The 144,179-nt window shown below is 38.4% G+C and overlaps 1 protein-coding gene, 2 long non-coding RNA genes and 1 pseudogene across 4 annotated transcripts in view; 1 reads left to right on the forward strand and 3 right to left on the reverse strand.

Moving 5' to 3' along the window:
- Positions 1–7,369: 7,369 nt before the first annotated feature.
- LOC144301791 (uncharacterized) lies at positions 7,370–86,542 on the reverse strand. Its single transcript, XR_013368679.1, has 6 exons — positions 86,405–86,542; positions 73,108–73,204; positions 21,907–22,035; positions 16,004–16,170; positions 8,331–8,441; positions 7,370–7,802 (listed from the first exon to the last, which is right to left on the reverse strand). It is a non-coding gene; the product is annotated as an uncharacterized LOC144301791 (long non-coding RNA).
- Positions 86,543–90,907: 4,365 nt separating this feature from the next.
- LOC144301789 (thioredoxin pseudogene) lies at positions 90,908–91,312 on the reverse strand (annotated as a pseudogene).
- Positions 91,313–101,051: 9,739 nt separating this feature from the next.
- Positions 101,052–114,329, forward strand: LOC144301790 (uncharacterized). Its single transcript, XR_013368678.1, has 3 exons — positions 101,052–101,453; positions 112,132–112,339; positions 113,049–114,329. It is a non-coding gene; the product is annotated as an uncharacterized LOC144301790 (long non-coding RNA).
- A 9,564-nt stretch (positions 114,330–123,893) lies between these two features.
- The window catches only part of MRPL39 (mitochondrial ribosomal protein L39), a 20,839-nt gene continuing 553 nt past the window's right edge, over positions 123,894–144,179 (reverse strand). The window contains exons 1-10 of one of the 2 annotated variants that reach the window (XM_077878870.1): positions 144,026–144,166; positions 143,564–143,770; positions 141,025–141,164; positions 138,489–138,588; positions 137,441–137,508; positions 134,966–135,078; positions 132,228–132,293; positions 131,186–131,339; positions 127,261–127,308; positions 123,894–123,997 (exon numbers count right to left, since the gene is read on the reverse strand). In XM_077878870.1, the coding sequence (XP_077734996.1) occupies positions 123,950–123,997; positions 127,261–127,308; positions 131,186–131,339; positions 132,228–132,293; positions 134,966–135,078; positions 137,441–137,508; positions 138,489–138,588; positions 141,025–141,164; positions 143,564–143,717 (891 nt within the window). In that variant the 5' untranslated portion in view covers positions 143,718–143,770; positions 144,026–144,166 and the 3' untranslated portion in view covers positions 123,894–123,949. Of the gene's footprint in view, positions 123,998–127,260; positions 127,309–131,185; positions 131,340–132,227; positions 132,294–134,965; positions 135,079–137,440; positions 137,509–138,488; positions 138,589–141,024; positions 141,165–143,563; positions 143,771–144,025; positions 144,167–144,179 lie in introns of those variants that run through there. The other variant, XM_077878871.1, reaches the window with a different exon arrangement.

Raw genomic sequence — 144,179 nt, forward strand, 5'->3', positions numbered from 1 at the left:
AATATGGACCCCCACAATTTCTGATACGCAAAATACAGTTTCTTCATACAGTGTTTGCTGCATGGATTATACTTGGAGAGGCTCTGAAGATAGAAAAGGATAAACCCTTATTCCTGCAATAGTCTCCTTCCAAGGAGCAATCCTTAGATGTCCATGGACGGGATGCACAAATAGAGTCTATAAATTTGATTTCAGTAATTTTACTTCAAGGAACCAAAAGAAATCCTTTTCTACCATGCTACCTTTTTGTGGATATTACATTGATGTGCAAACCCCAAGCTAACACCTCTTTTCCTAGCCACTTCTTACCACTTCCCTATAGAACTTGAAGCTTTTCCCCAAATACTTCTTTTGGAGTTCTTATCTTCTTTTGTTTTATTGACAATAGTTAGCCCTGGATTACTTTCAACCTGCCTAGGTTTTCCTGCTTTTTTACTTTTCACAGGCTCCTCTTCCTCTACCCATCCTTTAAATGTTGGAGCTTCTCCTACTACCCATCCTCTTTTTTCTCTTTCTTCATAGTATCCCTTAAAAAAAACTCATCCTCTCTAATGACTTGAATTACCTTTACGCCAATAATTTCCAAAGCATATATTCAACGTGGGCCTCCCTGCAGAGTTCCAGATTCATGTGTACAAAAGCCTCCCCACCTACCTGCTCTGTAGAGGTGCCCCAACATTTCCCCAGTAACCTCTTCTTGTGTAGCCACCCCTCTAATGAAATAGTCGAGACAGCAAACTAGCAACCATCTTTGCAGTTTTTCTTCTTTATTCATCTCCTCTTCACATTCTAGCCAGTCACCAAATCCAGTAAATTCAATTCCCCCAAATCCCTCATATCTCCTCTTTCTCTTCTGTATTAACACTATTATATGTAGAGACTCATCTTTTCTTGCATAGATTACGTCTTAACAAAATACTTTCCCTGCCTCCAATCGTAGTCACTTCAAACCTAATCTCCACACAATCTCCAAAGCGGTATTTTTAAAATTCAAATATGATCATGTAACTCTTATTCATGAAATCCTCAGTATTTCTACTGATATATGGGTAAATTTCAATTCTTTAAGGGTGTTATACAATGGCCTTATATAAGGTCCCTACCCACCTCTCCACTCCCATCCAAGGTCACTCCTCAATTTCCGCCTGGGGTCCCAACTTCACAAAAGCAATGAGGCATTTTCAATATATACACATACCCTTCCCAATGCCTGAAATATGGTTTTCTTCCATCATTGTTGACCGACTCTTACTCATCCAGCATGATCACTTTCTCCAGAATGCCGTATTTCATCTCATCAGTCAAGTTTAGGTGCCTGTTGTCATGTTTTCTTAATGTCTACACTTTCCTCCACAATAACCTGCTTGACTAATTAAGCAGTATACTGGTCCACCAGTATAACTAAAATCTTAGTACCGTGAATGCAATTTTTTAAAAATGGCATCTGGCAGCAGTAGCCTGTATTACTTAATAGCACCAGATCTACAATGAAATAAACTTGGATTTGAATACTGAAACTTAAACTTATTTAATAAGTGTGTGTGTGTAGATGGTGGACAGGCTCACTTATTTAAATTCCATCCTCTGTATCTATAAAATATTTTCAGCATTGTTTTCTTTTTAGGATGCTTTTTAGGAGTAAAATGAAATAGTTGATAGTGAGGCTTTGACATAAGGCCTGAAATCTGACAAAATGGTATTATTTTACCTATTTTGTCAAACTGGTAACTGATACATAGCAGATATTTAAAGGGTATAGATATTTGCTACTAGTACCCCCTTGTTAATAGCAATGCTTAATGAAGTCTGGAAGCAATGGTGAGCAGACAGAGAATCAGTGGAGACTTCGGAATCTTAATACATATTACTAATCCTAGAATGACTGAATGATTGCAAGCATTCAATATGGGCTACGTAAAATCTCAAGCTTAGCTTTAAGGAATATACTTCCAGGAAAGTTTATGCTTTTATCCCATAATAAATAGTTTCCTCCTAGCCCAGTCCCTCTCTAATCACCATTAAAATCTATCTTCCATTGTACACAACATGCTGTTTGTCAGGGATAAGAAACATTCCTCAAATGCGTACTTTACTCCTAATTCAGAGATATTGTCCGCAGCTCTCTGAACCGAGACATTAATCTTCTTATAGGCTCTTCCTCACACTCACCATTTGCCCTTGGGAAAGTTCCAAAATGGGTCTATACCCCCACTGACATCTGGTACCAGGGATAATACATAAAAAAGATAAAGATATCTGTTCTAAATAACTGAACAAGCATTACAAAAGAAAATGTAGGTCAATCTCAGATCTCCTTCTGCATAGATAAAGAAAAACAAGATATTACAGAGAGATGAAGGAAAGAAGAAAGAAGAAAAAGGAAGAAGGAAAGAGGGAGGAAGGGAAGGCAAAAGAAAGAAAGCAGGAAAGAAGCAAGAAAGAAAGACATTTCTTCTGATTTCGGATCTTTACTCTTCAAGTTCACCTCAATCTTTGTTTGAATGAGCCCCTCTGAAGGCCAATAAAAAGTTATGAAATAAATAAGAGAAATACATCTGTAACATTCTCTCTACACCTTAGCAAAAAAAAAAAATTCTAAAAACACTTGTTCATACAACTACAGTGATGAAAACTTTTCATAAGAAATGAGACTTAAGGCCTAGACCAATTGATTTCATAGCTGTACAACTAAATTTTAAAGCGTAGCCAGAGGTGATCTCTTTGGTTGTCCATAAACAGTAGAAGCTCAGATTAATCCTTTCTGAAGGAAAAAGGGAAAATCCAGCTGAATGACTTTTAAAAGTCTCTGAATTGCAAATGAATGATGTTTGCTTGTGCATTTCTGCTATCTTAGGATAAAACCCATATAATAACATGCATTTAGTATTTCATTGAGGCAACGTCTTCTTCTGCTTGGTTTTTCACAAATAGTCTAATTGGCCAACATGAAATAAATTTCCATTCTGAAAACCAAATTTCACTAGAGAAAGAAAGAATAGCTGCTCCTCATATTTGTCTTTATAGTTTACAAAGAAACAAAAGAAAAGAACTCACATATATGATCCTATTTAATTCTTGTCTTGGTCAAGGATTATTTGGTGGTGAGGAAAAGTTTTCCTTCATAAGGGCAAATAAGAGCTTTATTAGAAAGCTACAGAAAGAAAAAATTCATGGATATTCATAGGTGAGAAATAAAGCATAGCAGGGCCTCTTAGAAACAGACTAGGAACTGGAAATTCAGAAAATGTGGTCATCTCTCTTGGTCAACATGATTACTGGCCTCCTCTCTAACAGATTATCTCCTGATCCCTGGTCCAATCCTCTGTGCCCATTATTTCCATTCAATATGAGTAATTGCCATGAGTCACATCAAAGTTTGTAGGAAGATACTGCTTCAAGCCATTTTCTCTCAAAGAGAGTTATAATTATGGTAGATTTTGGATCTCCATGAGCTCCTCTATTCTTTTTATTACATGAGGCCTCATTACTCTTGATCAAATAGAAGATTCCTTCTAACTGGTCCATAGCTTCCAGATGAAAGATAGAGGTAGACATAGTCATGGAGAAGGAAGGAGAATCGATGTTCTAGCTCACCAAAGTCAACCAAAGTTGACCTCTTTTCAATGGGCTCATGAGAAATGAAATGTTTTTCAGGATATAAAGAAAAGATAGGGCAATATCTCTTTATGAGAGAACTGAACATGTCAAAAAGAAAATGCTGTTTTGTGGTAAAAAAATGGTCAAAAATCAGCAATTTTATGTGGTCCAAGTTAATAAAAAGAGTATAACCAGACAAGTCTATATTATTTCTAATATAAATGGTAAAATTTTGTTGATGTATTATTCATATACTTGATTAAATCATCCTGCTTTTTACCTCAATATATTTGTTTCCTTTTCAGTATATCTGGACCAATTCTTTTATTCATTAATGAAGATGTTTCTCAATATTCTGAGTCTATATTAATCAAAAATATCTAGAGTTTCTGGTTTAGGGGCCATATGAGGTTACTTTTTCTTAACCACATTCCATTAAAAATGAGTCAACTTATTTTTCCAGAACAAAAGCGCATATTCAGAAATAAGTACATCACTAAGAGTCTAGATATCCAGTATAACCCAGCAACAAAAAAAGGGGGAGATGGACATAGTCACTTGATTCCTATGATTTCCCAAACTTCAGGAACAAGGAGGTCTTATCTATGGTAGAGAAGAGCAAACACAGCATAACCTGTTTTTAGTTCCAACTCCTTCTACCTGTCAGTGCTGTAATCTTGGGCATGCTGATAAACCAACTGAATCTGTCTATCTGTACATGTAAATTGAGGAATGAAAATCTCACAAAGACAGAGTTGATATGAGCACTAATTGAAACCTTGCATTTATTTGTCAGGCTTCTGTTATGTGCCAGCACTTTGCTAGGGCAGAGATACAATAGGAAAAAAAGAAAGACATAGTCCCTTTCTGACTTCATAGTACTTATAAACTGGGGGAGGAGGGTGATACAAAGACAATAATCAAAGGATCACATGAATAAATCTTCAGTAAAGAAAAAATCTTTCTGAAGGAGAATAATTTTCTGAGAATGCGGTAGTTGGGTGCAGGTAGAAAGAATAGATCCTGGCCATAGGAACTATTCTTTGATTCTATGATTAGAACAAGGAGACGACAAAACATCCAAGTGGCTAAATGAAGGGAAGACTGATGTGAAATGGGACTGGAGTGGTAGTTAGGGTTCCAAGATTTTAACTTTATCCAATGAACAGGAGAAACCACTGAATATTTTTTAGAAGATAAATGATACAATGAGATTTAACATTCAAAAATACCAGCCTGGCTACCTTGTGGACAAGAAAATGGAAAAGAGTCAAAAAAGATGCAAGGATATAAACCAGTGATCCAAGTGAGATCTGATGGCAACCTTGGATTAAGTGGATTAGAATTGGTAAATTGTAATGTCCAGTCAAATTTGGAGAATAAAGGAGAGGGATATGGGATAATTCATAAGTTTCTGGCTTTGTAAGACACAAGTTGGGAACACTGAAAAAGAACAAGGGATGTGTAATGAGGGGCAGGTGAATACATTTTAGGACATGTTGAATATGTGACGTCTCTGAGACATACAGTGGAGGTAACCAAGTAGGCATTTGAGTATTCAGATCTGGAGCTCAGTGGGAAAGTCTGGGTTATAGATGCAAACTTGTGAGTCATGTACAATATCTGCAGTAACTGAGGTCTTGCATGAGTGTGTATGGGACGTTCTGGGGTGGGGTGGGGAAGTATAGAATGAAAAGAGAGAGAGCAGGATTGAGCTTGTCCCAGAAGAGAACTGACTGTGTAAAGGACTCAAAGGTGAAGCACCCAGGGAGATGGGAGCAAACCAGGAGACAATCATGCTAAAAATCCAGTATTCTGAAAACAAGGCTCCAGTCAGCACACCTGAGTGCTGCTGAGATCAGGTACGATGAGGACCCAAAGACACCTTGACAAGTATGTACCAGTCATTCACCAAATCACGTAAAGAGTCAGAGCAAGTTGGCCAAACTCTAAGCCACAGAATATACTCATTCGACCCTGAGGCTGACTTCTCTGTGGTCAAACAGTAAATGAAGCCCAAAGAAGAGGGTTTGATGTTCCCCTCACTGGAAATTCATCCCTTTTCAATAAGCACTTCGGGATCCATCCAGCCCCTCGTCTGTTCTGATTCTGCTCAAACACTACCTGTAACTTATATTTGCTGAGATTCCCTGTCTCAGGCACTGTTTTAATGATTAAATGTATAAATTCATTTAACCCTCAACAACAAAGCACAGAGAGAGAAAATACCTTACATTGGGCTCTAGTAAGTTGGCAGACCAGAGATTCAAACTGGGCATCTAGGCTCCAGAATTAGTGCTTTAATCATCTCACCACCTCTGCAAAAAATGGATGTCAGTGGATTTCTTCCAGGCCCCCATGACACTCTGTGCATGTATCCTTTATGAAACTTGCTATCAATTTTCACAAATGTCTCAAGCACTGATGTCCAAGAGAAATGTAATGTTAGTGACAAATGTGAGCCACATACACAATTTAAAATTTTCTAGTAGTCATATTTTAAAAAGCAAATGGAAACAGGTGGAAATGATTTTGATAGTATATTTTACTGAGTCAAAGTATGATGGTTAATTTTATGTGTCATTGTGGCTAGGCTTTGGTGCCCAATTGTTTTGTCATGCACCAATCCAGATGTTGTTGTGAAAAATTTTTTAAATATGACTAAAATTTAAATTAGTAGATTTAAGGGTGCCTGGGTGGCTGGGTGGCTCAGCCATTAGGTGGCCAGCTCTTGATTATGACTCAGGTCATGATCTCAGAGTCCTAGGATCAAGACCCACATCCAGCTCCAGGCTCAGTAGGGAATCTGCTTGAGGATTCCTTCTCTCTCTCCCTCTCCCTCTGGCCCTCCTCTCACTCACATGCTAACACATGCTCTCCCTATCTCTATAAAATGAATAAATAAATCTTTGGCAAAAAAAAATCAGTAGATTTAAGTAAAGCATATTATCCTTCATTCTGCGGGTGGGCTTATACAATCAGTTTAAGGCCTTAAGAGAAAAGACCAAGGTTTCCCCCCAAGAAGGAACTTGACCTCAAGATGGCAACATAGAAATCCTGCTTATTTAGTTTCCTAGAGCTGCCATAATAAAATATCACAGACTGGGTGGCTTAAACAATAGAGGTAGGTGAGAAATAAATTTCTATGTTGCCATATTGAGGTCAAATTCTTTCTCTGAGGTAGATACTATTACCCCTCATTTGTGTATGAGAACACCTAGGCTCAGAGAGGTCCTCCTGTTAGGAGAAATTATAGTTGTTGTGAAGATTCATCGTAAAGCCCTTAATGATACTACTTGCCTGATAAAGCATAGATGTTCAATAAACATCAGGTACTTTCTTTCCCTCTTAGCCTGTATACATGTTTTCTTATCTTCACTCTTGAAGGAAAGGGTTTGTGTTTATTTCATCTTTGTTTCTCCAGTTTGGTACATTGTTAGGTACTTAAAAATGTTAGTGGAATTAATGAATGGTCTTATGCTGCTGTGGTAGAGTATATCTAGTTGTAGATATATATTTTCCTTTAATAAATCATTCTTAAAAACACTTTAGAAGGACTTGCAAGTTGTGGAGCTGTTGACATTGTAGTGGGTGGTTCAGCGGAGAGATGAGTCAGATTTGAGTTTGGGGATTTGAGGGAAGAGACTGTTAAGCTAAAGGAAATGGGGCAGCATCACAAATAAAACTAACCAGGCAAGATATACCACAGACATCTCTGACATAAGAGTACACCAAAATTTTAAGTTCATTACTGTATATAATTTTCCATTACTGAGGATAAATTTGACAAGTGTTAATGAGACAGGATGTATCCTCATTAAAGACAAAAAAAAAAAAATAGGAAACACATTTACACCAAGTCACAGAAAATCTAGTTTAGATGAAATATTTTTCCCTGCCAGTAAATACATTAAAAGACCTAATTCATATGCAAAAGTAAAAATTCCTGGTAGTATGCCATCTGATGAAGACACTCGATTATTTAGTCAGTGTTCTCTCGAAAGAAACAGAACCAATCAGGTGTATACAGACAGAGAAAAGGATTTAGTACGAGGAAATGGTTCACATGATTATGAAGGTTGGCAAGTTCCAAAATCTTCAGTCACCATGCTGGAGACATAGGAGAGCTGATGATAGTGTACGTAGTTCCAGTCTAAATACTGGCAGGCTCCAGTCCCAGGAAGAGCTGATGTTTCAGTTAGAGCCTGAAAGCAAGAAAAAAAAAAAAAAACTACTGCCTCAGTTCAAAGGCTGTCAGGCATAAGGTGTTCTTTCTTCTGCGGGAAGGCCAGCCTTTTGTTCTACGAAGGCCTTCAACTGATTGGATAAGGCCCATCCACATTGGGAAGGGCAATCTGCTTCACTCAGTCTACCAATTCAAATGTTAATCTCACCCAAAAACACACCCACAGATACACCCAGAATAATATTTGGCTAAATGTCTGGGAACCCTGTGGTCCAGGTAATTTGACATATAAGATTAACCATAACATCTAACAAGGCACAATATACCATCGCAGGAGAGATTTCTATCAGAGCTTCATATGTCAATAAAGTATTCCTTTGGCAAACTGCTCTCTCTTTCCTCCTCCTCTGCTTCTTCCTTATACAAGCTGTCAGAGAAAGCACTTTGGGATGGAAGCTAAGGTTTTTGGTGCACCACTCTGAACCACACATTTTACCGAGTACTCTTTCACACTGTCCCCACAAGTGGGGAGGCCCAGAGGACTCACCCAAGTGGCAGCAGTCTTGGGGAAGTCACTGCAGCCCAAACTCCACTGCTCAGTCCTGTCTATTTGAAAACTTCATCTTTTCAGTGTGCCAGGCATAGTCAAACTTGGGAACTGTAACATACAAACTAGATTCAGGAGACTTCTACACAGGCCAAGGGGGAAAAACATTAATTATGATGAGAGATACAACTGCCAAGGGGTCCACTAGCCAAAGCATTCCTTCCTTGTAAAGCTATATCAGAAATCAAATCATAATCAAAATATTGCTTAGTGAAAATGAATTCAGAGTAAGTGGGGGTTGATTTAAACAAGATGTTCAATGGCATCAAACAAAGAAAAATGCTATAATTTCAACAACTAGTATCAGACAGGACAAGACTTGGGAACAAATTTCTCTAGAACTCTCTGCCAAAGTGTACTTCATGAAATCTTTGCTACATTTTTTCATATGCCAGGTTGACCAACTCCCTTTCTGTTTAACACATTATTTATTTTAAAAATATTTAACAGGTTACAAATCAAGTTTTAATGATTTATAAACTATTTTGTGTCAGTAAGATGATTCCCGTATTTCTCCTCTTAATTTCCTTAAGTTTTCAAGGAGAGTCTCACCGCTTGACTTTGTGTTCATTAATACCCATTTGATCTTCAGCAATTCCATTCTGGCAACCTATTGCTGATCACAAAACGTAGTGGCTTAAAACAAAAACCATTTTATTAGTGTCACTGCTATTCTCAGCACATTCTCGGTTTTCAGCTCAGGTTCTTGGTATAACTGACATTAGGCTGTTCTAATATTTTTAAATGGTGTTTTGGGAAGGAGTAGCTTTTATATTTCCTACTGAACATTCTTCATTAATATGCTGCCTTCTAAGCATAATTTTACTTCTTACCATTATACAGTCATATCTCTCCTGTGTTCTGACCTCTTAGAAATCTGAGGAGTGAGTGGCTGACCAGTCTGTTAGACTACCCTATCTGAAGGTGTTAATAATGGTTAAAAACAGGTGATTTTGGGGCGCCTGGATGGCTCACTCGATAGGGCATGCTACCTTGATCTCCAGGTTGTAAGTTCAAGCCTCATATTGAGCTTAGATATTCCTTAAAAAATAAAATATTTAGGGGCACCTGAGTGAGTATCCAACTCTTTATTTCAACTCAGGTGTTGATCTCAGGGTCACGTGTTCAAACCCTACAAGATCTTTTTTTTAAAAATCTTTAAAAATATAAATAAGTAAATAAATAAAAACAGGTGATATTAAGATCACTCTTGAATGCCTTAAGCAAAAGTAGTTGGTAAATCTGAAATACAAGCATCAAAGCAGTGTAGATAGGAAAAATGTTTGGTCTGGGCAGGGGAGATTTGAAGGTGAGGAGTTACTTCATTTATAGGAAAACACATGTTGATCCATAAGACCTAATTATTTGGTAGGAACTTCCATTTGGTGACAGGTGGCCCAAGGAGGTAAATTCCAATTTAATAGAAAGATTTTTAAAATTACATTAATCTTTATAAAGGGTTTATGATCTCTAGCAAAATTCTCATTCTACAAGTAATGTTAAATAATGAATCACCAACCTTGAGGCATCTAGTCTTCAACTTCATACCTCATGATGGGAGCATGAAATATTTTAAGGATCTTATAGGAGAAGGATCTCATTAGATTCCTGATACTTCATGGTCACTAGAATGCTGTGACCACAGAAGACATTTCTTTTTCTTGTGGTTTTCCACAGAAAACAGTGAGGGACAAGAATTTGCTTTTATTCTGTTGTGTTCATTTATTCAACAAATATTTGTTGAATGTTGCCATATGCTAGGAACTGACACAGCAATGAGCAGGTATGACCCTGCTCTAAGGAAACTTGAAGTATCAATAAAGTCTCTCAAACCTGGAATCATGTTTGAACTTTCCATATGATCCTTCCTTCCTTCCTACCTTCCTCCCTCCCTCCCTCCCTCCCTCCCTCCTTTCCTTCCCTTCTTCCCTTCCTCCTTCCCTTCCTTCCTCCCTTTCTCCCTTACTTTTGCTTTCTCTTTCTTTTTTTCTCTCTTTCTCCTTTCCTTTCTTTCTTTCTTATTTAGTACCTACCTATCTAGCTAAGTAGCTATCATCATCTTTCTATCATAGTGTACTGGTTAAGAGAACAAATTCTAGAGGTAGAAGGCAAGGACTCATATAACCCAGTTCCATGAAAAAAAAAAAAAAAGAGTTTTAAAAGAATTACAGACAAATGAATGGATAGGTAGATGGATAGATAGATAGATAGATAGATAGATAGATAATAAATAGGTAATAGATCAATAGAGATGCCAAAAAAATCATAAGTTCCTATTTAAAGCAGAACTCCAAAAATAATTACTGTTAAGTCCCAAAATAACTCTCTAAGAGCATTTTTGTCATAACTACATTGTTTTTTCCTTAAGAAATTATTCTCAAAATATTTCCAGACAATAATTCCTAAATATTTTGTGAATCATTACATTCAACCTCATTTTTTCTTCTCCCTTGTGCATTGTTGGGCAATTAAACACAGTTTCATTTTCACTTTTCAAAATGATAGCATAAAAAAACAGAAGTGAAAGTATGAATCATAATATAATCAGGAGTTCATAGTAAGATGGCCATTTATAACTCAGAAACCCACAGGGTATTTCCAAACTGATGTCATTCATAGAAAGAATGCCATGTGTTGTGGAAGAATAAGAAAAATTACCTAGGCCACCTGGGGGATTTAGAATACATGTGGGATATTCCCAGCTAATTATTTTAATTTATTTTTAATTTTACTACAAATATCAATCTATTTCAAGCACTCAAATTGATACTCATCTTAGACGTTACACTGTATTCTGGGCTATGCTTTTTAATTTTGACACTATTCTTTTACTTCAGAAATCATCAAGATAAGTACTTTATGTAAGTCAAGGCTTTCTTTTATTTTCTTTTATTAAATTTATTAAATATATAAATATCCAGATTACCATGAAATTCTGTGTAATTATTTTACTTTTTGGAAAACTATTGGAATTAATCTCTGTTCAAATTATTAAAATTGATTTTATTTTATTCTCTTTGGAAGTGGAGGGAAGTAATATAAATATTATTTTTACTTTTTCCAACTAAATAATCAAAATAGGATTTTTCCTTTCTGCTATGTTCGGTTTTTTAAGAACTTGAAGAAGATTGTAGTATATGCTAAATACATTAGTGATACTACAAAGAAGAAACATTACCCAGAAATTAATTTCCTCTGGGTTATCTACATTTGCTTCAAAGAATTCTCAGGATACCTTAGTTCTGCCATATTTGTTGTTTTGTTTGCTAGTTGGTTGGTTGTTTTGATCCAGACCTTGACATTCAGTTAAGGACAGGCCAGTTGTATGCTTTTTTAATCAGTGGATGTTCCTGGTTTCCCATTAGCTAATGTCCACAGCATGGGAGACTCCAAGGAAGCCACACTATTCTCACCCAAGGAGCACCACAAGTTTGCTATTGGTGTCTGAGGTTTATCCATGAGCCCAGTGTTTTACCCACAATGTCTGGTCCTGATGCCTGCTATGAGCTGCTTTGCTGTCCTGAGTTTTTCAGTAAAGCTATAGGTAAATCTGCCAATAGGATGGGATGACCCCATGTAATTAAGGAAGAAATTTAAAAATATATCTGAAGATTAAATTCTTCCCTATTCCATAAGCAAATAGAAAGTCCACATGGATTAAAGACTTAAAAGCTAAAAGCAACCCCTAAAAGTTCTAGAAGATAATGTAGGAGACTATCTTATAACACTGAAGTAAGGAAAGATTTCTTAAAACATGAAAAGGTCATCAGTTTTAACACATGTACAACTCTGATAGGGATGTTGATAATGGGGGAGGCCACACATGCATTAGAGCAGGAGGTATATGGGAAATTTATGTATCTTCTGCTCCATTTTGTATTAGACTAAACTTTTAAAAATAAAGTTTATGAGGGGAAAAAAGGAGTAAACTATTAAGTATAAACTTAAGTACATTTGATAAGGTAAGTACATTTGATAACAAACATTTTAAATCTTTATACATTAGAAACATTTGTACATTTGATAACAAACATTTTAAATCTTTATACATTAGAAACCAAAACTAAAATTTAAAGGCAAGCTACAAATATTTACAATGCATTTGAGGAATAATCTAGAATAAAGAAAAGTATCCTAGAAGTAAGGCAAAGACAAAAACCCCTGAAAGAAATTAATATAAACCTTCAGTTCACAGAAGAGAATCTGTAAATGACAAATGATGATTTAAAAAAAAAAAAAGTAACTTGTTAGTAATAGGAACATGCAAATTAAAACAAGATACCCTTTCATGTCCTCAGATTGGAAAAAATTCAAAAATAGGTAGTGATGAGGAAGTAGGGGAAACAGGAACTTCCAAATTCTTAATGTTAATTCCTGATGATTAACGAACAATGAAGTTTTACTATAGGGAGTGTAGTTTAAATTTGAGAAGAGAAAGGTAAGAGATTGAGAGAGCAAACATGTGTAATTTTTTTAAAAGATCTATTTATTTATTCATGAGAGACACAGACTGACAAAGAGAAGCAGAGATAAAGGCAGAGGGAGAAGCAGGCTCCTTGCAGGGAACCTGATGCAGGACTCAATCCCAGATCCTGGGATCACGACCTGAGCTGAAGGCAGGCGCCCAACCACTGAGCCACCCAGGCACCCCCAAATGTGTATAATTTTGAAAGCATTTTCACAATATTTAGCAAGGTTTAAAGGCACTAACCCAGCAAGTCAACTTCTAAAGTATAAATTATAGAAAAACTCTTGCACAAGGACACCAGAATATTCACTGCAACATTTCTTACTTTTTTCTAAATATTTATTTGAGAAAGACAACATGCATGTGGGGGAAGGGATAGAGGGAGAAGAAGAGAGAGAATCTCAAGTAGACTCCCCACAGAGTGCACAGACCCCACGCAGAGCTCGATCTCATGACCCTGAGATCATCACCTCAGCCAAAACCAAGAGTCCGTCAGTCAACTGGGTGAGCCACCCTGGTGCCCCACAACATTCTTTATAATTCCAAAATGTTTGTTGTTGGAAGAGTGGATCCTCTTAATTTCCTTTGTCTCAATTCCAAGCATCTATTTTCTCTATGGAGTTTTATTATTCTCTTTTTACATAGTTGGAAATCAGGCAAGGACCCTTCCTCCTTGGTCCCACAGACTACTCCCATCTCCTCTCTACACTGCCTTATTCCCATGGAAATATCCTAACTTGGAAAATTCACCTTCCATCATGTTTCTGGCCCAAACACTTGGCCAATGCCCACAAATCCTCCATTTGGTCTTTTCTGGCAATCTTGCCTGATTTCTTCAGACTTGCATTATTGGAAATTAATAGCTAGAAATATTATCCTGGCTCACACTCCCCCAGCACCAACTATTTGCACAAATAAGGAGGAAAAGACATATATATAGGGAGAGGGAGAAAGGAAGAGAAAGAAGAAAGAAGAAAGAGAAGGAGGAGGAGGAGGGGAGGAAGAAGAAAAAGAAGAAGAAGAAGGAGAAGAAGAAGAAGGAGGAGGAGGAGGGAAAAGGTGGTGGAGGAGGAGGAGGAGGAGAGATTAATAACCTCAAATTATTAATTGTGCTATTAATTATTATTATTAATTATTATTGTACTATTTTCTTCTAGAAAATCTCTAGACAGTGACACCCACACACAAATTGGTGCCTAGCTCTGTGGGTGGGGTGAGGAGAAAAGTATAGATGTCTGACAAATTTCTTGTCTCATCTAGAAGTTTCTATTCATACCTCAAGTAGAGGTACCTTCATCCATCAATAAACTTCTGCTGACTATCCTTCCCATTCTAGGAACTTGAGCTTGACACAGGTAAGGGCAGAACTTCTGAAGCAGGATATTATTGCATGGGTGTACTTAACCAAGAGGAGACCTGACCTGGGCAACTTAAAGACAACTCTACAGAGAAAGGCCGTTAGTAACTGCAGACAACTTGGGTGGTCCAGTCATTCTCTTCCTCCTGAATCAACATCCTTCTTCAAATCTCTGTGCTCACAAAGTTAGAAACAGCCCTCTGTCCCCATTAGTGGAGAGATAATGAGGCTGGCTGTCATACTGGTATCCAGCCCTCCTCTCACCTAGCATCCATCACCAGAATGGTGATCCACTTTTTCTTTTCTCCTATCTGTGTCTTCCCTTTCCTGATATAATGAAGGGAGGGAGGGAGGGAGGAGGGAGGGAGAGAGAGAGAGAGAAAGAGAGAGAGAGAGAGAGGGAGGGAGGGAGGGAGGGAGGAAGGAAGGAAGGAAGGAAGGAAGGACGGACGGAAATCCCCCCCATACCTCCCTTAAGTCACAAATCTGAAGAATTGGGTGAGTACTTATCCCATTTTCTCTTTGATCAATCACAAAACCTGGGGTTCTTGGGTTGGGGAGATGGTTGTTTGTCTTACATTGCAATTTGAAAGCAGTCACTGTTTATTAACTGATTAGTTTACAAAAATAATCATGATAGATATCTTAGTTCATTCTTCTGTTAAAAAGAAAAACCACAGACCAAAAGTGGTATTACTTGGGTTAAGGCCCTAGGTTAGTAAAGCAAGACTTAACACCTAACTGAATTGCAGTTTCAACTCCCTAAATAAGTAACCTTTAACCAATTGACATGAGAATTTCCTCGTCAGCACTAGGAAATTTCCTGATAGACCACTTCGTTCCCCCTAGGAAGACAACCTTACCTAGAACAATGGATTCTTTGCTTATAACCTCCTTTCTTCCACTCCCTCTCTGCCTTTCAACCTTTTCTTTTCTGTAGCCCTTTGGAGCTCTCTTCTACTTGTTGGATGGAATGCTGCTCCATTCATAAATCAACTAATAAAGCCTTTAGATCTTTAAAATTTACTCGGTTGGATTTTCATTATTCAACACTTCTAATAAGCCTGTTGATTTGGTCTTCCCATTACTAACATCTCTACCTTCTATAAAATGAATAAATAGTCTTTTTCTTCAATTCACCTCATACAGAAGATAATTAGAACCAGTTGAAGTCGTTTGCTAGTTTGAAGCATTTGCCAGTAGTGTAGGTCTCATGAACAAGATCCTCCACTCAGACAATGCCATATTTACCAGGAGATTCAACAATCAATTCTTGTAAATTTGCCATAACTGTGAATGAAAAAAAATCATTTACTGACTTCAAGTGTGGATACCCCCTTGCAATATATGGTGCCACAATCCTTAGCATGCTAACTGAAATGTTGAGTTTAACGAAGATACCACTGAAGGTATGGTGAAGACAAAGAAACTGCAACACCTTTCAGGCCTTTGGAGTCACGCCATGAATACTGATCCTGATGATAAATGCCAGTGTGAATTCCACAGGTACATGAAGTTCAGCTTTTCTTGCCATCCTAGCTATTCTTTTCTCTCTTTTTTTAATTTTTTTAATTTATTTATTCATGAGCGATAGAGAGAGGGAGAGACACAGGCAGAGGGAGAAGCAGGCTCCATGCAGGGAGCCGGACATGGGACTCGATCCTGGGTCTCCAGGATCACACCCTGAGCTGCAGGCAGCGCTAAACCCCTGCACCACTGGGGCAGCTCCATCCTAACTATTCTTGTAGCAGTTCTTTACATCTGTCTATATTCTTTGTGATAGCTTACCTTTATCACAGGTAAGTTTTTCCTTGCCTTTCAAAACATCTTTTGGGCAAACTTCTTTCTTAAGTTGAGGTTCAGTTCTGTGAGGGGTTTTTTTTTTCTTTTTCTTAAGGGTTCTTGGCATAACAGTGACCATCCATTTTTCTCTTCTGCACCTTCCATGGTTCCAGCTGGAAAAGAAAACCACATAATCTGCTTTTTACTTTTAATTTTTGTATCAGACTGATATCATCCCCTTTACTTTGAACTTGCTTTTGCTCCCCCTCACTATGTATTATAAACATCTCTCTTGTATGGGACACTGATAGATCCCAACACATCATTTTCCATCGTGTGTGTGTATGCATGTGTGTGCACACATGCATGTGCCATAATTTATTTAATTCCCTATACAAAAGCATTCAGATTGTTTATGGTTTATTTATTTTAAATATTTTATTTATTTATTCATGAGAGACGCAGAGAGAGAGAAAGAGAGGTAGAGATATCGGCAGAGGCAGAATAGGCTCCATGCAGGCAGCCCAACGTGGGACTTGATCCCAGAACTACAGGATCACACCCTGGGACAAAGGCAGGTGCTAAACCACTGAGCCACCCAGGTGTCTCTGTTTATGGTTTATTGATGCAACAAACAATGCTACAAAAAGCATTATTCTATATATGTCCTTTATCACATGTACTTCTTTAAATGTAATTAGAATTCGTCAACTAGAGTTTCTATATGACATAGAATCATTTTAATTCAAATAATCACTGCCAGATTTATTTGCCAAAACAGTAGAAAAATTCACATTTCTATCACCAAATACTGGAATGCTCAGATCCTTGGGTATCTGCCAGCAATAGTTGTTATTGTTTGTTTAAAACATTTGCCAACTGGACAGGTGAAAAATATTGTCACAATTCAGTATTCTAAGCCAGAGGCTAAAAAGTAAATCCAAAGCAAAATATGCCTGAGAACCTGAAATTCTTAGTTGCACCCACTGATATCTCTTTCTCCACCTGACGCTGGTTTGAGACCTGCTTCCCTCTTTGCAGAGGTCTGAGAAAGTTAGAAATAGTCAGTGTTTTCCTTGGTAGTGTTTTCTTAAAGCTCAACAGGATTATGTCAACTGTTATTACAAGGAAAGGCCATTGACACACTAGTTTGAAAGGAAAAGGTGTGTCCACTGGCTAAAATAAATAAAAGGGCAAAACACATAGTAGCAGTTATAAAATTTAATAGTTACAATAGCATTGAGGAAGCAGGTAAGACAAAGCCAGGCTCAATGCTTATAAATTCAGGGTGTCTCCTGAACTTTCACAGCCTAATTTGGGAAATGAAATGTCAAACATCCTTGAAAAGTTCTGATAGTGGCATTGATATTAAAGGTTTCCAAAGCGTGGTAACTGTGGTCCTACTTTTGACCTCACTTGATACCAATGATTTCAGAATGATTCATGACTAATGAAAGGGTGACCAAGCGTGAATTACATAACATACTGATAAATGGACACACTCAATTTCGTTTTACAACAAAACAGAAATTGATGTGATTGTTAAACTTCAACATTTATTTCATTTTAATTCAACATCTGGATGAAATTATTCTTTATAAGTGGCAAGTGATTCCTATTAATTGATAGGGGCAAAGTATTGACTTGCAGAGGATGTGAAAATCATCTAACGCTCCAAATCATATTGATTGTACATCGAGGGAGAGAAAACACTATGAGGAACGATACCACAAGGGCAAGTTTGCTGCAGTTCCTGAAACAAGTAGAAAATTTTGGCATGAGATCCGTTAGGAAGCTCAGGAATAAAATGTTCTATCTAAAACATAACATAGTGTGGGCATAACTCACCGGGCAGTATCTGCTATGTCAGAGATCAGAGAAGGAAATAATGGATTTTTTTAATGGATTATATTAACACAAAGCCTCAAATGAAACCACATTTACATGAAAGCAGCACAACTAGGGGAAGAAAATTCAAAAGATAAAATAATAAAATTAAATTTCAAATAGACCTCCCATGGTCTTAAGTTGCTTCACTTCTACAAGTCTTAATTTCCTCATTTATTTTTTTATTTAAATTCAATTAATGAATATATAGAGTATTCTTAGTTTTAGAGGCAGAGGTCAGTGAGTCATCAGTCTTATATAATACCCAGTGCTCATCACATCATGTGCCCTACGTAATGTCCATCACCCAGTTATGCCATCCCCCACCCCTTCCCTTCCAGTTATCCTGTTTGTTTCCTACGGTAAGAGTCTCTTGTGGTTTGTCTCCCTTTCTGATTTTGTCTTGTTTTATTTTTTCCTCCATTCCTCTATGATACACTGTTTTGTTTCTTGAATTTTCCATGGATGACTGAGATCATATGATAATTGTCTTTCTCTGATTGGCTTATTTCACTTAACGCCCTCCAGTTCCATCCACGTCATTGCAAATGGCAAGATTTCACTTTTTGATGGCTGAATAGTATTCCAGTGTGTGTGCACCACATCTTCTTTTTCCATTCATCTGTCGATGGACATCTGGGTTCTTTCCATAGTTTGGCTATGGTAGACATTGCTGCTATAAACATGGGGTGCAGGTACCCCTTCAGATCTCTACATTTGTATCTTTGGGGTAAATACCCAGTAGTGCAATTGCTGAGTCATAGAGTAGCTCTATTTTCAACTTTTTGAGGAACCTCCATAATGTTTTCCAGTGGCTGCACCAGCTTGCATTCCCACCAACTGCTTAAGAGGGTTCACCTTTCTCCACATCCTCACCAACATCTGTCATTTTCTGACTTGTTAATTTTAGCCATTCTGAATTAACGGACTACTACTATGTAAAAAAAATATATATATATGAATTCAGATATATTTATGGTAAAGATAGTGAAAAGAGACATTCATGCTTAAATAGCATGTACACATTTCCGTTTGCTTCTCACATGGTATTATGATGTCTGTGGGTCTGCATATCAGTCTCACATATTCATCTATAAGCTGACAGACAGAAGACTCTTTTATTCATCTTTTTAATGCCCTAAATCTAGCACAGAGTCAGGTACAGAGTACGTGCTCCATTAAGGTTAAATGTAGAAATTGAAACACTGTTGCTAAACTACTGGAAATATTGGTAGTTAAATCTGTTGATACCTCAGTGTTATGAACTGAATTGTGTCCCCCTCCATCCTGGCCCTGAAAATTCATATATTTTGTTTTGCTTTGTTTTTCTTTTTAAAGATTCTACTTATTTATTTCAGACAGAGAGAGAAAAAGAGAGTGAGCAGAGAGTAGGAGGGGCAGAGAGAAAAGCAGACTCCGCGCTAGCAGGAAGCCTGATGGGGGGATCATCCCAGGACCCTGGGATCATGACTTGAGCTAAAGGCAGATGCTTAACCAACTGAGCCACTCAGGCACCCTTACAAATTCATATATTGATGTCCTAACCCCCAATGTGACTGTAGGAGGTAATTAAGCTTAATAAGATCATAAAATAAGATGATAAGATCATAAAAGTGGAGTCCTGATCCAATAGGATTGATGTCCTTATAAGAAGAGGAGAAGAGAACTCCACACGAACACACCAAGGAAACCTATGTGAGTACACATGGAGAAGCAGTTGTCTGCAGGCCAGAAAAAGAGCCCTCTTGCCAGGAACAGAATTGGATAGCATCTTGATCTTGGGCTTTTAGTCTCCAAACTATGAGAAAATAAGTTTCTATCATTTAAGCCACCCAGTCTATTGTGTTTTGTTATGGCAGCCCAAGAAGATCAAATCAATAATCCAGTAAAAATGCTAATGCTTTTCTTTGGCTTTATGACAATGAACAAGACCAAAGAAAAAACTTTTTTTAAAGTCATTATAAGGACCCTCTAAGAATGAATTTTCGCACAATATTTGACAGTTGTGAAATTAATGGTAGCCTAAATGTTTAAAAATAGTATATAACAAAGTAGATTAGAGGGGAAAAATTAAAAATATAAGTTGTAAATGACTTTAACACAAAAATACTTGTCCTATGAAGAACCAGTTATTCAGCTTGCATGTCACTTGCCAGAGGACTCTTTGATTATGTTTGATTAACTAATAAAGCTTGAAAACCATTTTAACCTAATGTAAATGCCCTCTCTCTTTTTAGATTTCATCAAAGATTGGTAACACATTTCATAAGTGTTACTTTCTCTTTTTTTCTAGAAAGCATCTTTTTTTTTTTCATTTAAATCTAATTATCTGACATATAGTACATCATTAGTTTCAGATGTAAGTATTCAACAATTGTGTACAACATCACCTACATTTTCTAATTTGGAGAAATGCTTCAATTGTTTCTTATGAAGCATAGTATCCCACACAAAAAGAAATATCATTTATTTCTCATATTTGTCTCACGATATGACATATTTTCATGTAAAGTTGGTCATCAGAAATGGGCAAACCAAAATTAGTGAGATAACAAGCTGGCAACTCCACCCTCACTATAGAGCTCCTTGAATGAAATTTGCCTTATGTAGTCAGGGAATGGACTGAGAAATGTAACACATGCTTTACACATTTACCATGATGATGTCCCAAATGGCCATACTAACATAGGTTGAAAAATCCTGATCTAGGTTACTTTCACATCTACCAACTTCTAAAGCAATAAATAGAAGGACATTCTAAGCCATTAGCACAAACATGCTTGACATTTTCATAGCAACGCAAACAACTTAAGAAGGACAATGGTTCGGTTGTTCTGAAGGTCACGGCTTTTGCTTTTTCTTTTCTTTTCATTTTTTTTTTCTTCAAAAATTGTACCTACCACACTGAGTTGGTGGCCTGAAGACAGAACTAATTTCTAGGGCATTATGACATGTTTGTTATGTTTGTTATCAAATCTCCCCAACAATTTTAGAACTGTCACAGTGATATGTGAATGTTTGAAAACTAAAACTCAACACTGTGTTCTTTTCTACTTCCTGTGACTTTTTATTGATAGCTATGAGCCTCCTGAATTGAATTTGTTACTTTTTCCTGTGGCAAAAACTTTGAAAGTAAAATTCTGAGTTTTAATTCTTTTTTATATCGTTTTACTCTAAAATATATGTCCAAATAGATTTTCCGTACTGTATAGTATTGCACCATGTGGAGAACATTTGTAACTAGGTCAACATACACTGTTTCTAGGCACCAACAGGGAGGCAATTTGTTATACCATATTAGAATATTACCAGAGTAACAGGACTAAAATGACTCACTGAGTTCTTGGTTGCAGGGCTCAGTGCTGCAAATGGTGCTAAATTAGGGCTCAGAAGACTGGCTGTTATGAGAACCTTCTTGAGAGACTTTGAGAGGTTATAACTGACTCTTCAAAAACTCAAAACACCACATAGGAAAATATGTTGGATGGAGAGAAAAAAAATATGGGAAAGCATAGGAGAAAAGACCTAAGGCCCTTCTTCCCTGAGAATGCACGCTCAAGCTAATTCTCATCCAGGAGTTTTAGAGGAAGCAAAAGGAAGCTGGCCCACATGACAACACCTTGCCCTGCATGATCTAGAAGAATAAAAGAATAACCAACTACCGACTTACAGGGCTAGAGCCATGGGTGTCAAAATGACCAGAGGACATTCGGAAGAGACACCTGGATCTGAAGAGGAAGACTCTGTACATCTTCAATCACTATGCCTGGAGAAAGACTGTCAGAAAGAACACCTGAATCTTAATGTTCTATACCAATTTTATGTCAATTAAAAAAAATCAAGAATTTGGTGGCATAGAAAAGAACTCTGCTTCATATACAAGCTATTGATATTCATTCAGTCAGTACTTATTGCTTTCTGTGAATGAGATACTAAAGAAGGATATAACACTTGAACAAGCTCATATGATTCCCATCATCACACAGTTTACAATCTAATGAGGAGATGGATTCCACACTCACCTGTCTTCTCTTCTTTTCTGCCTCCTTTGCTGATTCTTCCTTATCTCCTGGCTGCTGGATTCTGGAGTGCTCCTGAGCTGCTTCTCTCTTTTATCTACATGCTTCCTCCGGTTGAACTCAGTCTTGCGGCTGTAAGTACCATCCACATACCAATGACTTCTAATTTACATCTCCAGTCGGAGCCATTCCTCTGAATTCCCAATGCTGACCAACAAATCCACTTGGAAGGCATTTCAAACGAAATGACTAAAATTGATTTCCGATCACCATCTATCTGCCCCAAGCCCCACACGTGCCCCTTTCTAGTCTTCCCCATCAGATACAATAGCAACCCCATCCTTTCAGTTAATAACCAAAATTCCAGGGATCATCCTTGATGTCCTTCCTTCTTTCATACTCTACACAAATACGTCAGTGAATTCTTTTGACTCTATCTTCAGAATGTATCCAGAATTTGGCTGTTAATCACACAGCCCACGACACAACTATCTGTGCCCAAGATGATTGCAATCACCTCTTAACTATGCCCCCATTTTGTGTTTGTCCAGCTTCATCATATTCCCCAAAGTGCAGAAATGGAGATTCGATTAAAATGTAATCTTACTCCTTTACTCACAACCTTTCAGCAGCTCCCCAGCTCATTCAGAAGAAAAGCTAAAAGTCCTTACCATGATATATGGGGACCTATGTTATCTGGTCCTCATTACTTCTCTGACCATGTTTCCTCCTACTTCCCCCTTGTCATTCCACCTTAACTAAACTGGCCCCATAACCCTTCTTTGATCAGAGCAGGCAAGCCCTTGCTCAAGGCTTTGCACTTAATGTTCCCTCTGCCTGAAAAGTTCTTCTCCCCAAATAATCTTAGAAAGCAGTGGGGGTACACTCTTAATGTTTAAAATTTGCATTTCTTTGGGATGCCTGAGTGACTCAGCAGTTGAGCATCTGCCTTTGGCTTAGGGTGTGATCCCAGAGTTCTGGCATAGAGTCAGTCCCACATTGGGCTTCCTGCATGGAGCCTGCTTCTACCTCTGCCTGTGTCTCTGCCTCTCTCTTTCCCTAAATAAATAAAATCTTAAAAAAAAAAAAAAAGAAAGGAAAGAAAGAAAGAAAGAAAGAAAGAAAGAAAGAAAGAAAGAAAGAAAGAAAAGAAAAGAAAAGAAAGAAAAAAGAAAGAAAGGGAAAATTTGTATTTATTTTAGAATATTTTAGAACTCAGACCAGTCACTACTTTGTACTTACCTCATGCCCAATTTGGTGATATAAGCAATATTTTTTATATATAAATATACAAATGCTTTAAGTCTTGCTTTATGCCTTTTTCTCCACTCAGAGAATTCAAAATGATACACTTGACATTCATTTTTGTCAGCTCCAACTTTAACATAAATCATAGTATAATGTATATCATAGTACAGCCTAGCAAGTGGCATCAATTATTTCACAAATGCCAAAGTTGAACTTGAAAAGTTAAGCAGGAAAGGATTATTTTCCGGTTTTTAAAATTCTGTCGATAGTAGACTTTACATACATATCTTTCTCTAATACTTCACACCGTGCTGAAAAAAAAAAAAGTATAAAAAGGAATAAAGTCATTACAGAGAAGATAAGGTGATAGACAGTTGGGGCATAGAATGTTTGTTGTCTTACCAACAAATAAGAAATATCAACACATTTCTGAAAGATAAAAAAAAAATGAATGGCACTGTGTTGATGGATAAAACAAGTCAGTAAAGTCTTGGGTAAACGGCTCAGTATTTGCAAAGTAAGAAGCAAATCATACGGATAGGACATTTATATCATGATTTTCCCAGGACAGTCTTTAACCCTAAAAACATCTTTGCTAAGTGAAAGAAGCCACAACCTATCACATGATTCCATTTACACAAAATGTATAGAACTGTTAAAACACAGACCCAGAAAATAGATTTGTGCTTGTCAGAGGCTAGGAGAAGGGGGAAACAGGAGGGATGGGCATGGGTTTCTTTGGGGAATAATGAAAGTGTATTGGAACTGAATAGTGGTAATGGTTTCACAGTTCTGTGAATATATTAAAACCACAAAATCTTATGCTTATGAGAGTGAATTTTATGGAATATGCATTATATTTCAATAAAGCTTTTATTTACAGAAATGTAAAGACTAGTAAGTTTTAAAAGACATTATTATAAATAATCATGAAAAAGCAAGTAGTAAGAAGAATACCCCCAAAAAAATCCTTATCAGGATTCAGACAAAGGATCATCACTTTCAACTGGGATTATTATGGGGGCCTATGAAAAATAAGACAATAAAGCTAAATACTGAAAGATGGATAGCACTGAGATTTGTTTTTTAATAAAAAAGAAGGTAAGGAAAAATATGAATGAGGGAGGAAAATGCATAAGCAAAGATCAAGAGGTGGGAAATGGAGAAGAGGAACAATTATAAAAATCCCATGGGGTTGTAAATGAAATGTAGAAGAAAATTAAAGTGCCAAATTAATTATTTGCATATTCTCTAGCCCAGGGTTTTGCAGCTTCCACTATTAACGTTTTGGGTCAGATAGTTTTTTTGCCATAAGAAGCTGTCTTGTGTATTGTAGGATGTATAGTATCCCAGGCACCCCCTGCCCTAGTTATGGCAATCAAATATAACTGCAGACATTGTCAAATGCCCCCTGGGAGGCAAAAATCATCCCCAGTTGAGAACTACTGTTTTAAAAAGAGAAAGTTATTGACAATTTGAAGCAGAGGATGACACTAAAGTCAAAAAAGGTTAAACTGGCAAGACTTCTCATGCCAACTGGGTAGAGCAGGAGAGAGAGAAAAGTTAATGTATTTTTGCAATATTCCTAGTCAAAGATAAGAGGGTTCTGAAACACAAAAGAGGTTGTGGATTTGGAAATGACAGATTACATGATAGTTAGAGAGGAAAGCACTTGTTCTGGGTAGAGAATCAAACAGGTTTATCAACATTTGTTGTTTTGACAAGGGGAAGGAAAGACAGGAATCAAAGATGGTCTTCATGGGTTGAGTCTAAATGACAAGGCAATGGTTGTAATGAAAGTTGGGAATAGTGAGGGAAGCAGATTTAAGAGGAAGATGAAGACTTCAATCCTTTGAACTGCTCAATAGAACACTCTAGAAGGATATCTAGGTAGAAATGTCAAGCCAGAAATTGGAAAACTGAGACTGAGCTTTGGAAGGAAATTCAGGAGTGTAAACATGGGTTTAGAAGCCATTTACAAGGAAAGTAGAGTCTAAGTCATGGGCTGAGCTTGCCCACGAGGAGAATGCAAAATAGAGAAGGTAGCAACAGGGGACAGATGCTCCATTTAAACACCTGTATCTAAATGAAGAAAAGAGAGTAGTTGGAGGAGTAACATAAGAATCAGAAAACAAGAAAATGTCTAAAGAGACACAAAGGAGAGATTTTGGCAAAGGGCGGTAGGTCGGTTCAGTTCATGGTTGTCAACTAGTACAAGAGGTTAAAGAATATGACAACTAAGAAAGTGGCTATTGGATTCAGTTGAATAGTAAGTGGCTAGGACTTGTTCCAAGCACAGTGTAAACACAATGTGGAACAGAAAATAAGTTAGGATGAATTTAAAAACACATAGGTGCTGATAAGGTGGGTATTTAATATTTTCATTGGTAAAGGGGAAAAAAAAAGTAGAGTAAGTCTTTCAGATAGGAAAGAAGTTGTGTCTATTTGTAAGTTACTGTAAAATGAAATGAGAGTGATTGAGAGTAGAAGAAAAGTGGATAGAGACCAAAGAAGTGATATTTACTGGAACATAATTCTAGAGGAGATGAGAAAGTTTGGAATAACAGCACAAATATTCAATATTGTAAAAGAGGAATGTGTTGGTCTCTAAAACCAGGGGGCGGGGGGGAAGAGTAAGAGATAATGGAGTGTAATAAATTACAAATCTGAGGATGCTTCTCCAAACTAAATATTTTATATGTAATTTAATCTAAAAATGTTTATACCAAGAAGCCCTTTTAAATAGAAGAGTTGAACATAATTTTCCTATTCAAAGAAACACTTGGAAAAAGGAACCCTTTCACCAGTCTCAAAGCCAGGTGTTCATAGACCGAAGCCAGATTTTGATGGTATACTTTATTATTCTTTTCAAATGAAATTCCCAGAACATCAGCACATGCTCAGTTAAATACGATATGAAAACACACTGCAAATACAGAAATGTTATTTTTGGATTAGCCATGGATTTTGGTCTATATATAACTCCATACTCTCCAGTGATGGCCAGTAATCATGTTATAATAATAAAATATCTTAAGTAAGTTTTATTACTACTTACCCTTCACATATCCAAGGCGTGGCATCAAGAGAAAAAAAGAAAATAAGAAGAAATGTCATGCAGCTTGGGTTTCATTTCTTAAATTCTCTGAGACAAGCTGACTACTTTAAGCATATTCTTTCACTCAGTTATCCCTTATATACCAGCACAAGAATGAAATAAGAGAATCCTATATGGTAAGACAGTTATCAAGAATGTCAATGAATCACAATGGCAACTATGTAAGTTGGGCAAGATTTCAATACTCCACACCCTATTTCCCATTCACTAAATGAGAAAAAAGGCACTAGTATTCTTTTGCCTGCATTAAATTATTACTGTTTTGTTCTTTAATTTGTATTATATGAAACTATTATGAGTCTCAATAAAATAGGAAGTTTAATTGGTCTTTGCAAATAAAGATATTTTTCCACCAAAAGATACGTAAAAACAAAAGCACGGTGAGACAAATAGCTATATCAAATTAGCAAAATATTGATAATGGTTGAAGTTGTGTGATAAGTACATGGACTTCTTTCTACTGTTCACTCTACTTTTGAGTAATTTGAGTTTGTTCATTTTTATTTATTTATTTATTTTATAATTTTTTTAAAATTTATTTATGATAGTCACAGAGAGAGAGAGGCAGAGACACAGGCAGAGGGAGAAGCAGGCTCCAGGCACCGGGAGCCCGATGTGGGATTCGATCCCGGGTCTCCAGGATCGCGCCCTGGGCCAAAGGCAGAGCGCCAAACCGCTGCGCCACCCAGGGATCCCCCGACTTTGTTCATTTTCAAATAAATAAGTAGTACATAATTCTTATTACAAGTTCCAAAAGACAAAAGCCTTATGTTCTTGTTTTAGAATTGATGAATGCAGTAGGCAAACCAAACCTTTGGTGATGTGGTAGGCAGAATGGCCGCCCAAAGATATTCACACCCTTACCTCTGAAACCAATAAATATATTACCTTATGTGATGATTAATTTTATGTGTCACTTGACTGGCCATGGAGTGCCTAGGTTAAAAATTATCTCTGGGTGGGTCTGTGAGGTTATTTCTGAATGAGATCAACATTTGAAAGGATAGACCCAGTAAAGTAAATTTATCTTCCCCAGTTTGAGTGGGCATCATCTAACCCTCTGGAGGCCTGAATAGAACACAAGGCACGAGGAAAGAGGAATTCACTCCTTTTCTCCTGCCTCACGGATTAAGCTTGAACATCTCATCTTATCTTCTGCTGCCATGGAACGAGGATCCATACCATGAGCTCTCCTGCTTCTTAGGCCTTTGGGCTTAGACTGGAACTACATCACTAGCTTTCCTGCATCTCCAGTTTGCAGACAGCAGATTATGAAACTTCTCGGTCTCCATAATCATATAATTACATAAGCCAATACCTCATAATAAATAAATATGTATTTTAAATAAATATGTTTAAATATATATGTATATAACATACATTTATAATATATATAAATCATTCTATATTTAAACATGTTCAAATATACTCAAACAGGATATATATATATCCTATTAGTTGTTTCTCTAGAGAATACTAAATAATATACTATCCTATGTGGCAAAGGGGACTTTACAGGTATTAAGTCTCTAGGCCTAAAACAGGAAGATTAGTCTGGATTAGTCTATCCAAGAGGCCCCAATCTAATCACATGTGCCTTTAAAAGCAGAAAGACAACAAACAGTAGAAATCAGAGAGATTGGACCCCTGGGTGGCTCAGTGGTTGAGAGTCTGCCTTCACCTCAGGGCGTGATCCGAGACTCCTAGATCGAGTCCCACATCAGGCTCCTTACATGGAGCCTGCTTCTCCCTCTGCCTATGTTTCTGCCTCTGTGTGTGTGTGTGTGTGTGTGTGTGTGTGTGTGTGTGTGCATGTGTGTTGTGAATAAATAAAATATTTTTTAAAAAAAGAAAGAAATGATAGAGATTTAAAGCATGAGGAGTATTCAACAGGAATTTGCTGGTTTGAAGATGCAAGGACGACATGACAAGGAATTCTGGTGGTCTCATGGAGCTGAGAGAGGCTCCCAGTTGACAGCCAGCAAGAAAACCTCGCCTCTGCAGCCTAAATAACTGAATTCTGTCAACAGCTTGAATGAGCTTGAAACAGACTCCCTTGTCAGAGCCTCCAGATAAGGGTTCAGCTTGCCAACAAGTTGATCTCAGCCAGTGAAACCCAAGCCAGAGGACCCAGCTGAGCTCACCAGACTCCTGACATATAGGACTGGGAGATAATATATTTGCATTATTTTAAATGGCTATAATTCTAAGGTGGCAATAGGTAACAAATATATCCTACTTAACATTTTAAAAAGACCCAATAGCTGAACATTTTAATAGCTATTCCTAATGTGAAAGGTAAGACAAAGAGAAATAATTATAATTTAATGTCTTACTTATTATATTGGGAAAATATATAAAAAGAAACGGGTAGGGAAATGCATTACATCATGTGTGATAAACTGGTCCAAAGTTTTGGGAGCAAATTGGTGATGTGCATGAGAAATCAGGATAACATGTGGAGTTTTGGGGTTTTTTAAATATTTTATTTATTTATTCATGAGAGACACAGAGAGATAGAGAGGCAGAGACACAGGCAGAGGGAGAAGCAGGCTCCATGCAGGGATCCCAATGTGGGACTCGATCTCCGGATTCCAGGATCATGCCCTGAGCTGAAGGCAGACGCTTAACCACTGAGCCACCCAGGCGACCGAGGATAACATGCTTGACCTAAAATTCCCCATCTATTTTTTAGGCAAATAATTCCAGTAGTATTTCTTACCTTTGACCCAGTAACTCCATATCTACATACCAAAAAAATAATTTAGATGTATTTTAAATGAAAGTAATTATTAAAATGAAAAGAAAAATTAAGCTATAAAGGTGATCATCATAGCACAGCATAGAATAGCAAATTTGGTAACAATCTAAACGTCAATAAAAAGGGATTGGCTAAGTGAGAAGACACCTACACAATAAAATTGTAAAGCCAGTTCAAATCATGTGGTAGATAGTGCTTGTGGCATGGAAAAGTCTTTTAAGGGAAAAAAAAAAATCAAGCAACAAAATAGCATTACAATAGGATGTCTGAAAGTATATGCACCAAAATGTCACCAATTTCAGATCCTTTCTGCTGGTCTGCATCTTTTGATTTTTATCTTTTGATCATAGATCTAGTAATACACTAACAAAAGAAATTTTATTTTTAATAAATTTACATTTCCATGCTTTTCTATAAATTTCCAGAAAATTATTTACTCAATTGGGACAAAAATGATTGCATGTGTTTCAAGACAAGTGACTAAATATTTCTTCTTCATTGGGAGCAAACCATTAAGACAAGGATGTTCTCCTATTCCTCATATGTTTGCAGCTAGTACATAAGAAAAGGTATCACTAGTTTTATGCCATCGAAAATATACCCACTACCCCTCTACCATCATTATATCCTTTCATTGTGTTTAAATTCATACCAGATTTCACTGGTCAGACTCATTCCTCTGAACCCAACTAATAGGAGGTTTAAGAGCTTTCGCTAAATGTAAACTAAAACAAAAAATACTCTCCTGCCCTCGGTCCCCATCTCTTCCTGCTCTACCACAGAAACTGTGTCTGAGAATTTTGTGTCCACACATTGGCTGGAGAATGAAACATGGTTCTATTGATTCTGAACATATCAAAGATTGTGGTAAAATTTAGCTTCAAGGGAGAAAGGAAGTGAAAAATTAGTTTTTGGAGATAAGTACCTATCTGAGACAAATCTGAAATACACAATTAAAGAGATTTTTCTCAATTTCAACCTTCAGTTCTTGTATTGACTAGCATAGGATGACGTTTTAACCAAAATCAAAATATTATATTTGAAATATGTTGTGTAATAACTTGTTGATAAGGCCCTAATTGTTATTAAAAGCATTGTAAGCAAAAATTGGGGGGGAGGTTATAAATTAAAAGATCACTAATAAAAATCCATTTCCATATACCACTAATATGCTGGAGAATTAATTGTGCACATTTTCCTGTTGATGACTTGAAATCATGCTGAGAATCATGGATGTTAGCAACATACATTGCATCCCATCAAGTTTGTAGGGCCAAGGAAGCTGCAATATCAAGTACTTCTTGGCTAGTACTTTTATCCTGTGTAGAAGCTGCTTGGTGAATGGAACAGCACATAATCATTACAAGCCCGTGGTTCAGACCATGTATGCAGGAGTATACTTTAGTACAAGTACAAACAAGTACAAATATGACAAACTAGACAAAAATGTCACTTGAATACATCAGGGTCTGTCTATATTATCTTTTATTGCTAATGAGCTAATTATCTTATGAAATGACACTGGATACAGATAATATTAAGAATTAATATTAATAATGGACTGGAAAGGAGGTAGACAATAGAAAGTAATAGCATTGTCAAAAATGTCTTTATTTAGTTCATCTTAAGTCAGTCCAGCATGTGGCCAATCTTCCATTATTCCAAAAATGATTATATATTTCTTAGACTTCCCAGTTTCCTTCTTTATACCTCCTCTTTCCAATGCCTGGGCATTTTAAACTGTTATATATTATCCTTCAATTTAATATATTTAGGAGTTATCTGAAGATTTTGTTATATAAAGTAATATAATGAGATCTTCCTCTCTATTGGGAGCTAGCAATAGATCAAAATAAATATATGCCAGACTGAAAAGGGATAAAAACATTAGTTTACATATATATGATATATATCACATATTAAATATATATCATATATATAACATTTCAAAATATATACATATCACAAATTATTCTGGTTCAGAATTTCAAGCAGAAGGAACCAAATAGAGTTTTTCTGTAAATAGAAATCCATTCATAATCCAGCAAATATTTATTGAGCAAATAGTGTATAGGAGGCACTTCCTATTGCTATGCTGAATCAAACTAATGAAAGATAGCCACAACCCTGAAGGAGATGAATAGTGATACTTTACATCGACCACAGGATGATACAAGCAAATGGCAGTGACCAAGGCAAAACAAAATAAAGCAAAACAAAAACCTTTATGGAGGAGGTGAGATTTGAAATGGGCCTTGGAAGATGGGGAGGTTTTCCACACAGTGGCTTTGAGCCACAAATTGCTGTTTTGATGCTATAACGTGTCTAATGAATATTGTTCACATCAACATAGACCCAATATTAACATGGAAACAACCTACTCCACTAATAAGTAACTAATTACCTATAATTTCCTTTCTTATACTTACTTAGAGTAGTGATTCTTTCCTGAAGCATGTATCAGAATTTCCTGGGAAGCTTGCTGAAACACAGATTATTTGGGCTCCACCCAATGCTTCTGATTTAGTAGGTCTGGGTAGGACATAAGCATTTGAGTTCCCAGGTGATGCTGATTCCACTGGTCCAATGATCATGATTTGAGAGTCACTGATTTAAAGCACGTTTGATGGATCTCTGGCTTCACAACATGCTCCTCAATCTTCAGGAAAGTCCCAAACTCCCAAAACTCAATTCTACCATTTGTAAAGGTAATGATATTGGTAATGATGATTCTTATCTTCTAAGCTTGTTTTGGGAATTAGAGTAATGCATATAATCCAGAGCCTGATATAGTAAGTGCTCTGCACTGGATAGCAATGATAGCTTCCCTACCAGGGGAAGCTAGGGAGTAAGGGTATGCCAAGCGTTATGGGCTAAATATTTGTATTCCCCCCAGATTCACATGTAAGGCCTAAAGCACAAGATGGTAGTATTTGGAGGTGGGCCATTTAGGAGGTAATTAGGTTTTGATGAAGTCATGAGGTAGTGTCCTCATGATGAGATTCATGCCCTTAAAATAATTAGAACACCAGACGCCTGCTCTCTCCTCATCTCTCTCTCTCTCCTCTCCTCCTCCTCCCCTCCTTCCCCACCAGCACATACGACCAAGGAAAGGCCATGTGAGCACACAGCTAGAAGGCAGCTGTCTACAAGCCACGAAGCAGGTCCTTACCAGACACTGCATCTGCCAGCACCTTGATCTCAATTGTCCCAGCCTTTGTAACATATGAGAAATAAATTCTTGTCATTTAAGCTCCCCAGTCCGTGGTATTTCACTACGGCAGCCCGAGTAGACTAAGACATCAAGGAAACAATTGGGACCTACGGAATGGAGGTGTGAATGGATCCTATTGTGTTCAGAGAATGGCACAGTTAAGACAAGCTAGGATGTATGATTCATGTTGGGGAAAGGAGGGGAATCTCAGAGGACCTCAGTGAGAATGGGGAAGAATCCTGGAATTCTTTAGGCACCTCTTTCTTCATAATTGTCTGTTTCTGGCAGTTATTAGCCTCTACTATCTCTTGAAGTGCCTATTACTTCCATAAGAACAACAGGAGTACTCAATAACTAGCCAGTAATCATAAAAAAGTCATAAAATGACTTTAGCTGCTCATTCAAAGCATGTGCTAAATATAATTGAGCAAAGAAGAGTTCAATATTCCCAAGACAGAAGAGCAGTGAAAACTCCACATTACAAGAACTCTATTAACGTCCCAAGAGGACCCTCACAATGAGGCTGTGCAGAGCACAATATTACAAGGAGGCACTTAAGCATCCTTCTCATTAATCTCAGACTGCAAGCTACTTATCCTTTTGCTTTGAAACTGACCCCTAGTGATTTGCAGTTGAAGTTGAAAATTTTATATAATTCAATTTCACAACTTACTGTAAAACTACAGTAATAGACATTAGGTGTTGGGTATTAGTATGAGAATAGATAAATAGACCAATGAAACAGAAGCACAGCGGGTGGAATGGTAGCCCCAAAAGGGTATGCCTGTGTTTTAACATTTAGAACCTGTGAATATGGTCTTATTTGGAAAAAGAGATGTGATTAGATTGTATAAGTAGTTAAGGTGGGTCCTAAATCCAATGACAGGCATCCTTATAAGAGAAAAGCAGAAGGACAGTTGAGACTCAGACTCACTGGGGAGAAGGCAGAGATTGGAGTCACGCAGCTCCAAGCCAAGAAATGTCTGAGGTATCAGAAGCTGGAAGAAAGAATGATTTTCCCCTTCAGCCTACAGAGGGAGCTTGGTCCTGCAACATCTGGATTTCAGACTTCTACTACCCACAGCTGAGATGCATTTCTTTTGTATTAAGCCCCCTAACTTATAGTAATTTCTGAGGGCCACCCTAGGAAAGTAAGACAAAAAGAAACAGAAGAAATTTCAAACCCAGATCTACCTTTGCAGAGTAACTTGAACAACACAGCAGTGCAATTCAGCTGAGAAAAGAAGATCTTTTCAATAAATGGGTCTGGGTCCACTGAATATTTATGAGTGGAAAAAATAACCCTTATCTTTCACCATACACACAATTAATTTGATATAGATTATAGATCTAAACATGAAAGCTAAAATAAATCAAGTTTTTGGATGATAACATAGGAGAACTTCTTCATAACCCTGGGACAGGCAGAGATTTCTAAAAAGAATACAAAAAACACTCAACATAAAAAGAAAATATTGATAAATATGATGTGGGAGGCAGAATAATGGCCCACAAATGATATCCAGGTCCTAATCCCCAGAACCTGTGAATATGTGAGATTACATTGTGAAAGGGAATTAAGGTTGATATGGGATTAAGGTTGCTGACTTTGAAAATAGAGGAAGGAAACACAAGCCAAGGAATGCAGAAACGATATTCCACAGTTGGAAAAAGCAAAGAAATGAATTATCTCCCAGAGCCCACAGAAAGTAATACTGTCCTGCTAATGCCTTCATTTCAGCCCAGGGAGAGCTGCATCAGACTTCTGATGTACAGAACTATATGGTAAGAAACATGTTGTATTAAGCCACTAAGTTCGTAGTAATTTGTTACAGCATCCGTGGGGGGAGGGTGGAATGCATATGACCTCATTAAAATTAAGACCATCTGTTTATGGGGAGACCACTAGAGACTGAAAAGGCAAGACATGGACTGGAAAAATGTATTTATTATAAATCTATCCAACAGTAGACTAGTATCCAGAATGTAGAAGTAACCCCCACAAATCTATAATAAGATGACAGACAACTCAATTTTTTAAATGGGCAAATGACTCGTAAAGGTACTCCACAAAAGAGGAACTGAAATGAGTAATAAAAATAGAAAAGATGCTCGCTATCATTACTCATCAGGAGAATATAAAATTGAGCCCTATAAGATAAACCTATATGCCCATAGAGTATCTAAAATTTAAAAGGCTGTAATGTAAAGTGTTGGCAAGGACATGAAGCAAGTGGAACTCTCAAACCTTGCTCTGGTGGAGTGTAAATTGGCACAATCACTTCGGAAAGCTATTTGGTAGAACCTACCGAATTTAGGCATATTTCTTTTTCTTTTTCTTTTTTTTTAATATAGGCATATTTCTATCCACAATCCTACTCCTAAACCAACTGTAATTAGAATCTTCAAGGCAGGTCAATACAAAAGAACCAGATACTGGAAACAATCCAAATGTCCCAAATAAGGAAAGTGGATAAGTGAATTCAAGTATACTAACACAATGTAATACTACATTGGAATAAGAAGAACAAATACACACTCAAGGCATGGATACATCTCAAAGCCTTTATGTTGAGTGAAAGCAGCCAGACATAAAAGTGTACAGAATCTATGATTCCAAGTATATGAAGTTCAATAATAGAACTACTAGATAATAAGAGAAATCAAAATAATGGATGTTGCTAAAGAGGGGGTGGCTATTGTCTGAGAAGATATAGGGGAATATGAGATATTTGAAATATTCCATATACTGATATGGATAATTTAAAAGCTCAGCAAGCCTTATGGTTAGGATACTATTTCACCCACCTTACTCTGTGTATGTTCAATTGCCCTAAAGTTCCTAAACCAATAGATTAAGAGGAGAAATTCGTCCAGTTTTTTTATCAAAAGATAGTCAAGTGTCTAAATTCTATCTTGTTTAAACCACCTGCTCCGCTGATAGAGTAATCTTCAGAGATTTCTCTGTATGACAGAAAACATGAAAGGCACAGGTACTCTATTACTGGCTAGGACTTTGACCTCCAAATGTTGCTTAGCACCACCTAAACAGCCACCTAATTTGTAACCCTGTGACCCAAGGCATCCTGCTCCCCTCCCTTTGCTCTGAACTCTTAACTCCGTAAAAGCCCAGGATTCTTCTGAAGTGGAAGGTGGTCCAAAGCCAGACATCTTACCTGAAAAGGAAAAATCTCCGAAAGAGGCAATGTAAAACAACAAGGAAAATGATCCAAATTGGAAGTAGGGAAAAGAAATGGAGAGAGATCAAAATTAAAAGAAAACCCTATGCTGAAGGAAAACAGTAATCCCTTTACTGCTCCTTCCTTCCTCATCACCCAAGTCCAATTACGTGGCCTTGTTTTACATCCTGTATCACGCATCTTTCTCCTAGAGAAGGGGTGAGAGACAGCAGAGGATTTCCTCCTAGAGGGGATGAGTTCCCTCTAGGAGTTAGAATATATGGCCAATGGGAGCTATAAAAAAATGTTTTTTTATTTAATTTTAAAAAAGGACAGCCGGGGGATCCCTGGGTGGCTCAATGGTTTGGCACCTGCCTTTGGCCCAGGATGCGATCCAGGAGACCCAGGATCTAGTTCCGCGTCAGGCTTCCTGCGTGGAGCCTGCTTTTCCCTCTGCCTGTGTCTCTGCCGCTCTCTCTCTCTGTGTCTATCACGAATGAATAAATAAAAATCTTAAAAAAAAAAAAAAAAGGACAGCAGGAAAGCAAGCTAGCATGTTATAGAGTCAACCCCTCAACTCTTAACCTCTGTTTTTACAACCTTTATTTTAAATAAGATACCAAGTATTGACCAAAGTTATATAAATTGCCTCAACTAAAGCCTATTACATATCACCAAGCTTCAACCTACCTTTTCCAAACTTTTTCTTTTATACTCCTTCTACACTTCCTAAGCTCCAATCACATGATGCCCTCAGTAAATGAAGCCCATTAAACACAGTAGAGGCTGAATACAGATTTTCTGAATTAAAAAAATGGCTGCCTCAGGGTGGCTAGCATCATCCCAGATTATTGTCTTCCCCACCATCACCACCACCACCACCACCTTTAGAAATTTTGCTCCTTCTCCTACATTGCAGGTGCATACATCTTTTCTATGAAGTATTTTCCGACGTCCTGAGTTAACTTTCTTTCTTCTTTGTGCTCCCATAGATACTCTTTTCAATCCTATTTCAAAGCTTGCTATATCCTTCTTCATGATCCACACTCACTTTCTCTCCTCTGATGAGGAAAATCAGCCCCCACCCCATCATAATCAACGGACATTGACTTCATGTGTTCGAAAGTTATCTCAACCTACAGACAATATCTTACATGCCTTATCCCCTGAATGTCATAATTCCCTTTGTTCTCTGCAACAAATATGGTGGCTCAATTGTTTTGGTTTGACTTTTAAATAAACCTGAACACCTTTTCACAGGTACATTTTGCATTGCTTACTACAACTCCCCTTGTTTTCAAAAAGTAAATTTGAATCTCTTCATATGTATTTTTGACCTCCATTATACCTTCTCCACCATGTTTTCAAAATATATACTTGAGTCTCTTTGGAAACTATAAGTTTATTTCTTTGTGAGTACAAGGGCCTCCCTTATCTTTGGATCCAAAAACAATGCCCAGAAAGGTGAGGGGCATCTTGGGTTTTATTCATATATAAAAGCAGAACTAAAATATAATACTCCTTGGCTCCTGGCTGGCAGACCATCCTCCTCATTTCTCTCTGTGTGCAGATTTTTAAGTAAATGTTCAGTGTGTGGGTTTATTTTCCCGACAAGCTGGTGTAGCTAACAGGAGCTAGAAGAACACAGATCCTGATGATAGTGGAGTGGGGTATAGGATGGGAACTAAGTGAATGTAGATAAGATCTCTATCCTCCTTTGACAGGGTAGGTCCCCTCCTTATCTTCCCTCCAGCACCAAGAGATTCCAGCCTTAGCTCCACCCCTCAGCTGCTTTCAGTTCAGAATGGCCTTTGTCCTTTAGGTAGGAATTATAGACCTGAGCCATGTGTCCAGTCTCTGTGTCACGTCTCTTTAAAAAAAAAAAAAAAAAAAAAAAAAAAAAAAAAAAAAGATAAAGGAAAGAAAAAGAAAAGGGAGTCAAAAATTTAGCATGGATTTTTTTTAATATTTGAAAGTCTTGAGCATAGTCACTCTAACAGAGAAGCTCCAATAGCAAGAAAACATTTAAAGAAACAGCAAAGAGAAGAAATCAACCATGTGCCCTTGGAGACTCTACCAAGGCACAAAATTCCCCCTCTATGACACAACTTGTATATGATAGACTTGTATATGATAGACTCCAGAAGAGCAGGGAGCCTCACTTGCTAAACATCGATTGCCAGTACTTACCATGGTGAGAGCATATGATAAGTGTTCAAAGGAGAGGAAGGAAAGAAAAGAGGAAGAGAGAAAAAGAGGGTGGGGAGGGAGGGAGGGAGAGAGGGAGGTTGGACATGGAGCATTAGTTTGCCCTGTTTTGTATTGCAAACAATCTTTTCCTTTCGAGTAACAACCACAATCGAGAGATTGGGCTCAGATAGCCATTACAGAGGTATATGAGTGTCTTTCCTATCATAAGTCTTAAATTTATACTGACTTCAGTCCAGTCCCCCTTTCTTCTTATTTTATATTTTCCTTCAGATAATCTTCCCTTCTTGGAACATTTCAATATGCTTGGTCATATTTATTGATAGTATTTCTAGGGTTACTTCAGTTTTTTACAGGGCCTCTCAAAAGGCCCCTAGAAAGTCTTCCCTTCTCACTGTAAAGTTGACAGGAAACAGTTAAAGAATATTCACGAATTCTTCCAATATGTATAGATTCTTCTTTAATAGTTCTTGGACTTAACAGAAAAATTTAGTTTTCAGCACATCTTGAGTCCATGTTATTATGGTTTGGGACCTTATGTGTTTAGAAAATACAACTTAAAAGGCTACTGATTGGAAAAATTTTGTTTTGAAACAAAAATTACATCAATCATCTAGAATATAATTAGTATTACTACATGATTACCTATTATCTTGAGGGCAAAAAAAAAACTTTCTCCTTGTTTGTAATTTTAAATTTAGTAAGTGCTAATGATGAACATCTTTATGTGTATGGTCAAGTGATGTAAAATTAAATCACTCGAACAGAAGGAGGTGTGAAATTCAGTGAGGTCAATTTTTTTTTTCCTTTTGATCAGTGAGGCAATTTATTTGAAGCAATCTAAAACCTTACCATCAGTTTTTTTTTACAGCTCAACCATGTCAACTCATAAATTTGTTTTTGACTCCGTTTTGAATCAGCACAGGAAGATTTTGAATAACAACATGGACCAAGACTTATCCTGAAGCCCATAAATCATTTCTGACATATATGTTCATAACAACAGGCTTCAGAAGAAAAGGGAACAGTGAAAGTTCTAAGAAACTGGGCAGGAATACTTCCTAACGTTCAGTGGTTTAGATGAATTGCTAAATTCTAAGTTGCAAAAGTATATGTAGTTTGCATGAAAAATAATAATTGTATTCACTATTCAGACAAAAAGTCCCTTTGAACATGCTCTATTTGGGGGTAATTTTGTGACTCAAAGAGTTCTTCACATTTCCCCAGGGATGCTTTAATCATTTCTCTCTTTTGCCTTTTAAAGACATCAAAAAAATCCAGTTATGTGTCATAAATGTACATAGGTACCACAGACATTCAGAACATATATTTCCTGCCAAGTAATTAGGAGTGGAAGAGCTGGTCTCTGGGAGCTGAATGATGGTTTTCCCTATGGTTGAGGACAAGTCTCTTAAATCTCAATGTTTCACAATCACTCTTTAATACTCATTAAGGGATCAATGTCCAAATCAAAGTATTGTGGTTCTGAGAGATTTTCTACATTTTCCAGTTCAGCCAAAGGGCGCCTTTTGGAGAAATATCTGAGATTTAAAGAAATTTGATGCAAAATATATATATAAATACTTAAAAACAATCTAAGCCCAACTCTTTACAGTAAAGCCAAGCCAGGAAATGTCTGAAATTAAGCCACATTTACTATAATCCAAAAGGGTATTCTGGAGGGAGTAAAACCAATTTCTGTGTGCTCTGAAACCAGAATTAAGTGCAATGTCCTATATAAGTCATTCCTGGGTAGGGCAATAATCTTTTTCTTCTGTACTTGCCATTATTCATTCTCATATTTCCTTCTCTCATTCTCCATTATTTCAGAGAAATAAGCAAATCGCTCCATTATTAAAACTTTCAATTATTTCATTAACTTAAATGTATTTTCAGTCTGGAAGCATAAACTCCTATAAAATGGCACTATTCTATCTTGATCTTTATTTCCTGCTGCATATAACACTTCCAGTCTGAAAATATGTGCCTTCTATCAGCTATTATGTTACCTTCCATGAGTGAGGCAAACTGCCTCTTCATTATTGGTTTGTATTCTTTTTTTTTTTCTTTTACTGAGGGTCTGAAAGTCCTTTTTAGCTTTAGAATTTTTTGAAGCTGCAGTTCTTTCTGGCTTCACACAATTCTTAATTCATCCCACTTCTCCAAGAGCCCCGGTCTGTCAATATTCTGTTCATTCTTCTATCAAAACCTAAATATATCCCAGAGCCTCTTAGATGCCCCCTTCTTTCTTGTTAGGGACTTATTGTTTAGAAAAACTCCTCTAATCCCTCTCCAACCACACTATCTATGGGCTAGGACCCCTGCTATGGATTGCACCACTTTTTTGTTTTAGTTGTATTTGAAATTTGTTTCACAAAAGGCCAGAATGACATTTTCAAATGCCTGGAGTTGCTCTTCCTTCCTTGTTTTGATTTTTAAGAACTGGCTCTTCACACACTGTTCCCTCTGCCCAGAATGTCCTTTCTCTTCTTTCTCTGGCCAATTCTCTGTCATCCCCTACTTAATAATCACTTCTTTTCTAAAGCATTCCAGTCCTCCATCTCTGTTCTTCCAGAATATTTGCACGTGCTTCTACTAATACCTGGCATGTTGCACCAAAATTAAGTGCATAGACTGTGAGCCCTTGAAGGAAACGCTGTTGACCTCGAAGTCCCTGGTGCTTATCCAGTATATCCATTCATCCACTTATTTATTCATTCAGTCATTCATTAAAAACATTTTTCAAGAGCCTACTATATGCCAACAGTCTTCTGGACTCCAAAATTCAGCACTGAGGGACACAAACAAGATCCCTGTTCTCTGAAGGCTTTTTATTTTTATTTTAGTTGGGATGAAGCTTGACAATGAGCAAGTAAACAAATAAATAAATAATTTCCGTTGTTAACTGCTATCAATAAAATATATAGTACAGTCCAATAAAAATGTGATGGGAAGGGTAATATAGATAGGGTGGTAAGACAAAGCCTTTTTGTGTGGGGATACTTGAACTGCAGTCTGCATGGCATGAAAAAACAGCATTAAGAACATTTGATTAGGGAAATACAAATCAAAATCACAATGACATAGCATGGTACACTGTTAGGATGGCTATTATTAAGACAAGAGGCAAAAAAAAAAAGGAAAGACAAGAGGCAAGTGTTGGTGACAATGTGGACAAAGGGAACCCTTGTGTACTGTTTGTGGAAATGTAAATTGGTGTAGCCACTATGAAAAACAGTTTGGAGTTTCCTTAAAAAATTAAAAGTAGTGGTAAATATCAGAAAGGGAGACAGAATATGAAAGACTCCTAACTCTGGGAAACAAACTAAGGGTGGTAGAAAGGGAGGTGGGTAAGGGGTGGGGGTGACTGGGTGACGGGCACTGAGGTGGGCACTTGATGGGATGAGCACTGGGTGTTATTCTATATGTTGGCAAATTGAACACCAATAAAAAATAAATTTATAAAAAAATTTAAAATAGAACTAACATACAATCTAGCAATTCCACTTTTGGGTATGCATCTGAAGGAAATGAACGCATTATCTCAAAGAGATCTATATCTGTATCTATACACACACATAAACACAGACAATGGAGTATTATTCAGCCATTAAAAAAAAAAGAAGAAGAAGAAGAAGGAAATTCTACTGTTTGTAGCAACATAGAATGGACCTTGAGGGCATGATGCTAAGTAAATTAGGCCAAGGAAAAATAAATACTATATGACCTCACTTATATGAGGAAGTAAAAAAGTGAACTCAAAGAAACAGAGGAAAATGGTAGTTGCCAGGGCCTGAGGGATGGGAGAAATGGGTGAAGATGGTCAAAAGGTACAAACTTTCTAAAAAAAAAAAAGAAAAGAAAGAAAGAAAGAAAGAAAAGAAGAAAGAAAAAGAAAGAAGAAAGAAAGAAAGAAAGAAAGAAAGAAAGAAAGAAAGAAAGAAAGAAAGAAAGAAAGAAAAAAGTACAAACTTCCAGCTATAAGATAAATAAGTTCTGGGGATATAATGCATAGCATGGTAACTATAACAATACAATTTCAATATATATTCAATAACAATTTCAATATATATTTGAAAGGTGTTAAGAGAGAAACTTTTTAAAGAGTTATTTATTTATTCATGAGAGACAGAGAGAGAGAGGCAGAGACACAGGCAGAGGGAGAAGCGGGCTCCCATGCAGGGAGCCCGATGTGGGAATGGATCCCGGGACTCCAAGATCACACCCTGAGCCAAAGTCAGGAGTTCAACTGCTGAGCCACCCAGGCATCCCAAGACAGAAAATTTTAAACATTATCACCACACACATGCACACACACACACACACACACACACATACAAATGGTAATTATGTGAGAGGATGGATATGTTAACTAACCTTTTGGTCATATCATTTTGCCACATGTACATGTATCAGGTTATCATATTATGTACCTTAAACTTACAAACGTCCATATGTCAACAATATCCCCATAAAGCTGGGGATGGGAACGCCTCTCTGTGTCTCTCGTGAATAAGTAAATAAAATCTTTAAGAAAAAAAAAAAAAGCTGGGGATAAAGAGATTCTGAATTTTTTCTTTAAAAAAAAAAAAAAAAGAAGAAGAAGAAGAAAGAAGATCTAGATGCTGTGCCTATAGGCCTTATTGCAGGAGCAAGCTTGGCATGTCCAAGGAAGAGAAAGAGGCCTAAGTAAGAGAGAAAGAAAGGTAGGCAGAGGTCAGATCAGGTATGGCCTTGAAAGCCATGGTAAGGGATTTGGATTTTATTCTCATGGAATTGCAAGCCACTGGATGCCTTTAAAAACAGTGATACAAAGTGGCTTGCACTTGAAAACACACTGTTGCATATTTGTTGAATGAATTCAATAAATTATTTTCCCTCCATTTCTATATCATCAAGTTATCATCAAGTAATTTTTAAATCTTGACTTGCTCCTTTAGTATTGGAAGAAGTTGGAAGAGAAAGGTGATGCATCACTCCTGATTTGCTGGTACCCCTCCTCCGAGAGTCTGCATTCAGTTCATTGTTTTGAGCTCCAGGAGTGACTTATTTACACTGTTTCTTTCTCCCAGAATGTCTTTTCTCCCCTTCTTTTTCTGACCAACCCTTGGTCATCTCCCAGAGACTGCACATAATCGATCTCTGAAGGTAGACCACACTATCTAATTGGTAGATGACGGTCATTGGTCCATATTTCTTGACTGAACAGAACTAATATTTCAAAACTTCTATACAAGGGGGATTTGAGATCTTTCTGCCTTTCTCCCCCTCTGCTATATTTTTCTTCCCAACAAGACAGCAGTTTTAGTTGCTGATATATTTTCCTTTAGGTGTACTCTACCAAAGTTTAAATTAGGGCAAGTGGGAAGAGGCAAGGAAATTGGGCAGGAATTCAATTGTTGTCCTATATCTAAGTCATAACCTCCAATCTACTTTTAAGGAGTAAGAGAATTAGTTATGTCGGTCTCATCTGCCTGACCATCGTGTCTACCCCAAAACTGGTTCTGAATTCAGAACAAGGAAACAGGGTTTCTGAGATGCCGGCAATGTGCAGTGTGATATGGTTGGATGACACTAAATTGGAAGTTTGAGCACCTGCTAGACTTGGGGTCTAGTTACAACTCAACTCCTAATGAGCCATGAAAATTTGAGTCACTTAAAACCAGTAGCTCTTACTCTATGTCAGACACTCATTAAGGACCACAGAGTTTATGTCATTTAATCTTCAAAACAACTCTGAGATAGATATAATTATTATCCTGTTTTACAAATGAAAATTGGGCACAGTGAATAAGTCTGATAGCTGCCATTTGAACCCAGACAGCCTGACCTGAGAGCCTGATTCAGCCTCTTCAAGTTTCCATTTTACTTATCTATAAAATGTGCGGGTTAGGCCAGATAATCTCTAAGATGTCTGTTAACCCTAAATTTCTTTGACACTGTCTCTGCCTGGTCCACCTTCTTTAAGATGGCATGTCCATCTTCCATGCTATTATTTGGGCAAAACTACCCCCATTTCTGCTGGCACTTATTTTTGAGTGTAGTTTGTCGAAGGCACACTTTTTAGCTTAACAGTTGTGGCTATTTCCCCCACCCCTTAAAATAAATGTAAAGCTACTTTTATCGGGTCAACAAATCTGACCTACATATTTTCCCCAGTACTTTTCATTTCAACTCTGTCTCTTACGAGCAGCTAATGACTCTAAAACTTGAATCTTACATTCTGGTAATATCTGTATTCCAGCTAATTTCTATCCATTACCTCTTTCTTTTCCAAGTTGTAACCTTCAGCTAGAGGAACCTATTAATACCCCACACTTAGTTTCCCACCCTGGACTTTTAAATCACATTTAGAAGCACACCATGCCCTGTTTCCTATTATGGTGTTTGTTCCCATGTGACATACATGCAGACTATATCCAACTGTGATTATTTGGGACCATAGTCACATACTCCCTACCAACTGCTCTTGTTTAAAATTACTCATCCTGTTCTCCACTTAACTCTTTGTTCTGTGGGGAGGGGGTTGATAAGCCTTGACAGACTCTCCTCCTAACTCACATGTGGCACCGAAAAAGAAGTACATCTCCTGAATGACCATGTGGAATCTGTTGTGAGTAATCATGGCCCTCACCTCAAAGGCACTATCACACCTCTCATCCTTTTAGAAACTCTAGCAGAATCCTCCCACGGTCTAACAGCTTTGGTCTTCTTTTCATCTGTGAGAAATGGAGCACTTGTGATTTTTTTGAAGGCACAGATTCACACAACATAGTTTCAACCAGAGAACTGATGGTCAGCTGATGGCTCTACTGAGTTCTCGCCATTATTTTTTAATTTATGCTTTGTCATATTTTCTTGCTCTTGACGTTAGTCTTTAAGTTAAACAAGCTTAACTACATGGGTGAATCTCACAAATGTAATTTGAGTGAAAAAGGCCGAAAAGCATAAAACTATATGCTTCCATGTATATGAAGAACAAAAGCAGATGAAAGCAATCAATTTTGTTGGACATCAAGATAGTGGTTATCCCTGGGACTTGAGGGGTGTGCCTAGAAAGGAACAAAAGGAGTCTCCGGGTATTAGTCATATTCTGTTCTTGATCTGAGTGCCAATTACATAGGAGTGGTCAGTTGGTGAAACAACCCAATGAGTTCTACACTTTAGGGTATGTGTACCGTCTACGTATTTAAAGACTAATTAAAAAAAAAAGTTTAATAAACTAAAAAAAAGAAGATAAAAATGTTTAAACTGAAAAAAACTAATTTATATTCTATGTGAAGGGCTTGCTTCTGTTTCAATTAATGTTTATCTCATGTTTATGTGTTAATTTATGTCATCTACACTACTAAAGCCAAATCCAGGATTCTACTGCAGACAGTCTGAGTGCTGGTTTAAATCTCGGCTCAGCTTACTTCTAGGTATTTTGTTTTGTTTTTGCTGCCTTTTCTTCTCCTGTTTTTATTTTCTTTTTTTAGTATATGTGCTGCCGAAGCGAGCACTGTTTTTACTTTCTTAATCCTGTTTTCTCGTTCATAAAATGAAGACAGTAACAGTAGCTACTTCAGAGGTTTGGGCTAAGCATGAAATGAGCAACTCCTGGTAATGTACTCAACATAATACCTATCATGTAGTAAGTGCTCAATAAACCTGTAATGAATTATAATTTCTAGTTTATCTTTCCTAGAAATACTCATCTCTTTTAAACTGAAGCGCTGTGAGATAGTCCACAAGTCCTTCCACCTTCAGATACTAGTGACTAAAAAAAGGGAGCAGCTCGCCATGCTGTACACAGAAATGAATGAATCACTTAATGGGCAGAATGAAGGAAGAAGGAATGAATGAACTAGGGAAGAATGCCAAGCTAGCATGTAAAGATCATAGCTCAATAATAAGACTGGAAGCAACTCTAAAACCATCAAGAGGGGATCCCTGGGATCCTTCGGCCCAGGACATGATCCTGGAGTTCCAGGATCGAGTCCCACATCGGGCTCCCTACATGGAGCCTGCTTCTCTCTCTGCCTGTGTCTCTGCCTCTCTCTGTGTGTGTCTCTCATAAATAAATAAATAAAATCTCAAAAAAAAATAAAATAATAAAACCATCAAGATACATCATCCTTCCCAGATTTTCTAAAAGAAAAATTCAGGTGGAGGGGTAAGTGCAATCTGCTTCTCCAGGAATGCTGACATGCATGACTATACTGTACATGCGTGGGCAGTTTGCACAGTGATAAGATGGCTAATTCAGAGACAGAACACCTAGATTTAAGCCATGGCTATTTAGATCCCCTGGACCACAACCACCCTTCCTCTGCTTCCTCACCCGTATGATAAGGGTGGCACTCATCATAACCACCTCATTGTTTAAGGCTTAAAGCAGTTAATATCAGTAAATAACCTGTAATAGTTGGCACACAGAAAGCGCTAATAAGGGCTCGTGATAGACAATAAATAAACATTCAAGGTTTACTCCAGAAAAAATTATGAAGTCAAAATTTGGATCTATTCTTTGTTTTCTTTGAAGTATTTCCACCTGTTCCTTCCAGGCACTCAATCCACACAAGCCAGCTCCTGGTAATGCAAAGTCCTCCCTGAAAAATATTCCACCCAGACCTGGTTCTTCCCCATTCCAGATCCTCTCCCTGGGATCTTTGTAAAATGTACTTGTGCTGTCCGACTCCTTCCACTCGATCTTGAACAAAAAGCAACCCTTTCTAAGAGATAATAATGGGTGACTTTTTCTCAGATAATATTTCTTTTTTTTTTTTTTTTTTAATTTTTATTTATTTATGATAGTCACAGAGAGAGAAAGAGAGAGAGGCAGAGACATAGGCAGAGGGAGAAGCAGGCTCCATGCACCGGGAGCCTGATGTGGGATTCGATCCCGGGTCTCCAGGATCGCGCCCTGGGCCAAAGGCAGGCGCCAAACCACTGCGCCACCCAGGGATCCCTCAGATAATATTTCTGATTTTACCAGAGCTTTCTGAAATCTGCCTCATATCCCAGTGAAGTGAGACAAATGGTACAAATTTCCAACCCCATTTCCTGCTGCCTGGGATATATTTTCAATCAGAAAAAATCTTGTCATTTTAAATACGTGACTACCCACTACACCCTGACTTTTTTTGAGCTGTAAATTGCAAAATAAAAATAATTTTCTCTTTTCCACCCTGTTGTGTCCAAATAAAGGGGGAAATGTGGAAAACTAAGAGAAGGAACATGTTCTGATTCTTCTATTGAGTTTCAATGTCCCAGGGGAGCTACTCTGTGCAACTAGTTCTCTCCCATGTTGACAAACTCTGTATTTCCTAACGTTCTGCAAGCCTGGGAGATAGCTCCTTCCTCAAGCCCATCCTGAATTTCCCGGAATGATTCTAGGTGCAGCCGCAGGGCACATGGACCCAAGCATGGACACATACATGTACAGTCACATGTACACATACACACATACATAGGACTACCTTGCCATCCCTTTTCTAGCCCGCAGGCTATTTTCACAAATGAAAGAAAAGGGGGGGGGGGGGGAATCCCTGGGTGGCTCAGCGGTTTGGCGCCTGCCTTTGGCCCAGGGCACGATCCTGGAGTCCCGGGATCGAGTCCCGCGTGGGGCTCCCGGCATGGAGCCTGCTTCTCCTTCCTCCTGTGTCTCTGCCTCTTTCTTCCTCTCTTTATATCTATCATGAATAAATAAATAAATCTTTTTTTAAAAAAAGAAGATAATAAAAAAAAAAAATCTGATGATTCGACATGCACTTCCTAGACCTGAGTGGTAGCTCCGGAGTCACAATTTAGTTAAAAAACAAGGCTGGCCTGAGTTGCAGAAGCTCAGATTTTTATTAACAACACAATGCTTAGGGATTACAGATGTATGAAAAGTGATAACTCACGTTCAGTTCAGAAGGCCAGCTGCCCATGTAATACGCTGCTGCGGCCTTCAGAATGGATCACTTGGGGCCACCCGGGTGGCTCAGTCAAATGTCTGATTCTTGATTTAGGCTCAGGTCATGATCTCAGGGTGATGAGATGGTGCCCTGCCTCACGCTCCATGCTGAGGGTGGAGCCTGCTTTGGATTCTCACTCTCCTTCTCCCTCTACCTCTCCCTGCTCTCTCTCGCTCTTAAAAAAAAAAAAAAAAAAAAGACTCACCTAATCCGCATATGTACTTTAGTCCAAAATGGCATTGATAGTGTTATCAGTAGGCAGAAAGGAGTCTTAAACTTTAGGAAATGGTTGAGTGGTGGTTAATTCCAGAGGTCCAAACCCCTAAACCTTACACACACACACACACACACACACACAGCTCTAATCACAAAAAAATCACTAGAAAACCTTCTGTAGATTGACTTAAAGGTCTATCTGATGATGTGAACCTGCACTAAGCAATGACTCAGAAAGTACAGATATAAATAATTGTCTATGTACATACAGAAAGCAGTTCCAAAGAAACTGAATCAGGTCAAGCCTGAAAGGTAGTTTAGGACATCCAGTACAGAACCTTCTGTACTGGGCAGAAAGGACTGCTTGAAATGCCTTTTAAAAACCCTTCAATATTTGGACTTCATATGTATAGCTTACACATGGGTATTCTATGATCACTAGGCTATTTCAAAAATCTAAGCCCTAATAGTCCCAGTGAGGCCATCTACCCAAGGTGACCTCAGTAGACAAGAATCATATGCTACCGAGGTCACATGGCCCCGTCCAGTGCCTCCACCCTGATTCAGCATCCAATTCCCTCCTAGTAGAAGTCCATAGGCAACCTCAGCCCCCTTCATTCTCTTGCTCACCTCCAGATTTTCCAACCATTCACAGTCCAACCCAACCCCCAACAGTCTAGTCCTTCATGGATTTCTACAATAAGAAGGAAAGCGCAGGGTGGGACTCTGGCTGTTGTACCTGTGGGGGGAAAAAATAGGTTGAATGTTTGCATATCCACGGCTGAAAGCACTGTTGCCCTTGACCTGGATGAGGCCCCTGTGCTGAGACCTAAGCTTTAGAAGGCTCGTTCTGGCCCCTTCCCACCATGTCCCTCCCAAGTCAAGAAGCTCATGGAACGAAACTTGCTCATGCAGAACCTATGTTTCCTTATAGACCAGGCTCTGGGTACCTGGGACCCTGAAATTCCTTACCCAGACATCACTGAGCTTTCTTCCAAAGTGAGAATGAAACTCTTCATTAAGAAGCGTTATGTCATTAGCCCTGAAAAACTTAACAATTTATCATGAACACCAAGGCAAATGAGTAAGGAAGAAATAAATACCGGATAAACTGCAAGTCTAGCTGGGTCAGCACTGGAAAGGGCAGAGGTATGCTAGAGGGATGAATTGTATGGGTTGGAAAGGAAGTAGGAAGGAAGTGAGAGCAACAATGTGAGAGAGTTGGAGCAAGGCAGGTCTGGACAGAGTTGAGAGGGAGAGAGGAGAAAAATTCAGAAGCAGCCGCCGTGTGAGTGAGATATTAAGGAAAACAAGCTAAAGCAGATTAAAGGTGGCCACAAATGCTGCCACTACACCTACCAACAGGGAGAGTCTTCTTCAATTCCTTTGACTCTGTGACTTGTTTTGGCCAATAGAATGCAACAGAAGTGATACTGCATAACTTCCAAGGTTGAGCCCAGAGAGATCTGCGGAGGCCTCTTACAAAACCTTGGAACGGTCCCTCTTAGAACCTGGCTGCCATGCTGTGAGAAGCCCAACCTCAGAGAGTGGCCAAAGTGAAGAGAACCAAGACATTCTGACTGAACATCTCAGTTGAGCTCTCGGCTGACAGCCAGCACCTACTGCCAGCCCTGCGAATAAGCCATCTTGAGTGTTCCAGCCAGATGAGTTTCCAAATGACTGTGGTACCTGCCAACAGCATGAGAAGACAACTACCATCCAGCTGATCTCATCAACCCAGTTACTGATGTCAAGACATTAAATTTGGGGGTGATTTGCTATACAGCAACAGATAACTAAAATATGGGAAAAGAAGATTTTTCAGACACTTAACTGGACATCATGAATGTATTCTCTCTCTGTGTCCTCAAGAGCTTGAACTGAAAAAATTAATTTGCTTTTCAGTTATTTCTAGGTGTCAGCTCAATGTTGAGATGGAGCAATGAGCAATAAACATCTTGCATTGGGACACCTGGCTGGCTCAGTCAGTGGGGCATCCCACTCTTGATCTGGAGGTTATGAGCTCAAGCTCCACATTGAGGGTAGAGTTTACTTAAAAACAAAACAGTGGGGACACCTGGGTGGCTCAGCAGTTTAGCGCCGCCTTCGGCTCAGGGCATGATCCTGGAGAGCAGGGATCGAGTCCCACATCGGGCTCCCTGCATGGAGCCTACTTCTCCCTCTGCCTGTGTCTCTGCCTCCCTCTCTTTCTCTGTGTCTTTCATGAATAAATAAATAAAAATCTTTAAACAAAACAAAAAATAATAATAAAATAAACCAAGTAAATGAATGAATACATAAATAAATGCCTTATATGAACTATATATGTAATACCAACCAAAGGCTCTGAATAATTAGCACAAAAATCATGCCTTTCATACCCATGCAGAGAGTACTGGATTTTCATAATAACAACTCAAAAATTAAAAATGCACCAAGATGTGCTCGCTTCGGCAGCACATATACTAAAATTGGAAAAATGCACCAAGATGAAAAAGAAAATACAATTTTAAAAAAAAATCTCCAATGATCTATACAATTCATAGTGACTATAAATAGTCAAAATTCCATGGTTATATCAATAGTTTCCTCCAAAGACCACCACCCACCAACCATTTCACTGTAAAGGATGTAGACACTGAGAATCCCCCAAGTGGTGTACTATCCTTAACAGGACACCCAGTTCTCAGCATGTACACCATGCCAATAGTATGGTCTGTTAAAAAAAAAACTAGATTCTGGGATGCCTGGGTGGCTCAGTGATTGGGCGTCTGCCTTCGAAGGGCTCCGGTTGTGATCCTGAAGACCCGGGATCATCATGTCCCACATCATGTCCCACATCAGACTCCCTGCATGGACCCTGTTTCTCTCTCTGCCTATGTTTCTGCCTTCTCTCTCTCTGTCTCTCATGAATAAATCTTAAAAAAAAAAAAAAAAAAAAGAGTCTCTCCAGGATATAGAGGTCCCTATGTGCTGCTGAGCCATGATGTCTCAAAGGAATACTCATTGGTATATTTGAGACAGGTTTAAAGCACTCCAGGAGACATACCAATCCAATTTAGGTGGGATTACTGTTCCTTCACCCCATCCTTCTGACCACTTGGAAAGGACCATGGCTGCTATGAGTCAGTGCTATTTAACAACAGTGTACAATATTGCCAAGTTTGGGTCAGAAGACTTGTTATTTTCTCTGTGCAATTCAGATCCTTGGCTTGTTTGCCTCCTGAACTGCCACACCCACATGTTTAAAGATATTCAGCTTTAGTCAGAGCAGAATCAGATAAGCACTTAGCCCTGTCAGCTTTCAAGCAGGAATTAGGAGTTAATGGCTGATTTGACGTAAATATTTGCCCACCCTTCAGATAAACCACTTGGAGGTTTACTGAAAACAATCTGCCTTCTCCAGAGCAGAAAGGCCAGCATTCCCAATCCCAGTATGGTCTCTCACCTTCTCCTTCCTCAGCCCAGCTCCAAGGCCCGTGGAAGCAGCTGAAGTCCTGAGAGAGCCAGATACAGCCCCAGATGCTTTTCCCACAACTGAACAGAATCCCTGCCTCAGTCAACTCCAGGAGAGCCGGCTCATATGTCACCCAAACACAAGCCCAAACTGTTTCTTGCACTACTAGAAACACCTCAGTCTGTAAAGCAGGAATTACCTAGAACCTTTGATCCAACATCAGAACAAAGGAGACTAATATTTTGGTTCCCCTTTAAATCAAAAGCATTTAAATATTTATTCACTATTCCTCTAGCAAGAATCTGGCACTGATTTTATGATTCTCAAAAATCATATGCAAATTTTAGACTTGTTTGTTATTTATATTAATCCAATGAGGAAAACCTAAGAAATATATGCAAACCCTTTAATAGGTAAATAAAGTAAACCAGTGTTAATCCAGTTTGTTCCTGGCAAACCCAACTAAAGTATGCCTTAGTTGGCAAAGACATATAAAGCACCATCTATATGATCCAATCTGAATAGTATTTCACTCAAGGACAGCAACCAAAAAGCTCACTTGTCACCTTATCAGCAAAGATTACATTTGAATGGCTGAATTATCCTATATTGGCTTTTTTTTTTTTTAACTAACTCAATGAAGTTATTTCTACAAATAATGAAGTCACTATTTACAGAATGGCTTAAATTAAAGTGTTCTGGTGAATCTTAATCTCCCTTGCACCAATCTCTGAGCTACTCAGTGTCCCAGGAGGCTGACCTGCATGGACAGCATCATCCAAGCTGTACTGCTCCCTGGCTTAGGTAGGAAGAGAAAGGATGACGTACTTATCTCCCATAATCTCCACCCCCACCCCCCTACTTGCACAGCTATAGTTCTGGCAGAGTTGCTCTCCTTTGTAGTCACAGGTCATATGAGGTAGCGCCTCTTCTCTGACTCAAGTTCTGGCTCCACTCAGTAGCGTTCCCTCCCTTAATCTATCAGAGTCCCCACTATTTCTAGTCTCTGGGTATTGTACCATCTCTTGTTAGTTCCTGTGACGGTCAGTTTTATGTGTCAACTTGCATGGGCCATGGGGTGCCCAGATATTTTGTCAGACATTATTCTGAGTGTGTCTGTGGAGGAGGTGTTTTTGAATAAGATTAATGGCTAAATTGGTAGACCAAATAAAGTGGATTGTCGTCTCTAATGAGGGTCGGCTTGATCCAATCAGTTGAGGACCTGGATAGAATAGAAAGATTGACTCTTCCTCAAGTAAAATAGAATCTTCCTGCCTGGGGCAGCCAGGGTGGCTCAGTGGTTTATCGCCACCTTTGGCCCAGGGCATGGTCCTGGAGCCCCCGGGATCAAGTCCCATGTCAGGCTCCCTGCATGGAGCCTGCTTCTCCCTCTGCCTGTGTCTCTGCCTCTTTCTCTCTCCATGTCTCTCATGAATGAATAAATAAATTTTTTTTTAAAAATCCTCCTGCCTGATGGCATTCAAGCTAAGCCATCAGCTCCTCTTGGCTGTATAGCAACCTGCTGGCCTTTGGACTGAGACTGAGACATCAGCTCTGCAGATTTTAGACTTACCAGCCTCCATAATCACACAAACCGCTTCCGAGAAAGAAAAAACAAAAGGAAGAAAGGAAAAAGGGAAGAGGGGGGAACGAAAGAGGAAGGGGAGGTGGATGGTTGAAGGGAGGAAGGAAAGAAGGAGAGGAAGAAAGAAGGAAGGAAAGAAGGAAGGAAGGAAGGAAGGAAGGAAGGAAGGAAGGAAGGAAGGAAGGAAGGAAGGAAGGAAGGAGCCTATTGGTTTTATTTCCCTGAAGAGCCCTAACACATTTCCTTTAATCTTTCTCACATCTCTGTAGAGCCTCTTCATTAAGATATTTTCAAGGTCTTTGAGTCTACCTTTTATGTCTGCCACGCCCCTGATACATAAGGTTTTTCTTTTTTCTTTTTTTTTCACTTCACAATGTCCAGAGGTAGGCAATCCCATTTCAGTGCAGGAGACCCACCATGTTTCTCCTTCTTTCTCCTATCTTGCCATCCTTGGCAAGTGACATCCTTGGCAACATCATCATGTTTGCAAGATAGTCCATGTTGTAGAGGCACAACAGGAAATGGATCAAGAGCTTTCTCCTAGCAAGGCTTTATTCAGAAATTTCATTTTTGCCTCCTCATATATCCCATATATTGCTAGCCAAAAATGATGTTTAATGACCCGCCTACCTATAAGGGCGCTCAAGACATTGAGCGCATTGCTTTCCAGGCTCTATGTTAGAGAAAGGCAAAGGATGCAGGGGTTAGATAGCATCAAATTTCTAAACCCTCAGTATCTGCCATGTGGGCTCATGAACCCCATAATCGTTTTCCTCATACACCATAGCTGCTGTCATATCTCTTATACATAGTCCCTAAAAGGTAGAAAAAGATAAACTTTTCTTCCTTACCTACCTGCAAGACTCTTATCCTGACTCTTCTCCTTTCTGTCTCATCCTGTGTTTTGTCTCTGCATCATAAGAGACAAAAAAGAATCCTTCTGTCAACACAGCTCCCCACAAAGGCTACAGAGAGGGACATAATTGACCCACAGAAACCAGAATCCTCTTGGCAGACAGAGGACAGCAAAAGTCTGGAAACACATACATGAATAATGTGTCCAAACAAAGAAATCATGTATATCATTTTTTTCTCCCAAGATTTCTAATATCATTATGGGCACAAAATAGCTACCTCATCCCCAAGCATCACATCTATGCTCCAGATAGGCTTAATTGAAAAGGAGAAGCCTTCCCCAGTTCCCAGAGAGACAAGCGTATATTTATTATTTTTATATGTTAATTATTATTTATTAATAATTATCTAGAGTGTGGTTTGTAGAAAGCTAAGTTAACTGGCACCAAGCTTCCAGCTTATTTCTCTGGCCCTTTAGTGACCTTTATAATCAGCTCTCTGGGCAGTTGCTTCCTATCACAAAGAAATAAAGAAATACACTGGCACAAAAAGCAGTATTTAGGACAAAGGATTATAAGACAAGCAAGGAAGCTGGACCTTTGTCAGTGAATTCAGCTCTTGGCTTGTGGTGTTCTTCCTAAACATCTTAGCCGTACTTAAGTATTCCTCCTTAAGGGCATCCCAAAGTTAGATGCCAAGGTGGATAGTTCAGCAATACTGGCCCAAAATTTTCTGAGGTCAACACTCCAGAAAGACTTTCTATATTTTCAAAGATCACTGCATTGCTTCTAATATAATGACCAAGGAGATATTTGGAAATGAGTTTAGAGGATCAGAAGTTTCCTAGAAAAGGCAAAGCTCTAATTTCAACAAAGTTACATTGGTTTTTCCCAATATAACACCTTCAGATAGAATTGCCTTGGTGTTTTCCAGAACTATTGCTCTATGTAACGGAACATATTAAATAAACATTATATATATTAAATAAATACTTCACGAGAGAAGTACCTTTAATAATTTCTGTCACTATTTCACATTTTCAGTCATTTCACAAAATTGATCACAACCTTTAAATTCAAGCAATGATGATTATTAATCTGCTCAGCATAATTCTTGGTACTTATTAATTAATATTGCTATGTTACATACGTGGCATTATAAACCAAAAGAAGAGAAGTCACGCAATGAGATTTGATTCCTTCAAATCTGTCCCTTTGTTTATTGTTTTAACATCTGCACACTTTAACTGTTGTCAAAATCCAGCTGTTTTCTGGACATACTACCATGCCATGCCTCCTTAAAGCAATTGCTAACTTCTCTTGATTAACCAAGAGTAGAATGACTCACTATGTCAATAAATGTTCTGAATCATTGACACAATATCTGCAGTGGATATAGCAGATGCCAGTGGAGTTGTATGGTATTTAAAAGGCATATATCCTAAAATGTGTGTCAGTCTCTGGACAGCAAAATTACAAAGGTGTAATTTATCTCACTTAAAATTTACATTTTAATGGAAGCACTTTCATGTAATAGTAGGTAAATTTTTTCAGGCCACTGGCAAGCCTCATTACTTGGCAATCTTTTGCTGTCTTAAAGACCCTGGTCAACTAGCTCAAATTGTACCGTAATATGTATAAATGATATACCTTAGGTATATTTTAAATAATCAGGGAGCATTTTCTCCTTAACAAAATTGCTCTCGATATTTATAAATCATTTGTAATTTACACAGAAAAAAAGAAGTGAGCAACAAGAATAACCAGAGAGAGAGTTTTCAGCTGATACACAGAGAACATTCTAGCCTCAAATTTAAGATGGTGACCCCTGTGAATTATGATAAGAATCATTAAACTCTTCCTTACAACATAGATTGATTAGGACACCAAAACCAAACAATAACAAACTCCTATTTCTCAGAGAAAGTAGCTGTGAAACTTTCAGCACACATGTTACATGACAAATACTCCCCAACTGTAGCCAACTAATCAGCTGTGACAGTGAGCGCACCCAATGCAAAGAACAACATAGCATCATCTAACACCAGTAACAGTAAACATGCTTAATACAGCTGATACCTACGTAGCAATTCCTTTGTGCCAGGTATTATTGTAAGTGCTTAACATAAATAACTCACTTAATCACCACAATAACCCTGTATGGTAAGACCTAATATTGTCCCTATTTAAAAGATAAAGGAACTAGAAACAAGGAAGTTAGGTACATGAGCTAGAAATTAGCAGTCTGTCCCCCCACCCCCCAGCCTGTGATCTTACCTATTATGCTGACTTAAAGGTATGCATTCCATCATCAAGAAACTTATGATCCTACTGAAGAAATATACATATGTATCAGATGAAAAATGTGAGAATAGTCCCAAGGAAAAGGATTAGATTGAAAAGTAAAGGACTTTAAGTGGCCTGCTATATTAACAAGGAAGAAATTTTATTCAGAGAACACCCTAATTCTGCTTTCATTAGAGACAAAAAAAAAAATCTATCCTTAATTAATAGTTTCTTTAACTTTGTAGAGTCCTGGAGTGTGGTATAATGTTTCAAAATTGTGTCTAAGAGTTCTACACTTATGCTAAAAGTTAGGATGGATTCATAAAGAGCAGCCTTAATTCTTCCTTATGTGTCAAGAGCTGGCCAGCACAGTTTTCCAGCTGTTCCAGAAGGCAGTTCTCTGAATTTTATCTTACTGGTTAGAGAAATAGCCTCATTGGTGCAGATAATTTAATAGGGATAAGAAGCTTCTGATAGAACAGCATGGCCTTGCTGACAATGCACTTTCTACCTTAAGCGCATGCTACTGATAGAGAGGGTTTGCCCAAGACTTTCTCAAGCTTAGCATTAAAAGACCCATATTCTTGGAATCCCTCTTTCCTGGGAATCCTGGGACCGTTGGTCATCCCCAAGAGCCAGAGCTATCTTTGGCCTGGGGAAGGCAGCTGAAGGTTGCGGCAAAAAACAGGGTCTTCAGGAAAAGACACTTATATTCTAATTCTGCCTCAGCCGTTCACAGTATGATCTGGGACGAGTCACTTAACCACTGAGACCTCATTTTCTTTAACTGTAATATGAAGATAATTGCCCCATAACTTTTTGAGAATTTAATGAAAAAGTATGAAAAGTTCCTGGAAAAAGTATCTGGCATAAAGTAGTTGCCCAGCAAATGGTAGGTGTAATTACTATATTCCAGGAATCCTAAAAGCAAACTGTCTAGACAGGTTTTGTTTGTTGTTTTTTTAAGAGTGGAGGAGGTGTATCTATGACCATGATTATTTCAGTTTTTAAAAAGTTGATTCATTTGACGGGATTTATTTGTCAAAAATCCATGTTGACTCATGCTCAATTGTTGTAAGATAACTAACACTTTCAAAACTCATTTATGAGTAAACTTCAAATCATCTTTTCTAAAGTAAACATTTAAATTAAGAATATAATTGCCTACAACTTCCAGAACGCTTTTTCCTTCAGTGGAATTTTAGGAAGAAAGAGGTTTGCAGAAAAATAATTATCCAAAAGGTCCAATTATCTCAAAAAAATGATGTTTTACACTAACCTAGGTTTTTATCTAACAGAACTCTGGTTTATACTAAACATATTTTAAAGTGTTAATTAGAAGAGAACCAATATATAGTCCTATGCTTTGAATTCTTCACATTGACAAGTAATGATAAGTTTCCCAGAATAAGATTCATTAAATCCTATGATTTTTATTTTTGTATTGATACAAATTCATTTTTCACCAATTACTTTTGTGTCCTATGCTGTTTTCCAAATGCCTAACACAATTTTCTGTACTTGAATTTTTAATTACATAAATAGGAGGCATTTATATTAATTAATTTTAAAATTCAATCTCTGACTTTCCATCTTCTCGTGCATAATGGCTTTAAGCATGTGTGCCCTTCTATCTATCTTATCGACATGGGAAGTCTTTTCTCTTTCATTGAATAGGACACTGAATCTGAATTTTCAAATATCAAACCAAAAACTCTTATTGCTAAAATGGTTTTTCAATTTTATTTTTGAGAATCATTTTACAATTGAGCTCGTAAAATTTACAGTTTGTAACATGATACAATTCAAGCTAAGCAGTCAAAAGATTCTGAGAAGGAAACTTGAATTGCTCAGAGAAAGTGTGAAATCCCATGTGTTACTAAAATTAAAGGACTGTCTTGATCAAAATTTTCTGAATACGTTGCAAGTGGATAATTCATTTTAAAAACTCCCCACCCACATTGTTCTCTGAAGCATGTCTCAAAGTCCCAACCCTCTCATTCCTTAGCATAGAATACGTGTTGGTTTCTTTTTCTCAACATGTGCTTTTTTTAAAGTCAAATATATAACATTCGATCTCAGGACATTACAGGAAATGTGATTTAGATGCTTCTCATTACTGCAACATAACACATGCACATGGATTAAAAAAAAAAAAATCCCCTCTCCATACTGCTCCAGTTTTTTTTTTAAATACCAGCTCTTCAAGTAGACTCTGTCAATATCTGAAAAAAATAAAGGACTATATTTTCCATTCTTTTTATATATATATTTCATATCATGTCTTAGTTGTTCTCTGCTCCCAGATTTCTGATAACTCTGATAACATCAATGACCACTTGAAGCATGTTCAACCCAGAGCTCTGAAAATTTGAGCATGTTTCAAGTGGTGTTTCAAGTAGTCTTTCTCTTCCTAATATATATATATATATATAAATATATATTAATATATATTATACGTATAAAAAGGCACATTAGATATGTCCAAGAATATTAAATAAATAATAATAAATATTCATTAATTGAATTTATTGCCAATGTTACAAGCAGATTACTTTACAATAGTTGATTTGGATCTTCAGGAGCACTAAGATTTACTAAAGTGCCTTATTTACTCAGATACTTTTAAAATGTATTGTACTGGAGCACCTGGGTGGCTCAGGGGTTGATAGTATGCCTTCAGCTCAGGGTGTGATCCCCGGGGTCCTGGATCGAATCCCGCAACAGGCTCCCCGCATGGAGTCTGCTTCTGCCTCTGCCTGTGTCTCTGCCTCTCTCTGTGTCTCTCATGAATAAATGAATAAAATATTTTTTAAAAATAAAATAAAATGTATTGTATTACCATGTCGAAATTCCATCTACTCAACTGAGCCAGGCAAGCAAAAACAAAGTGCCTAAGAGCCGCTCATAAATCTATAGCTCAATTTTGATCTTTAGGAGAAAAAACAAAATTAATAACACAGATTGCTCCAACTATTCTGCAGTACCCTCAGGATTTCAAACTTCCATACTATCAAACACCCAACACCACCACCACCAAACAGAATTCATTTGCTGGAGAGACAAGGGCAAGAGGGTAGGTTTCTGAGAGGTCATGTTGAAACATTCCATTTTCAAGTTTAACTTAACTCTTTTCTGAACTTCTGTTTATTGGCAAAATGAACTGAAAGCCCATTAAAGATTTTCTATCCTTCCACCTCTCCTGGTTATGAAACCTGGCTTTAGTCGCAAAGACAGATAATTCAGCCTGAAAGTCATCAAAAAAACAAAACCAAAATTACTTTTTTCATCTAGTACTTGTTACAGTATGTACTTCACTCCTGTTGATATGCTGATATGTTTTTTTTTAAGGAAATTTTTCAAAAACCATGAAAGTACATATTATTATTTTTCCTCATTTATCACTTTTCAATGAAATATTATTGTACATTTTAGAGAACCCTAACTAGTTTCTTGTAGAAAGAAAATTTAAATATTTCTAAGTATGTTTAATGCTTGTCCACAGCAAATTTAAGATTTAAGACTTAATTTATAAGAATGAATAGTGCTTTGCCTGCTGAAAAAAAATAAACAAAAATGAGTGTTAACTGTAATTAAAATAGACTATAACCAAGCTAGTCAGGTTGCCATTTCAGAAAGTGGGTATCATCAGTGTCCTGTTAGGCCATTTTTCCCATGTATAGTAAATTTATATTCCTAATAAAATTAAATAAAATACCTAAATTGTATAACAAAATATTTTCATACCACTGAAAACCTCTTCAGCCATGAACTCAATAGGTTTTTATGATTTGTTGTGAAATTTTCACATAATTTGTTGTTTGTAAATGTAAGCTACAAGCTTCTTCACTGTTTTCACATTGTTAATAGTCTATTTGAGGATGCCTGGGTGGCTCAGTCAGTTAAGTGTCTGACTTCAGCTCAGGTCATGATCTCACGGTCCTGGAGTTGATTCCCACATCAGGCTCCGTGCTCAGCAGGGAGTCTGCTCATTCCTCTGACCCTCTCCCCACTCGCTATCTCTGTCTCTCAAATTAGTAAAATCTGTAAATAATAATAATAATAGTTTATTTGGGTGGCATTTTCTCTTTAAATTTTTTTCTCTACTAACCTGTCCTCTAAGTACAAATAGAGATAATCTCCTTGATTCTAAGATACTTTGCACACTTTACAAATCTAAAATGATAATATGGGGGCAGCCCCGGTGACTCAGCGGTTTAGCGCAGCCTACAGCCCAGTGTGTGATCCTGGAGACTGGGGATTGAGTCCCACATTGGGCTCCCTGCATGGAGCCTGCTTCTCCCTCTGCCTGTGTCTCTGCCTCTCTCTCTCTCCTCTCTGTGTATTCTCATGAATAAATAAATAAAATCTTTAAAAAAAATGATAATATGCCCTGTTTCACATTCTCTCTGGCTCTATAAATCCTTCTTCATAATCCATCTCTAACATGGTTCCTACTGTGGTAAAGCTAACTGAAAATAAAGCAATGAATGAGCTAGCATTGAAATTTTAAGAACAGTAGCTATTATTGTATAACATCATGCAGAAGGGCAGTATCTATCATTTCTCATAGCTAAAAACCATAGGAAACCTCTTTGGAATCACTTACTGCGATTAACTCTCAACATTGTACTATGCTATTCTCAGCATTAGGAACAAGTTAATAGGGCCACTTGCCCAAACCCAAAGCATAAGATGTGCCTAGAATGTAAGACTGTGGTTAATAGTAGATGATGGGGAAAATAGACCAGAAAATGTCAGGACTGGGAGTTAGCTCAGTTGATAGGTATGGGAGTGTATGAGATACAGAAGGATGAAGGATGGGGTAAGGGGGCCACAGACAAGAGATCAACTCATCTAGAGAAATATCTAAAGGGAAAAAAAATCAAGAAATCAAAGTTTATTATCACCCAATAAAAAAAGACAAGAAGAAGATTCCAAGGGATCATATGGTAAAACAGAATAATAGCCTCCCAAAGATGTCCGTGTTCTAATCCCTAGGACCTCGAATATGTGACATTACATGACAAAAGGAATTAGGTTGCAGATGGAATTAAGATTGTTGTTCAGGTAACCTTAAAATAGGGAGATTTCCTGGATTATCTGGGTAGACCCTGTGTCATCACATGGATCTTTAAAAATGGAAAAAACAGTAGGAAGGAAATCAGAGAAAGAGATGTAACAAGGGAAGTGGAGTCAGAAAGATGTCATGTTGTTGGCTTTGAAGATGGAAAGGAGGCCCCAAGCCAAGGAATGTGAGCCTCTAGAAGCTAGACAAAGCAAAGAAACAAATTCTCCCCTAAAACTTCAAGGAAAAAATGTAGCCCTACCAACTCCTTGATTTTAGCCCAGTGAGATAAGAGTCAGATTTCTGACCTATACAACTATGAAATCATTAATTTGTATTGTTTTAAGCCACTAAGTGTGTGGCATTTCATTAGGCAGAAATAGAAAACTAACATGGAACTGTGCCCAAGAATTAAGGACAAATAAAAGGACAAACAGGGTGTTCAATAAATGTTTGTTGAAAAAATAAAAAAATAAGTGAATAAAGGAATATGGTGCAGATAGCAACCACATTCTGGGGCCCACTAAACACAAGAGTCTTTACCAGGCACACAACATCATGATAACAAGTGATCTGGAGGCTCATTTTAACATCATCTCCTCTGAGCTTTCCCATTCAACTGAGTGTGGATAAAACATGTCTGATGAAGATTACACATTAAAAAAAAAAAATGGAGAGGGGATCTGGGTTTGCTCAGTTGGTTAAATGACTGGCTCTTGATTTTGGATCAGGTCATGATCTCAGGGCCTGGAAACGAAGCCATTGTCAGGCTCCATGCTCAGTAAGGAATCTTCTTGAGATTTTCTCTTCCTCTTCCTCTGCCCCTCCACCCATTCACGTTCTCTCTTTCTCTCCTTCTCTTTAAAATAAATAAATAAACCTTTAAAAGGAAGAAAGAAAGGAGGGAGGGAGGGAAGGATGGACAGACTTAAACAAGTATGTGAAGAGTTGCTCAACATCACTAATCATCAAGGCAAGGCAAATCAAAACCACAATGAGATATCTCTGCACACCTGTTAGAATGACTACTATCAAAAAAGATAAGAAAGAGGTAGCAATGCTGGTGAGGAGGTAAAGAAAAGGGAGCCCTTATGCACTATTAGTGGGAATGTAAATTGGTACAGCCACTATGGAAAACAGTATGAAGATTCTTCCAAAACTTAAAAACAATGACTATGTGATCAGCAATTCCATTTCTGAGTATATATCTGAAGAAAATTCAGTGACTACCTTAAAGAGGCATCTGCATCCCGTGTTCATTGCAACATTATTTACAATAGCCAAGATATGGAAACAACTCAAGTGTCTATCAGAATGGATAAAGAAAATGTGATATATATATATATATATATATATATATCACATTTATTATATATAATCTCCCTTACAGGTTTCCTAAAAGAAATATCGATTTGTCTACTGAGTGGCACATAGTGCCCCACTGCATATTCCCATAGACTCTCATGACATTTATTTAGTGACTGATATTTCCCAGTGTATGCTAAATCAGGAACTCTGGTTCAGTTCAAGAATCTAGAAGAGTGCCTAGAGAATCTAGGAAATTGATTTTCATATCAATACAAATCCACCCTTGCTGATTTCATGGGACCAAACAGGCTCTTCTGGGCTGCCACAAATGCTCCAAAAAGGCCGGCATAATGTCTACCTTGCTCATCACTGACTTCTCAACATTTGGCATTGCACCTGACACGAGATGGGTGTCTAGCACATTTTCATGAAATGAAAAAAACTCAAAGACCAAATAATAAAATTTAGGTCTTTTTAAGACATTTATTCTTGTATTCCAATTTTCTTTCTTATCAGCAAGATGAGTGTTTTCATTTCTGTCACCAACAGGTCAATATACTACTGATGTTCTCTTCAAAGTTAAAGTTATACTGCCTTTTATACTTTAATATATGAGTAACCTAAAATTATATGATGTCATATGTTTGTGTACATATAAGTATATACATACAATGTATCGGTCAGGATTCTCCAAAGAAACAGAACCAATTGAAGATGATAGATAGATGATAGATAGATAGATAGATGATAGATAGATGATAGACAGATAGATAGATAGATAGATAGATAGATAGATAGATAGATAGACAGACAGATAGATAGATAGTCATAAGGAATTGGTTTTTGTGAGAAGTACCACAATCTGTCATCTGCAGGTTGGAGACCTCAGAAAGTCAGTGGTATAGTTCCATTCCAAGTCCAAAGGCCTGAGAACCAGGAGAACTGATGGTGTAAGTCTAGTCCAAGGGCAGAAGAAGACCAATGTCTCAGGTCATCAGTCAAGCAGATAGTGAATTACTCCTTACCCTACCTTTTTTTTCTACTGAGGCCCTCAACAGATTGGATGATACTCACCCAACTTGGAGAGAACAATCTGCTTTACTCAATCTATGAATTGAAATGCTAATCTTTTCTGGAAACACCTTCAGAGATACACCCAGAAATAATTTTTAAGATATTTACCTGGGCATCTGATGATCCAGTCAAGTTGATACATAAAAGTAACTATCATACACATATACATATATATAATTCATTTTATTTTCAAATAGCCCTTATTTTACCAATGTATTTTGATTCTAGACTCATGGAATGCTCCTTCACTCTCATTTCTAACAATTTGATGAGCAAGAGAGCCAAATAAAACTATATTGCTTCTCTCTCTTGCAATATCACATAAATCAAAGCTCACTTACATCAATATTAACAAAAATTCACCAGTAGTACTCAAAAAGAGGGGAGCAGCAGAGTCTATATATCAACTTCCAAAGAAAAGGTGTCCAAGAAGAAGAAACTAAAGCAAAATCAAGTAGTACAGCATGGTGAGTCCTACTTTTACCCCTCCCATGCTGATCACAGACTAGTCAGTCATCAAATTCATGACATTTCTTACTAAATATCCTCCCTGTGTTCATTTTCTGTAGCTGCCATAACAAATTAGCACAAATTTAGTAGCTTAAAACAACACAAATCTATAACTCACAGTCCTCTAGGTCAGGTCTGGTGAGCTCAGCTGGGTCTTCTGGCCTGAGTTTCACAGACTAAGATCAACTTGTTGGCAAGCTGGACCCTTATCTGGAGGCTCTGACAAGGGAGTCTGTTTCCAAGCTCTTTCAGGCTATTGACAAAATTTAGTTATTCAGGCTGCAGAGGCAAGGTCCCTGTTTCCATGCTGGCTGTCAACTGAGAGCCTCTCTCAGCTACATGAGACCACCAGAATTCCTCATCATGTTGCCCTTCCATCTTCAAACCAGCCAGCAAATTCATGTTGAGTCCTCCTCATAGTTTGAATCTCTTGGACTTCTTTTTTTGCCACTTCTCTTCTGCCTCCAGTTAGAGAAAGTTCTCTGCTTTTAAATGCTTATGTATTTATATTGGTCTATTTTGGACAATCCTGGATAATCCCCCTATTTTATGGTCATCTGCTAAGACGTCTTTGCCATGTAACATAACATAGTCGTAGGGTCCAGGGATTAGGGCATAGACATATTTAGGGGAGAGAGAGAGGTAAGAGGGACATTCTCTCAGTCATACCAACATTTAAAAGGAACTAATGCAAAGAGGTGGAGATATCATCTTTCCCTTCTTCTAAGGCAAGAATACTACAAATGATTTCTAGAGAGAAATTTGTGGAAAAATGTCAGAAAACAAGATCCAGAGCTACATATATCAAATTGAGGGTCTCACCTGAAATAAAAAGATATTCTCCCCCAGGAAAGGGAAACAACCCTCAGCCTGGTAGAGTGGATCCTGGAGGGCTCTACTGGCTTACACAATTTTGGACATGATACCAGAACTCAGGTGTTCCGATAATGGCTAGAGTTTAACTGAGGGCTCCTCTTGGCCACCATTGTGTTTTGGTACCACAGAAAGAAGAAGGATCACCAAAAACCCAGTACTCAAACTATGAAGCAGTGGAGGAAGTACATATGTCAAAGGTGAAGTGGAGAGAGAGGTAAGAATCCTCCCATACTCTACCAGATTAAATAAAATGTCGTGGCAGAGCCATGTAACCATGCATAAGCCAGAAAAAGGAATGGCATGGCATTCTACAAGCTACACAGAAGAAGTCTGCAAACTACACAGAGGAAGGATGAAAGAAAGAAAGGAAGGGAGGGAGGCAAGGGAGAAAGGACTAAGGGCAAGACAGGGGAAAAAATGGCATATAGAAGACAGGAAAAAATATATCTAACCTAAGGGGGAAAAAAATCCCCACAAGTGCTTTAAATTATTTAGAACATTTTTTTAAAAATTGCTCAAAGATAGATTTTTTTAAAAAGAAGAACATGAGGGATGCCTGGGTGGCTCAGTGGTTGAGCATCTGCCTTCAGCTCAAAGAGGGATTCCGGGATCCGGGAATCGAGGACTGCATCAGGCTCCCTGAGAAAAGCCTGCCTCTCCCTCTGCCTATGTCTCTGCCTCTCTCTGTGTGTCTCTCATGAATAAATAAATAAAATCTTAAAAAAAAAAGAAGAAGAAGAAGAACATGGGAATATTTCAGGTTAAATGAGACTATTTGAGGACTAAATACTATTATCAAAGACCTGATGGATAGATTTTGAAACGGGAAACTATTACACATGGATACAAACAGAATAACTGACATGAAGGAAGGATGGAGACAGTCATGCTGAAGACAGATGAAAAAGATACTAAAGCAATCAGAAGAGAAACTAAAAATGATGAAATCTAGGTAAACATAGTGTGGTGTAATTGGTGTCCGAAGCAGAACCCACCCCCCACCCCCGCCCACTAATGCTGAAGTAAAACTTTTGTTTTGTTTTGTTTTGTTTTGTTTTGTTTTGTTTTGTTTTGTTTTTTGAAGTAACACTTTTATTGGAAAAAAAAAAAAAAACTCAGTGACCCTCATTAAAGATAGTAAAGCAGACTTTATTCAGGGCCATCATGACAAGCATCGGGACCACTACAATGAGATTTTACAGTGAGGGAGAGAGATTCGAATACAGCACTACCAGTGGGAATTCATACCCAAGGAGCAGGATGGGAGTCGGTGGATAGAAAATTATTAAGAGGAAATATCAGGAGTGAGGAAAGATTCTGGCTAAAATGACCTGACAGGATTCTTTGCTGAAGACAGGCTAGGGTGATCAGACACTCCCAGGGGGAGAGGCAAGGGGATCCAGTTCAGACATTGAAGGTGTTCATATATTGAGGATAGGAATTCTGGTTAAACTAATTCAGCATTGTTGTTCTAAAACTGGATTTTAAAAGGAGGGGCAAAGATGGGTCTAGGAGAAGGTTTAGGAGCCTGGCTGAAGTTTGGCCAAGGACAAAGCCTGTGTCAATCCCCTATGCTCCTTGCCTCATCTTCCTACTAAGAGGAGGGAAGCTCTACTCAATCTCTAGGAAGAAAAAATGTGGAACAACAATTTCATCTTTCCTCTGTCCTTTCATTCCTTTTTCCCCAGGGACAGGGTGATTTATCTGACAGGTGAATTGAGAATAAGAGTGAAAATGGGTGGATGGGTACCCTTTGGCCCTCACTTCTGGTCTGCCTATTTGTGGAGAGGTAGAGGCTGTCTGAGGGGCACAAGACAAGGTGAGTACATCTGTCTGATTCAGGAGGAATATCATAAATCCATTTGACCTCAGCTCTCAAGTCATATTTTCCAGTGATTCACTAATAATATTAAGTTCCATTAACCTGTCTCCTAGGTTTGCTTGCTTGATTTCAAATTTGAGAAAGAAATGGGTGATATTCCCCATCCTCCTAAATCCAGCAAAATATCTTCTATAAAAATATTCAAAGATATAATACAGAAAAATATTTCTAAAATGAAGAAAGAACTTCAATATGCCATGCAAAAGAGTGTGTGTTGTAGGGTGCCTAGGTGACTCAATCGGCTAAAGCAGCTGGCTTTGGCTCAGGTCATGATCCCAGAATCCTGGGATGGAGCCCAAAGTCAGCCTCCCTAATCAGCAGGGAGTCTGCACCTCCTTCTCCCTCTGCCCTTCCCCCACACTTTTACTTGCTCCCTCTCTCATGCTCTCTCTTAAATAAAGAAAATCTTTAAAAAATAAAAAATTTTAAGAAGAAAGAAGAAGAGTGTATGTTGTTTCAGGTACATCTGTTGCAAACTATAGCTCACTCATAACTACCCTTTATAAATGATTGAATGTCAAAGAAAAATAAAATATTATTCATATATCCACAACAATGAAGCAGATCTATTAAAAGAGGTCATAGAAATCAGGCTGGGCAAGACTTCCTGAAGGCAACTATTCACAAAATCCTAAGGGAGGGACGGCATGCTCTGAGATACTGTTTAACAGAAGAAGCAAAACTCAAAAGCCTTTTTGTTTACTTCTGTGACATTAAACCTAGAAAGGCTTTCACATTCTTCTTGATTATATAAATATCTGCCCATATTGTTTTTTGAAATCTCCATGTTTCTCTTTTATATTTAAGGTTAATCCAACTGGAATTTATTTTAGTTATTAGGGAAGCAAGGAATGGAATTTAATCTTTTCCTAATTTTTTAGTGATCATCTCAAGATAATTTGTAAATGGTTATTATTCCTTACATTTGATTTGAAGTATCAACTTAATGAAGATAATACAAATATGATTTGAAAACTAGATGGGCCAGGATCACTATGCTAAATTCTCTTCAATACATCATTTATCATAACTAATATACACAAATATACACGCATTTATTTTTGGACTTCAAATTGTGTTTCTTAAAAAAAAAAACAAATTGTGTTTCTTTAGATTGTGTATCCCTAGACTAAAAGTAAACTAAATTTATTACTGTACTTTTACAATATATTTTAATGCCAAGTTTAAATCCTATTCCTTAGGGGCACCTGGATGGCTCAGTGGTTGAGCATCTGCCTTCAGCTCAGGTTGTGATCCCAGGGTCCTGGGATGGACCCCCTGTGCGGAGCCTGTTTGTCCCTCTGCCCGTGCGTGTCTCTGCCTCTCTCCCTGCGTCCCTCATGAATAAATAAAGTATTTTTTTAAAAATCCTAGTTCATAATGGTCTCCTACCACACACACAATTATTCTCCCACCACACACACAATTATTCTATTTAAAGTTTTCTTTAGCTATTTCCTCATTAAATGAGTAAGTTTTAGGTGCATGAAATAGGATTAATCATAATTCTTGGTCAATCTTAGTTATTGGAATAGACCTATTTTGTTTTTTTTTTATTTAGTTAACATTTATTCATTGATTGTTGAAATAGATACCCATTAATCCATCATCCATGGAAGACCTAGCTGGCTCAGTCTGTAGAGCACACGACTCTTGACCTAGAGATTATGAGTTTGAGCCTCACATTGGACATAGAGCCTACTAATAAAAAAAAATAAAATAATTTAAGAAATTTTTAAAAATCTGTCATTAAAGCCAAGATCAGGAACATTAACATTAACTGACATTTTCCCATATCTTCTCCATTCTATTCTCCTGCTTCTCTTTTCCACACACACACCTGGAGGCAACCACTGTCCTCAATTTTCTGTTGACCATTTTCCCACTTTTTAAAATAATTTTTACATATCATTATATTTAACCAAACAATGTCTACTTTACTTGGTTTTTAATTTTAGAAAACATTACTTTTACAGATGACTATAGCATCATTTTGTCAAATCTGAAAAAAGTTTTTCAACTTTAACTGAAATGCATCACATTTATAAATGATTTGAGAAAAATCATCTCTATAATAATGAAATTTTAATTTATTAGTGGTTATTACCATTTTCATTTATAATGTCTCTCTCTCTCTCTCTTTCTCCTATTGATCTGATTGTTTTCTTTGTTTTGCTTCAGATTTGCCTAATAATTGACCCTTTCAATGGACTGTGTTCTAAATATATACCCTGGAAATTTGTTTTTAAATTAATAATTTTCTGCTTTAATCTTTTTTGTTCTATCCTACTGATATTCTTATACTCCTTATACTACCCTCTTTTAACTTCTTATATTAACTCAGCCTGTTTAATCTTATTTTTCTTCTTTAATAAATAACACATTTAAAAGCCTCAAGTGCAGTCTTATGATTCTGGCTGTCATGCTATTTTCATTATCTTATAATTGCAATTTTGTTTTACTCTAGACCTGGAAGCTACTCAGAATATTTTTTTTTTAATTTCCAAGTAATTGAATCTTTTTTTTTTTTAAATGTACTTATTTACTTAAGAGAGAGAACATGAGCAGGAGAGTGACAGGAAAAGAATCCCAAGCCGACTTCCCATTGAGCATGGAGCCTGATACAGGGCTCCATCTCACTATCCTAAGATCATGACTTGAGCCTAAATCAAGAGCTGGACATTTAACCAACTGAACCCACCCAGGGGCCCCTCCAAGTAATTGAATCTTTAAGTCAAACTTATAGTGTTTATATTTCCTTTTTTCCTACTTACGTTCAGAGGTTGTGTACCATAAACTTCTGTTTTTTAAATAACATTTGGAGCTTATGTGTTCTAATATGTGATCATGCTTTAATGTTTTATGAATATGGTCTCTTTTTATAGAATACAAAATTTTCTAATATCTATGTTATTTAAGTGGTTATTAGTGAAAAAATAAGATATCTAGAATATGCTTCAAAATAAAACAGCAGGGACTCCTGTGTAGCTCAGTCAGTTAAGTACCCAACTCTTGATTTTAGGTCATGATTTCAGGGTTGTGAGATCCAGCCCTACATAGGGCTCTGTACTGGGTGTGGAGCCTGCTTAAGATTCTCTCTCTTCCTCTCCCTCTAACCCTCCCCCTCAAAAAAAAAAAAAAAAAGACACACACAACAGCAATAACTCATTAAATAAATATACACATCTACATAAACAGAGATAGGTGAAAAAGGGATGGCAAATGTGAATATTACCGTTTATCAATATAAATTGGTAATGCTTTTGCTTTGGATGCCAGCGTTCTTTTGGTTTGCATTGACCTTTGCTTATTCTTTAACTTTTAATATTTTAGGTGATTCTTCTTGAAGGTATCTTTTTTCAACATTATCTTGATGACTTTTAAAAATCCTACATGAGGGGCTCCCAGGTGATTAAGCTGGCTAAGCACCCAACTGGTGCTTTCAGCTCAGGTCATGATCTCATGGGTTGTGGGATCAAACCCAGAGTTGGGATCTGTGCTCAGCAGGGAGTCTGCTTGGGATTCTCTCCCTCTGCCTCTCCCCGACTCATTCCTTTTCTCTCTCTCTCTCTCTCTCCTTAAAAATAAATGAATCTTTTTAAAAATCCTACATGAACTTGTTGTTCTTTTAACAGAGGTGTTTAACCCATTTATAAATATTGTTATTAATTCTATCCTTTAATGTTGCTTTTTATTTATTTCTTATTTATATTCTTTACCATATCATTCAACTGTCTATGCTTGTCTTAATATATAGAAAAATATGTCCTGTTTTTAGAAATTCTATAAATAGTTATGTTTAAGTTGTTTTTAAATAATTTCTAATCTATAAATCCAAACTTCAGAATCAAAAGTGAAACTCATATATTCAGTCAACAAATATATATTGAGCCCTTACTCTATGCAACTACTGTGATAAAATTTGAAAACCCAGTGCCAAAAAAGATAAACCTAGACTTTGTCCATATGCAGCTTAAAACCTAGTTGAAATATAAGCAATATAAGTTGAACAGGTATTTACAACTCAGTATTTTAAGGACAATTAAGGGAAAGCAAAAGATGCTACAGATGCCCATAGAATTGACCACATCTTAACTAAAATGTTCAGAGAACATTTTATGAAAGAAGCTATGTCTAAGTGGACACCATAAGACCAAGTGGGAGACAAAATCTTTTAAGCTATCTTATTCAATTTAGAAGATGTTTAATCCTCAGCCTTACTATCATTACTTGTTGGTTGTTATTAGTAATATCGTACATTTTATGGAGGCCTGGGTGGCTCAGTCAGTTAAGCATCCAACTCTTGGGTTCAGCTCAGGCAATGATCTCAGGGTCGTGAGATCGAGCCCCAATTCAGTCCATGGGCTCAGCATGGAGTCAGCTGGAGATTCTCTCTCCCTCTCTCTGTCTCTCACTCACAGGCTCTCTTGCTCTCTCTCACTCTCTCTCTCTAATAAATAAATAAATCTTTAAAAAATAACAACAATAATTATATCTTGCATTTTATATTTATTTTTGCAAGAACATCATGAAAGACATTCTTGTTGCCAGATTGAAAGAAAAATTTTTAAAATTCTATGTTACTGGACTTCCCTGCCACACCTGACACTGGAGGGCATCTCCCTGTGTCATTCTGTCCTCCTCAGTTGGCTTCCCTCAGTTGGCTCCCCTCAGTGGCTCCTCAATTGGCTTTTAAGACTCTTTCATGGTTTTTCTCCCTTTTGTCCCTCTACTTTATCCTCCTTCAATCACTTCTTAAGTAATGAGGTTCTCAGACTTTCAAACAAACCTCTCTTCTTAGCTCTTCCTCTCACATGAGTACTTTTCCTAAACAGATATTATATCATCTCCAGGACATCAGTTCATACCTATATGCCAGTAATTCCAAAATATATATACCTGAAACTAAAATGAATGCTCTGGGCTCCAAATCACTATATCTAATTGTGCATTCCTATCTCCAGTTGGATGTCCAAAGAGCATCTTAGTTCAGTGTGATCATCTTCTTTACAATATCCTCTTCATATATTCCCTGTGTTTTTCTCTTCTACCAAACTAGAAACCTAAGAATCATCTTTGACTCATTTTTCTCCCTGACCCACATGGTCAGGCATCAATTACTACTATTTCTACCTTTCAAATTTATAGCTTCTACTCTGGCTCCCTGCTACTGACTTAATTCAGGTTCTCATAATTTATCAGGTGGATTGTTGTCAAGGTCTTCCATTGGTCTACCCAATCCATTCATTAGATCCCTTCCTGAATTATTTCCCTAAAACACAAATATGATCATGCTACTTACACACTTACACCTTTCAATAAACCTTCACTGCCTTGAACATAACATGAAAACCCCTTAACCTGGTATGCAACATAGTTCCTGATCTAGCCCCTCCTAGTAATTGCAGTCTTATCACTACCAACTCATACACACAGGTTCACACAACCATTTTTCCTAACAAACAAGGCACTTTCTCTCTTTGCATATATAGTTCCCTCTAACTGGAAAAAAAATTCAAACCTTATATTTCCTTCTTTACCTGACCAATTCCCCTTCATCCTTTCAGATAGCTCCTACCCAGGAGTCTGTGTCTGACACTTCCATCCCCCAGTGAGGGTTTCAAATGTTTATATCACTGTTGTAATCAATTTTACTGGAATGGTTGTAATATTTAAAATTACTTCTCTGATATGCAACCAGGAATTCAATAAGGATAGGAATCATGTCTTATAAATCTCCCTGCCCCAAGAGCCTATCACCAGTGCTCTGTGATCAAGATACAGATATATAGATTTACATGAATGAAAACAAGTAGCTCAGCACAGATGTATTATAAGGACATACAGGAAAATGGCCTAATCATGAAAAATCTTGTATGTCAGATAAGGTCTTTGAAAGAGTCATCAGAGTCATTTTAACAGGAAATGATATGATCAAATGTACATGTTTAAAACCTCATCCTTGTGGCCATGTGGTGAATAGACCATAGAAGGATAGAACTGGAGGAAGCAAGAGCCTTTAAAATGGTACAATTATGAAAATCAAGTCGATGACAGTGAAGATGGAGGGTGGAAAGCTGATACAAAAGATATTTGGAAAGTAAAGTGAATTGAACTAAGTAGCCAATTAAATATAGGGGTTAATGGAGCATTTAGAACTGAGCATGTCCAAGCCCCCTGACTTGTGTGACTAGGAAGATGGGTCATTTATTTTGTAAATCATCAAATTATATTAAGCCTATACTGTAAACAGGCAATATGCCAGGTGCTAAGACCACAAGATAAATAAGCAACACACAGTCCGTGTCCTCCAGAGTGTGTAGTGAAAGAGACAATAATGCAATAAAACATAATAAATGTTATTATAAATTGATGGGAAAGGTCCACTGGGGGGGAAAAAAAAGAAAGACAGTGCTTACCTTTGCTTTGGAATGAATAGTGCATAAAACTAGTCAAACTCTAAGAAGAATGCCATAGCATCAACTGCAATAGGGAATTCTGGACATTTGGCAGAATCTGAGAAAAGAAGGCATAACAGTTTTCTACTTGAAGTCGAGATTGAGTGGCTTGTTGGCTAATTCAGGTGACCACCATTAGGCAGTCAGGATCCAGAGTTCATGGAAAAGAGCTCAGGAAGAGATCGCTTGCACCAGCATTATCACAAGGGCCTGTAGTCCTTTGCTGTAGCTACTGTATTGAATTACATAGTACACATGGTGAATGGCTTAAAACAAAGAAATTTATTCTTTGTACGGGTAGGGCCTCTCCTTTCTGGAAGTTCTAGAGGACAGTCCTTGCTTGCCTCTTCCAGCTCCTGAAGGCTGTCAATATTCCTTCATCTGTGGCCATGTTACTCCCTCTCTGCCTCCTCTACTGTCCTCTCTTGTCAGTCTCAAATCCCTCTCTGTCTTTCTCTTGTAAGGACACTTGTCATTTGATTTTAGGGCCACCTGGATAATACAGGATGATCTCCTCATCTCAGGCTACTTTGCCCAATTATATCTACAAAGACCCTTTTTCCAAATAAGGTAACATTCACATCTGGAGATTAGGATCTGGATATACTGGGGGAAGGGGACCCCATTCAACCCACTACAGGCATCCTAACCGACCTCTCTGATCTTGCCATTGCTTTCTTCAGTCAGTACTCAATACTGCAGCCAGAACTCAATATTTAAATCAGATCAAGACTTCTCTGCTCAGGTGCGACTCTTAATCTCAGGGTCATGAGTTTGCCCTCACATTGGGCATAGAACTTACTTAAAAACAAAAAACTTGGGATCCCTGGGTGGCGCAGCGGTTTGGCGCCTGCCTTTGGCCCAGGGCGCGATCCTGGAGACCCGGGATCGGATCCCACATCGGGCTCCCGGTGCATGGAGCCTGCTTCTCCCTCTGCCTGTGTCTCTGCCTCTCTCTCTCTCACTGTGTGCCTATCATAAATAAATAAATTAAAAAATTAAAAAAAAAAAAAAAAACTTCTCTGTTCAAATCCCTCTTATTTGTTCCCACACCAAGTAACAGCTAAATGGCCTACCAAGCTAGGGTATATCTGTGCCTCCCCCCGCCCCATTACATCTCTGGCTTTCATTTCTTCCCTCTCTCCCCTAAATTCACTCCATTCCAGACACATCATCCTCCTTGCTATTACTTAACATGACAGACACACTTAATATACCATATTGTGATGGCTAATTTATGTGTTAACTCGGCAGGGCCATGGGGTGCCCAAATATTTGGTCAAAATTATTCTGAATATGTCTGTGAGGGTGCTTCTGGATGAGATTAACATTTTCTATTCTTTTCTTAATAACATTATTGTAGGGATCCCTGGGTGGCGCAGCGGTTTAGCGCCTGCCTTTGGCCCAGGGCGCGATCCTGGAGACCCAGGATCGAATCCCACGTCAGGCTCCCGGTGCATGGAGCCTGCTTCTCCCTCTGCCTGTGTCTCTGCCTCTCTCTCTCTCTCTCTGTGACTATCATAAATAAATAAAAATTAAAAAAAAAATAACATTATTGTAAAAAAGACTGGCTAACGGTGGTTTTCAATAAAAACCTTTACAAGACCATTGCACCAAAAATATACAGACACCATTAAAAGTCTGTTATGATCATTTTGGTTTATTAATAGGTATGCAATCATGTCTCTGCCTTTAGGCTAAGATCAAATGATTAATAGGTATGCAGAAGGTTAAATTATACTTTCCAATAATGAAAAATGTTTACAATTCTAAGATACAGCAATTCATTTAGGACATGTCTATGTATCATATATGAGTGAAATCCTATGGTATTTGTCCTTCTCTGATTTATTTCATTTAGCATAATATACTCTAGTTCCATCTATGTCATTGCAAATGGCAAGATTTCACTCCTTTTGATGGTTGAGTAATATTCCATTTTATGTATATACTACTTCTTTATCCATTCATCAGTCAATAGACATTTGGGCTCTTTTCATTGGTTATTATTGATATGCTGGATACAAATATCAGGGTCATTATGCCCTTATGAATCAGCATTTTTGTTTTCCTTTGGGTAAATACCTAGTAGTGCAATTGCTGGACTGTAGGGTAGCTCTATTTTTAACTTTAACAAAAAAAAAAAAAAAAAAAAACTTTAACAGTATGGGAAACTCCATACCATTTTCCAGGGTGGTTGCACCAGTTTGTTCTCACCAACAGTGTAAAAGGCATCTTCACTGATATCTGTGGTCTCCTGTGTTAATTTCAGCCTTTCTGACAGGTGTGAGATGGTATCTCATTGTGATTTTGATTTGTATTTCCCTGATGATAAGTGATGTTGAGCATTTTTTAGGTGTCTGTTAGCCATTTATATGTCTTCTTTGGACAAATACCTGGTCATGCCTTCTGCCCATTTCTTAACTGGAGTATTTATTTTTTGGATGTTGAGTTTGATAAGTTCCTTATAGAGTTTGAATACTAGTCCTTTATCTGATATGTCATTTGCAAATATCTTCTTCCATTCTTTAGGTTGCCTTTTAGTTTTATGGACTGTTTCCTTTGCTGTGCACTTTTTTCTTGAAATCCCAATAATTCATTTTTGTTTTTGTTTCCCTTGCCTCTGTAGACGTGTCTAGTAAAAGGTGCTCTAAGTGAGGTCAAAGAGTTTGCTGCCTGTGTTCTTCTTCAGGATTTGGTGGTTTCCTGTCTCACATTTAGGTCTTTCATCCATTTTGAATTTATTTTCATTTATGGTGTAAGAAAGTGTTCCAGTTTCATTCCTCTGCATCTCACTGTTGTTTTCCCAATACCTTTTGTTAAAGAGACCATCTTTTTTCCATTGGATATTCTTTCCTGTTTTTTTTTTTTTTAATTTATTTATGATAGTCACACAGAGAGAAAGAGAGAGAGGCAGAGACATAGGCAGAGGGAGAAGCAGGCTCCCTGCACCAGGAGCCCGACGTGGGATTCGATCCCGGGTCTCCAGGATCGCGCCCTGGGCCAAAGGCAGGCGCCAAACCGCTGCGCCACCCAGGGATCCCTCTTTCCTGTTTTATTGAAGATTAGTTGACCATAGAGTTGAAGGTCCATTTCTGGATTCTCTATTCTGTTCCAATGATCTATGTGTCTGTTTTTGTGCCAGTACCATACTGTCTTGATGATTATAGCTTGAAGTCTGGAATTGTGATGCCTCCCACTTTGCTTTTCTTTTTCAACATTACTTTGGCTGTTTGGGGGTATTTTCTGCTTCCATACAAATTTTAGAATTGTTTGTTATAGCTCCTTGAAAAATGTTATTTGATAGGGATTGCATTGACTGTGTAGGTTGGTTTGGGTAGTACAGACATTTTAACAACATTTGTTCTTCCAATCCATGAGCATGGAATGCTTTTCCATATTTTTATGTTTTCATTTCTTTCACAAATGTTCTATAGTTTTCAGAATACAGATCTTATACCTCTTTGGTTAGGCTTATTCCTAGGTATCTTATGGTTTTTGGTGCAATTGTAAATGGGATAAGTTCCTTAATTTCTCTTTCTGCTGCTTCATTACTGATGTAAATAAATGCAACAGATTTCTGCACATTGATTTTTTAATGATTTTTTAATTTACTTACTCATGAGAGACACACAGAGAGAGGCAGAGACATAGAAGGAGAAGCAAGCTCTCTGCAAGGAGCCCAAGGTGGGACTCGATCCCAGGGTCTTGGGATTATGCCCTGAGCTGAAGTCAGACAGACACTCAACTACTGAGCCATCCAGGTGCCCCCTGCACATTGATATTGTATCCTGTGACTTGGCTGAATTCACGTGTCAGTTCTAGGAATTTTTTGGTAGAGTCTTTTAGGTTTTCTATACATAGTATCAAGTCATCTGCAAATAGTGAAAGTGACTTCTTCCTTTGACTCCTTTTGGATGTCAATTTTTTTTTATTTTTTTTTAATTTTTATTTATTTATGAGAGAGAGAGAGAGAGGCAGAGACACAGGCAGAGGAAGAAGCAGGCTCCATGCACCGGGAGCCCGATGTGGGATTCGATCCCCGGTCTCCAGGATCGCGCCCTGGGCCAAAGGCAGGAGCCAAACAGCTGCGCCACCCAGGGATCCCTGGATGTCAATTTGAATACCTTTTATTTCTTTTTGTTGTCTGATCACTGAGACAAAAACTTCCAGTACTATATTAAATAGTAATAGAGAGAATGGACATCCCTGTCGTGGTCCTGACTTTAGAGGAAAAGCTTTCAGACTTTTCCCTGTTGAGGATGTATTAGCTGTGGATCTTTTGTAAATGGACTTTAGGATGTTGAGGTGTGTCCCTTCTACCCCTACTTTCTTGAGGACTTTTACCAAGAAAGGAAGCTGTATTTTGTCGAACACTTTTTCTGTATCTATTGAGAGGATCATATATGGTTCTTGTCCTTTCTTTTATGAATGTGGTGTATCATGTCAATTGATTTGTGGGTATTGAACCACACCTGCAGCCCAGTAATAAATCCCACTTGACTGTGATGAATAATTTTTTTAATGTATGATTGGATTTAATTTGCCAGTATCTTGTTGAGAATTTCTGCATCCATATTCATCAAGGATATTGGTCTATTCTCTTTTTCAGTGGAGTCTTTGTCTGGTTTTGAAGTTAATATAATGCTGGCCTCATAAATGACTTTGGAAGTTTTCCTTCCCTTTCTATTTTTTGGCACAGTTTCAGAAGAATAAGTATTGATTCTTCTTTAAATGTTTGGTAGAATTCCCCCTGGGAAGCCATCTGGCCTTGGACTCTTGTTTTTTGGGAAATTTTTTATTACTGATTCAATTTATTTGCTGGTTATGGTTCTGCTCAAGTTTTCTACTTCTTCCTGTTTCAGTTTTAGAAGTTTATATGTTCCTAGGAATTTATCCTTTTCTTCCAGATTACTCAATTTGTTGGCATATAATTGCTCATAATATTCTTATAATTTTTTGTATTTCTTCAGTGTTAGTTGTGATCTCTCTTCTTTCATTTGTGATTTTATTTTGGGGGCGTCCTTTCTTTTTTCTTTTTGATAAGTCTAGCTAGAGGTTTATCAATTTTGTTAATTCTTTCAAAGAGCTAGCACTTAGTTTCATTCATCTGTGCTGGTTTTTTTTTTTCTTTTTTTCTTTTTACTTACGTATCACATACTTCTGCTCTAGTCTTTATTACTTCCCTACTTCTGCTGGTTTTAGGCTTCATTTGCTGCTCTTTTTCCAGCTCCTTTAGGTGTAAGGTTAGGTTGTGTATTTGAGACTTTTCTTACTTCCTGGAGAAGGCCTGTATTGCTATCTACTTCCCTCTTAGGACCACCTTTGCTGCATCCCAAAGGTTTTGGACTATTGTGTTTTCATTTTCATTTGGTTCCATTTATTTTTAATTTTGTCTTTAATTTTCTAGTTAACCCATTCATTCTTCATTAGGATATTCTTTAACTCCATATATTTGTGACCTTTAATTTTTTTTCTTGTATTTAACTTCAAATTTTATAGCATTGTGGTCTGAAAATATGCATAGCATGATCTCAATATTTTTGTACTGGTTGAGGACTGATTTGTGACCCAGTATGTGATCTATTCTGGAGAATGTTCCACGTGAACTTGAAAGGAATGTGTATTCTGCTGCGTTAGGATGAAATGCCCTGAATATATCTGTTAAGCCCATCTGGTCCAGTGTGTCATGCAAAACCATTGTTTCTTTGTTGATCTTCTCCTTAGATGATCTGTCCATTGATGTTAAAGTGGGATGCTGAAGTCCTCTACTAGTATTATATTACTAGTAGTGTATTATTATCAATGAGTTTCTTTAAATTTGCTAATTTTTTAAAGATTGATTGATTGATTTACAATGAAATAGAGAGGCAGAGATGTAGGCAGATGGAGAAGCAGGCTCCCTGTGGAAAACCCAATGTGGGACTCCATCCTAGGACTCTGGGATCACACCCTGAGCTAAAAGCAGATACTCAACCATTGAGCCATCTAGGTGTCCCTAAGCTTGTTATTAATTGATTTTTACATTTGGATGCTTCAAAGTTGGGGGCATAAATATTTACAATTATTAAATCTTCTTATTGGATAGACCCCTTTATTATGATATAGTGCCCTTCTTCATTTCTTATAACATTCTTTGGTTTAAAATCCAGTCTAGTCTGTCTAATATAAGTATGGCTGACTATTCCAGCTTTCTTATAATATCCATTAGCATGATAAATGGTTTTCCAAACCCTCACTTTCAGTACGGAGGTGTCCTTGGGTCTAAAATGAGTCTCTTGGGATCCCTGGGTGGCGCAGCAGTTTGGCGCCTGCCTTTGGCCCAGGGCGCGATCCTGGAGACCCGGGATCGAATCCCGCATCGGGCTCCCGGTGCATGGAGCCTGCTTCTCCCTCTGCCTGTGTCTCTGCCTCTCTCTCTCTCTCTCTCTCTGTATGTGACTATCATAAATAAATAAAAAATAAAAAAATAAAAAAATAAAATGAGTCTCTTATAAGCAGAATATCGATGAGTCTTGTTTTTTTTTTTTAATCCATTCTGATACCCTATGTCTTTTTATTGGAACATTTAGACCATTTACATTCAGAGTAATTATTGATAGATATGAATTTAGTGGCATTGTATTACCTATAAAATCAACATTTTAATACTGAGAGTGAGTAAGCAGATCATCCTCCCTAATATGGATGGACCTTAACCAGTGAGTTGAAAGTCTGGTAGGAAATATCAGAAAGGGAGACAAAACATAAAGACTCCTAACTGTGGGAAACAAACTAGGGGTGGTGGAAGGGGAGGAGGGCAGGGGGTGGGGGTGAATGGGTGACGGGCACTGAAGGGGGCACTTGACGGGATGAGCACTGGGTGTTATTCTGTATGTTGGCAAATTGAACATCAATAAAAAATAAATTTATTATTAAAAAAAGAAAGTCTGACTAGAACAAAAGGCTGATCCTCTCCTATGAGAGGGAACTCTTGCCTGACTGCCTTTGAGCTGGGATATTAGCTTTATCTTGCCTTCAAACTCAAACTAAAACATAACTCTTTCTGGGACTCAAGCCTGCCAGCTTTTGGACTGAGACTATACATTTGGCTTTCTTGGTTCTTTTTTTTTTTAAGATTTTATTTATTTATTCATAGAGACAGAGAGAGAGAGAGAGAGAGAGAGAGAGAGAGAGTCACAGAGACAAGCAGAGGGAGAAGCAGGCTCCAAGCAGGGAGCCCCACATGGGACTCGATCCTGGGTCTCCAGGATCACACCCTGGACAGAAGGCGGTGGTAAACCGATGAGCCACCCAGGCTGCCCAGCTTTCTTGGTTCTTAAGCCTTAAGATGCAGATTGGAACTAAACCAGGTCTCCTTGGTTTCCAGCTTGCTGACTCTTCTAGAAGATCTTAGGACTTTCCAGTTTGCATAATCACATGTGTCATTTCTTTATAATAAATATATATGTATATACACACATCCTATTGGTTTGTTTCTCTGGAGAGTCCTAGTACACATCCTTAACCTATTTATCCTGTTTATCGTCTGTCTCTCACTAGAATGTAAATATCATGAGGTCAGGAATTTTTCTGTCTTGGTCAGTGGTCACTTGGTCACTTTTAGAGCCTAAAATATTCTGGCACATTGTATGCATTCAAAAAATCTCTTATTAGATTGATTCTTGGGTGTATATAGATCTGAGAATACTCAGAAAAACACTACATTTTCCTTTCAGTTTAAGTAACATAATACACAATATTTCTTATAATTTTCAGTGGATTCTGGTTCACCTAAAATATCAATGATATTTGGCAGAAGAGTGAAGAGTCATAAGAAAAGAATTAAAAGCACAGTATAATTTCAAAGAAAGACAGGGAAATTTTAAATCATACAGTATCAAGGAGTTAAATATCCAACCAAAAGAGGAAGGGACAGATAAGAATATCTTGTGAGAAGAAAGTAAGTCAAAAATGGAATGTAACTGATAAGAAGCTTGAGATCAAACTCCAGAATCAAATATGTTTACAAAGAAGTTAATTAAAAGCTTCTGTAAATGTGTGTGCATAATTGTATTTTTAGAGCACTTTTTCTGAAAGCTTTCTGATGTATAGACTATGAGGATTGTATTAAGAAAGAATATACTATTTAATTATATCACTTAAAAATGTGGAAGTTGCAGCTTCCAGATGAAAACTGTTGACTAAACATACACATTTACTTTTCTCCCCACCACAAATCCCTTAGAAATGACAGGATAAAAAAAATATTAATAAATAAGGCTTGGACAGAAACAATGAGGAATTCCTTAAAGATATAAAAGAGTTTAGATGGGTGTTGAAACTCAAAAACCATATGTCCTCCAAGAGAAGATATCAACAAGTGAGGGTTTGCTCAAAAAGTGAGGTTGTTTTTTGCTTTTTGTTTTCAGGAGAAATCTTGAAAAAAAAAAAAAAGAAAGAAGGAAGGAAAGAAAGAAAGAAAGAAAGAAAGAAAGAAAGAAAGGAAGGAAGAAAGAAAGAAAGAAAGAAAGAAACCCTAAAAGCAGAGGCAGCAAAACCTGAGCCATCTAGTAAGCTGTAAATTGGCAGGTGAGATTAAAGCCCCACAAGATTCCATATTCAAGGTGAAGTGAGGTACACATTAGTCTCTATCTGCCAAGGCCCTCATACACTCAAAGAGCATACAAAACTCCAGCTGAGAGAACAGGAGGTGACTATTAATTAATAAGGGATTTCAATGAATTTCTGGAAGACACAAAGCATGAGGAGGAATAGTTATTGATGATGTAGAACAGAGCAAGTTGCAGCCTAAAACACACAGACAAAAGCTATACCAATGGAAGGAGACTGGTCTGCTGGCGGAAGTGAAATATGGGCTGAAGCATAAGAGGTTGCAGAGGAAATAGTCCTTTCCTGACAGCCACATGTTCCTCCCAAAGGAAGAAAAAATGGGGAATTCTTCTCTTTAAAAATTGAATTAATTCTAGTTAAAAAAAAAAAAAATGAATGAATTCTTTGGGAGAATGAAGGCAGCTGGGGATCAGTACCTCAAAAATCCCCCTCCAGATTCCCTAAAGGAAAACCTTTAGGTCCCACTCATGTTTGCAGACCCTATAGTCAGCTTTTCTATTTTCTCACTTCTATTTATTTTTATTTTTTATTTTAGAGAGGGAGTGGAAAGGGGAAGAGGGAGAAAGAGAGAGAGAATCTTAAGCAGGCTCCACTCTCAGCATGGAGCCCACCATGGATCTCACGACTCTGAGATCACGACCTGAGTTCAAATCGAGCCAGATGTTTAACCAACTGAGCCACCAACATGCTCCAATTCACTTTTAAATAAGAATGGAGGTTAAGCCCGGGTGGCTCAGCGGTTTAGCACCGCCTTCAGCCAAGGGCCTGATCCTGGAGACCCGGGATCGAGTCCCACGTCTGGCTCCCTGCATGGAGCCTACTTCTCCCTCTGCCTGTCTCTCTCTCTCTCTCTACTCTCTGTGTCTCTCGTAAATAAATAAATAAATAAATAAATAAATAAATAAATAAACAAATAAGGAAAACCAAGGATCACCAGACATTTGTGGGAGCGGGGGGCAGGTGGGGAACAGTATACTAACCACAAAATTTCCTCAAGGAAACATAAAATGCAAACAAAACAAAACACAATAAAGAACCTAGAAAAATCATAATTAGTACCCTCAGAAAAATTAAACTAAGATAAAAAAAACCTAGATTTTGCCTAACTCTGAAGCTTAATCAATACCTAGGGCCTTCTTAAAAATACAAAATCAAATACAAAATCAGAATGTAAAATTAGGTACAAAAAAATAAATATTTATATATGAAAAAATATCACAATTTAAATTACAGAAACTTAGAGGTCCTAGTCCCTTTCTTTTGAGATCTACTTAGCCAGAAACACTTTCACAGCAATGCTTCCTGATTGTAACCTAGCTGTACCTTCCCACTGAGAACACTCTACTACTCCCAGAAACTTCTGGTGGTGCTCAAGTATGGAGTCATGAGCTCCGTGGCAAATCTACTCTGGCACACACAAAAATGGGGGAGGTGGAGAAAGAGAACAAGAAGTAGCATTTTCAAAAGTTACTGCCAAAAAACAAACATCAAGAAAAGTTCTTAGAGATATAGTTGAATATATCTCAAAAAATAAGACCGAGGGCCTCCCCCTCCAGAAAAGACAGAAAAGATTAGACACAAAAGAGGATGAATCCAGGTGGCCCATCATCAGAACAACAAAGGACCCGAGGAAAAAGAACAAGACAACAGCCAAAAATTAATGAGTAAAGACTGTCACCTGTACATATTATAGTGAAATTTTAGAATGCAAGAATTAAAGATTCTAAATGTTCCCAGTTAGGGGGCAAAAAAGGAAAAAGGAAGCCACATACAAAAGAACAAGGATCAGTTCAACATATTTAGAGTACAATGAAAATATGGTCTTCAAAGTTCTAAAGCAAGGATTGACAAACTCTATCCTGTGGGCCAAATCCAGCCTGCTGCTTTTTTTGAAAATAAAGTTTTACTGGAACACAGCCAGGCTCATTCATTTACCTCTTGTCTGTAGCCTCTTTTATGCTACAAAATGAGCTGAGTAGTTGCAACGTAGGCTCTGTGGCCCACAAAGCCTAACATATTGATGATCTGGCCCTTTTCAGACATTTGCTGACCCTTGCTCCAAAGGAAAATGATTCTCGCAACCTGGACTCCTACAACCTCCCAAATCATCATGAAAGCCTGAGCATGTAAGTATTTACATGCACGGAAGAGTTAATGAATTAGTCTATCATGCACTTTTTAGGAAGTTATAAGAGAATGGAATACACAGAGCAGGGACAGAACACAGGAAAGGAAGGAACATGATCCAGGAAACAATGGCTCTAACCCAGCAGCGCAGGGAGAAAGGTGTCGGGATGACAACTATACCAGGAGTCAGGGACACTTCGACCCAACCACACTGGGAAGGCAAAAGAACCATGTCTTTGAAACAGAACTTGACAGAGCACACACCATGCTCTGGAGATTGGGCTGGGGGGAAATGAGGCTGCGGGGGAAGCAAAACCATTTGAGGAGAGAACTCTATTATCTCTATAAATGTACAGTAATAATGTAAATACTGAATATTGCATTTCAATTTGAGGCATCAATTTGTAAGCAGACATGAAAGATTTAATCACGGTTGCAAAACAGAAAGTAAATGTCATTATTCACTACAGTGTATAAGTAAAAATACAGATCAAAGAAGTTGAAAGGTTAAGGGGAGAGGAGACAAAGGAAAGGCCTCCTCTCTCGTTGTATTATCCTCATTCTACAAAGCGGAGCATGGCTCTGATAGAACAAGCAATAAGGGGTGTATGGTACCGAATCAGAACGCAAAAGTGACAATGGAATCACATGGAAAAGACAGGAAACAGGGAATGTCTGGTGTAGAGGAGCTAAAATGTCCAAATCTGATCATGTGAAGGATGATGTGATATGACTATGTCACTCAGAAACACGGTTGAAACCGCTTGGAAAAAACAGGGAGACGTGTTTAGAATGACTCCCTGGAGGGGTGCCTGGGTGGCTCAGACACTTAAGCATCTGCGTTTGGCTCAGGTCATGATCTTGGGGTCCTGGGATTGAGCCCTGGTGGGACTCCCTGCTCAGCAAGGAGCCTGCTTCTCCCTCTGTCTCCGCGCCTCCCCCTGCTTGTGCGCTCTCTCTGTCTCTTTCTCTCCATCAAATAAATAAATAAAATCTTAAATTAAAAAAAAAATTGGCGGGGACACCTGGGTGGCTCAGCGATTGAGCATCTGCCTTTGGCTCAGGGGATGACCCTGGGGTCCAGGATCGAGTTCCACATCGGGCTTTCTGTGTGGGGCCTGCTTCTCCCTCTGCTTGTGTCTCTGCCTCTGTGTATGTGTGTGTGTCTCTCACGAATAAATAAATAAAATATTTTTAAAAAATAAAAATAAAAAGATTAAACAATTTTTAAATAGCTCCCTGGGAAGCAGAAGAGGGAGTGGGAGGCCTGGGGCAGAACTGTTGTTTTGAACTTGAAGTCTCTGCATGTGATCTTGTTTAAGCGATGTGCTTGCTAAATGTTTAAATAAGTCACAAAGTTATTAGTAACTTTCATATTGAAATGAGAGAAAATGAAATGAGATGATACGAAATGAAATGAACTATGTACAGAATAGATTCACCCCTGCCACCCTCAGGGCAGCTGACTGCCACAGTTGCCTCTGGGGTAAGTAAAGCAAATTCATCCCAATATTGCTTCATTAACCCTTTCTGTACTAGAATTATTAAATATGTTATATAGTGTCAAATATATATTTTTCTCAAATGTGTATCTTTTTTATATAAAATATATACTCAGCTATATGGGGCTATAATTATTTAATTTATGTATGTATACATAATTTATATATTTTTAAATATATATCATATTTATTGATTTAAACATCTCTAGGTGGGTTTTTTTTTGAAGAAATGGAGAAAAGAGGAAAAAATATATATGCAGTCTTTTATGCATACCTATATTTAATATTTTGTATGGTCTTCATCTTTCCTGTGGATCTGAGTTACAATCTCGTGTCATCTCTTCCCCTTCTGGTGGACTTCCTTTAGCATGTCTTGCAGTAAAAAAAAAAAAAAACTGCTAGCAATGAATTCTCTTAGCTTCTGTTGATCTGGGAAAGTCTTTATTTCACCTTCATTTTGGAAGAATATTTTTGTTGGCTATAAGCAGGTTTGTTTTTCTTCAGCCCATTTATTGTCGCTTCACTGCCTCTGAGTCTCTGATGAGAAGCCAGCTGTTTACAACAGTATTGTTAATGCTCTGTGTGTGGGGAGTTGTTTTTCTCTTGCTGGTTTCAAGATTTCCCTTTAATTTTTGGCTTTGGGATTATGACATGTCTAACTGTGGCTCTCTTTATGTTTGTAATAGTTGGGATTCACTGAGATTCTTAGATATGTAGGTAAAAGATTTTCATCAAATTTGGGAAGTTTTTTTGTCTATACCCATCTCTCTTTCTTTCCTCTCCTTCTGGGACTCCCACTGTATGTATATTATATACTTTATGTTGTCCTAATGTTTCCTTTTTCTTCCATCTTTTTCTCTATACTTTTCTGATTGAATTATTTCTATTGATCTTCCTTTAAGTCTCATTTTTTCCTCCGCCATCTCAAATCAGCCATTGGGCCTATCTAGTCAGTTTTTATTTCAATTAAGTAGTCCCCCCAACACCACTACCACCACCATCCACAGCTTCCTCACCATGGTTTCAGTTACCCACGGTCAACTGCAGTCCAGAAGTAGGTGATCCTCTTTCTGATGTATTGTCACATGGCCATAGTAGCCCAACACTATGTCACAATGCATGTGTCATTAACCTCACTTCATCTCATCACAAAGGCATGTTATCACCTCACATCGTCACAAGAAGAAGGGTGAGTACAGTGCAATAAGATATTTTGAGAGACAGAGAAAGAGACCAAATTTACACAACCTTTATTACAGTGTATATCATAATCGTTCTATTTTGTTATTGGTTATTGTCCTTAATCTCTTACTGTGCTAATTTATAAAGTAAATGTTGGGGCACCTGGGTGGCTCAGTCAGCTAAGTATCTGCCTTTGGCTCAGATCAGGGTCCTAGGATTGAGTCCCAAGTCAGACATCCTGTTCATTGGGGAGTCTGGTTCCCCCTCTCCCTCGGCCCCTCCCCACCTCATGTGCTTTCTCTCTCTCTCTCTCTCTCTCAAATAAATCTTTAAAAAAATTAAAAATAAAGTAAATATTATCATAGATATGACTATATAGATAAAAACATGGTGTATATAGGGTTTGGTACTACCCAAGGTTTCAGATATCCACTGGGGTTCCTGGATCATAACCCCCATGGATAAGGGAGGACTACTGTATTACATTTTTCAACTATAGAATTTATATTTGGTTCTTTTTATACCTTCTATTTCTCTCCCTATATTCCCTGTAAAATCATTGTCATCAAATTTTCCTTTTATTATTTGAAAATAATTTCTTCTAATTCTTTGAACACATTTATAGTAGCTTCTTTGAAGTCTTTGTCTACAACCCAACATCTGGACTCACCCTGAACAGTTTCTATTGACTGCCTTTTTTTTTTAATGGAGTATAGGTTATATTTCCTATTCCTGGTGTGCCTAATAAATTTTGTTTTAAAAATAAACATGTTTAGGCAGGACCTGGCTGGCTCACTGGTAGAGCATAAGACTCTTGATCTCAGAATTGTGAGTTCAAGCCCCATGCTGGATGTAGAGATTACTTAAAAATAAAATCTTGGGGTGCCAGGGTGGTGCAGTCAATTAAGCATCTGACTCTGGGTTTCCATTCAGGTTGTGATCTCAGGGTCATGAGATTGAGCCCTGCATCAGCTCTGCACTCAGAGTGTAGCTGCTTCAGACTCTCTCTCCCTCTCCCTCTACCACTCCCTGCTACATGCATTCTCTTGCTCTCTATCTTTAAAATAAAATAAAATCTTTAAAAATAAACATTTTTAGATAAATATAATAGCAATTTTTTTCTACTGATGTAGATAAGGATATGAGAATTGGGGAATGAAACAGAAAAATCACTGTGATTCTTTTAGCCTGACCTCTGAAAGGCTGGTTGGGGTTTCTCTTACATTGTATCTTTTCCTAGAATTTCATTATCAAATGGGTGTTACTTTTTGATTTTGCTTTATTTTTCTTAAGGCTGTGGGGTTTTTAAGTAATTTTTTAAGTAACTTACCTGTATTTAAGCTGTGGAATCACTGATGTCTCTGCTCAGTTTTTTTATTCTTATTTTTGTTTTTAGACTATTTTCCTAAAGGTCCCCCTTTTCTGTGCATAGCTTAGTGGTAAGCCAATGATTAGGGAGAGCTTGAGGTCAAATACCTCGTTCCCATAAGGCTTCCACCTCTGTCAGTTGGTTTTCGTGTTGCTTGCAAAATGTATGTAGAGTGACAGCCAGTTCTCAAGTCTCCCTCAACTTTTCTTTTTCACCAGCCTCCCTCAGGTCTTCTCCAAGCATGCACAGTTTTCTAGTCATCCATGGAGAAATTATCTCAGCACTTCCATGGATCTCTCACTTCCAGAATCTCCGCATTAAATTTCTGGCTGATCCACCATTCACCCCAATCGGGCTTGCGAAGCTGTGCCTTTCTTTATTTGTCCCCAACTATGTCCATACCTTTTAAACAACAAATCCAAATATTTTCAGCACCACCTCCACACACACCCAAACTGAGTACATCCCTTCTGGCAGCAAAGCTATTAGGTTCCATGATCATCCCCATGCTGATAAAACTATCATTCTTGCTAACCGAGTTGGGTTGAGGGGAGAAAGGAGAGATGGGTGCAGTTTGAGTGCAAAAGGCCATAATCCTACTGTTCTTACCTGAAGTTCCAGTAGCTTTTCAAGAATGAAGCTTCTCAATTTGTTATCTGCTTCTGGTTGACTTCCAGTGTTCAATCCCTTCATGGCTCCATAACTAGAAATACCTCCCCTCAAAGATATTTGGGGGAAAGATTCTGTCTAAAAACACAAGAACAGACTATCATAAAACAAACTACACAAAAAATGATAATCACCTAGAAATATTTTTTAACCATTTACAAAATACTCGAATAAAAGTGAATCTAAACTTTAATTATGGGTTAATTAGAAATTAATAAACTGATGACAATACATATAAAAACTAAGAAATTGTTTTGAAGTGGTACTCAAAAAATGGTTTTAACTTTAAGTTTATTTGAAAGAGAAAAAAGAAGGAAGGTTAAAATTCAACTTAAGGAATTAGAAAAAGAAGAATAAAACAAACCAAAATAAAGTAGAAGGAAGCATAAAGCTAAGAAAAAGAAAGAAAGAAAGAAAGAAAGAAAGAAAGAAAGAAAGAAAGAAAGAAAAGAAAGAAAGAAAGAAAGAAAGAAAGAAAGAAAGAAAGAAAGAAGAAAGAAAAAATATAGAAGAGAAAGTGAATCTTAGAGAATAAATCCAAGAACTAGTTCTTTGGAAAAGACGAATGAAATAAATACACAGACTTCAAGCAAGTCTAATAACACACACACACACAGACACACACACATACACACACACATACACACACAAGAATTTAAGTTCCATTGAAACCTTGTTGTGACTGCATTCTCAGCACCAGAAATTTTCCTAGTACATATGGGTACTCTGTAGATATTTGTTAAATGAAAAACAGTAAAATGTTTAAAGGCTATAGAAATTTAAAAGAATGGGGGGATGGGGTGACTGGGTGACGGGCACTGAGGGGGCACTTGATAGGATGAGCACTGGGAGTTATACTATATGTTGGCAAATCAAACTCCAATAAAAAGATACAAAAAGAGAAATTAAAAAGAAGAGAATTTTTTAAATATTATATGACAATACTACAAATCTTATAAAGCACTACACTCCTCAAAGACACAAAAGCAGGGATCCCTGGGTGGCTCAGCGGTTTAGTGCCTGCCTTCAGCCCAGAGCATGATTCTGCTTCTCCCTCTGCCTGTGTCTCTGTCTCTGTCTGTCTGTCTGTCTCTCTCTCTCTCTCTGTGTCTCTCATGAATAAATAAATAAAATATTTTAAAAAAGACACAAAAGCAGACTTAAACTGAAGAAATATGCATTATTAGTCAGTCATGGCATCCATACTGCTGATAACAAATAACCTCAGCACCTTAAAAATAGTAACCACATGTTTCTCACTACAGGTCTTCAAGTCGGCTGAAAATATGCTAGACTACCTTAGGTTCCAGACTCTAGGATTCAGGTTCTAAGTTCCAGGTTTGCAAATCCACTTAAGGCACACTTAAGGCGTTTATATGCATTTGTCCACTAACATTCCATTCTCCACAGAAAACACTGGAGCAGTATCTTAGTTCGGGTCCTGCTGCTATAACAGAATATCAGACTGGGTGGCCTACCACAACAAACAGTTATTTCTCATAGTTCTAGAGGCTAGAAGTCCAAGATCACGGTGCCAGCATGGCCAAGTTTTGGTGAGTATCTTCTTCCTAGTATATATATATGGCTGCCTTCTTGCTATTTTCTCACATGATGGGGAGAGAGATTCTCTATCTCGTGTCTCTTCTTACAAAGGCACTAATCTCACTTATAAAGGCTCACCCTTGATGACCTAATTACCTTCCAAAGAGCTTATCTCCAATTATTATCACATTGGGGAATTACAGCTTCAAATACACATTTAAGGGGGGGGGGGTACATAAACATTCAGCCCATTGCAGGCAGGAAAATAGACCACATCTACTCTAGTGTACTACATGGTTCTATGTCAGAAGCAAGTGGTGATGGATTAAGAACAGCAATCTAACCTACTACAAAGCCCAACTTTATACATAATAAAAGAGACACAAAATAAGACTGTCCAGTTGAGAAAACCCATAAATCTATTTTCTTGGTGAAGCTGTAGAGAAATAGGCATTCTCACACATTGGTAGTTAGAATGCAAAACAGTACAATCCTTCTGGAAAAGAATTTGATAATCTCCAGAAAAATTGTATATGCATGTATCCTTTGACCCAGAAATTCCACATTTAGAAATAGATCCAAAAGACACACTGGCATGATTGTCAGTTTTATATGTCAACTTGGCTAGACTATAGTCCCCAGCTGCGAAAGTATTTTGTAGATGTCGTTAAAGTCCATAATCCACTTAGTTTTTTTTTTAAAGGAGAGAATTAATGTTTTATTTTCACTTATATTCAGATGGCAGTAGACAGTCTTCATACCTGACCTTTCCTTTTGTAAACAACAACAACAAAAAAATACAAGTTTTAAACAGCCAATGGCTGGTTGTTATCAAAAAACATAATTAGATTAATTCATTCATGGTGGCTTCAAGTTTTTTCTTATTAGCTTCAGAAAATTCACCCACCCTTTGTCCCCTTTTTGGAAAACTGGAAAGTTGGCATCAATTTGACTTCACACTCTATGGCAACACCTTGCCTGTCATCCGTGTCAACTTCAAGGAACACCATGTTGGAATATTTCTCAGACAGGCAATGAGAAAAAAGGCTGGATCATTTGGTAAGGCCCACACCACGTGGCTGAGAAGTTAACTACCACAAGTTTATCTTCTGTACTGTTCACCTCCCTGAAAAGCATACTTGTTCTCCATCTGCTTCACCATTTTGGTGGCTGGGGTCTGATGAGTGACTCATGAAGGTGGCTTCAAAAGGCAGGAGGGAGATGGAAGAGCTCACAGGTGAATTCTCTTTATAGCACCTGGGTGGCAAGGGGTGGGGGTGGAGTGGGTTTCCACGCATGCATGTTTGAGCACCCTAGCCAGGCCCCGCCTCCTGGACCATAAAGTAAACTGCACCAGTTTACTTTAAGTAAGAAAAATTATCCTAGATGATTTGAGTGGGCCCAATTCAGTTGGAAGTCCTTAGAAACATAATTGCTTGTGCCTAAGAATTCCAGTCTGCCTTCCTGCCAGCCTGCCAGCCTGCCCTGTGGATTTCAGACTTACCTAGCCAGTCTTAACAATCACTCAAGCCAATCCTTGCAATAAAGACCCTATTGATTCTGTTTCTCTGGTGGAATTCTGACTAGAAAAATTGGTAAAAATAAAATAAAATAAAATAAAATAAAATAAAATAAAATAAAATAAAATACCAAATGACATAACACAAGAGTATTCATTATACCACTATTTATAATTGTACACACTGAAAACCACTCAAATGTCCATCTCTGTGGGGATTGCAATGGAATGCTATTGCTATGGACCAAAAGCTTATGTCCCTCCAAAATTCATGTTGAAACCCTAGCCTCCAATGTGATGGTATTCAGAGATGGGACCTTTAGGAGTTAATTAGGTCATGAGAGCCCTCAGGATAAAATTAGGGCTCTTGTAAGAAGAGACAGGAAAGAGCTTGCTTCCTCTCTCTACCTTGTGAGGACACAAGGAAAAGATGGCCATCAGACACTGGATCTGCTGATAACCTTGATCTTGAACTTCCAGCCTCCAGAACTATGGAGAAGTTAGTTTCTGTTATTTACTCACTTTGTCTATGGTATTTTGTTATAGAAACTGGAACTAAGACAACCATGCACCTGTAATAAGGACTATCTCAATGTTCTGCTATGGTATGATACCCAAGACATATTAAGAAAAACAACATGAAGTATAGACAACACATTGACATTTGTCCAAGAAAGGGAAGATGAAATACATATTCACATAGATTCAAAAATTGAAGAATAAATTATAAAAATATTTTTAAGAAAAAGGAAGAAAGTAGTCTTCTCAAAATATACCTTGTTTTGCAAATTTGACTTTGAAACCGTGCAAATTAGTTATAAAAATAGATAAAATGAAAACAACTCAAACTAAAAAAGCAATACTTAAAAATTGAAAGTAAGTTAACTTTTGTATTAAGTTAGTAACAGACAGAAATTATTTCAAGTGACCTTAAAACAAAAGAGTTAGATTATACATTCCACATGGGCTATATTCTTTGTGGGACAAAAAGAACTGAAAAAAATTATAAAGTATTAAGCTGTTTTCAGTGGTAATAGAACCATCTATAATACTGGTTTTATACATTGTGTGTGTGTGTGTGTGTGTGTGTGTGTGTGTGTGTTAAGATAAAGCAAATGTAGCAATGTCGATGCTATTGGGAGCCACAATATTTCACATGGGAAATAAGAGGTGCAGGTCTAACATCAAAGTTAAAGTAATACTGTGTGTGTACATATACACTTGAATTAGAAATATTAGGGGGCCTGTAGGTGGTTCAGTTGGTTAAGTGTCTGCCTTTAGCTCAAGTCATGATCCTGCCGTCCTGGGATGGAGCCCCACATCAGGCTTCCTGCTCAGTGGGGAATCTGCTTCTCCCTCTCCCTCTGTTCCTCCTTCTGCTCATACACATGCGCTCTCTCACTCTCTCTCTCTCAAATAAATAAATAAAATCTTTTAAAAAAAAGAAATATTAGTGAGAGGTAACAGTTCATGATAAGTGTTGCCTTGAACAAGAACAATCACCAGCAAGGGGACCTCTGCAATGTTCTGTGACAACTGGCTACCACCCAGCCTCTTAAGGTGATCGATACTGGTCAAGCATGAAGTTTAAACCTCAGTGACTCCACCTGTATCAGCTTCCCTTGCTTCTATAACAAATTCTCACAAACTTAATGGCTTAAAATAGCATAGATTTATTATTTTACAGTTCTGGAAATCAGAATTCTAAAATGGATCCTCAAAGCTGTGTTCCTTTTGGAAGCTCTAATGGAAAACTGTTTTCTTGCCTTTTCTAGGTTCTAGAAGTTGCCCATATTCCTTGGCTCATGACCCCCTTCTATATTCAAAACCAACAATGGCCAGTTGTGTCTTTCTCACACTGCATTACTCTGATATTAACTTTTCTCCTTCCCCCTTCTACACTTGTATGACCCTTATGGTCACATTGATCCCACTGGAAGAATCCAGTATAATCTCTCTATTTTAAGGTCAGCTGATTAGCAAACTTAATTCCAACACCAACTTAAATGCTCACTTGCCATGTAACATAACATATTCAAAGGTCCGAGGAATTGGAACAAGGACATTTTTGAAAGTTATTATTCTGCCTACCAAACCACTCAGAAAACACCAGAAAAGTAGTCTATGCTTCCCCAACTATGAAGGGAAAAAGGGTGAACTTTGTCACTAGCTTGTTACATTATACAGCTTCAGAAGGTTGGGACCCTGGCCCTAATCGCAACAAAATGGCAAGTGCTTCCTTAATCATCATGCCTAAAGGCTTCAAGCCCAAGGATCAAGGTCACTCTCTCAGAAGCTAGCATCTTACCCCATCAGGTTGCTGTGACCCGCTTGAGAGTAGAAATGCCAACAAGGAACTGTCACATCAGCTCCTACTCTTTTCCCAATGAATTTTCCCCAATAAACTCTAATCCAGCAGGTTTAGTGTTAGTAAGCTCTTTGATCCATGGAAACCAACTACATCCTACAGCTTAGAGTGATCAATCGTGGTCAACCACAATGTTGGACCAGTACTGCTAGATAATTTCCATGAGAGCAAATGAAAGCACTTAACACTCAGTAAATTTAAGCAAAATTTTATTATATAGTAATGCTGCAATGAAAAAGGAGAACAAGGACAGAAAAATCCACAGTGCATTCATAACTCATTCACACAACTTAGAGACACAGGAGCAGTAAAACCGAATGGGCAACCAATCGTAGCAAGAAGGGACCCTTACAGCTTCTCTCACTGGGATGAGACAAAAAATTATTTAACCTTCATGGTACTGGGCTTCCTATACCCCCCAAAACCCCATAATTAGTTACATGAGTAGCTACTTCTACAGCTAAATTTCCCTGTAGCATAACAGATTTTTTTTAAATTTTAGAATATGCAATATGCGCAAAAATTAACTCAAAATGCATCATAGACCTAAATGTAAAATGCAAAATATAAAACTCCTAGAAGATAACATAGGAAAAAACCTATATGATCTCAAGTATGGCAAATGACTTTTTATATACAACACTAAAGGCACAATCTATGAAAGAAATCATTGATAAGCTGAACTGCATTAAAATTAAAGACTTCTGCTCTGTAAAAGACAATATCAAGAGAATGGAAAGACAAGTCACAGATTAGGAGAAAATATTTGCAAAAGACACATCTGATGAGAGACTGTGATTCGAAATATACAAAGAACTATTAAAGTTCAATAATAAGAAAATAACCTGATTTAAAAATAAGCCACAGACCTTAACAAACACCTCACCCAAAAAGATATACAGATGACAAGTAAGCATACGAAAAGATACTTCACATCCTATGTCATAAGGTAAAGGCAAATTAAAACAAGAATGTGATACCACTACACACCCATTAGAATAGTCAAAATCCAGAACACTGACAACACCAAATGCTGGTGAGGATGAGCAGCAACGTGTACTCTCATTCATTGCTGGTGAAAATGCAAAATAAAACAGCCACTTTGGGAGACAGTTTGGCAGTGTTTTACAAAATTAAACATACTCTTACCATACAATCCAGAAATCATGCTCCTTGACATTAACCCAAAGGAGTTGAAAATTTATGTCCACACAAAAATCTGCACACAGATGTTTACAGCAGCTTTAGTCATAATTGCCAAAAGCTGGAAGCAATCAAGATGTCCTTCAGTAGGCGAATGGATAAACTGTAGTACATCCAGATAATAGAATATTATTCCCCACTTGAGCTATTAAAAGACACTGGGGAATCTTAAATGCATATTACTTAGTGAGCAAAGCTCATCTAAAAAGGCTGTGATTCCAACTATAACTACAATTACATGGAAAAACCAAAACTATGGGAACAATACAAAGATCAGAGGTTGTCAGGAGTTGGAGTGGTGAGGTGGGGATAAACGAGCAGACCACAGAGGATTTTTAAGGCAATAAATATGCTCTTCATGATACTATAATGGAAGTACACGTCATTATATATTTGTCCACCCACAGAATGTACACCCAAGAGTGAGGCCTAAGGTAAACTATAGGTTTTGGATGACCATGATGTATCAATGCAGGTGAATCAATTGTAACAAATGTACCACTTTGGTGGGGAATGTTGATAATGAAGGAGGCCATGCACGTGTAGAGACAGGGAGTATATGTGAAATCTCTGTATCTTCCTCTCAATTTTGCTATGACCCTAAATATGATCTTTAAAAGATGAAGTCCTAAAAAAAAAAAAAAAAAAAAAAAAGAATATGCAACTTGTCTGGATTCTCTTGTTCATCCTTGGACACTTTCCCAGTAGGTGCATGATCCAGGATATTTAACTCCCTGAAAGATATTAGTATTTGCACACAATTTATTCCTCCCAAAAGGCCAAAGTTGTTTAGAGATTAGTAATCCATATACATCTTTTCTCCAAATGATATTGGATCTTCTGTTTTCTACAAATTGACCCAATGGGGGTAGAACTTTTTGAATTCTTTTGTATCATTTCTCAAATAGGATAATTTGTGAAAGCTACTTCCTTGGATCCACTTTTTCCCATTTCCTAAGGCCAGCACTGGAGTCCTTATTAAATTATACCCAACAGAATAAACATTAGAAACTGTTCTTAAAACAGGCATTTAGGGGCACCTGAGTAGCACAGTTGGTTAAGCATCCGACTCTTGGTTTAGGCTCAGGGTTGTGAGATGGGGGTCTACTCTACGCTGATTGTGGAGTCACTTAAGATTTTCTCTTCCTCTGCCCCTCCCTCATTCCTCTCTCTCCCTCTCTAAAATAAATCTAAAAAAAAAAAAAAAACCAGGCATGGAGATGCAGAAGAAGATGCAAAAGAGCCACTGGGAATATTTAAATAATATTTAAAATATAATTATAATGTTAGCAACAAATCTCTGTAAAGAGACAACAGGGATTAGCTGATTTATATTAAAATACAAAGAGAAAACCAAACATATCATAGTCATTATCATAGTCAATGAGTCCTATGAGCTAAACTGTGTCTCCCCAAAATTCATATGTTGAAGCCCTAACTAGCTGCCAATGTGATTCTATCTGGAGATGAAGCTTTTAGGAGGAAATTAAGGTTAAATGAGGTCATAAGAGTGGGATCCTAATCCAATAATATTAGAGGCCTTCTAAGAAGAGACAATGAGAGAGCTCTCCATATGCATGCTCTCAGAAAAGGCTCTGTGAGCACATGGCAAGAAGGAGGCCGTCAGTAAGCCTGGAAGAGAGTCCTCACCAGGATTAAACTGCTGGCACCTTGATCTGTACTTCCAAGCTTCCAGAACTGTGAGAAATAAATGTCTGTGTTTAAGCCTCCCAGTCTATGGTATTTGATTTTGTTATGGCAGCCAGAGCTGACCAAAACAGTGAACGACATCAGGGTAGTTACTGAGTTTACTGCTGTTTCCAGGTGCCCGTTATACGCCATAGTCTTCCAGAAGAAACAGAACACAAGAACAGACAGTGCTGGCATTCAAGGGAAGTCTCCCTGGTCATTTCTGGGAGGAAGGAAAAAAAAAAAAGAAAGACAGTGGCGAATGATTTACTAAGAGTGATTCATCAATTCACCAACTGAAGTTGAGAACGCTGAGCCACGCCAGGGGAGATAAGAATGAGGCTGAGGTCAGATACGGATGAAGTGAGTGATGGGGGTGGGCAGAGGAATGTTCTCTATATGTGATGATGGTAGACAGGGAAGCAGAATGGTCCCTGCCAACACTGTTCATGACCCAAATTATTGTCAGCATCTCAATTCAGTCCCAAGGCCCTAACTCTTCCCTCATTATATATAATATTTTTAAAAGACTATGACAACCTGGCTTCCCAAAGCCTAAAAGAAGAAGACACGAACTTGGAGCAAAAGATCTTCACTATTAAAAAGTTTAAACATTAAGATTATGAAAGAAGTTATCTACAGAAGGGAGCATATATGCACCCAAAGGATTCTCATCAGAAAATTGGTGCATACAAATGATTAAACAATTAGGGCACAGCTAATCAGAGCCTGAAACTCACTGTAATGAACACTACTGTCCCACTCAGAGATCTGACTTCATCTCACTGTGCTTTAGGAGGGGGTGAATGGGAAAGAGAAAGTTGAAAGGTTAATTCTCTGTAATTTGTAAACTCCATCTCTGTGACAGAAAGAGATTTAAAAAAAAAAAAAAAAGCCACTCCTTTGTCCTCTGAAGGGAAAGGCACCCCAGCATTTGACAGTGTCACATAGCACTCTCAACCAGTAACCCATTTACAGAGGAAATGTGGCTGAGAAAAACATAAGAGTTCAGATTTGAGCTTCCAAGATGTTATAAACAGTGACAGGAATAAAAATTAAATTATATTAGAAAAAAAAACTTCTGATGTTTTGTGTCTGAAAAATAAAAACAAACACAATTTATTAAGTCTGAACATCTTATGGAGGCAACATTTTTAGCCTCGGGTAGTAATTATGGTTGCGCCACTAATGGGGTCTAGAGGAAGCCGATTCAACTCGCTTCATCCCCAGGGAGAGAGCATCCACAAGTTCACAGAGTCAGGCATTATCTCCATTTTAATGTCCAACGGAGTAAAGAATGAACTGAAACCTTGTGCTACACTGAGTAAGCTGGCCAAGCCTGCGATGGTGGTCTTTTTCTTCACCCACCCTCTAAAAAAGTATTACCTGCTCTGATAAATGTCTCTCTTATGTTCTTCAAGATGAGTTTAGTACTCAGCCCCTGGGCTATATTTTTTTCTCCATGATTAATTATTTAAGGAGAAAAATCTTGGCTGGTTCCTAACCATTCCCAGGGATTATTGAGTTTTCTTCAGAATCTCATGAACTTATGGTGCTTTTAGCAGGACTTCTTCTTAGTATGTAATTATGCCAGCTGCCACCATCTATTCATTGTTATTTACAATTGATTGTATCAACAAGTGCAACTCTTATCTGGTTTGACCTGCTGGGCCTCTGGTGGACCTGAGGGGTCCCGAGGAGGGCTGAGGACCCCAACCAAACCAGCAACAACATCTGGATTCGTTTGCCAGGGCTGCTGTAACAAAATGATACAAACTGGAGGTCTTTAACAACAGAACCTTAATGCAAAGAAATGCATCTTTTCACGCAGAAGTCTGAGATCTGGGTGTTGGCAGGGTGAGTTCCTTCTGAGCCCTCCTGAGGGAAGGATCTGGTCCAGTCCTCTGCCTGTGGCTTGTAGATGGCCATCTTCTCTCTGGGTCTCTTCGCATCATCTTCCGTCAATGTGCGTCTCTTTCTCTACATACAGCAATTTTTTCTTTTTATAAGGACACCAGGCCTATCGGACTAGGAGCCCACCTTAAGACTGCACTTTAATTACATCTGTAACAATGTTATTCCCAAATAAGATCATACTGGGGGTTAGGTCTTCAATATTTAATTTTGGGGGATACAGAATTCAGCCCATGGGACAATACTCCTGGCCTTTACTTTCTTAAGCTTTTATTTAGAGCAGCAGCACTCTGTATCCATCATTTTATGAGCTGACACAACAAAGTACCATAGACAGGTGACTTAAACAACAAACATTTATTTTCTCACAGTTCTGTAGGCTGGAAAGGCCAAGATCCAGGTCAAGCAGGATTCTGGTGAGAACTCTCTTCCTGGGCTGTAGGTGGCCCCCATCCCACTGCGTACTCACATGACCTCTTTGTGTAAATGTGGAGAGGGCTCTGGGTCTCTTCCTCTTCTTATAAGTATGAGAGCCCCACTCTTATGACCTCATTTAACCCTAGTCACATCTTCATAGGCGGTATTTCCTAACACAGTCACGTTACAGGTTAGGGCTACAACAAATGAATGGCAGAGGCGGGGTGGGGGAGGGTGGCAGGGAGACATACAAGTCAAGTCACTCCCTAGCAATCCCCAGTGAAAGATTCTGTTTTCCTCATTTTTCACATGAGAAAACTGAAGTGCAGGAAACTCAACCCCAAGTCCCACAGCTAGAAGCTACAATGAGATGCAAATTGGTTTGACTCCCAAAAACCATTTATCTCTCTGTCCACCATTACTGGGTGCCCCAAACTAAGACCTAATATGACAGAAGGGAAATCTGGAAAGGGTTTGCAGGTGTCTATAACCAGCAGAGGGGTATGACCCACCCCGGTGAGGACCATGATTCTTTTCCCCACTGCCAACTGCACTATTCTGCTCCAGATCACCGGGGAATGGTGGATCCAGCAGGTAGGGAGGCTGTATAATGGAGCCATATGCATGGGGCAGAGCTGGCTCTGAATCTCATCTCTGCTACCTACTAGGACCCAAAGCAAAGCGTGTGGTCTTGCTGTGTTTCAGTGTCCCTCATGGAGGGATTTTCAGACCGTGGCCCGGCACTTGGAACATTTACAAATGCTTCATAACCGTTACCTGTTATCGTTATGGCCATGTTAAGTCTTAAGAACAGAGAATTTTTAAATGCTTCCCAGTTTCTTAGCCAACCCCCACCATGTAAGTTAAGGACTCTGTGCTCTGACAATGCATCCCAAGTTTCCAGAAATGAATTTTCTGACATCAGCTTAATGCACACTCTTCCAGGATGTCTTCTGCCCTGGGGATGGAGACTCAACTACAAGAGGGATCCCGCAGGGATCCTGTCTTATCCAGGAAAAGGCATGAACCACAGGGGGATGAGGCTAAATCCACCCCAGACCACCTCCTCTCTCTCCTGCGCATTTCTGTCTTCTTCCTCAACTTCTGAAAGGTCATTACACCAGGGCTCAAGAATGAGTTACTCAACCAGTCTTGCAGTATACACGTGCCATGTCTTAGATCTGGTTTATCCATTGCACCCCAGTGTGTCAGATGACCTGCTCCAGGAAAATGCCCCCCCTTTTGGTAGGATGGGAGAGGTCAAGAGGAAAGGCGATGAAGTCAACACTTTCAAAGACTCAAGTCTCATATGCTCCAGGAATGTGTCCTGGAGGCGGGAAGGGGGCCGGGAAAGCATGCGGCTGAGGTCAACATGAAAGAAGATCCCAGCCCTGTATCCCAGCATCCCCCAAGCACAAATGCGGCCAATTCGACCGTTCTCCATCCCCACGCAGAGCTCCCAAACCGAACTCTGCCTCTCGAAGGGCGAAGAGGGGAGGCTCCCCTGGAGGGGCCGCTTGACCACGCTTGACCACGTCCCCCTCGGTCAGGGCCCCTGCCCCAGGCTCGCGTCTGCTTCTCTGCGGCTCCCTCCCCTGGCTCCGGGGCTCGGGGCACGGCTTTGGCGCAGGCCGCCCTGGCACCCAGTTGCAAAAAGTAGCAACTTCCCCTCCGGCGGCGGCCGACGGGGCGCTCATTTGAATGCGTTTCCTTTTCATGAAGAACAAAGGTTGGAGTCGGAGCCCGGCAGCGTGGAGGCAGGAAAGTACGCGGCGTGTGTCGAGAGAGAGAGAGAGAAAAAAAAAAAAAAAAAAAACAGAGAGAGAGAGAATGACCCACGAGCCCACGAGAAAGGGAAAGGGGGAAAACACCAATCCTCGGGGCGCTGGGCTTTTTTCGACTTTTCCTTTAAAAAGAAAAAAAAAAAAAGTTTTTCAAGCTGTAGGTTCCAAGAACAGGCAGGAGGGGGCCGAGGCGGGGGGTTTTGCAGAGCGGGCGGCCGGTCGGTTATGAGTCACAAGTGGGTTATAAAAGGGTCGCACGTTCGCTGGCGCGGGCTTCCTGCGAGCGGCCGGCCCCGCCGGGTCGGGTCGGGTCGGGTCGGGTCGGGCCGGGCCGGGCCGCCGGCAGCCTGGGGACCCAGCGGACGCCACGAGCCAGAGCGCGGGGACAGCGGAGCCGCCCGGCCGCCAGGTACGCCGCCCCGCGCGCCCTCCGCGCCCTCCGCGCCCTGCCCTGCCCTGCCCTGCCCTGCCCGCGGCCCCAGGGACGGGGGCGCGCACGTGGCGGCCGAGCGGGCGCCCGTCGGGGGGCGCTGTCCGCGGGCCCCGGGAGGAGAGGCGGCGCGGGGAGCAGGGGCGCGGGGACCGGGAGCAGGGGCGCGGGGCCGGGGCCGGGGGCGGGGGGCCGGGGGGCGGGGGGCAGGGGGCCGCCCCAGTGCGCGCCGCTGCGCCGAGTTCCCCGCGCCGGCCTGGCGGAGGCGCACCCAGGACCAGCTCAGCGACCGGGGCGGCCCGGGGCGCGCAGGGCACACTTGCGGGGCCGGCAGCGCGCAGCACGTGCCTTTTTTTTTTTTTTTTTTTTCTTTTTTTGCTTTGCTTTGCTTTTCAAAAGCAACTTAATAAGAGGCCTTACTTCTCTAAAAAAAAAAAAGGCCGCAGCACCCTAAACGTCTCCTACCGAGGTCTTCTTTCCTGGACGGGAGGCCGCAGCCGAACCTGCAGTGAGCTCCGGGATTGGCTCGCTCCCGGGGTGCGGGGGAGGCCAGGCCAGGGGGGGCAGTTTTGCAGTTTTTCTGCACAGCACGTGGGCTCCCTTGCTTTATCCTCGTAAAGCCCCTGTGGGCGCCTGTGCCCGACACTTTGCAGCTCCCGAGGGCGGGCCGGGTCTTTCGAGTTTTGTAGTTTTGTGGATTTTTGTGTCGTTGCAAGCAGGCAGAGTTGGGGGGGGGGGGAGGAATGAGGAATCCGAGGGAAGCTAGGATTACTGAGCTTGACGGCCCGACACGGGGAGAAACGGGAATCCAGTCCTAAGACAGGAGGGAACTTGAGGCCCAGGGAGGTGACGTTACTTCTCCAGGACCACACAGCAAATCTAGGATTCCTCTATAATTTGAAGAGGCCGAGGGTATCTAGTGATGGTCATAATAGAATTTATATCGTGGGTCAAATAGATAAGCTTAAGTGGAAATAGACTTTTTACATCATGTTATGTGATATTTCAAAGCCCAAGTCACTCATTATGTCCCTTCATCTCCCTGAAGGAGTGCCTCCCTTATATAGATGGCTTCAACACAATGTATCATCTAAATGAACTAGGGCAGCCAAGCTTTTAAGACTGATCTTTTCAAATGGGTATGTATATTGAAGTGCTTATCTGTGCGAGCAGGAATGTACGCTAAAAAGTTGACAAGGCGACTTCCTGTGCATTGTCTTATTTGATCGTCATAATGATAGGAAACTGGCCGGGTAGGGGGTGTTATGCCCATTTTGCCCATGAGGACTCGTGGCTCACAGAATTTGTGTTTTCCCTGCTAAGGTCATTAGGTCCTTAGTGTAAAGCCTGCCGTGAGGCGCACCTGTGAGATGTGGGATGTTGGGGAGTGGGGGGACTCGGCACATTAAGCCCTGTCAGTTCAGGCTCATTTCCATCAGACTTTTCTGTCTCCGTGATTTCCTTCAGAGGACCCAAGCGCATTCAGTAATTACTTCTGCTGCCCGGGCTACTCTGTAATGGCCTGTAATAATAATTAGGTTCCCTCGCCCGGCCGGTCAGCTCACCTTGACTGCAGGACAGAGCTTCCTAACCACACACCACACGTGTCAAGAAAGAGAAAACATGACCACTGGCCGAGACCCGTTTCAAGGCAGAACGGTGACATTTGCACAGATTCCTCCTCTGTTTTTACCTAACTATAAGGAAATGGTATACTCTAGTGGCCTTTAAAAAAACAAAATCCCTAAGTGCCACATGCTCTTCACGGGAAGGCCATCATCACGTTCTGTTTGCTCCAGTCACCGTGCTGGACACTGGAGAGGAGCCAGCATGACCAAACAAGTGACAGTCCCTACCCTCATGAATCTAAAAAGTCAGAGGAGACAGGGCTAACAGGAGATCGCCCTGGAAGCTGACCTGTCAGGGACCTAAATACTTAAACTAGGATGTGCTGTGAATTTTGTCATTCTTTACTTTCCAGTGGCCAACACGGAAAATAAATAACCTTCATCTTTCTTTATAGCTCGTTAGTCTGTGAATCAAAAAAATCCACTCCCAAAAAGCCCCCTAGGTTTCAACTTTTGAGAACCTTTTTTTTTTTTTTGATCAACTATTTTATGTCATGACCAAGCTCTGCTGTTCAATCTAAAGGAGATTTTTCATTTTAGAGTATTAGTTCTGAAGGCCTTTTTCCTACCTTAAATCTGATGGAAGCTGTGTATGCTTTTCTCAGAAATTTTAAGAAGAGAAAATATGCATCCTCACACACAGTCTTGCATTCATGTCTGTGAGCTCCAGGCTTCCTTGAATCTCAGCTGTGACCCTTCTGGGGTGGACTTTCATAATCCCTCTTCTAAACCTAGGAGAAGTCAGTAGCTTGAATGATGGAAGTGGTGTATGGACTCTTACCTTCCAGCGAGACAGAACACCTCTGTCCTTGACTAGTTGGCATCTCTGCATTTTTATGAGTCACTGGCTGTGAATCATAGCTGAACTATTGATTTTAGTAGCTTTTCAGTTTTGGTGATGGGCCTGCAGCCCACAGTGCAAAAGCCTGGTATTATGGGAAGGGCACCAGCCTGAGAACCATAGTAGGTTCTAGTCCCACCTCTGTGCAAATTCCTGTGCTGCATTCTTCCCATCTCTAAAATAGGTGGCTGGGACTGAGTCATTCTTAAAGTCCCTTAAACTGATGAAGAAATTCTATGATTCCAGCATGACTACCACTTCACTTCACTTTCAATACCTCTTCTAAGACATAGTCGGACTCAGTGAATTCATATCCTCTCTGCCCAAAAGAGAGTCAGAGTAAGTAAGTACCAGGATAACTGGCTGGACAGTGTATGGTTGTCTTTCACTATCTTACTGGCTTCAAAGCTGTCACACACTGGCTGAATTTGGATAGAATAAGAAAATTGTGAAATGCTTCTTCTCATGGAGAAGCGTTAAAATCTTAGAAGTCTCTCTTTATTCCACCTTTGCACTGACATCTTGCTTATAGGTATTCCCTCTATCTCAGTCTCTTAAGGAAAACACCACTCTTAATTTGATGACTGCTGCGTAATTGTCACCTGCCATGAAACACTGAAGCTCTGTCCATCAGTCTTGTCTTTGGGTTTACAGTAGTCAGGGCCAAAAGCACACTTATCCTCCAAGTAACACATCACGCATCTGAGCAGTTCAGCATCCTCGCCCTCGCTCATACAAGACTGAGCAATGGAAGAACAGTGAACCAAAAGGCACAGGTCCCACCCCTACTCACGATGACATGCTAGCCAGCAGAAGAGACTTAACATCAGTCAAGTGGCATGGCTTGGGACAGACTGTGCCAATTCGGTACCGATTCTGAAAAACAGTATCCACATGTGGGGCAGAAAGATTAGTGAAGAATATCAAACAGCTGATTTAATGAAATTGTGGAGCTGATGTTTGGCTAAGGTGAAATGAAATACCATGACGTTTGTGGAATTCTCCATAATGAGCATGTTCTCTATACAGTGGAAGTTTCCAGCTGTCCTAACAAAATGCTATGCTCCTTTATGTTGCTCAGCTGCCGTCGGGCCAGCATTGCAGTTCAGAGCGTGGACACCGGTGCTTAATGGCTCAAGTTTGTATTCTAGTAGGGCGCTTGCCTATCCAGCGCTTGCCTATCCACTCTAACTTGGGGCAGATTAGTGCCCCTGCCTGCACCCTGACCCTTAGGGCCACCAAGGAAAAATGGGGAGGTGATAAAACTCATCCCCAAGGCTGTGATGAGGAATAAGAAGTCAAACTCCTGCCTGGCCCAGAGACCCATATAAGTGTTTGCAATTAGTTTGTATACCCGTATGATCTTGCATATTTCAAGAACCCAATTTGGAAGGCGAGATACAAAGACAATTTGAGAAAGTAAAGTGTATAGGGACAAAATGATCTCTAGAATCCTGACAAGGCAAAAACTTGGTTGGTTGTAAAGAGTTTTTTAAGAGTTTCATAATAATTTTTTTCTCCTTAATCCAAAGAAAAAAGACACTTCAGAAAATTCCTAAGGAAGCATTTTGGTATACCTTTATGATTGAGAGATTAAGATACCAAAGAATTATTTTTGTTTGACTTGTATGTGTTGGTTGATAATCTCTTAATTTATATCATGATTTAGTCAAATAGTTGTGAATGTATCTTGTACTTTTCAAATGACAAGGGCAACAGGTAGTAGAGGGACAGGTACTTTCAGGCCCTAGCAGGTACTTGTGACTGCTGCCGCTAGTACCGCAGCTAGCATCCACTGAGCCTGGGTTATGAGCCTCACTCCCACCCTCAATGTTTCATGTTCATTGTGTCATTCCATCTTCCCAATAAACTTTTGAGTCAGTTCTATCACTATCTCCATTTTTAAAGCAAGAAAGACTTAAAGAGTTTAAATTCCCAAAAATCACACAGCTGGGAACATGGCCGAGGTCAAGAATGGAACCCAGACAGGTTGAATGCAACAGAGTAATGACACTCTGAGACCCTCCACATGGACTTACTATTGTTAACACTTGTCACATCTGCCTTCATTCATTCTGTCCCTATCCTTCACCTCTCTCTGTTGATGTCTGTATCATCTCTGGCATCTCACCTCTAAATGCTTGGACGCATATCTCCTAAGGGCACACTCCTCCACAATGAAGTGAAAACACATATTATGACATCCAAGGGTGGTTTAGAAAAAAGAAAGAAAGGACAGGAACCTAAGTTTTACCCATAACTTCAGATGATTATTTCTGGTAGGATTCTCCAGCTTTATCCTATAATGATCAAACTTTGTGGACTGACATCCAAGCCTGGAATCCCCTAAATGTAAGTAGTCCATTACTAATGTGGAATATCAACAGACCTCATTTATATATTTCCACACTTATAAGCTTCTACAACACTGATTCTCCAAGAATCTGCATATTAGTTCAATCTCTCTGAAATGCTGCAGTGCCAAAGCCAAGCCGGTTGTGCAGACAGAAATTCCTTTGAAGTACGTCAGGTGTCAATCTCAGAGTGTCAGTCGTGTATCAAGCACTGGGGTAGGACCCAATTTCTGCCCTCAAGTACACCTCAGCACTGGGGAAGAGACAACAAATAATCACAGCGCAGTGTGAAGACAGCTGTGGTGGAAGTCAGAGCCAGGACTAACCACGCTGGGGGAGGTAGAGAGAGAGAGAGAGAGAGATGGTCACACCAGGAGCCAAAGAGGGACCCGCCTCCAGGGGTTTGCTATCGGTGAGGGAAAGAAATAAAGCAGGGTGAGTGAATCCATATCTGAGGAGCAATTTGAAGTAGGTAGACCAGTTCCTAAGCGTACACAGGACATTATATTTCGAGATGAATTTCAAGGAGCACCAATCCTGACCTTCATTTGGTGTGTTAAGACATGAGTAAAACGCTGTGGGAGTGTAAGTCATAAACGGTATGGTGTTTGCCTTATAACAGGGTATTCCCATATGTAGTAAGAAAACTAATTTTTAAGCAGGCAAAACCAAACCTTTAGTTTCCAGAACTTGCTCAGTTTGTCTGACATCGTTCCCAGTACACAAATCCTTCCTTGTTTGGAGCCATGATCATGTGTAGAAATAGAAACACGGAAGTTGTGGCTTGGAGAAATAGGAAAGAGGACTTTTCCTAAGATGCCAGACATATGGGCCCCAGTACAGGTAACCGACAAACAGGTTATACATAGTAAGTTCCAAGGAGGCATTTTGTTGAAATTCCATGTTGAGAATAAACACTGTGAACTCAGGTAGAGGAGGAGGAGGAAGTCTCTTAGAAAAGGTAACTCTTCAAGTGATGACAGAGCACTCCAGAGTTGGTAACTGCCCTCACGTTTCCTTTCTCCCTGGGGGAACTGAGGGTAGGGGGGTAAAGAATATTGAAAACAAATTATAAACAAAAATAGAAAATTATTACTATAATTCTCTTCATGGAAGTATATTTAAAAGTTTAAGTGGTTAGTATGTGGAGAACCTTTTGAGAACTTTTGAAAGAAGAATGGCCATGATTTAAAGCAAAAGAATGCATCTCTCTTCTAAGTTCTCTCCTTCCTGCCCCTTGTTTTTATCCATATTTGTTTGATAACATTTTCCCCAAGTTTTGGGCTGGCAGCTGAGCTGTTGTGAGGTTGGGGTGTTGAGGAAGTGCCCCCTCTGTGACACACTGACTGAGGATGGAGGGGGCTGGACTCAAGCTGCCTCTGGACCTACTTCTGCTTCCTCCACAGACTGGCTCTGGGGGCAAATACTTCTAACCTGATTTTTTTTCCACATTCTTATCTATAAAGCGAAGGTATTAATCACTGTCCACAATAAATCTTTTGGGAAGGCTGCTCTGCTTGTACATAAGATCTGTAAGTAGGTTTCAGTAAAAACTTCCTGGTTTTAAAACTGGGAAAAGAAGAATAATCCTCTAAGGTCCAGATTCTTTCTTGTTTGTACGTTCACAGTAAATGGCCACTCAGTATGATGTTTCCATAGTGATCCTGTGAATTCCACATTGGCTTTCTTGTGAGACAGTTCAAAAGTATGTCACACTTAGTTTTATGTGTTAATATTATTACTGGCATATATCTTTAAAACATTCATTTTCTGTATTTCAAAATACAGAAAGGTATGTTGTACTAAAGCTGTTTCATATGCAAACCAGTCTTTTCAATAAGGAGCTCTTAATTTAGAAATGGTATTTTAATTAAAGAATTCATAATTAGGGATGCCTGGGTGGCTCAGCCGTTAAGCGTCTGCCTTCACCTCAGGGTGTGATCCTGGAGTCCTAGGATCGAGTCCCACATCAGGCTCCCTGCATGGACCCTGCTTCTCCCTCTGCCTATGTCTCTGCCTCTCTCTCTGTCTCATGAATAAGTAAATAAAAATATTTTTAAAAAATAAAGAATTCATAATTAGAACTATCAACGGATGTTAGATTTTTGTGAAAATAGATGACAGAGAGAGTTGATCATTTTTTCCCCAGGAATGGCTTATACTGGGAATTTTTCTTAAATGTAAGAAAAAAGCTAATGATATAAAAAGTAATCTTACCATTCACCAAGAGGTCAGGATATGGATGACTCTGACAGAACAATCCATTTTACTTTTAGAAGATGCATTTGTATGCTTTTGAAGACTTGACCCCAGTTACTTACCATCTCAATCAGTAACAGGTGAACTCAGGTGAATTCAAGAGGAAACATAATATTCTTTGCCTCATTGACTGACAGCACAGAGGTTAACCTGAAAATTGATTACTAAGGTGTAACAGAATAATCATAGAAAACGTGATTAAAAAAATTCACATAAATAAACAGCTTAGGAAACCAGTCATTTGAACATTACTTTTGTCACAATCCTCAAGGTAATTATGAAGAGTTACTGAGAGACTCAACACTTACTAGGAGATTTTAGACCAATGTAGGAAGCTTAAAAAAAAAAAAAAAAAAAACGGGACTGAACTCAAATTCAGGTGATACTGTTCTAAATACTCAATCTGTGACTGTTCTAGGCTGGACATGAAAAGGATTGGCTCTTGAACTATTTGAAGTATATCCTCATCTCTCCTCTAATCATTCTTTATCCCTTTAAAACTTATCCACCCTGAATCCGTCTCCTCAGTCCTTGATCTCTGCTTTCCAAGATGACTTAGCTAACTAACCTACTAAATAAGTCAAAGTGCCAATAGGAGGGGCTCCAACTCAACCTTTTCCTCCCTCTGCAGATAACTTCTTTCCACTGCAAGAACAGCTCACCTGAAACCTTACCTGCCACCTTGCTTCTCCCACTCAAAGGAGATGGTTCTAATGTAAGAAATCCAGACTAAGTGGAAGGAAAGGGAAACACTGTGACAGATGTAGAATTTTTAGAGGGGCAGGTCTTTAAGGAATCATGTTAGCAGCCACCTTCATCGTTTGACCTTATGTCAAAATGGTAATCAAGAAATTGTCATCACAAAGATTAACTGTGACAGGTCCAAGTTTTCTCAGGATCTTGATCTTCACATACCTGTATTAATCTTCACTGCTTACTTTCATGACCTAAACCAAAATAAGCAACTTCAGAATATAGGGAATCAGAGTAACTTCTGGTGGGAAAGCAAGATAATGCTTTCTTAGGCAATTATACACTAGTTGCTTTTAGTGATTGGATCCAAATAGTGCTCAACATTGAGTTCCATTTTAATGATTATGTTTTGACTAGTATATAAGAAAATTAAGTAAATGTGGGAAACACTTAAATTATCTGAATTTAACCATTTTAATTTTCAAAAGCATAATTACTTTTCACCCATTGAAATGGCTTTGGACTAGAATTTGTACTGCTATATCAATCTAGGATCATGCCTTTCAGTAGAAATTAGTGTACATTTACTTTGTAACAACAAATTAATAGTTTCCAAGTACTTGCATATTTCGGGATGCATAAACTCATGATGGCTTGGTTATGAAATTCAACCACTGTGACTCTTTTTTAAAAGAAAACTATGGCATGCAGCTCTTTTGATATGCAAATATTAAGTAGTGGGTGCTGAGAATAAGAAAAATGGTAAAATATAGAGACATATAAGATTGTGGAAGGATATGACTTAAGATTCATTATGAAAAGAAGTCCTTAGTGACAAACTTCTGTTCTGAATATATAGCTGATACCATCTTTCCTAGCAAATCGGTAAGGTAAGAATAAAAGGATTGAGGTGCCTGGCTGGCTCAGTTGGGAGAGTATGCAACTCTTGATCTCGGTATTATGAGTTTGAACCCCACGTTTGGTGCAGTTTGCTTTAAAAAAAAAAAAAGTATATATTGAAATCATATGGCCCTCCTCAAAAAAAAAAAAAAAAAATCATCATTTAGAAAAGCTTACTTTGAGGAAAAATTTCCCAGAGCGCTCCCTTCAGTTCTTACTACCAGAGGAAAAGTAGGCCTGCCATATGATGAAAGATATCTAGTATTTTTATCTAGTATATATCTAAGGTTTCATCGTGGTAGATTTTTATCCAAGGTGAGAATGGATAGTTTCTTTGAAGTCTCAGATTTAACTTGGAACCTATCTTCAGCAATTGAATAGAATTGTGCAGTAGTAAAGCTTATCTTGACAATGGATGTGGGCCTAATAAAGTATGTGGAGTGAGGGGGGTCTGAAATAGGTCTTCAGAACCACCACTGTCAAGACTCCCACTCTAATTTATATTGTATGATCCAGATAAATTTATATTGCTATACATTGTAAATTATGCTTGTCACAGTTTTATCAAATGCTTATTAGCAGCCATGGCTGTTGATTGCTAGGTCTAGAATTGTGTCCAGTTCTTACCCTGCCACTCTACCAGTGGAGTAACTATATTCATTCCTCATTGCCTCGTGACAGCATTTTCTGCCCAATGTCTTGGCTATATTAGACCAGGCTTTGTTTCCTGTGATCACTAGTTTCCACTCAGACACACAGCAGTTCTGTTGTTGGCTAATTTGGTTAACAAGCCTAGTCAAAAATACTGAAAGTGAGCACAGCTTCAACAGTAATGAGCCCTCTGGCCAATCTCATGTCTAAAAGTCTACTCAATTTACTTTTTAAAAAGCTATTCCAGGATATTTTCTCCTTTCTTCTGTTTACCAGGGCTAATGTTTTCTATCTCTCGTTATGTTGTCTTAAATGAGACTTAAGATTGTGTAGTAGCATCAGACAAATTGCTCATTCTGCGCAGCCTTAGGAATTCTTCATGCCTGAGAAGTCTGTCTTGGTACATAGTACCGCGGTTTTCTTTTTGAGCACTGAGATCAAAAGATGCACGATGCTTTTCATTTCAGCATACCTTTATAGAGTTTGAGCCAATAAAAAGAAAGCTGTTAGAATGTTTAAGACAGCATAGCACATTGTGAAAAACACTTGCCACTTTTCTGAGCACTCTAATCAGGCAATTTGTGACAAAAGATGAAAGAAAAAAATCCAGTTATCATACTAAACGCATTTGTTTTAAATACCTGTGCTCAGATGTCATCTTGAAAGAATAGGAGAAAAATTTCTCCTGGGTAGAATAGTATGCAAACAATTTACCTTCAACACAAATTAGACATAGCTCTTTAAGAAAGGGTTGAATTATATTGGTTGGAGAGGAACCAGCATAAGGATATTAATATATGTGGAGTATTTACTGTATCTAAGGCACTGTGGATGGGGGGGTAGTTATTTTTATGATCTTTACGGACTGAAGAATCTGTAAAAGGTATTAAAATCCTCAACTGACATCATTTAATTCAAAGCTCTTCAGTTTTAAGTTAATTCATCTCAAAAAAACACCAAAGGTAAGAAAAAAAAATTACTATCAGTAAGAATGATATATTTCCTTGGTTTGGAAATTTCCAAACCACAATATTCAGCCCTGTCAAAATACGTTCATTGGGGAATTTTTAACTTTATAATTTCTTTTGAACTTAATCACAGTTTTACATCTAGCTGGTTTCATGATTAAATAAAAGAGAAGGTGATTCCCCTCTTGCACTGAGGAGACCACATACTTGAATGATACTGTAACTTCTAGGCTCTGCTATAGTAACACTGCAACCAGAAGCATGTGGGAGAAATGTCACTTTATCTGAGAGAGTAAAATCAGACTCAAACAGGAAGTAGCAAATTCATCTTTTTCTTTTTTTTTTTTTTTTTTTTTTTTTTAGTCCACTCCTTGCTGAAGACAAGAAGTTCGAGAAACAGCACCTTTTAAGTCCTACTTCCTTTACGTAGACCAAAACCAAAGCCACTGGGGGGTGCTTTCCCCACAGGACTCTCCAAAGAGCAGATGGAGCCATGTTATGATGGATTCATTTGTAGGAGAGACCCCCATTGCGTGTACCCTATCTCTCAGAAAGGAAGAAAGAAAGAAAGGTAAAGCCTCAACTGTTTACTACTGAATAAAAATCTAGCCCAAATTCAACCTTTATAAACCAGGTGGATTCAGGTTTAGTTTTCACAAATCATAAAATACTCTTTTGAATATTTGGGCCCTTTACTTAAATTATCTGGTTCCCAGGTAAAAACTTAAATCAAAAAAGACAGTAATGCCCAAACTCATGATCGCCTCTTTACATTTTAGCATTTGGTGACTTCGAAGAGTTGTTTTGGTTTTTTGTTTTAAAAGAACAGGCTAGGGACTGCTGGGTGGCTCAGTGGTTTAGAGACGCCTTTGGCCCAGGGTGTGATCCTGGAGTCCGGGATCGATCCCCACATCAGGCTCCCTGCATGGAGCCTGCTTTTCTCTCTGCCTATGTCTCTGCCTCTCTTTCTGTGTCTCTCATGAATAAATAAAATTTCTAAAAAATTTTTTAAAATTAAAAAAAAAAGAACAGGCTACGTATGTATAAATAATCCAGAATTTGAAACATAAGTTTACTTTCAAATATACGTAAAGGTAAAAATGTCTTTTTATCACCTGGTTTCTCTACCTTTTTCAACAAATTACTTCCTAGGATTTCATGAGCTAACCCTCTCCCTTAAAAGGAAAATAAAGTCTGTTTTTGCTCCCAGATTTATATTCCCTTACTCCAGCATTATAACTACACACACACACACACAACCATTTCTCTCTCTCTTGCAGGTGCCGCAGACCAGCAAGGGGAAATCTGTGGTTTAAATTCTTTATGCCTCATCCTCTGAATGCTGGAGGCTTGCTGTAGGCTGTATGCTGTTAATGCTAATCGTGATAGGGGTTTTTACCTCCGACTGACTCCTACATGTTAGCATTAACAGGGTATGATGCCTGTTACTAGCATTCACTGGAACATATTGCTGCCGTGGGAGGATGACAAAGAAGCATGAGTCACCCTGCTGGATAAACTTAAGACTTCGGACTTTATTATTTTTGTGAATCATAATCTGGTCACCGAGATGTTCCACCTTAAGTTTTAAGAGAGTAAGATCATTCAGATTTATCAGCAGCATTCTGAATGCAAACATTTTTATGTGAACCTTCAAGCCCACATCTTTTGTTTTTATCTTTAGTGGAAAACGTATTCACATCCTTTGCATCAAACTTATGGTGTGTTCATTAGAACTGTTCAGAAGCACTTTTCATAACTCAACTGACAGAAATATGGACTAAACACATTCTGACACAATCACTAGAATATCTGTTGTTAAAAATTAGAATGACTACTACTCTTCAGTTACATACAAATAAAAATTGTCTGGCAACATTTTTAAACAGATTTTACAAATTGGCCATATTTCCCCCTCATTTAACAATTTTCTATTCAGACAACTTTAGTTCGAAGTTAGCACTTTTATGTGAATCTGAAGGGGGAACTGTAAGGCTACGACAATGAATGTTTTTAATAAAATATTTTTTACCAATTAGCATGGTAAATGATATCTGAGAAGTAGCCCCTGTCTTTTCCCTACAAGAGACAAAGATTTGATTTAAAAAAAATTCATTTTTGAAATTAAGTCCCAAATCTAGGTTCAACGTTAATAAGCTTCGCCACATAGCCATGTCGTGAGGCCAGAGAATCCACTTTTCGTCTCTAAGCCTGTGTCTTCATCCACAGAAAGGGGCTAACACTTTACAAAGTCAGTTTGAAATAGAGAACTATTTTGTAAAATAGCAAGTGTTACATTAATGTTTTCGTAAAATTCATCCAAGAACTAGTCCCTTCCCCCACTTTGTTAGAGAAAAGCTAATGATTTGATTTACAGAATTGTTCAGGTTTGGACTTCTCTGCAGTTTTTTTTTTTTTTTCCCCATAATTGACTATATCATTTACAAATAAATAGTTAACTATAATTGTTAGCATATTTAGTGTATATTTGTATTAGCAACTCTTCTAGCAACATTTTGTCAGTTATACACTGTAACCGAATAAACCTCTTTTAGTCCTTAGTTGATTTAAAGTAATTTGTTATGGCCTTTTTTCTTTTGCAAAGTACAAACTGTAATTTCAGAAGTCATTTGTACAAAAAAACAAACAAAAAGAAAACAATGGAAAAAAATTATGAGAATACCAGGGGGAACGATCCTGACCCCTAGGACATGGTATTCTCATCTGAAGGCATCCCCTCAGCCTGGCAAACATTTGTGTTCAAGATGTGTGTGCTGCCAAGATAAAGTTCTCCTCTTAACCCGTGGAATGAACATTTGGCTCCAAAGAGCCCTGAAGTAGGTGCGTCCCTTGAAGGGAGTTTCCTCAGACTACCCATTTTATCTGCACTGCTCATCTCTAGTTGGAGTCCTTGTTTTGAGTCCCAATTCTCCAAAACCCTGCTTGCTACCTCAGCCAGAATGTTAGGCCTGTGAATATCAAAAGGGCAACATAAGAAAAACTGTGCTGTGAGGGGCACCTGGGTGGCTCAGTCATTATCTTAGGGTCCTGGGATCGAGCCCCACATAGGCTTCTGCTCAATGCAGAGTCTACCGGAGATTCTCTCTCTCTCCCCCCACCCCCGGCCCTCCCCCTGCTCGCACAATCTCTCTAAAGTAAATCTTTAAAAAAGAAAAGAAAAACTGCACCGTGAAATGCTTTATTTCAAGAGCGCTAGACTACATGAAACTTGGGTGAGTTCCTTAATCTCTGTGCCAGTTGTCTCACCAGTGAAATGATGAATCTATTTCTGAAGGATGATGAGCTTGGTGAAATAGTGCATGTAAAGAGCACAGTGTCTTACCATGCATTACATGTTAAATGAACACTAGCTTTAACACTTCTATATTTCAGTCATTAAATTAAACGGTCTCCTGTAGCACATCTCCCCGAGGACACTTAGCTCCAACCTAACCATAATCCCATGGTGACAACCCAGAGAACCGAGATCTGCCAGGGTCGCCGGGTTTTCTCTGATGCCCAGCTCTCCTAGGCTGCTAGTTCCTGATCTCCCAGTCTTGGAGTCCTCCTGACCAATATGTTCAGCCATGCCAAAAATTCTTGGAACATGCGTAAGACTGAGTGTGTGTTTAGGTTGGAGGAAGGGGTAAGTAGCAGAGAAGTGCTTGTGTGTTTTGAAGTGACAAACTAAGGGTAGCTGAAGTGAAAGTGGGTGCTGTGGCAGATGGAGAAGGTAAAAGGAACTTGATTTTGTACACAGAATGCTGAATGAATTGAGTGAAGCATGACATCATGGACATGGTTTCTTTAAAAAAAAAAAACAAAAACAAAACAAAACAAGCAAACTTGAAGAATATCAAGAGGGTTGCCTAGGATCTGACCCACTTCCCCAGAAACCTGCTGAATTAGAGACTATTCACTGTCACCAGTAAGACTCAGGAGCTAAAAAATTAAAGAGGGGGTAAAGAAAACAAAGTCAAGGAATTGAAGGATATATAGAAAACATGGAGTATTAGAATTTTTCCAAAAATAAAGAGATGACCAGTACTTTTGTCAAAGAAATTTGGGGAAAATTTCTGAAGAGGCAAAAAAGCTTGAAAAAAAATTAGTAAATTGGAAGCGCTCAAAAAAAAAAAAAAAAAAAAAAAGCTGACCCATTAGGTGGTTTTCAGGTAATATTGACGAGAAAACAATGAAAACAACAAAAAAAAAACTGGTACAAGAGTTCAGCTTTGCACTTTGGACTTCAAATTCTTTCCTGGCAGTAGGGATAAGGAAATAATGTACACATAAAGGGTCTGGGGCTTTCTTCTACTATTATAATGGATCTAAGTATTCCAGTATTAGTCTGCACCTGGTTAACACATATATTCCTAACCGCTCAAGTAATGGATTTGTTTTAGATAGATTTATCAAATATCATTCTTCCACTGTTCTTTGCAGTGCTAGTCTGAACACACTGCCTCATAATTTATTGTGGTATGTAAATGACTGCACTAGAAGAAGTGTATCCTTGAGGCTCAATCCACCGTCTTGCAGATTTATGTCATATTCAAATGTTTACTGATTTAATTACACCATTATTATTCCAAGTCCAATTGTAAAAGCAAGTTTAAATATAATGAACATTTCACGCTATGCCCATGGGCTCCAAGGGGTGATTTTTAGTAAATAAAAGGTCATTACAGCAAAAAAATGACTGAAAAATTCTACATTTACTGAAGAGCTAGTGCAGTAATTCTTACTTTGGAAACATGTCCAGGTGGAGGCTTCCAGGCTCCGTGTGCAGAGCTTCTGATTCTGTAGTGAAGCTCAGGAACCTACCCTCTTACCAGGCTAACCAAGTGATCCAGAAGCAAATGGTTCACAAGCCAACTCTGAGAAACAGTGGTTTATACCCAGCACTACTGATGACATGGCAACTAGGAATGACGCCCAACAGAAATCCTGCAACATACAGATGCAATTCTGTTGACTGTTCACACACTGTTTATTCTGTGTAAGGACAGGTTCTGCTGCATGGGTTGAGTGATGAGGTGCCAGGTCCTTGACAGGTTCTGCTGCATGGGTTGAGTGATGAAGTGTCAGCCATTACATTTCAGGGCCTATTATCCTTCCCCACCAAAAACATGAATAACCTTGGACTAGCCATGCCCAAACTATCAGCTGCTGCTTAGAGCAGTCATTAGGGAAGGTCAGTGAGGGGATCAGGTGCCAGTTGCTGTCTTGGAAAGAGTAAATTGACTGATGAAACAACCACAAAATGTCACTGCCATCCTCACTCATCCTGTGCTGCCAAAGCTTCACCAATCAGGATATCCAGTCTCCACTTAGGAAAATCCCATCCTTTCCCAAATGCTGACAGCTCAACAATTTCTGATCCTTTGGCCTGTGCCTAGCACATAGGAAAAGCTGGAAAGGCCTGCACCCAGAGTGATCTTTCTCCTCTGTTCTCCCAAAGTACGCTTTGTAGCTCTCCTATAAAAGTGCTTCAAGCTTGTACCCCACGTTTCCTATCTGTGTATGTCTTGTCCTCTTTTCTAGATCATAAGCTCATATGGGAAAGAAATACCATTTTATACTTGTCTGTATCCCACTCAGCTCAGGGCCTTGCACAGTTACTTACGTGGAATGGGGAAATGTATTCAAGTCTCCACTGACTGAAAATACAGCTTGTTCTGATGTCGGAGACTACCTGTACCTGGCATATGTATGTCTTGACTAAAGGGACTGTTTTTCTAGTTGACCTGTATGGACTCATTACAGACAGCTCAAGCATCAATTTGGCTTTTTTCCCTAAATTCCTCAGATCAAGAAGGCCATCTCCATACTCATTTTAAGAAATTCCATTATTGAAAAAATATATATGAAAGTTTGTCCTTTTAATCTCTACAGGCAGGCTTAAAAATAACACCCAATTTGGAGATCCCTTAGAAATAATATCGTAGCAATAACCCCTCCTAAAACTCTTCTCTATTTTCCCTTTTGTTCAACATATTGTAACCATGTATGAAACCTTAAATCTGCTCATTGGATAAATTTATCCTTAAGAGGATGTTATCTATATTATCAAAACTTAAAATGCACATACTTTTTTGACCAACAGGATCACCTATTTATATTATACGAGCAATTAGGTGGCTCAGTTGGTTAAGTGTCAGACTCTTGGTTTTGGCTCAGGTCATGATCCCAGAGTCGTGAGATCAAGTGCAGAGTCTGCTTGAGATCCTCTATCTCCCTCTGCCCCCTCCTCCCTGCTTGTGCATGTGTGCTCTCTCTGAAATTAAATAAATCTTTAAATAAATTTTTAAAATTCGTATTATAGAACTACAAGCACATGTGTATAATCATACATACAAGTTACTAATTGAAGCATTACTTTAATACCAAAAATTAAAAATCAACCATTAGGGACTGATAAAATAATGGTACACATGTAGATGGAATACTATATACTGAAAGAATAGAAATAAAATGTGTAACTCCTAAAACAGAAAAGGAGGGGGCACCTGGGTGACTCAGTGGGTTAAGCATCTGACTCTTGATTTTGGCTCAGGTCATGATCTCAGGGTGGTGAGATGGAACCCACAAGCTCAGTGCTAAGTGGGGAGCCAGCTTAGGATTCTCTCTTTCTCTCTCCACCTCTATCCCCAGCCAGCCCATTCACAACTTCTTTCTAAAAAAGAGAGAGAGAGAGAGAAAGAGAGACAGAGAGAGATACACTCTTAGGAAAAAGAAAGAGAAAATAAGGAAAATCAGATCAATTTAATACATGGCAAGAAACAAGAATAAAAAAAGAAATTATAATCACAGTAAAATATACATGCATTAAAACTTATCTATTAAAAGACAGTAATTCCAAGACTTGGTTTTAAAAGAAAATAACAGTTTCATGCTGTTTGCAAAAGAGACTTGAAATATAATGACCAAAAAGAAAAAAGTTGAGAGTAAGGGGGAGTAAGTAAGTAAGCGAATACCAGGAAAATACTAACAAAACCCCAAGGTAATAACAGAACCAGATTAAAGAAAAAATAAATTAAGGAAACCAGATTAAAGGGGATGAAATCATTATGAGGGATACAGAGGATCCTTATTTAATGATAAAAAGAAACACTTTGCCAGCAAGTTATAAAAACCCCAAACCAGAATACATGGTGCTAACAAAACAGTCTCAAAATATAAGCAAATACTGATTTAATTACAGCAGAAATGGTAAAATCCACAATCATTACAGAAGCATGTATTTAAGGGAGAAAAAAAAAGTTTCCTCTATGCTTTTTTTAAAGAGAAAACCTAATCCTTAATGATACAAAAAGCTGAAAGGAATGAAAAAATATTTACCAAATCCTAAAGAAACCTCATGGAGAAATTTCAGTATCAGAAAAACAGATTTAAGACAAGTGCCTCAGAAACTGACAAGCTGATCCTACAATAAACACTAAGATGTTGAAAAAGAACACTAGGTAAGGACTCATCCTACCAGAACTCTGAACATGTTAGCTATAATAAGGAAAACTGTGTGACAGTGGCACAAAGGCAGAAAAATGGGCCAGTGAAGTCCATCTGGGCAGGTAAAGGAATCTGATACATGACAGTGCTGCATAATCACACAGTCAGCAGAAAAGAAATGGCACAGAATAACTATCCACGTGGCAGAGGGGGGATTCAAAGTTAGATTCCTTCCCTCACTCTATATGCAAAATTAAACATCAAGCATACAACTAAATGTGAAAAACGAGACTTTAAAATATTTCTTAAAAATACAGAACAATGCCTTATTTTTTTCTTATAGTTTCTATTTAAATTTCTGTTGGTTGGGACGCCTGGATGGCTCAGCGGTTGAGCATCTGCCTTCAGGTCCTGATCCCGGGATTTGGGATCGAGTCCTGCTCGAGCCTGCTTCTCCCTCTGCCTATGTCTCTGCCTCCCTCTCTTTCCGTGTCTCTCATGAATAAATAAAATCGTTAAATAAACATGTAATAAATTAAATAAATTCCTACTAGCTAACACCCAGTGTATTTTATTTTCAGGTAGAGAATTTAGCGTTTCATCACTTACATACAACAACCCATGCTCCTTTCAAGTTAGAAAAGGCTTTCTTGAATTTCTTAAACACATATAAATCTTAAAAGAAAAAAAATGGGAGAATTTCGACCACATTAAAAATAAAGATAGCACAAAGTTAAAAGGTAAGCCAGACTAGGGAGGATATTTACAGTAATAAAGGTTTAGCTTTCTGAATACATAAAGAACTCCTATTAAAAGGACCCAAGATCCAGTTTAAAAAAAAAAAAAAAGGCAAAGGCTACATACTGGTAACTCACAGAAGAGAACACCTTCTTGGATAAAAAAATAAAGTGAAAAGATGCTCATTGTCGCTGGATGTTCAGTATTAAACAAACTGAATTAAGTGACAGGATCAGGCATAGGCCACCAACCTGAATGAATGATAAGTGTTTGTGAGGGAGACGGTAAACAGAACCACCACTGCTGATAGGGAGTAAACTGTACAACTATGGTGGTGACTACTAACATTTGGCAAAGTTGCAAGAGCATGTTCCACTTCTGGGTACATACCCTACAGCTGCTGTCAAACGTGCACACAAAGAAATATACACAAGAATGTTTTCTTTTCATGATACTAAAAAGTAAAGGGGCACCTGGCTGGCTTACCTGGTGGAGCAGGCAACTCTTGATCTCGGGGTTGTGGGTTTAAGCCCTGTGTTGGGTGCAGAGATTACTTACAAATATAATCTTAAAAAAATTCTAAAAAGTCAAGACCATCTGCAATGGCCATCAATTAGAGCAATTAATTAATTGTGGGATTCATCATACAATGGGATACGTGTACGAACACGTAGACTGTACGTAGACTAGCTGTACACATATCAACATGTTAAATGTGAGAACATGATGCTATGTAATAAGTTTTAAAGGGATATGTATTGTGAGACCAATTATGCTTAGTTTAAAACAGGACACTATACACGGTAAATCATGAAGGGTAAGGATATGCACAAAAAGGATAGTAGCTCTTGGAAGGACATGACAACAGGGAGATTTTCAATGGATAGGCAGATTTTTGTTTATTTAAAAAGAAGGATCTGAAGTAAATAAGGAAAAGGTTAACAGTGGTTAAATCTGGGTAGTGACTATATGTCAACACTCTTGGCTGCAAACACCAGGATCTGCTCTAGCCAGTTTAAGCAAAGAACAAATGGCTGGCAAATGGGCTCAGGCTTGGGAATCCAGTTACACAACTTTGAAAAATGTCATTACACCAGAGTTGCTGCAGGGGGAGAAGTACAGAGCATGGCCCACTGCTCCGCCAACTGCCTTGAAAGCCACAAGTCGCTTCTCCCCTAACAAAACGTGCCACTCTATCTTCACAGAGCCACATCCAAAGTTCATACGTCTAACTGGTGACCTCGGATGCCTGTCTGAGCCCCCAGCAACAAGGAAATTCTGGAAATTACGTTTCAGTCTTCTACTTGGTTAGATAAGATCCATAAAGTGGGAGGGTCACCAGAGTAGATATTGAAGCAGTGCTAGGTACCCAAAAAGCAGGACAAATTCCACTCACACGGGGATTAAATCATTTTTCGTATTTTCCTGTATGCTCCAAATAGTTCATACTAAAAAAAAAAAAAAAAAAAAAAAAAAATCAAAATACAAATCCACCAAGGGTATGGAAGAGGAAAGCAGCAGCAAATTTCCAGGAATTTCCAAAAGACGTGACTAATATAACAGTAGAGGATGTCACCACTTAGAATATTAAGTGGAGGGAGCCCATCACAAGAGAGAACCAACCTGCCCAGATGGGCTTGGAGAAACTCAAGAGGTGTAGAAAACAGAAGAGGAGCTTAAAAGAAAGAGATTAAAAGTCTATACAAACCAGTTGACCTTGACCCCACATCTTCTATCTCCAAAAACGGAAGGATATGGATTCTGGTCTTTCCTCCCAGGTAAACTATTGGAGGGATCTCATGAAATAAGTGGAATAAGCTCTCTGCTCTGAGAAGAATGAGAGCAGTCAGTATAGAAATCTGTCACCAAGACACAAGATCTTTTCTTTCTAGCATTTAGAAAATCCCCATCGTAATAGCCAATGTCGGTGACACAAGTTCAATTAAAAAGATTAGGATATAAAAGCCAAAAAAAGGGGGGGGCGGGGGATACAGAAGACCAATATGGAAGATCCAAAATCCAACTAAACACTATTAAACAGAGAAAGGGAATAAAATATTTAGAAAGAAAAATCTTCCTAAACTCAAGAGATGTTAAAATTAAAAGTACCACCTGGGCAGCCTGGGTGGTTCAGCGGTTTAGCGCTGCTAGGGCCCAGGGTGTGATCCTGGGGAACCGGGATAGAGTCCCACGTCGCACTCCCTGCGTGGAGCCTGCTTATCACTCTGCCTGTGTCTCTGCCTCTGTGTCTCTCATGAATAAATAAAATCTTAAAAAAAAAAATTTGAAAGGACCGAGAATAATTAAAAACCTAGATACAGATAAAAATTTTACCACTTTATAACACCAAGAACATTAATATCCTAAAAGTATCCAGCATGTATGCATGTGGGTGTATGGCAGGGGAGGTGGTATGAAAGAAGGCAGAGTTGCAGAGAATAGTTTATATGAAAAAGGAACAAAATCAGATGGGTATCAGTCTTTCAGTCTTTTTCATTAGCAACATCAGATGCCAAGAAGATCCTTGAGTTGCTTTCAAAGTCTTTTTTTTTTTTTTTTTTTGCTTTCAAAGTCTTGACAGAAAACTATTTTTCAATCTACAATTCTCTACCTAGCCAGGTGATCCAATGTAAGTTGCCAAACAAAGCTACTTTAGACATGCAAAGGCTCACCTCTTAAGACAGTTTTTCTCAAGATGTAATTTACTATGGACTCCAGCACACTGAAGAAGTTAATAAAGGAACAGGAAGATATGGTCTCTAAAAGTAGATTCCACCCAGGGAAGAAATAAAATCTTCAGAAGAAACCTGTGCACTAAGGCCAGGAATAAATTTCTGAACAAAACAGAGAACATAAAGACTGCTAACTCTGGGAAACGAACTAGGGGTGGTAGAAGGGGAGGAGGGTGGGGGGTGGGAGTGAATGGGTGACGGGCACTGGGTGTTATTCTGTATGTTAGTAAATTGAACACCAATAAAATAAATAAATAAATAAATAAATTAAAAAAAAAAAAAAAAAAAAAAAGACTGATAATCAAGACTTGTCCCAGGCACGGGGAAGCAGGCACTCTTGACTGCTGTAGGGACAGCCACGTGGCAAAATCTTTTGGAAGCTAAGATCGGATAGTACCTGCCAAAAATTCTGTCAGAAATCTATTCCTACAAAGTATTTATACATGAGATGGTGCAGAGCAGTACATGAGAGCATGTGAGTGTAGTTACCTGGATCCAAATTCCAGATTTGCTACTGGCCAGTTCTATGGTCTGTCAGTTTCCTCACTTACAAAATGGAAATGCCTTCTCAACACATTGTGAGGATTAAATAAGAGATTCCATGTGAAAGGCTTAGCATCATGGCCAGTATATAGGAAATACTAAATTAACTTTGTAAATCCTCAGCTAATCTATCCACAAAACACTTGCCATTGTACACAAGGATGTTTATTGTGCCATTGTTTAAAATAGCAAAAGTGCAAACTAGTATGATTATTTATGCTTTTAAAAGATTCCATTTGTATTTGTACATATATGTTTATAGATAAAAAAGGATTGAAAGAGAAAACATGTCAAAGTGTTACATCTGCGGAGTCAGATGGCACAGGGTTGTTTCTGCATAAAATTTTTTATCGTGAACAGCCTATGTAGTTTTAACCTTTAAAGAAAGTAAAATGTAAAAAAATAATAAACATCCATATAAATCAAATGGAGAAAAATGACAGTTAATCTTTTTTTAAAAAAAAGATTTATTTGAGTGAGAACCCAAGTGGGGGGAGGAGTAGAGGGAGAAAAAGAATCCCAAGCAGACTCCATGCCAAGCACAGAGCCTGACACAGGGCTCCATGTGAGATCATGACCTGAGCTGAAACCAAGAGTAGGACGCCCAACCCACTGAGACCCTCTGGTGTACCAACAGTTAATAGTTATAAGCAAACACAAATATTTCATAGAAAACTTTTATTTTAATTTACTATACATATTTAAATTTTAGGAAGTCACTAGGTCGATGCACTTTCCTCTGTAGGTTTAGTTTGATCTTCAGTTACCTGTAAATACACAAATACTTTATTTTTCTAATAATAACCACTTTTAGTTTTACCTTTCACCCACCATTTTAAATCATTCACAGTCCCTCTCCTATAATGATATAATGACCGTTGGTCTTTCTCCTTCATTAGTAATTATTATAGAAATTTAAGCAGAAAAAGAAGAAAACTTACAAGGCCAGGTTCCCAATATATCAAGTAAAGTACAATTTCATTAACAATATAATCTGAGGCATGTTTAGGCTTCTCCAGCTTGTAATTTTATTTTTCAATTACAAAATGAAATCATTCATGTGAGAAAAATACCAGCAATGCTATAACACAGTATTTTAAACCAAGAGATTTTCTTGGAAGGTATAATTCTATTTTAAATACAGTGTATCACAGGTTTAGTAGAAATACGTATGTCCATATTTCTATTCTGTGTCACTCAAACACATCAAACAGCTAAACTTAGTCCTCACCATCCCAATATCCACCCTACCTCCAGCATTATCTTTCTCAGTGAAGGGCTCTACCCAGCTGTCCACACCTGCCATTAGAGAATCTGTGGTTCTCTTACATGCATAATCAATCAACAGTCCTAATTCTACCCAAGTGGCTCCCACTGTGGCACCTGAACTTCAGGAACTCATCACCTTCTATCCCTCTAACAGGACTGCTGGCTTAAGTCACAGCTTTCTTCCACACTGCCTCAGAGTAAGCTTTTAAACATGAATAGCTGACCAATAGGTCACTTCCTTTTTCAAATTCTCCAGTTACCTCTAATCACTTCCAGGAGGGGAATGCAAATTCCATATTATGGAAGACAAGCTCCTCATATGCTATCTCCAACAGACTTTCTTTTTTTAATAAATTTTTTATTGGCGTTCAATTTGCCTCTCCAACAGACTTATTTTGTTGGACCCATCACCCACCCTACATATGAATGTATATTCAGGTTCATCTTAAATTCACCACGCTCTCCATTCCTCCATGCCTCTGGCAAGCAGCTTCCTCTGAGATAATGCCCAACCCACCCCCAGCAAATTATCTGCCAGGCCCACTTTTAGTCATCCTTTAAAGCTAGCATAAGCAACACCAATCCCTGGGAACCTCCTTTAACCAACCCATCAGCTTGGTATGGGTCCTTTTCTGTATGCTAGAACTCCACATGTACACCCAACTGTGGACTTGTAAGTCCAGTTATCCAGTAAAGTAACTTCTCTGAGGCTAGTAAGTAGGTTTTGTTCATTTCTGTATCTACAGCTCCTGCCACATAACAGACACTTGGTATGTCTATGTTAGTTGAATTAATGAACCATATCTTTAACCTATTCCCTTTAAACAAGCAAATGGAAAGAAGGAAGCTGAACCAGAATAAATGTTGCAAAAACAGCTACTCACTGATTCTTATTAGATACTCTGGGTTACTTCCTCTACTATTTTTCTACATTATATACTCATTTCTTCTCTAGTTTCTTAATCTAAAATGATCATTATGATGAAGGGGATTAAGAGCACACTTATTGTGATGAGCACTGAGAAATGAATAGCTTTAATGAATCATTATATTGTACACCTGAAACTAACAGCACTGTGTTAATACCTGAATAATGTATAAATTAAAAATAAATAATAAAATGATCATGTGACCAAAGAGACAAAATTATTCTACCCATTCAAAAATATTTTCTCTTCATGAGAAAATTAGATGTAATCTCTACACAAGAATATTATGACTATGTGCCTCAACAATAAATTCTGTCTGTAAAATTATTAATAAAGACTAGGTTTGTACATCATCATAAAAAAATAATTGCGTAGCCCATATACCAAAGGTTGGGCTCAAAATTTGGCATGACATATATATATATAACAAGCCCTGAATGGGTTAACAGACTGACTGTAAATGTACCAGCAAAAACAATTAGAAAACCACATGAGGAGGTAGATAACAAGTGGAAATTTTAAGAATGGATGTTTGTTCAGAGATTACTCTGCTAAACATGAAATGTTCAATGAAGATCGTAAGACTTGGATGAGGTACTGAAGAATAAGTAGGATGTATTCTATTATAGACAGGAAGAGAAATGGAAACAGATCCAGACAGAAAAACTGTCATGAATAAACAAACTTGAAAAGAAGTCTGAGTTAACAATACTAATATCATATATTTGAAAGTTACTAAGAGTAGATTTTAAAAGTTCTCACCACATACACACAGAATATGTAACTCTGTGAGGTGATGGGAATGCTAACTCACCTTATTGTGGTAACTAGTTTGCAATACATACATACCTTGAATGATTACAGCATACATCTTAAACTTAGACAACGCTATATGGAAGTTATATCTCAGTAAAGCTGGGGAAAAAATAAAGTGAGAAGAAGAAGAAAGAAGAAAGAAGAAAGAAAGAAGGAGAAGGAGAAGGAGAAGGAGAAGGAGAAGGAGAAGAAGAAGAAGAAGAAGAAGAAGAAGAAAGAAGAAAGAAGGAAAGAAGGAAGGAAGGAAGGAAGGAAGGAAGGAAGGAAGGAAGGAAGGAAGGAAGGAAAGAGGGAGGGAGGGAGGGAGAGAGGAGGGAGGGAGGGAGGGAGGGAGGAAAAGTTTGATGTGTGTTTATAAGCTTGACTGGAGTGGAAAATTAGGGTAACTACGAAGGGTTCATGAGGCCAGATTACACAGAATAGCTATCAAATAATGTAAGTAAAGGATGAGCACTTAGTGCATGAAAGAGTAAATAGGGACAGAATAGCCAAAAAATATAATCATTCGTACTTGTGAAATCTAAATGCTAATGACACAGAATGAACTAAAAACACAAGTACTCAAATACTGTTTTTCAGGACATTTGCACATTGAATATGACAATCAATAGTCAACGCAGCTTTAAAATACATCTGAAAAATCTTAATCTTTAAATAAATGCTCATTAAGCTTACAAAAAAATTATCAAAGACCTAATTAACCCACTGGACCCACTAAGAACTATCACCTCTATAGAGCAGTATTCTTATTCTTCTTCAAGTTCTACAATATCATTTCCACGATAGTAACAAACAAAAACAGGAGAATTGCCAAGTTACAACCATTCTCTTGCCAAGATTCTACTGGAGTCAACAACTATAACACTGCTATAACACTGCTTTAGCTATTAAGACAACTAATTACTTTTTTCTTTCATTTTCTTTTCTTCTCTTTTTTATTTGTTGTTGTGTTGTTGCTTAATTCCAATAAAAATTTCTTCATGAACAGTACTTGTTAGCTGTCAAAAAACACTTACCATTTTCCGAGATCTTTCCAATAGTTTATGCCATATAGTAAAATGTGCCTTGAAAAGAAAAGATTCACTATGAATTAAATAGAGCAATAAACTAAAATAAAAGGAACTGAGTCTTACATAGGTTTTAAACAAAAACATAAGAAGTCATCAGGAGGTACTAATGAGGCTAAATGGTTACAGAAGTAGAGAGTAGGGGGAAAAGGTACTTTACAGGATAGCTGCTTCATTTAGCATGTAAGGAAAAAAAAAAAGTAAGTACTAAAAACGCCATTCCTCCTCTTTTATCCCTCCTCATCATTACCATAACAGACAGCACTCCTTCTAATGGGAAGCAAAACTCTGCCCCACTTTCCCATGGGCTGCAAGTCTTTCCGTAAATAGCCATTTTCAACAAACTAGAGGTCATTTTTCAATCTCTAGCAATCACAAGGAGAGGTTCATCAAGAACCAACAGTGACCGACAGTGACATCTTCATGCTGAAACGGCAGTTCTACAGGATTTAGCAAATTAACCCAAAGAACAAGAAAAACTAGTGAAGACAATAATAAGATTATAGAACCAATTTATTTAATCCTTAACAATTTTATATAGAAGGGGAGTCTCAGAAGGCATAGATGAAAACTATGCAAAATGCATAAGGATCACACCAATTTTACTAAGTCATTTAAAGGTGATACTGAGGGAGACACCTACGTGGCTCAATAGTTGAGTATCTGCCTTCAGCTCAGGGCATGATCCCTGGACCAGGGATTGAATCCTGCGCAGGGAGCCTGCTTCTCCCTCTGCCTGTGTCTCTGCCTCTCTCTCTGTGTCTCTTATGAATAAATAAATAAAACCTTAAACATAAATAAATAAATAAATAATAATAAATAAATAAATAAATAAATAAATAAATAAATAAATAAATAAATAAATAAATAAATAAAATAAAGGTGATACTGAAGGATATGTGTGGGCCAGTGACATCACACTGAATAACCTGGTAAAATCCAGGATAAAAGGTAAAATTACTATATGCATGTATAAATCCTTCTGGAGAAAAGATCAGCATCGCATGTTTAAAAAGAAAATGATGGACAGCTGGTGCAGACCCTACAATGTGGCTGATGGAGAAAGTGGTATGAGAGGTCAGAGAGGCAGGCAAGGGCCAGATAACGTAGGGTTTTGTGAGACAAGGTACAGGGTTGGTATTTTTATAAGAAGCCCCTGGAATGTTCTGGGCAAAGGGATTACATGATCTGATTTGTGATGAAAAAGGTTATTTGGCTACTAAGTAGAAAATGTGCTTCGGTGGGGGCAGAAGTGAAGGGATGAAGAATAAGAGCAGTTTGGAAAGGGTAGTGGTAGTAGATGAGACACTACACAACTGAGGGACTTGGCATGTTTTAGAATTAAAAAGATTTGCTGATGGATGTCATGGGGCATGGATGGGAGGGAAACAGAATCAAGGATTACCTCATATCTAAGTAGATGATGGTGTCATCTACTGAGATGCAGAAAGCTAGGAAAAGAAACAGATATGTGGAAAAAATCAAACATGTAAAGGACAAAAGCTAAAAAGTACAAAACGCTGATGAAGGATTTAAATAAAAGATACACTATATTCATAGACAAGAAGATACAATTTAGTAAAGATGTCAATTCTCTGGGATGCCTGGGTGGCTCAGCGGTTGGGCATCTGCCTTCAGCTCAGGGCATGATCCCCAGTCCAGGGATTGAGTCCCACACTGGACTCCCTGCAAGGAGCCTGCTTTTCCTGTCTATGTCTCTGCCTCTTTCTCTGTATCTCTCATGAATAAATAAGTAAAATTAAAAAATAAATAAATAAAAAGATGTCAATTATCTCCAAATTGATATAAAGGCTTAATACAATTCCTATCAAAATCCCAATAAGACTTGTCAATACAAAAATGATTATCCTAAAATTACATAAAAGGGCAAAAAATCTAAAATAGTTTAAACAATTTTCATAAATAATAACAACATAGGATGAATTATTCTACTTGATTTCAAGAACTGTTTATAGCTACAATAATCAAGACTGTGATAGTGGCAGAAGGACAGACACACAGATCAATGGAACAGAATAGAGAACCCAGAAGTAGAACCATACAAATATACCCAACTGATTTTTAACAAGGGTGCAAAAGTAATTTAATGGAGGAAGGACAGCCTTTTTAACAAATGATGTTGGAGCAATTTGACATGTATAGACAAGAAAAATGAACTACAACCTAAATCTCACACCTTATACAAAATTTAGCACAAAATGAACCACAGACTTAAATATAAAACTATAAAACTTTTAGAGGGAAAGTAAGAGAAGAGAATCTTTGGTATCTAGGTCCAAGCAAAGAAATCTTTGAAGTAACACCAAAAACATAATCCATAATCAGAAAAAATGATAAACTAGTCTTCATCAAAATTAAAAACTTCTGTTCCACTAAAAACTTCTGATCTTTTGTTAAGAGGATAAAAAGACAAACTACTGATAGAAAATATACGCAATAGATATTTAACAAAAGACTAGTATCCAGAATATACTGGGAAAAAATTCAAAATTCAACAGTAAAAAAGCAAACAATCCAATTAGAACATAAGCAAAAAACATCAACAGACTTTTCACCAAAAAAGATACACAGATGGCAAATAAACACATGAAAAGATGTTCAACACAATTAGCCAACAGGAAAATGCAAATTAAAATGACAGTGAGAAATCACTATAAACCTATCATAGTGGCTAAAATAAAAAATAGTGACAATGTCAAAAGCTGGCAATGATCAAAAAACTGATTACTAACACATTACTGGTGGGAACAGTAAAATGGTACAGTCACTCTGGAACACAGTTTGATGAGTTTCCTAAAAAAACTAAGTATGTGCCTACCGTTTGACCCAGCAATTGTACTCCTGGGCATTTATCCCAGAGAAATTAAAACATATATTCAAAAAAACCTGTACACAAATGCTCACAGCAGCTTTATCCATAATAGCTAAAAACTAGAAACAACCTAAATATCCTTTAAACAGTTGAATGGTTAAACAAACCACAGTAGATCCATATCACGGAAGACTGCTCAGCAATAAAAAAGAAACAACTATTGATACACAGAACTTCAATGAATCCTCAGAGAATTACACTGAGTGAAAAAAAGTCAATCCCAAAGATTATATAATGTATGATCCCATTCATGATATTCCTGAAATGAAAATTTGTAGAAGAGACTAACAGTTGGCAGGGGTTAAGGAGGTGGGGGTAGGGCAGAGGAGAGTGAGTGTGGCTACAAAAGGCAATCAGGAGAAAGCCCTGTGAAGAGATTGTACTGCATCCTCACTGTGTCAATGTCCATACTCTGGTTGTGAAACTGTACTACACTTTTGCAAGATGTTATCACTAAGGAAACTAGGTAAAGGTACTTGGGATCTCTATATTATTTCTTATAACTGCATGTGAACCCACACAGATTTTTAATTATCTCAAAATCCAAAGTTGAATTAAAAAAAAAAAAAGCATTAACAAGGGGTGGGAACAATATGGAAAATAACAGACTCTGGATCATGAATAGATCAGAAAAATTAGGGAGGAAGAGCCTGCCACACCTAAGTCCACAAGGCATTCCAGAAGATCCTACCAATATGCACTCCAATAATCCTCAGTGCACCCTCCTCCCTTATACTAATTTGAAAAATTAAAATTACTATCTCAGTTTGATTCAAGTTTTTCAACTAATATTTCTTTTGTTGAATGATCTATTTATATTCCAGGGAAAATTGTTTTTATCATAAACCTGAATTTACAAAGTATTAATGTCACACAACTTAATGAAAATCATAATGTATGTCCTTCAAATTGGTAGAAAATCAAGATCAGAATCACACCCACCCTCAAACTGGACAACCTGAAACTTTAAGCTTTACTTACTCTTAAGTGTACAGGTAAAGACAGACCCTGGAATCTTCGTACAAGATTCAACTGGTTGGCTTGAAGATTATGAACTGCTGATACTTCATACTGGAAACAAATACTAGTTCTTGGAATGAGAGGACCCTCACTCACATCAATGAAGTCACCAAATCTAATTTGATATTAAAAACAAACAAACGAAACTTCAAAATCAAACCATTTATAGTAGTTTGGAAAAAATCTATTCATTCTCTTTGGGAAAATGTCCCTAAATCAAGAGCATTCCATGAGGAATGTTCAATTCAGTCTCTATTGCTCCTGATACAACAATCTCACACGAGGAGCTAAAACTATGAAAATTAATGTCAAGTGACCTTGTTCTTTATTAGCACTGATATAACTTTAGAGATTTTTAAGAATACTGAACATATGCTATCAAGTGAATCCAATGTCTAAAACTTATCTACAACCTCATATATAAACTCATTGCATAGAGTTTAGAACTCACTGTATACAACAGATTGTCCAAAGAGCAGCTTTGTAGAAGAAAAATATTAACTGAGTCAAGAAAACATGAGGCTGAGAAAACAGAGGCCACGAAGTCACTTCTGCATATGCATTGTCCTACCTCCCTCATCCCTGTATCAGAAAGCACATTCCTAGTTTACTTACTTACATGTAACAGAGTAGTAATTAACTAGTCAGTATTCATATTTGTACATAGACATGAATCACGTTCAATTCGTAACAATGAATATTTTGCCCAGTTTCAAAATTAACTTTTAAAAATCACATTTTTAAAGGATGTTTTCAACTCTCAAAATGCGGAAATAAAAATAACAATAAAATGAGGAACAGAAACTACAACTGCTCCTGAAGATAATTTAAATCTCCCAGGTACCACCATACCAAAACAATGAACAAAGCAGCAGAAATTAACGTATTAAGAATAACAAACTAAGGTACAAATTTATCTTTTTCAGTCATACACTACATTCAGGTAACAATAAAACTAAACCTTCCTATAAATTAGCATGACAGCCAATGTATTTTTACTTACCTGTGTAGCTTAACTATTCTCTCAGGGTTCTGAGATGCCTTCTCTTCTATGAAATCCATTTTGTACCTAAAAAGCAGCAAAGGAAAAAAAAAAAAACTTTTACTTCTAAATATATATACACACACACACATACACACACACACACACACAAAGGTCTTTAAGTAACCCTCCTCCCTTTCTCTTCCTCTTTAGCCGTAGTTTTTGAAAGGGTTTACACTTGGAGCCTCCCTTCCTTGAGTCTGGCCACAGCCTCACGACTGCACCAAACTGTTGCCCCCAAAGCCACAGGAACTTCCCTGGTTTGAATAGAATGGACACCTTTCTGTTCTCATTTCCACTGCTCACCTCCACCTCTCCAAATGCTCTTTTCCACCAGCTTCCATGACACTCCCTGCTTGTTATTTTAACTCTCTGGCCACTTTTCCCCTTCTCCACCCTCCAGGGGACCTGTCCTACAGCCTCTTTTCACAAAGCATCCTCCCTGGGCTGGCTCCTGAATGTGTGCAGCTTTAATTACCACTTCTGCATTCCTCTCTTCCACAGTTCAGCTTCTAATCCACATCCCTCTCTGAGCTCTGAACTAGAGATCTAAGACCCTCCTGGACATCCACTATGATGTTCCAGAAGCATCTTATATTCTGCAATTCTCTTTTTTTTTTTTAATTTTATTTATTCATGTATGAGAGACATGGAGAGAGAGGCAGAGACATATGCAGAGGGAGAGCAGGCTCCCTGCGGGAAGCCTGATGTGGGACTCGATCTCAGGACCTTGAGATCACAACCTGAGCTAAAGGCAGACGTTCAAACACTGAGGCACCCAGGCATCCCTTATACTCTGCAATTCTCAAACAGAATAAAAACTTACTCCTTTTCCCACCAAACGTATTCTTATTCCTGAATTCCCTAACTTAGTAAATGACACTGTCAACCTCAGAGATTTCCTGCTTCTCCTGTCACATCCCCTCCATCTAATTCATTGCCAAGTCATGTCAATTCTACTGCCTAAACATCTGTCAAATCTACCCAATCCTGTCACTACAGCTAATAGCAGAGGCGGAACTGCAAAGCCCAGGTTAAATCAAAACTTTACCATTAACTACTAAGAGCTTTGTCTCTCTCTACCCCAGAACTAAATGAATACTACGTGTGTGTATGGAAGGTTGGGAAGCATTAGTTCACACAAAAACATCCACTTACTGCCATACCCCTTTGCCAAAGCCCCCCATACATTATTAAGAGAGCCAATTCCCTTGAATACTTGTCCCTTTTGCCCTACCTCTAAGAGACGTAACTGTCCCCTGAGAGCCAAAGCCACTGAAGGCTCCCCCTATAGCAGAAAAGCTCAATCACTGATCTATCTTCAACCATCCAAAATTCTCTGTCCCCTCAAACTTGCCCCCAGACCATCCCTACCTCGTTCCATACATTCAACTAACTTTTCAAAGTCCTCCAAGCCCCTCCTAAACTTTGGAAGCGAAGTGGAGGGAATGGGAAATCTCCTTGAATGAACATCTATAGTACACTACGGTAGCTATGGACCACTTAAATATAATTAGTCCTAAATGAAATATGCCTCAAGAGTAAAACACATCAGATTCTGAAGATTTGTATGAAAAAGAGAATATAAAATATCATCAATTTTGTAATACCACATGTTGAAATAACATTTTAGATATAGTTTAAACAAAACATATTATTAAAATGTTATAACTTCACCTTTTCTTTTGACTTTTTTAATGTAGCTACTAGAAAATTCAGTTATATAGATGGCTCACATTATATCTCTATTAGACAGCATGACCCTAGAATGGTAGCACAGAAGTGTCTTGACATGTTCTGATAATCAAAGGAATATTCTTATAGAATCAATGGTAGTTTGGTTCTACAGAACTGTCTGCAGTCTAGTTCAGTTTAAATAGTAAGTACATCCCTACTGCTTTTAAGTCTGGTTCCAGGATATGTGAAATATTATAAACTAATCCTATGAGAACTTACATCTCAATTTATAAATACTTAAAGAAATTCCAACCCATAACATTGAACAATTTGCAGGGGCATATTCTGTCTTGAGAATCTAGTATCTATGTTACGTTTTTCACAATGCAGATTTCCCTAATTAGTTGTAATTTCAATTAGATTAATGTTAAAATATAGTTTATGTTGTTACAATTAGTAGAAGGTAAATTGGAAGTTTTCTGAGTGGAAAAGGGAATTGAAGACCCAGGGAGGATTTAAAATGTTGGCAAAGAAAATCCACCAGGTGGGTAATTCTGGTACAGAAGACTAAGACCGGCTCTATGAATGTTTTACTTGGGCAGTTAGCTCCCTCCAGACAACTGGCATTCTCTGTCTCACCCTTGTCATTTAAAGAGCAGGAGGATGAGAAGGAAAGGCTGCCAAATGAAAAAAAAAGAATACAGTTCCATGCATTCTATCACTTCATGATGGGAGGAAAAGGGGAAACACACTGTGATGTTGCTACAAAGTGAAGGACTGGCCAAAGAAACAGAGAAATAAGATAAAGTGAGAAAATTACTGAAGGTGGGGGGGAGGGGTTTTTTCCGTGAAATAAATAATGAGATGAATCACAGTAAATAGGCTGGTACAGAAAAAGAGATCTTAGAGCTGAAAATAAAGTGTCTTATATACATTAAACATAAAGATTCTTAAGAACTATTTTCTTCATCACATATAATTTTGGGAGGTTTAATCTCACTTCCAAAGAAGCCAACACTTACTTGTTGTGCTGAAATATTTCTAATGCCACTTTTGCTTCCACTTCCAGAGTTTCAAATGGAAGATCTTTATAAATTAAAGCACGAGCATCTTTTGTGAGGGAACGTAGGTTCTCCTTCAAAATGAAAGTATTAACTTTTTGTAACAACGTGAAAGCATTTCTCCATAGCAGATAAGATAAAACTGTAAGCTAAATATTATAAACCTAACTAAAAGAAAAAGCAAAAGCAAATTTGTTAGGAAAGAAAGTTATTAATTTATAATAATTAAATGTTTGGACCATAAAATGTAGGGTTAGCAATTTATCCCAATCTATAAACTATGAAACTTGTAATTTACTTGTAATTAAGGTCCCAGTCTATATTAATAGTTATTAAAGATAATCCTACAAAGAAATCTTAAACATTTTAAATTATACCTCATAAATGTTTATTAAAACAATGACGCAACTGGAAATACTAATAAAAGTACAAACATTTGTTTACATTGTAAACTACGCTTTTTTAAATGCACAGGAAAAAAATTATTGTCATTCAGAAAGTTTCAGCAGGAAATGTAATGTCATCATTGGCCCTGCCCAAAATACAGCATATATCTAATATTAAAAATTCTCATTTAATGAAAAGTCACTTTTATGCAATTAAAATGATTGATTAATACACATTAACAATATTTATGAGACTTTTAATAAAAACTGTAATTAAGTTTTCATATTATAAATCATTACTAATACAGAAAAGACCAAGCACTGTTACGCAAGTAATTTTTGTAAGAAAATTCCTTCCATAAACTTCCTATTAGACTTTTTTGCATGAAATGACTCTTCTCCATTCTTAATGGCACAATTTGTAATAAATTCACATTCATAATTTTATACAACTGTTACTTGAATATAACTCTCTACCACTTTTTCTAAATGGTCCACCTAACCCCATGGTGCCTGCAATTAGCTAGTATGTTTTTTTTTTTTTTTTAAGTTTTATATTTAAAAAAAGGATAAGGAAGCAGCAAGTTTCATAGATAATGAGAACCAAATCTTCATCTTATTAGTTTTTACTTAACTCCCCCAATAAAGTGAGAATCCTTTCTTAAATTTGAGGGCATATCTGAAAAAGAAATTAAACTGACACAAGTTCAGAGATCAGGAAGAAAGAGTTCGGTCTCTTCCCCGCCCTGTGGCCCCCCACCTTTCTTTCTACTCTCTTCCCTTTCTCCTTTTCTCTCTTTGTTCCTTCCTGTTTCTCTCCTTCCTCCTTCATGGTATTAAGCAATTTAAACAGGATTATACTAGAAATAACTTCCAAAGCCAGAATTTAAACCTGGATCTGCATGGACTCCAAAATTTTGCTTTTAGAAACTACAATATTTCACTAAATCTAAAATGTACCACTAAGGAAAAAACACTACCAATTACAAGATGCTAGCTACTGTAAGACACATTTTTTTCAGAGATATTAAAATGTGAAAAAAATATACACTGTACCATTGATAAAATGGTATGGTACACCACCTTTCCTTTTCTGATCTCCAGACTTCTAATTTGTAAGACATATAGTTTTGCTTAAGAATCAGGCATTTGCCTCTTCTCCCCAGTCATAAAGTGAATTTCTAGGCTTAACATCTCAAGGTCATCAACACACCCTCCCTACAGAGCATCTGATTTAGATGGTCCTTGTTAGCCAGGTCCCTGGTGCTACCCAATTCCTAGACCTAGAACACTCATTACACAACCAGACCGTTTACCAAGAGTCTAGTTTGTTGCAATTTGAGTTAGTTTTGTCAAAGTCTGATTCTTAATTCACTCTACTTGTCTACTTGTGTCTTCTCCCTCGTACATAGGGAGATCTCACAGTATGCAACAGGCTAAAATGGTTTAGGGCAGCGGTTTCCAAATTATGCTCTGAGGATCTAAGAAAGTAAGGAGGCTCCAGACCTCCCACCACCACATCAACCAAGGTGGTTCAGCTGCTTCTGTATTTTATATTCCGGGCATCTTGAAAACTACTATCTTAAGAAACAGAATGAACAGTACCAGGAAGAAAGTACTTTAAGCAGGCTATAAAGCTTGCATAGAACTGACCACATTATGAATACCCCCATTCATTTGCCTCTATCTTGAATACACTGAAAAAGCACAACTGGAATAGATAACTATGTAAGTAGTATCTTTTAAATATCCTCAACATGGGGGACCCCTGCGTGGCTCAGTGGTTTAGCGCCTGCCTTCAGCCCAGGGTATGATCCTGGAGTCCCGGGATCAAGTCCCATGTCGGGCTCCCTGCATGGAGGCTGCTTCTCCCTCTGCCTGTGTCTCTGCCTCTCTCTCTCTCTCTGTCTCTCATGAATAAATAAAATCTAAATAAATAAATAAATAAATATCCTCAACATGCAGTATCATTCAACAATACTGACATAGGAATCATTCTAACAAAGAAAGGCACAGATTCTAAAATTAATATTCCAAACACTATACTTACTTTTGTTGGCATCCACTCATCAAGTCTCTTATCCAGAACTACATCATAGCAGAAAGCTCCACAGATTACTGTAAATTCAACCAAAATGAAAGGCAAAATCAAATCTGTCACAGAATTACTAATTGGCAACAATTAAATATTTAGATCATAAAATGAAGGGCTAGCAACCAATCTCTCTCAACTCTACAAATTATAAAACTGTAACCATTTTTCCCAGTTCTTGCCAGAGCTCTACCAACTTTCCCCTTCCCAAAAAACTAACTCACCTTTTGTGAACACAAAATCACTCGTATTTTTTTAAACACTTTTATTTTCTTCCAGAATATTATCACTATAGGTATTTCAAATAATTACTAGGCATAAAAATTCTAGAAGAGTAAGATATTTAATATGTAGATGAATGAATAAATGGACATGAAACGAATTTCTTTTTTAATGTCTTCCAAACATCTTCATTTTTGTTTTGTTCTTAGAATCATTCACTGAGCTTTTTAAATATTTTCGGTGCAAATATTTCTATCTTTTTAAAAAAATTACAAATGTGATCCTACCACACATACTGACCCAAAATCCCAGTTATATCAAAATTACAGAGTGTAAACTCTCCCATCTCCCCCAAATGGTGTCCCTCTCCAGAGTCATGGCCATTTTCTGGTGAAATGGTGCCACCTAAACACAGCTTTCTCCAGAATTCTACTTATACTCTCATTTCCTCCTCCTCCAACTCAATTTAGAAATACACGCTTAAAGTGATAGGAAACAAACCCCAAGACAACGTAATTACATGAAATTCATATTAAAAAAAAAAAAAAACCACATTCTCCTTGAATTCTATTATGTTAATTACTGACCTCCAAAAATTAAATAAGATGACTACGTTACCCACTATAAATGGAATATATGCGACAGTAATTTATATTACATGAAATTAGAAATAAGCTCAGAAAAAAAAAGCTCTATAAAGTATCAAAAATAGATACCAAGCTATTCAAAAATTTCCAAAATATGTGTGTGTGTGTGTGTGTGTGTGTGTGTGTGTGTACATTACCAGGAACTTCTGGAGCTCTGATCAAACTGACCACATATTCATCTTTGAATGCCCTCTCTATCACACAGCCCATCATCATGGCACAAGAACGCCAATAAGCCTAGAAAAATAAAATACACACAAACAAAATACATATTAAGATTCACTAAGGTTTCTTCAATATTAAAATTTAGGTTAACTTTTGACTTAGGAACTATTTCTCTGTTCATCCTCAGCATGTAGTAATATTGAACATCAGACCACAACATTACCTCTATGATGCAAAAAGCACAAAAGAACGAAGCACCAACTTGTGCTGTTGGCAGTTTCTGCACAAGTTATCAGATATTATAATGTTTATCAAGTAACAGATAGTTTTACTATCTGGTAGCAACTTTAACTTTAATCCAGGATAAAGGTATCTCATTAACAAACTTGTGCTAGAGTAAAAAAAAAAATATATATATATATATAGATAGATAGATAGATAGATAGATATAGATAGATAGATAGATAGATAGATAGACAGATATAAACCTGTTTAAACCATATGTAATTGAGAAGGAAAACTCAACTTTCAAGAATTTATGACTCCTACCCTATACCTAACATCACATAGCACATCACTAAAGTTATTCATATTTACAGCAAAGCAACCCATTAACTGGGCTTTTCTTTACTAGCATTTTGATGCATGGACATGCCTAATATGGGTATCCACACAATGACCTTATTGAGTCATAAAGAGAAACATATACCTGCACCATACCTGCCCATCTTATGTCCCATATGGGCACCTGACTTTCATAAGCTCTTTACCACAGCTGAGGACTAAGAGTGGGATCACTTGGCTGTGTGTAGCAGACACTGTTCCAGAATGTTTCTTACAGAACCACATAACATACACGAAAAATAAGTACAAACCCAGGCCTTGAAGACAAGCAGCAAAATGCACTTCCTCATCTATCCTACTTAAATGTTTTTAATGTCTGTTGAACTCAAGTCAGAATGCCTAGATTAAAATCTAGGCTCCAGGGACGCCTGAGTGGCTCAGCAGTTGAGCACCTGCCTTTGGCCCAAGGCATGATCCTGGAGTTCCAGGATCAAGTCCTACATCAGGCTCCCTGCATGGAGCCTGCTTCTCTCTCTGCCTGTGTCTCTGCCTCTCTCTCTGAGTCTCCCACGAATAAATAAATTAAATTAAAAAAAAAAAAAAATCCAGGCTCCACGGTTCCCTAAACTGAAGCTACTGAAACTCTTTTTGTTTCAGTTTATCTATCTGCAAAGTGGGAATAACGATACCTATTTTTATAGGATTTTTATGAAGATTAAATGAGTCAATACCTATAAATCACCCAAGACAGTGCTTGACACATAATCAATACTTGATGTTAGCTATTATTATCCTGTCATTTTCTTAAGGGTTTTGTTACAACCTCTTTGTAATGAATACCTATTGTACGTATGTCAAGGACTAGGTCCAACAAGGGACATGATCCCTGTCTTCACAGAGCCAAGAATCCAATGCATTCAACGGTTCATATTGCAAGGCAATATTAAAATACTGTATCCAGAGATATTAGCCAAGTGTTGTAAGGCCCCAAAGAAAAAAGGGATTCATTCTGGCAAGAAGAAACTGAGAAGATTCCACAGATATTTTAACTGAACTATAAAAGAAAAACAGGATTTTAAGGGAGGAAGAGGGCAGCCCAGCTGGCTCAGCGGTTTAGCGCCGCCTTCAGTCCAAGGCGTGATCCTGGAGTCCCGGAATCGAGTCCCACATCCAGCTCCCTGCATGGAGCCTGCTTCTCCCTCTGCCTGTGTCTCTACCTCTGTGTGTGTGTGTGTCTCATGAATAAATTAAATCTTATAAATAAACAAACAAACAAATAAATAACAAGTAGGAAGAAAATACCCAGAGTTGAAGAAGAGCATTAATAAAAGCCAAGGGGCTAACACAGCCTAAACCATTAGTGATCAAGTCCTCTAATATGGCCAGAACAAAGAGGAAGTGGAAAGAAGCCATGGAAGTGAAGCTCATAAACCAAGCTGGGTCAGATCACACAGGGCCTGGAAAGGCATGGGAAAACCTTTCAGGTCATTCCTGAAAGTTACCGGGTAGGGAAAAAGTGACACAAATAAGGATTGCGTCATTTAATAAAACTCTTACAGTACTCCTCAGGAAGTCTCTAGTATTAAAATACGGGGCGGGGGCAGATGGTTAAAAAGTTACTGAAATAATCCGACAATGGTCAAAGGTTGAATTCAAGCAGTAGAGGTAATGAAATATAGAGTAACCAATAAATGTTAGTGGAATAAAGACATGGATGTAAAAGACAAAGTATATCATCTTCTCAAAGCCAAATACAAAGAAAGGAGGATATTTTGAATTGTGAAAATGCCTAACCAACAAGCAAAACACTGATTATCTAGTACATTACAACATTTGACCTTGGCCGTATCTGCATATTTCAAGCTCCGCAGCAAATAGATTTTAATAAGAAGAAGAAGAAGAAAAAAAAAATTGAGGAAAAAAAGAACATAGGGGCAGAAATACCTTATTCACTTCTCCTGGATCACGATCTTTGAAAGTAAGAAATTCAATTTCACAGGATTTGGTCAAAGGCTTATACATGTCCCAAGGCTGTCCGTCCACAAGAGCCAGGATGGACTTCCTGCAGTACCACTCACTTAAATCTAGGAATTTAGAAGAATAGGTTGAAGGTCTAAATCTAACAAAACCCAAAGTGAAAGATCACATGTTTAAGTGCTACATTAAGAGATAAAACAACAGAAAAGCAAGATTCTGCAATGACCTCCTTCAGGAGAAAAAAGTCTTATATATTATATCTGTAACCAATAATAAATAATACCCAACACAACCAATGTATTAACAAAATTCCCAAAAACACTTACAAAAACCATTAAGGCTAAGTCTAATTTCAAATTAATCTGTCAATTATTAAGGAGTAAAATAATGCTCTAAGAGTTACACTTAAATATTATGAGAACAGCATCATGAATATACTTGGATATATGCACACACAACTTAGGTGAAAAAAAAAAACATATAAACATACATCCATAGTAAATCTGGTCTAAATGGGTTTGGGGTCTTGCTCCTGTTACTTCCCTAACAGGCCTGTTCAAGTTAAATACCATTAATGGCTTTTAATTTTCAGTATGAATTCACATACAAGCCAATCAGCTCTGGTCTGTTCTTTGACCAGAATGCACTCCAACTCCAACCCTGATTAGATATTTTTCAAGTACATAGCTACTCACAGAAGTGGTCAAACTACAGGTACAGGATCTAAGATCCTTACGGAGGGGATCATGTCTCTTTTTGTTCACTCATTAGTACATTCAGAACCTAGCACCACACCTGTAATACAGTAAGCACTCAAAAGTGTAGTGAATGATCAGAGGTATGAATGACAAGCGAATGTCTGCGTAGGAGTCATGCTGAGGGTGGTTCAAAGGCTTCATCTCCACATGTGAAATAGAAGTATAAGAAGTATTAAATAAGGAGTAGGAAATAAGGAGTATAAAACTCCTTAGGGCTTGCACTTTGTTTATCCTCCTCTGTCCAATAAATGTTTACAAACAAGCAAACAACAATCGTTAAGTACCAGAGTAAGGGAAGATCAAGAGTGCAGACTGGCTTAAACTTTTAACTAAAACTGCTAATTACTTAAAAGGAATCATTACTGAGTTTTCCAAGTTTAAACAACGCAGCTACTCATGCATAAGTGAGCATGCTGGTGTATACATCTATTCTGGAAGCTTCCTAAATTTAAATATTACCAGTTCTATCAAAGCATTTGATCAAAAATAATACATAGGGGCACCCGGGTGGCTCAGTGGTTGAGCGACCACCCTCGGCTCAGTTGGTGATCCCGGCGTCCTGGGATCGAGTCCTGCATCAGGCTCCCTACAGGGAGTCTGCTTCTCCCTCTGCCTGTATCTCTGCCTCTCTCTGTGTCTCTCATGAATAAATAAAATCTTTAAAAATAAAAATAATACATAAAGAGAGCCCTCCCTTCCCTTCATTGACACACCAAATCACACAGAGCTTATCTCCTTGAAGAGATGAACACAACACATACTGTTGCCCTAATCACATTCGCCCCGTGCATGCATCCATTTTCACATTTACTACACTCACACATAAGTAGGAACAAAAACATAACACACAGTGAGGTGACTGGTAAGCAGGTAAGATTTAAGTTAGGCCATAAAAAGCGAGAAAGAAAAAGGAGGCCAAAAAAGCTGGTCATCCAAGGCCAGGGCAGTTCCTTGGCCCCAAATTCCTTTGATGAGACCCACATGGTGACTGCTCCCATTACCCCAGAGCGCTGTCTGAAAAGGGTCAAGGGGGGGATCCCTGGGTGGCGCAGCAGTTTGGCGCCTGCCTTTGGCCCAGGGCGCGATCCTGGAGTCCCGGGATCGAGTCCCACGTCGGGCTCCGGTGCATGGGGCCTGCTTCTCCCTCTGCCTGTGTCTCTGCCTCTCTCTCTCTCTCTCTCTCTCTCTCTGTGTGACTATCATAAATAAATTAAAAAAAAAAAAAATTGAAAAAGGTCAAGGGGCAGCCCTAGGTGGCTCAGCAGTTTGGCGCCGCCTTCAGCCCAGGGCGTGATCCTGGAGACCTGGGATCGAGTCCCACATCGGGCTCCCTGCATGGAGCCTGCTTCTCCCTCTGCCTGTGTCTCTGCCTCTCTCTCTCTGTCTCTCATGATGATAGATAGATAGATAGGTAGGTAGGTAGGTAGATAGATAAAACAGAGTAATAACACCTCAGCCTTCTTCCCCTTGAAACAAACATAGCCCCTCAAACCTGGCCAGATTCAAGCAAGTCCCAGGACAACCTGTGCATTACGGTACCACGCTGTCAAGGCCCACAGGACCCTCAAGAGCTAAAGCGACAAGTGAACCGAGAGCACGATGCTCGATACCAGAGAACTTCCGTGAGTTCAGGGAGCAAGAACCTGGCCCCGCCTCCCGCGAGCCCGCTCCTCCGCTCCTCCGCTCCTCCGCACAGCTCACGGGGACGGTCAGGTCTGTATCAGTCTGCATCCCGATGCGCTACTCACGCATAGCACAACTGTAAGGCGTGGAAACGTTTTTGTTCATCACAAAGACGGTGCCAGGGTCCGTTTTCCCAACGTGCTTGACTTCGATCTTCTCAGTCCGAGGAGTTAACGATAACTGCCTGGTTTTCTCTTTATTAAAGAGGTCATTCCGCATTTCTATCAGTTCTGCCGGTGACAGGCGAGACGCTGGGGATGCCGCTATCGATCCTGCGTAAAAGGTGCAAGAAATACACACAAGTGAAAGAACGAATAACACCCCGGGGTTACCCCAGCCCGCACTATCCTCCTCCAAGGACAGGCAGGATGGGAGGCCACAGAAATGTTAGGATGCGGTTTCCCCACCCCCCCACCCCCACCCCCCCAAAAAAACGCGCTCGCAGATGAACCTGAAACCGCTTTCTAATATCGATAATTAAAATATGCCACGAAGGACAGAAACCCGCGGCGGGCCCGGATCCACACCTTTCCTTCAACTTTTGCTCTTTTCGCCCCCGGGCGTGCCCTGCCCGCCAGTTTCCTCTGTCGCGCTCCCGTCGATACTTGACAGGGAGGGGAGGGGGAAGGCAGCAGGAAGCAGAGTCGGGGCGAGTCGCTGCGAAGGTGAGCAAGGCTGTGG

Source organism: Canis aureus, chromosome 30 (genome assembly GCF_053574225.1).
Source record: "Canis aureus isolate CA01 chromosome 30, VMU_Caureus_v.1.0, whole genome shotgun sequence".
Taxonomy (NCBI): domain Eukaryota; kingdom Metazoa; phylum Chordata; class Mammalia; order Carnivora; family Canidae; genus Canis; species Canis aureus.